Source organism: Panthera tigris, chromosome E1 (genome assembly GCF_018350195.1).
Source record: "Panthera tigris isolate Pti1 chromosome E1, P.tigris_Pti1_mat1.1, whole genome shotgun sequence".
Taxonomy (NCBI): Eukaryota; Metazoa; Chordata; class Mammalia; order Carnivora; family Felidae; genus Panthera; species Panthera tigris.
In genome coordinates this window covers 56,260,142-56,383,593 of record NC_056673.1, presented here as the reverse complement: position 1 = coordinate 56,383,593, position 123,452 = coordinate 56,260,142, and the positions used below count along the sequence as shown (strand labels likewise).

Here is a 123,452-nt window from a genome sequence, read left to right as displayed (position 1 = left end):
TCTCATCACGGAACGTGAATGAGGAACGGGGCTGCCACCTGACAGATGTGTCCTGGTCTTTCCTGCCGCGTGATCTGCTCCGCGAGAGACGTCGCGATGAGTGTCCCCGTTCGTTTGACCGGCAGACACGAGTTGGGCGCCTCGGGCTGCACGTCTGGAGCGAGGGCGTATACGGTGCTTCTCGCCTTTGGGATCTTGTCTGGGCTTCCAGACGACTCCGCCGTGAACGCTTGGGGATTGACCAGCAGGTTCCACGTCTTGCCCTCTTCATTCTTCTCTGCTTGCCTTAATCCGTCCCTGAATTCAACTAAACTTAAAAGGGGGCTTGGCAGGGACGTGCCGTCTTCTGGGTGGGAACGCGGGCCAGGGCACGAGCAGCCGGAGGGCAGAGGAGCGAGCGCTCACCGTAGTCTCCCGGGCGAGCCGCGAGGTGTGTGCACGCATCCTGGAATCGTGTGGTGTCGCCTCCCCCAGATCCTCCCGACACGTGGATTTAATCTGGGGAACCCAGGTCTCTTCTGTGCAGAGGTTACATTTTTAACAGAGTGGTTGTCATTTCTTGACACTAGGTCGGTCGAGTGGCTTTACTCTAGGAGGTTGGGCCCCTATTTTGTGTTTTCTGCATCCTCAAATGCCAATCCAAAGAAGCGGCCGGATGGGATGGAGAACGTCTGCCACCTTCCTCAGCGCTGGCGCCCGTCACCCGCCCTCCTTTCCCCGCCCGGCCACGGGGCTCAGGCGGCCCCGGGCTCCAGGCTGTGTGTGCGTGTGAGTAAAGTCACACACGGAACTTGTAACCTGTTTGTATTAATACCTGAATGGTGTTCCTCCTCCTTTTTAAAATTTTCTTGCCATCTTCAAAATAATTTTTTCATCTCCCCAGTATTGCTACGGGGCGATCGCACCTTCCTCTCAAATTCGTACCAACTTCTCTCTAAGCCTTGGTTTAAAGGAAAACCAACAAAAGCAAAAGGCTATTCGCCGCCAGGGGGCGTGCAGTGGCTGCGACGACAGGGTAGTTTAAATTGGAGAGATTAGCACCCCCCCCCCCCCCAGAGGCTCCAGCGATGGGTGATTCCTGTTTGACAAACAATACTCAGAAATAAGGGATCCAGCTCATCTGGCAGGCTCGCAGTCCCTTCACCTGAAAGCATCTGGCTCACACAGATTACATGCTGCCACTGGGCTGTCGCTGGCCCATGAATGACCATGGGACAGTCTTTGTTTTAGCCAGGCCGGGATTCAGCACCTCCCACGCCTCCCCTTTTCCTGTCACCGTGGGCCAGCTGAGCACACCAGTATGGAAAGAAAGCAGGGATGGGGTGCGGAAACTGAGAAAGGAGTGGAGTGATGGCTGGGTGCTCAGGAAAGTGGGGACCAGGGCCATCTGTTCTGACGTCAACCCTTCTGCCCGCGTGGCCTGGGCTGCTCCGCATAGTAGTGAGAGAAGGATCCGCATGAAACTATTTTCTAGGGATTCTTCAACTTAAAACCCAATGCGCTGGGTCCTGGAACGAGGGCTCTTGGACCGGTAACGTCTGATAGGAGCAGGTGGATGAAGACACTGGGGGGGGGGGAGCCTCTGGGGCTTCGGGAGTGAGCACCAAGGGTTCTACCATCAGCCTGAGTATCCAGGGCCGCACACAGGTGCCTCTGGGGTCGTCAGTAGTGCTGGGATATTCAGGGTGACACCTTTGAGGGGAGAGCCGCCAAACACAGGGACGTTGTTCACATTTGGCTCAGGCTCGCAGATGCCCATTGATTAGTCATTCGAGCACCCAGCCTGCGTTTGAGTGCCAGCCACTGTTCTAGGTGTTGGAGATGAAGCAGTGACGAGTCCAGGTCCCTCCTCTCGTGGAGCTAAGGGACAGTGAGTGTGCCGTGGTTCCCAAGGGTCGCTGGTCGGGGTAGGTAGAGTCTGGCATATCCGTTTCCGCGGCCAGAAAAGCAAGTTCAGACTTTACAAAATACAAGTTTATGAGCGCTTCATAAAAGAACGTAATTAACATCATAGCCGTGTTCTTAGTATTTGGTTTCTCTTTCTAAATTAGCTAAAGATATCTAAGGGTAAGCAAGAAAGTTGCTGGTATAAGTTGCTTCGTGAATTTATTAGAGGTTCCGCCTGGATGTGATTTAGGACCTCAGATGAGCGTGTGGGACAGAGCGGGAGTTTTGCGGTAAATGTCGTAAAAAGTGCTTTCTAAGGACGTAGGCGTGTAAGTGCGCAGCTGTAGGTTCCTCGAATCCTGTGTAGCGTTTCCACAAGTAAGTCGTTTGTCATGTGTGCTGGTACTGTCGATGGTTCCCCGCGGAGTCTGGTTCCTCCTCACACTCCCCTCCCCGCCTTCTGCCACAATGTTCCAATGATGTCACATTCTATACAGCCAAACTAGACAAACCTCGTGCCCCGGCCCCTCAGGTGGTGGCTCTCATCGGTAGTTCAAAAACGTGACACTCCTCGTGTCCCCTGAGCACTGGCCCGGCCGGCTGTCTCCAGGGTGACCGGACAGTGCGGAAGGCCGGGGACCATGTGCCGAGTTGAGTCCTCGTGCCTCCTGCAGCTGTCACACGCACCCAGCAGCCTCCTACGTCTGCTTTCATCTCGCCGTGGGCTCCGCCACCAAATGCCTGTGGCTCTGCCATTTGACTGGTATTTTTAACTTTCACTTGGATGAAACTTGTTCATCATTTTAAATAAAGCAACTTGATTTGGAGTTGGGTTTTTTGCATTGTTCTGTTCTTGTTTCTTTCCGTTATTCATCTGATAGTTGATACAGAACGTGACCGAGTTTGCACAACGGGCCCTCTTACATAGCAGCTTTGAAACAGTGAGGACAGGGGACAAGGAAGAAGACCCACTTAGCCCATAAGTCCCCTTGTGGTCAGAAGCCAGTAGCTAAGACCTAAGCCCCACTCCACATTTTGCAGTTACGGGCTGTTTTTCATCGGTCACCACTGAAATTCCTTTTGCTTGTACCTTCATATTATGTGATGCGGCAGGATTAAGCTTGCCTTTTGCCCATTGGTCATAACTGGACCAGGAGGAAGCCTGAGCACACGCTAGCATCTTCCATTTAAACAGCACTCCATCTAGGGGCGCCTGGGTGGCTCGGTTGGTTAGGGACCTCGGCTCAAGTCATGATGTCACAAGCCGTGGGTTCCAGGCCCGCGTCAGGCTCTGTGCTGACAGCCCGGAGCCGGGAGCCTACTTCCAATTCTGTATCTCCCTCTGTCTCTGCCCCTCCCCTGCTCACGCTCTGTCTCTCTCTCAAAAATAAATAAACATTAAAAAAAAATTTAAACAACACTCCATTCTAGCTTCTTGGCTCCCACCAGATGTCAGCTCGGGCACTGTCATTTTTCCAAAACAGCAGTAAATGTATCCAAAGCAAAAACCGGCACCCTGTTTTTTCAGCTGGTACCTGACACACTTCGTCCGCCCTGTGTTTATTGGGAGCGGGGGAGAAATACTGTTTCGGGTTACAGCGTAGTCATCTCAAACACACACTGTTCAGCAACAGAGCCCTGGAAGGATCTGGAGGAACAAAACCAGTACACTTCCCTTCATTCCACCTTCGCTACCTTCCAGAATTACTCCAAGAGGAAGAGCCAGTAGGGGACCAGAGTGGACACAAGGCACCTGGAGCTGAGTTCCAGAAACCGCCTTTGGGGGGCAGCCACGTTACAAGGACGCCCGTGTGGAAGGCTGCTGGGTCTCAGCCCAGAAGGGGCATCCAGCGGCCAGGCTCGGGCAGTGTCCTCTGAAAACGCTGTGGACGTGTCCGGGGAGTGGCCGGGAGTAAAGCGGGGTTGACCTTCGCTTTGCACCGTCTTGCCGGCAGTCCAGGGCCACGGTTTAGGCGAGCCTTCCGGCCTCACCGGGCCTCGGCATTCCGCTGGCGGTTCCAAAGTGCTGTGAGATGGCCTTCTGTACCGGGCGGAAATGCTGCCGAAAACGACGGTAATCTGAGGGCGCCCGTGGAATGAGTGTTGCGAGCCGGTTTTCAAAACAAAAATCTAAGCGCAAAGCTTAGGGGCCCGGGGCGGGGCTGGGACTCGTCCGGCCTCAGGAGCGCCGCCCCCAGGGGTCAGGCCCCGGGTCCCCCAGCATCGGAGCCACCCCCGGGGGAGGGAGGGGAGGCGGGGCGCGGCGGGGGCTCCGCCCCGGGGCGGGGCGCGGGCGGGGCGCGGCCGGCTCCCTCGGGGTCCCCGCGGGCTGGCACTCCGGCGGCCGCGGCGCGATGGAGGCGCCGGCCGAACTGCTGGCCGCGCTGCCCGCGCTGGCCACGGCGCTGGCGCTGCTGCTCGCCTGGCTGCTGGTGAGGCGCGGGGCGGCCGCGAGCCCGGAGCCCGCGCCCCCGGCCGAGGCCCCCGGGACCCCCGCGCCGCCCGGCCCCTGCGCCCCGGAGCCGGCGGCCGCGCCGGAGGACCCGGGGGAGCTCGAGGGCCCGGGGGAGCGCGCGGCGGCGCCGGCGGAGGCGGAGGCGGAGGCGGAGGCGGAGGCGGAGGCGGAGGAGCAGGCCGCCGAGGCCAGGCAGGTACGGACCCGGCCCTCCCGGGCGCCCCCTCCCCACCCCGGGGCCCCGCCCCCTCCGTCTCCCGGCTCGGGCGGGGCGGGGGATCGGGTCCCCAGCCTCGGGCCGGGCCGTCCCCGGGAGCGCAGAGCCCGCGGCCGGCAGGGAGGAAGGGCCCCGCCGGCAAACTCGCCCTCCTCCCCCAGAAGTGTCGCCGAGCGACGAGGCTGTCGGAGTTGTGTGCTCCGCTGGCGATCCTCTCTTCCCGGCCGGCCGGCCGCGGCTCCCGCCCCACCCCGCGCGGGTCACACCCACCCCTCACCCCGCACCTTCCCCCCTTCCCCCCCAACCCCCCCGCCCACGGGTTCCCACATCCACGTGCATGTGGCACATTTCAAGGTCTGCAGTAATGAGAGTTGTCTCGATAAAGAAAAAAATAGTCATACTTGGGGGGGGGGGGGGGGAAGGAAAGCTGGCTTTTTTTTTTTTTAAGCCAATTTGAAATCCAGACTCCAGAGTCAGTGATGTCTCTGGTGAAGCGCATAGGGTGGGGCCGATGGGAAAGGCACCGCACGATTGCGGTCATTTTTATTGTCGTTTTCAAACTGCACACGTGCTTTGGCACATCTCCCCCGGGGGTTGCAGATAAGCCTGGCCTTTATGGAATGGAAGGGCAAGATAAGGCCCCCCTACAGCACAGCTGAGCACCCCTGTGCTGAGCCTCCTGCGACTGCCCCACGCCTCACTCCCTGTGGTCCTTCAGCTCTGTCCTGACGGTGCCGCCTTGCTTCAGGATACCCAGAGAGATATGCTCTCACCCACCAAGAAATACACTTTTCCCAGTGCTTGTCTCTACATTGGAAACCCACTGGCGAGGCACAAAACCCACATTCCCAGGATTTCCTCCTCCCTGGGCCCCTGTAGGCTCCCACCCAGGGCCCACATCAGAATTAACTTCCCAGCTCCTCTGCTTGGAAGGGAGGATGGCCAGAGCAGTAGAAAGCGTGACCCGGCTGCTTTAGTGCCTTGTCAGTGTGTCGACAGTGCCCATTCTGAATTCTGCTGGACACGGTGGTTTATACTGGAGAGAACCCTCGACGGGAGAAGGCAGTGAGGCTGGGGCCAGGGGTTTCTCTTTGCTGAGTAAGTGTGCCGGACCCCTCTGAGCAGGCGCTTTGTTTGACAAAGTGGGTGACTAATTGTGTCGTTAGAGCGGATTCTAACCAGCCTGCCCAGGGCTGCTGTATCCGGCCCAAGGAAGACAGGGACTCCGCTTTAATGGAGGCCCTGCTGTTCTTGCTGACCTCATCCATGAGGATGGCAGGTAGGGTTTGGACCTGTGCTGATTTGTTAGGTTTGTTCCCGTATTTGGGATTCTGCCTGCGCTCACGGCTTCCTGGGAACAGGAGAGGCGTATGGGCTATTCTCAGCCGCTTGCCCTCAGCAAGCCCTGCTCCCACAGTTTACACAGTGGCCCTTTATCACTCAGCAGCAAGTTCTAGACTGAAGTTTGCAGCGCCTGATTGTGGCATCCAGTCATGTCTTGACCCTCTGGGTTACAGCACCCAGGAGAGAGCTTTCTGCAAGGCCTGGGGGCCCTCAGCAATTCGAGATCTAGTGGGATGGGCCCGGTGCCCACGGTCAGTAGCAGCCAGAGCACAATTTGCCTCTGTCTGGAAAATGCTCGTCCTGTGGGGGGGAGTGGGTGCTTTGAAGGACAAAGCTCATCACAGGGGTTCACATGCGGGGCAGTTGCCAGATGACCCTGAGAGGCCGTCCTCCCACTGCGACACCCTGTCCCGACATCATCCCGACGCGAGGGTTATGTTGAAGTCAGTCTCCTCACCCGGAGCTCCTGCCTTCCCTTGTAGGTTCAGGTCCCCAACCGTTGCCGAGTTGCCCAGCCCCCGTCAACTCCAGCTGGCAAACACTAAATCACTGCCGTGCCTCAGGCCCCGGGATCAGGTGCTGGGGGCGGGTGGGGGGACACCTATCACTGTCCCCCACTACTCTGCCTTCTTAGTGGTGGGATTACCCCTGGAAGAAGCTGTTAAGAAATTGGCTGGAAACAGACTTCTCATTATCATATTGCCGAGCCTGGAGAGCGGGTGGAAGGACCCTGGGGAAATGGGGGCTGGGGGCATACAGCCACCTTGCTAACTAATGGCAGTCCTTCTGATCCAGTCGTCCTTCTGCCCTGCCAGGCCTGGGAGGCTCAGGGCAGCTGCTTCCTTTGACTCACAAAGCTGATTATTGAGAAGGATCCAGAGCCCAGGGAAGCGGCCTTTCACTGTGGCTGTGGTTCACTGGGAAGCGTCCCCACGGTTGCGGGGAGCAAAGTAGCATGATGGCCCGAGACACCGGGCAGCCACTGAAGAAATGGGGGGTGAGCAACCGGCCAGGGCAGGGAGGCTGGGCATTGGGCAGAGCTCTATTATTAGAACCTCTTTCTTGTCATGTCTCCTTGGGGCGAGTGTAGGGGTGGGCAGCTGAGGAAGCGTGACAGGCATGCCACACCCTCACAGAGAATGGTGGCCAACAATGTCACGAACCAGAGCCGGTCCCTTTTAAGGCCAGGAAACAGTGCTCTTTGGTGCTGCTGTATAAGTTGCAATTTTAGGATTACCAGGCTTCTTACCCAACAGGGGCGTGGATTCCAGCAAAACTACATCGTAGGGTTCCCAAACGGTGGTCAAGGTGAAAGTCAGGGGTCACTCAGATGGTACTAGAGTGAGGTCTGGGCCAGAACTCAGACTTCTTGGCGCTTGGGTCCTGGCTCTGCTCAGCGACCGAGTGGGGACGGTATCACCAAACACAGAACAGGCAAGGACACTCTTCTAGGCTGAAGACTAAAGAGACAAGACAGACAAACGCAATGCCTGATCCTTGATTGGGTTCTGGATGGGGGTGGGGGTGGGGAGCCATAAAGAACGTCTTGGAGATAACTGGGATATGTTTCAAATAAATGGTTTATTAGATGATTTTGTTGTATTCAACACAGTTTCTTGCGTGATGCTGGCGTTGTGATTATGTGGAAGTATGTTGTTGTCCTTAGAAAAATGCATGCCTAAACATTTAGCAATAACATAGAGTGATTCTTTTTTCTTCTTCTTCTTCTTTTTTTTTTTTTTTTTTTGCATTTACTGTATTTATTGAAAAAATCCGCCTATAAGTGGACTTACACAGTTCAAACCCGTGTCGTTCAGGGGTCAACGTATCATGATGCTAATCGTTATACACACACACACACACACACACACACACACACACACACACTCAGGGTGGGTGTGTACGTGGAGAGAGAATGGAAAGACGGCAAAATGTTAATAATCGGTGAATCTAGGTGAAGGGTACGTGAGTACCTTGTTCATTGTTTTATTCTTCCAATTTTTCTGTAGGTTTGGAATACAGTGTTGGAGACTTGATGAGCACCGGGAAACTTATAGAATTGTTGAATCGTTACATTGGGCACCTGAAACTTTTATGACACTGCATATTCATTATACTTGAATCACAAAAAAATACAGTGTTGGAAAAAAAAAAAAGAAACCCAGTGGGGAATTTCTCAGGACGGGGCTTGGTTTTTCAGACCCTCGGGTGGTGTGGGTCTGACTGGGCTGCACAGCCTTACCTGGCTGTCCCCACTGTGCGGCGGGGCCCGGGTTCACCTCCTTTTTTTTGTTTTCTTTTTTTTAAAGTTTTATTTATTCTGAGAGAGACAGAGACAGCACGAGAGAGGGAGGGGCCGAGAGGGGGAGAGAATCCCAAGCAGGCCCCGCACCCTTAGCGCAGAGCCGGATGCGGGGCTTGAACCCGTGAACCGTGAGATCACGACCTGAGCTGAAATCAAGCGTCAGCTGCTTAACTGACTGAGCCCCCCCAGGCACCCCCCTGGTTCACCTCTGATGTTATCCTGCTGTTAGGTCCATGCTGTGTCCCCTACCCTCACCATCCTTGTCACCACGGCTGTGTCCTGCACGCCCCCCCCCCCCCGCCAGAGACCACAGAATGATTTAGGAGCATGTGAATCCCCTCCCCCATCATCCGTCCTGACCTTCGTGATGCCGACATGGCCCCACTTTCTGTTCTCTCAACAAAGGCACAGAACCCAGCCAGTGGAGGGCGAGACAGATATCTGTCAATTGCTCACTTTGGAATCTTGTCTTAGCTCGAGCTGCTAAAACAAAATGCCCGAGGCTGGGTGACTTATACACTAGGAATCTATTCCTCCCACTTCTGGAAATTGGCGAACCAAGATCAAGGTGCCGGCCGATTCAGTTCCTGGTAAGAGCCCACTTCCTGGTTGTGGACGACCACCTCCTTGCTGTGTCCCCACGTGGTGGAGAGAGAGCTCTCTGGTCTCTTCCTCTTCTTATAAGGACAACAATCCCATCACGGAGGCCCCACTCTCAGGACCTCATCCAACACCGGTGACCCCCACAGGCCTCACTTCCAAATACCATCACATCAGGGGGTCGTGCCGAGCTGTGGACAAGAGTCCAGGGTTCAGTAGTGCAAGACGGTGTCTTCTGTAAAGTCATTTCCGCTCAGAAGTCTTCTTCCGTGTGAGAAGGAAGTCCAGGGGCTTTCCCGATGGCTCAACTTTGTTCTTGCTTTCGGAGATAGTCTTTTTTTTATAATTTTTTTTTTTAATGTTGTATTTGTTTTTGAGACAGAGAGAGACAGAGCATGAACAGGGGAGGGGCAGAGAGAGAGGGAGACACAGAATCGGAAGCAGGCTCCAGGCTCCGAGCCATCAGCCCAGAGCCCGACGCGGGGCTCGAACTCACGGACCGTGAGATCGTGACCTGAGCCGAAGTCGGACGCTCAACCGACTGAGCCACCCAGGCGCCCCAGCTTTCGGAGATAGTCTTATTTGCACACAGAAAATTCAGCTGTCAGAATTTTCTACGTAGTGGGAGGTGGTAAATTTTTAAAGAATCTCTCTTTCTATGTATATATTTTAAGAGAGAGAGAGAGAGAGAGAGAGAGTACTTGCAAATGGAGGAGAAGGGCAGGAGGAGAGAGGATCTTTTTTAAAAAAATTTTTTTTAGAAAGATCCTTCATTATTATTTTTTTTTAATGTTTATTTTTATTTTTGAGACAGAGCACAAGCGGGGAAGGGGCAGAGAGAGAGGGAGACGCAGAATCTGAGGCAGGCTCCAGGCTCCGAGCTGCCAGCACAGAGCCCGATGTGGGGCTCGAACTCGGGAACGGCGAGATCGTGACCTGAGCCGAAGTCGGGTGCTTAGCGGACTGAGCCACCCAGGCGCCCCTAAATTTTTTTTTAGTTTAGTTATTTATTTTGAGAGAGAGAGAGAGAGGGAGAATGAGTGGGGGAGGGGCAGCGAGAGGGGGAGAGAGAGAATCCCAAGCAGGCTCTGTGCTGTCAGCGTAGAGCCCAATGTGGGGCTCGATCCCATGAACCGAGAGATCATGACCTGAGCCAAGATCAAGAATCCCAAGAGTCAGACCCTTAGCCAGCCGAGCCACTCAGGTACCCCGAGAAAGAATCCTAAGCAGGCTCCACACTCAGCATGGAACCTGACACCAGGCTCAGTCCCGCAACCCTGGGATCATGACCTGAGCCGAAATCAAGCATCCAAGCGGCGACACTCAACCGACTGAGCCGCCCAGGCGCCCCAAGAGCATGTCTTAAGAGACAAAGCTGCCTTTCTGGAACAGCCGGAGCCTGACCACACCCGGTCTGCCACCGTTAGGGACAGGTGAATGAATCAGGACTTCAATGGGGTTCAGAAACCCCCTCCTACGAGGGTCGTGCTGTGCACAGACAGAGCGCCTTGCTGACATCTTTCTGCTTGCCGCTTGGTCGGAACCGAAAAGGAAGCCTGGGATGCTGCCGCAGGATGTCACTCCCCTCCCACCCGGAAGGGAGAAGTATCAGTCGCGTTCTCCTGGCCACAGTGGCTAAAGAATAACAAGTGAGATTAAATGGTCCCAAGGAAACCCAGCGTGAGAATGCACGGTACTTGTTTACCTAATATTTTTGCCTCTGAAGAGCCGTAGGTAGGACTTGGGGGGGGGGGGGAGACGTCCTTTAACCTCTGTGCCTCTAGGCCTCGGTTTCCCCAAACTGAACGGCTTGAACGAAAACAACCTCTGATATCTCTTAGAGCGCTTGGCAGTCCACGATTATCTGTGTGCACGCGTGGGTTTCGTATTTGCAAGTTAAATTCCACGTTGTTAACACTGGTCTGGCCAACGTGACCTCGGGTTGAGACAACCCTGGGCACGTTCTCAGCAAGGACCTAATTCTGTGACCTCGGTATTAATAGTGTTTCTCCTGGCCAGATGCGTATTTGCTGAGGACTCAGAATCTGAGAGCAATCCCAAGACAAGCAAACACCTCCAGTCCAGATCAGTAAACCCTGCTCCAGGGGTCCAACCATTTGTATCTTTATTCTTCATGAAGCCTAAAACCAGTTTCTCTGCCTGCGGTGCAGAGGCCTCCTTAGACATTTTAAACACCGGCCACCCGTCTTGTGTTATTATCCTTAAAGCTGGTCGTGGTCAGAATTCTTCAGCCTGGTCGGTCCCCCTGCACAGTGGTTTCATTTCATCCTGCGCTCCCAGCCCTGATTTTGTCCCCGGGTTCTCGCTGTGCATAACCGTCTCTATTTATCCCGCAATGTAGACACTAGAATTCCACCTAATCCTTGCTGATAAGGGGAGAATGCTGGCTGGTGCCTCTGGGTGGTTTTTTTTTTTTTTTTTTTTTTTTAAATGAAGCTTTTGATGTCCTCCAAATCCTCTTTGTAGGAACGATGCCAAAAGCCGTTCATCTGAGAGGATTGGATCTGGCGTGCTTGGCCATCTGAGCAAGAGAGTGTGTTTAGGGCTTGTGAATGTGCCCTCATTTGGGATATGAGGTCGGAGTCCAGGATGGCCCTGTTAGTCTGGATGGCTGAACTTGGCCCCGCAGCCTGGCTCCTCCACGGCCCCGGGTATTGTGTGCTGGGAACGTGAACGCTGGGTCTCAGTCTCTCCCCTCCTCTCCCCGTCTCCCCCCATCCCCGCTTCCTGAGTCAGCATCTTACCCAGTATTCTTCCTTTGTTCTTGATCCACGCTGGTCAAGCTCATGCCCATATCAAGTGGAGGGCTCACCTCTGGACCCGGATCGCCGCTGCTGCCTCTGGAACACACTGACCACTGCCCCCCCCCCCGCCCCCAGCCTCTTCCTGAGCCCCATCTCTTGCCTCCTCAACATTGGCCTGTGGTTGTCCAGTGAGCACCTGACACGGCCCTGTCTGTTAAGTGCTCTTGACTTCTTCTTTTTTTTTTTTTTTTTTTAATGTTTATTTATTTTTGAGAGAGACGGAGTGTGAGCAGGGCAGGGGCAGAGAGAAAGGGAAACAAAATCCGAAGCAGGCTCCAGGCTCTGAGCAAGCCGTCAGCACAGAGCCCGACGCGGGGCTCGAACCCACAAACCGTGAGATCGTGACCTGAGCCCAAGTGGGACGCTTAACCAACCGAGCCACCCAGGCGCCCCTAGTGCTCTTGACTTCTGTTGCCCGAGGGGTGCCCTCGGCCCCTCCCCGCCCCCAGCGTCCTTCACCACCTGCTCAGAATTCCTCCATGGCTCCCAAAGCTGCTCAGGCCAAAAGCCCACACAACATCCTTGTTTTCTCATTTTCCCTGCGGCCCGAAGTCATTCCATCAGCAAGTCCTGTCGCCTCTGCCTGTGGGATACCTCCTCCTGACGTCAGGCCCTCCTCTCCACTCCAGGCTGCTCCGGCAGTCCGTGGCTCCTCTGGGCTGTGCAGGAACCTCTCAGCGGCTCCCCCTGCTTCCAGCCCGCCCCCCACATTCCACCCAACAACCAGCGCGATCTTTATAACCTGGAAACGGGCCCCTCACGCTCTCCTGCTCTAAGCCCTGCGGTGGCACAGAATACATTCCAAACTCCTGCCTCGGCCCTGCGGCCCGCCCTGCCTCCTCTCTGCAGCCCCGGCCGCCTTCCCAGTGCTCAGACACACCAGGCCTGCCGCCCATCCGGACCCTGGGATTTGCTCTCCGCTCTGCCCGGCGGACCCTCCCTGGCCTAGACCTTCACATGACTGCTCCTGCCCCCTTGCCTTTCAAGGGTCTGGCGCCTGAGCACCTTAGCGGATAGAAGTCCCCCACCCCTGCTCCAGCACGCCATTCTATCGGGCTTTCTTCACGGCACTCCACAGGGTCTGAGGTCATCCCTTATGTCCGCCGAAGCGGAATGTCGGCTCCGGAGAACAGGGTCCCTGCCTGCCATGGTCACGGCCACACCCCCAGCTCCTACAGCAGGCTCAGCACACAGTAGCACCCACCACATGCTTGTGGAATTTATAAACCACAGGAACAACAAAGAGAAGGAACGGGGCAGCCCCTGCCAGGAGGCGATGCCACCTCCTCGTAGGACTGGCCTGGGCAGCAGGCAGAGGCCATTTCTCTTCATGCCCCCGGATGCCCCAAAGAGGCAGACGGCTCTGTAAGGTAGTGAGCTCCCCGAGGCTACAAGTGTTCAAACACACTGGAGAACTTTCATCAAAGGTTTTATCAGCTATAGGGTTTTGAATTAGGTCAAAGCCACTTAGATCGGTGGCTTTCTCACATTTTTAAAAGCACTAGCGGGGCACCTGGGGGGCTCAAGTCGGTTAAGCGGCCGACTCCGGCTCAGGTCATGATCTCACAGCTGGTGAGTTCGAGCCCCGCGTTGGGCTCCGTCCTGACAGCTCAGAGCCCGGAGCCTGCTTCAGATTCTGTCTCTGTCTCTCTGCCCCTCCCCCGCTGGCACTCTGTCTCTTTCTCTCAAATATAAATAAACATTAAAAAAATATTAAGGGGGTGCCTGGGTGGCTCAGTCGGTTAAGCGTCCGACTTTAGCTCAGGTCACGATTGTGGGTTCAAGCCCCGCATCGGGCTCTGTGCTGACAGCTCGGAGCCCGGAGCCTGCTTCGGATTCTGGGTCTCCCTCTCTCTCTTCCCCTCCCCCGCTCACGCTCTCTCTCTGTGTCAAAAATAAATAATAAAACATGAAAAACAATTTTTTTTAAGGCGCTAGATACCTTTTTTCTTCTTCGATCTTAAATGGAAGCCCAGTGCATAAAGCAAAAGCAGATCTGCCCTGGGTGGAGGTCTCAGCCCCTCTATTCCCCTGCCCCTCCTCACAGCAATCCCCTCAGTACCCACCACAAAGCTCCAGGGGTCTGCCCACTGAGGGCAAAATAAAAACTGAGCTCAAGACCATCCTCCCCGGATTCTGTGACCTCAAAGGACCCCGCACAAAGGAAGGAGGAGCACCCAGAGGTGAATGCCCGAGATCACATACCCGAGGCCTTGGTTCCAAGGGGGACCCTAAGTTCCAGCCTGCCCTCCCATGGCAGCCCCCGGGGGGCGGGAGAGGAGAGCACTTCCCGGGAAGCCTTAGAGACTGAGCCCCTGAATCAGGAAGCAGAAGAACTTCACAGGCCTGGGGATATTTGAATTGAACCCGGCAGCCGTCATTTTAGGGTTCTAGTGGGGAAAAAAGCATGATCGAGCTGGCATTTTAAGGTGTTCTCAGAGCAGATGAGTCAGGGGAGAGAGAGGTCAAGGACAACGGTGCCGTTTCAGGCGTGAGAATGAGGGTGAATCTTAGGGACTTTTGGGGGGGGGCGGGGCGTGGCGGGGAGACAGGGACAGCGGTTGAGAAGCGGAAGCAGAAAGGAAGCAGCAGGCTTGAATCAGCGTTCCCGGGCCATGACCAAGTGTCAGAGATGCCGTGATCACAGAGAAAGGCTGAGAAGGGCCAGTTTGAGATAAGAAGACACAAGTTCCTCGGCTCAGGGGTGCGCCTTATCCAGCCGCAAATACAGGGTCCCCTGCCTGGAGCTGTCACTTGGGCGTGCGGTGGCTGAGCTGTTTGGACATTCGGGAGGGGGGAGAGAGAGAGAGAGAGCCGCCGTGACCATGACCTCTGCCGGCCCCACCCTCCCCGCCCAGCACAGGCGCTCCAGGAGCTGGGGCCAGGTCTGTGCCCGCAGCTGCTCCCCTCTGAATGCAAAAGATGAGCAGCCTGATTGACTAATGGCATCTTTCTGGGAGGGGAGAGAGCACCGTCACACCCCCTCTGCCTGCAGTGGAGCTGGGGGGGGGGGGAGGGAGGCAGCGCCCGCACGATGCCCGTTGTTCTCGGTGCCCACGTGGGAAGCCTGCAGCCGCTGCGGTGGGTGGGGCTGCCCAGGCTGAGGAGAGGTGCAGGGGAATAGTGCAGGCCCCTCTCTCTGTTGGCTGCTGCCGGGGAGGGAGGGTCGGGCATCCCCAGGGAAGTGAGGCCTCCCTCTCCCCCTGCCTGGCGGAGCCGTGGTCCTCTAAAATCACTCCCAGATTAACCAGGGGCCCTGCCGCGGTCACAGCCCAGTTGGCTTTGGTGGCAGCTCACAGGGTCCCAGCAGAGCCTGTGTGCGGGACCCCAGGGCCGAGCCTTCTGCTCAGGCAGACAGAGAGATGTTTCTCTCTCTCTCTCTCTCTGTCTCTTCCCTACCCGTCTCTGTCTCTGTCTCCGTCTCCCCATCCTCTGCCTCGCGCTGTGCATCAGGCCTAGATCAGCCAGGGCAGCCATAAAAGGCAACATGCTGTCTGCAGGCTCACACTGGCTCCGAGAAGCCTCCCCCCTCGGCCTCTGGGAGACCCTGGCCCCTGTGCTTTGCCTGTCCCCTCCCCCATCCCTCCACTGGAGGAAAAGTGGCCGGGGCCACGTGGCGTTAAAACCCTCGGGTTCTATCCAGTAGCGAAATGCTGGGACTCTTGGTCAGGGAGGTGATGGGGTTGGGTTCCCCGCCTGGGACTGCTTTGGGGACCAGCCAGGGGGACGCCAGCTGCCTGTCTCAGAGGGTGTCACCGACTCACAGTTTTCACAAAATTGATTTACACTGGCTTGCTAGGGCGGCTTGAGACACAGACATTTACTTTGTCCAGAACTGTGAGATCCAGGCGGGGGGGCAGGGTCCATCTCTCCCGAGGCCTCTCTCCCCGGCTTGCAGGGGCCACCTTCTCACTGCGTCCTCCCGGGGCCTTTCCATGAGCACACGCACGCCTGGCGTCTCCCTGTGTGTCCTCTTATACATTTGCTCTTAGAAGGACACCAGTCAGATCGGAGCAGGACCCACCCTCATGGCCTTGTTTTAACTTAATTCCTTCTTTAAAGGCCCCCTCTGCAAACGTAGTCACAGTCTGAGGTGCTGGCAGTTGGGACCTCAGCATATGACTTTGGGGAGGGACATAATTCAGTCTGCAACACACAGGTGCCATGTGTCACTCTCGGGACCAAGGGCAGTGACAAGAAATCCACATCAGTGGGGGCGCCTGGGTGGCTCTGTCGGTTGAGCGTCCAACTTCGGCTCGGGTCATGATCTCACAGTTGGCGGGTCCGAGCCCCGCGTCGGGTTCTGTGCTGACGGCTCAGAGCCTGGAGCCTGCTTTGGATTCTGTGTCTCCCTTTCTCGCTCTCTGCCCCTCCCCCGTTCACACTCTGTGTGTCTCTCTCTCTCCTTCAAAATTAAATAAACATTTAAAAAAAAAAATAGAAGAAATCCACAGCGATGGGCTCTTGTGGGCTGGCAGTCCCCACTCTGAGCAGCTGCCGGGGTCATGCTGCCCCAGGCGTGGTCCTAGCCGAGCTGTGTCAGGGAGCAAACCCACGGGTGGGGTTCCGAGTTCGAGACCCCCAGGGCATTGCATCGAACCAGATTCAGGTAGGCTTTCGCTGATTCATTTGACAAACACTGAGCTGAGGGCCGAGTCCCTTACCCTCCCAGATCAGGCCTTACATCCCTCGCCTGTACTTGGACCCCCCCTTCTGGAAGTTCATCCTGCCTCCTATCCTGCCCTCACCATGCCTTCCTACTCCCTGCTCCAAAAATGCCGGTCTCCTCCTCTTTCTCCCCATTTAAAAGCTTCTGGGGGCTCCTCAATGCCTTGTTCCCTATAAGATCTTCCTGGTCCGAGCCCTGCCTCCTGACCCCCGTGATCCCCTGCGGTCACACCAGACTCCAGCCAGTCACTGCAAAAGCCGTGAGGCTCCCCACCTGGCGTCCCCTCTGGGGCCTCGCTGTGCCCCTCAGTCCCGCCCGATGCGGGACTCGAACTCACGAACTGCGAGATCATGACCTGAGCCAAAGTCGGATGCTCAACCGACTGAGCCACCCAGGCTCCCCTGTTCTAGCATTTGGTACATGGTTCCACCTTACTGCTTTCCTTCACTGTCATACACATAGTTCACAGTTCATTGCCTTTTTTTTTTTTTTAATGCTTCTTTATTTTGAGAGAGAGTGCAAGCAGGGGGAGAGGGCAGAGGGAGAGACGGAGAGAAAGAACCCCAAGCAGGCTCCACACTGGCAGCGCAGAGCCCAGCGGAGGGCTCGAACCCACAAACTGTGAGATTGTGACCTGAGCTAAAATCAAGAGTCGGACACTTAACCCACTGAGCCACCCGGGCGCCCCCCACAGTTCACCATCTCGAGGCAGAGAGTCTTGGACGGAGGCTGGAGGGCCACCGCCGTCCAGAAGGATGGCCATCTGTGGCCCAATCGCACTGTTTACGAGACCTGTCCATCTTATTACCGGTGTCAGCACTTGGGTTTTTCTGTTGTGTACACGTTTTTTATAAAATAAGGCCAAAATGCAATACACAGCGTTCTGTTTAATAATGGAATCCTTTCCATTATCATGATGTTATCTAAAAGCCCACTAAGTAAGCCCAGATAAACATGTGGGCCTGGGGTGCTTCCCCAAAGCACAGGTGGAAAACTCCAGCATCCTACCCATCCCCCAGCTGCCGTCCTGCCGGCATCTGATGCAGGCAGCACTCTCCCGAGAGAAATCGATGTGTTCTGGGCTTGCTAAGTGGCGGGTGAGGAGGCAATGACAGGGGTCAGGACTCTGGCTGTCGGTGACAGCAACTTGGCTGGTTAGCCTGCGCAAAACTGGGAGTTGAGTCTCTCACGGACAGGGGAAGGCTAGGGTGGAGTGGCCTCGGGGACAATCACAGCCAGGCGCCCCCCGATCGCCCCCCGCCAACACACACATTCCCAGGCTCACAGCTCTGGGACCAGACGTCCCTTCTCCCCAAGCAGAGTTGGGCCATAGGTCACATCTGCATGCTGGTGTGTTGAGGGAGGGGGTGTGACTGCCCTGACTGGCCGTGCCCGCTGGGCCCAGAGGCTTCGAGGGGCGTCTTCTGAAGGAAGGGCATTTCTGCACAGACAGAAAACAACATGTGGCCAATTCAGCACTATTTTCCAGACTTCACGAAGACTGCAATAAAAAAATCTATTTTATTTTATTTATTTATTAGTTTATTTTGTGAAAGAGAGAGAGAGAGAGAGAGCAGGGGAGGGGCCGAGAGAGAATCCCAAGCAGGTTCCACGCTGTCAGGGCAGAGCCCGAGGCGGGGCTCAAACTCACGAACCGTGAGATCACGACCTGAGCTGAAATCGAGAGTCAGACGTGCAACCAACGGAGCCACCCAGGCGCCCCTAAAAAATCGATTTTAAAAGCCGCAGACCCACACGGGAAATTTTATAACGGCATCTATCTATCTATCTCTACCACACACATAACACTATTTATCTTTAATTTAATTCTGGGTTACAGAGGTACCTCCAAAGTCTTAGTGCAGTTTTAAGTTTTAATAACTTAAGAAATGCGAATGCTACAGAGCTACAATACACATAGTTGAATATTTACTTATTTAAATTCCTTTTATACTTAGCTTCCTGACATTTGAAGGCTAAGGTTTTCACTTTAACTCTTTGTGTGCCAGACTCTGCATGGATAGGCAGGTAGAGGAGTCCTCTCCCACGGGCACCTTGGTGAGCTGGTCGACCCCCCGCTTAAAATCATGTACAAGCTGTCAAGGGGCGCCCGGGTGGCTCGTCGGTTGGGCGTCCGACTTCGACACAGAACATGATCTCACAGTTCACGGGTTCGAGCCCCGCGTCGGGCTCTGTGCTGACAGCTCAGAGCCTGGACCCTGCTTTGGATTCTGTGTCTCCCTCTCTCTCTGCCCCTCCCCTACTTGTGCTCGCTCTCTCTCTCTCTCTCTATTTCTCAAAAATAAATAAACATTTAAAAAATCACCAATTTCACAGTTCAAAGACCCATTGAACCGTAGCATTTAAAAATGTAGCATTTTTAAAATATATTAAGAGAAATCCATGTATCTCCATGCATATTAGAAAATCCAAATTATACTGAAATGTGTAAGATAGAAACAAAAGGCTGCCTCCCCCAGCCCCTCTCCCCAAAGGTAGCCACTAACGGTGTCTCATGCGTCCTTCCAGAAAACTTCTTCTCGGTGATTATGAGCATGTATGTGCATTTCCATTTTTATATTTACATCCAGAAGATGGCCCCTCTCACACTATGCTGCTTCTTGCTTTTTCCCGTTGGAAATTTGTCCTGATGCATGTTTCACATCAGTGTGTACGGCTGCCTCCTTGTTAATATTTTTTAATGTTTATTTATTTTTGAGAGAGAGAGACAGAGCATGAGCAGGGGAGGGGCAGAGAGAGGGAGGCACAGAATCCGAAGCAGGCTCCAGGCTCTGAGCTGTCAGCCCAGAGCCTGACTCGGGGCTCAAACTCATGAACCGTGAGATCGTGACCTGAGCTGAAATCAAGAGTCGGTCACCCAACAGACTGAGCCACCCAGGCGCCCCCGGCTGCCTCCTTTTTAATGCACACTGATGCATGGTGTGTGTGTGTGTGTGTGTGTGTGTATGTGCTGTGATATATTCAACCTGTTAGTATTTTGGTGAACATGTTAACCAAATATATGGAACTCTAAGGATGAACATTTCAGTGGTTTCCAGTTTGGACTGGTTTCTGCGGCACAAAATCAGAGTCACCGTAGAAAAACCCGGACAGATGGTTTTCCAGTCCAGAGCAGGTCCCTAGCAGTGGGTGTGCTGGGTCACAGGGGTGTCTCCTTACCCTGCCTCCCCCGAAGGGGCCTGCCCCCGCCCCCTGCCCACAGCCACAAAGATGCTTTGCTGGGCAAACTTCTCGGGGCATCTGGACACCCAGGCGCCACGTACTGACCTGCGCTCTGGGCCACATCGCTCACCTCTGACGCTGAGCCGGATGGAAACTGAATGGAGAGCCCTGCTCCCGTCTCCCGCCTGGCTCCCCCTGGCTGCCTTTTGTGAGCGACAGAAAGTCAAGGCCCTTCAGGGTTTGCCACTTACGACCCGCGGTTGGGCTCGTGCAGAATTGCAGCCCAGCTTCGCTCGCTCTGCCGTGAGGGACAGAGCTCCTCCGCTCTGCGGCCGCTCCTCCCTGCCCCTGCCGAGGCCGCCACCCTGGCTGCACCCCCCCCCCCCCACCCGGGCGCCGAGTCCCAGAGGCCTGGGCGTGCTGCCTTCGCCGCCCGGGGAGCTCACTCCGTGTGTGCCTCCCCCTCGTAAACCGGGGGTGTCTCCGGATCCGCCGGCCCGCTGTCCATCACAGCTCCTTGGGCCGCGTGTCCCCGGTGCCCCCCAGCATTCCTGCAGGTTGGAGTCACTCCTTCCTCCCAAGAAGGCCATCTCGGGACGCTCCTTCCAGCCGTCTGTTTATTGAGTCCATTCGTGGGAGAGCCGGGCCTCCAGGAGGTGGGGGAATGGACACTGAAACGGGAGGAATGAGGTTCCGGGAGGCAGAGCCCGTGCACGCACCTTCTCTGTGATGGCCCGGCCCCGGATGGCCCGCCAGCTTTCCTCTGGTGCCTTCAGTCGCACCCAGATTGTGGGATGGGAGTCCCCAGTCCCTTTACCAAAACGGCATCCACAGGCTTTGGCCAGCACCCACCCGGAAAGGGTAAAGAGACTGAGGTCCAAAGGTCAAAAGCACAGCACCTCGGCCCTTATTGTCTTGGCCAAACAGCGTTAGCTCGGGGATCATACGGATTCCACCTGCTGGTTAACCGTGGCCCCCACCAGGGTCCTCCCGACCACGCCCAACAGACAGGCACCGGTGTGGGCTCAGACTGGCCCTCGGCGGCCCCTTCCTCTCCTGACGCTCTGCCCACGGCTGCCCCGCCTCCCCAAGGCGGTCACCGGCCTCCAGTGCCCCCACCGCTGTGGCGCATCCCTCCCGCCCGGGGGCCAGGGTCAGGTCGCTTTCACCAAGGGGTCGGGGACGCCTGGGTGGCGGTGTCCGAGTAAACCGTGTCGAGCTCCGGGCACCGGGCGCTGACTCTCTCTTTGTCTTGCAGGAAGAGGATGGCCAGGAGGACCCACCCCGAGCAGAGCCTGAGGAGGAAGATGGTGAGTGGGATCCCTGCCATCAGACTCTGACCGGCCAGGAGAAGGGAGCAGGCGTGTCCGGGAGCATTAAGGAGACTGGCCAGCTCGAACCCGACCGGGTGGAAGGCGGTGGGCTTGTCCTGGGCACCCCCGGGGGCCAGGGCCCTGGACGGACAGAGGCAGAACCAAGCACGGTGTGGGTTTCCGCTGGGTCTGTCGTGTTTTATTTCTTGAAAACAAACACAAACAACCAGGGGCGACTGAGTGGCTCCATCAGTCGGTTAAGCGTCCGACTCTTGATCTCGGCTCAGGTCATGATCTCACAGTCTGTGAGTTCGAGGCCCGAGTCAGGCTCTGAGCTGCTGGTGCGGAGCCTGCTTGGAATTCTCTCTCTCTCTCTCTCTCTCTCTCTCTCTCCTCCTGCCCCCTCAAAATAAATAAACAAACTCAAAGACAAAAGCCAAGAAAACAAAAAACAGCAACATGTCAACATTTGTTCATCTACACGGCAAGTACACGGAGGACGTGCATTCGTGTATGTCTGAAGTAGTTCTCAATTTGTCAAAAAGGCAAGACTGTTGCTGTGACTTTTGGCCGACTGCTGGCAGGGGCAGTGGAAAGAACGCGTTGCAGGAATGCAGTGACCACGGCTGGTGTGGGCGTGTGGGCTGGCGGTGCGGCTGCGCTGGGGGGCCCCCGGCACCCCGCTGAGGCCCCACAGGCCTCTGCGGCTTCTGTCAGTACTGCCTCAGGGGAAGAGGGAAGGGCAGGCAGCTGGGGAGCCCGGTGGGGGGGACCCTGCTCTCCTAGCTTCTCCATCATCTGGGGGTTAGAGACGCAAGGGAACTGTGGCCCTGGGGTCTGTCCCTGCCTTGTGGCCCCAGGTGGCTGCAGGGATGCCAGAGGTGGGGATCCCGTTAGTGACTTGGGGACACAGAAAGGGGCAGGAGCCGAGGCCGCTGGAGGCCCCTCGGCCAGGACAAGGGGAGGCTCACTAGCCCCACGCCCAGCCGTGTGCCTCATCACTGGGCCCTCCCTCCTTATCTGACTGCTGCCCCTGGACGGCCCCCAGCCCCCAGCCACCACCTGCCAGCTCTGACAAGGCAGGGGAGGGGAGGGGAGGGCCATGTCCCCAGCTGTCAGAGGAAAGAAGAGTGGGCCCCCAGGCCCTCGGCAGCGAGCAGCTCAGCTCCCAGGCTAATTGATTAGTGTCGCTAAGATGCCCTTCCTAAGCAAATTGGTGAGTCAGTCACACAAGGCTGCAAGAAGTCCTCCTCCCCGGGAGGCTCTCACATTGAAACCCCCTGGTCTGGCTGGATTGGACGCGGCCGCGGATCACTCGGTACGCCACGTGTGATGTGATTAAGGGAAAAGCTTTTCCGGACGGACGTTCGTTCGTTCGTTCTGCCTGGCTCGGAAAACATAAAATCATCAGACCTGCCCCGTAAATTGAAACCTTGAGCAGCACCCAGCTGGCAGAATTAAAATCGCTATTTTTCTAAAACATAGCAACACAATGACCTTGACGTTGAGGGTAATTGGGTTTCTTTGTTGCCTGTCTTGGAGGTCCAGAGCGAGCGTCGTCATTGGTGGTTGGTGCGTTGGTCAGTGAGACCGCGGCTCTGTGTGATTCCGCCCCGAAGGCAGGCTTCTCAGGGCTTTCCTGGCAACCAGGGACCCAGGCCCCTCAGACAGGGGCTCGGAATTACTCAGCAAAGCACCCAGATCCTCAGATGCAGGCAGGCCATACCTGGTGCTGTTGGGAGCCCCTGATCCTGCGGTCCACAAGGACCCAGCCCTTGGTTTGTCAGCCTGAGCTGTGTTCCAGAAGAGCCGGCCAGCGGGGACCAGGGTCTCCAGTGGGGGGTGGGGGTGGGGGGTGGGAACGGATTCCCCTGTCTCTGCCCCAAGCCCTGTCTCACCTGGAGGAAGAACCAAGCCCCCCCTCCCTGACCACACGGCCTGGCCCCTCTCTCTGCCACCCAGTGCCGCTGGCCTCCCTGCTTTACTGGATCTGTCTCCCAGACAGCGCAGGGTTTGCTGCCTTCGACTATCATCTGCAAAACCCTTCCCGATGCTACCCCCACCCCATCTCCAGTGAAACTTCCAAGCAGCCCCCTCCCTGCCTCCCACACCCCTGTTCTTTTTGCAGAGCCCTCATGACCAGCGTCAAACGCTGTATTTTACTTATCTTGGCTTGCTGCCCGTTTGATTCACGGCTAAGCCCCCAGCACCTAGCAGAGAGCTCACTTCATGTCTGCAGAAAGAATAAAGAGCCCATGAATCCTGGTACTAATGTAGGAACTTCTCCCTAAGGCAAGGCCACAGCCCCAGGGGCGCCCCAGGGGGACTGTGCCCTGGGAGCCGGCCAGCGTTCTCCTCCCGAGCCAGGTTTTGGAGAGCAGAAACACAGCCCCCACCACATTACATGTGGGTTCTGAATTTGCATCCAGAACCTTCTTCCTTCAGCCCAGAGAGAACCTGAATCAGAGGGGCTGAGGCCCCTTCTTCCCCCTGAGCCCACATCAGCCTGTGTGATCAAGCCGGACAGCCGCCAGCTGGAGGTCAGGGTGGCCTGGTGGCAGGGTGTGGAGGTGTTCGAAATTCCTGACATTGAAGTGACAGAGAGGTAAACCCTCTAGAACAGAACTGAAAAGGACTACCTCTGTGTGGGAGGGTGATTTGCTGGCCTCCACGTTGCCTTTAGTCAATTCTTTATACCTTAATGGAAATTAGACAAGACAAGCCAATCAGTCTCTGTCCCCGGGGTGGCCAGAGGCCGTCTGCCCTACACCTGCTGGGTTGAAGGACCACTTACGGCCATCGATTCCCGGGGGGGGGGGGGGGGGGCGGGGGGGCGGGGGGCTCTCTCCCTCCGATACTCAGCCCAGGGCTCCGCTCTGAAGCTCTTTTCTCTTCCGTCCTGGCAGTCTCTGCTCAGCACCTGCCCTGGCTCCCTGTCCCACATTCCTGCCTTTCTCTGTCCAGACCTCTGGCGTGCCCTCTCATCAGGCCTCGAGATTGTTTGTTCTAAGGCAGCTAAGGAGTCTGCTCTCGGGGACTGGCAAATCCCGGTACACCTATTCAGTACTAGGCACCGGTTTGGATGCCCAAATTCAACACGGTGTGAAAGATCCCACATCACTCCTGTGAGCTGGATGCGTTATTTCAGATTTCTGATAGCTGGCGGGCATCTCCCAAGCCCCAGAGCCTGGAGGACCTCGGCAGAAGGATCAGGAGTCCCTGTGCCACCCTCCGGGCCTGGGACCCGAGGAGAGGCAGGGAGCCCAGCACCTTGGCCCAGCCTGCTGGGTCTGATGTAATTCGCACAGCAGTAATGGGGGTGGGGTGGGGGGGGGGCGGCTTCAATGACGAGGGTAGAGTGTCCTCGAAGGCAGCGGCTTGGCGGGAGCCTTTGCCAGACAGCTCTGTGGATGGCTGAACCCTGCCTTGGGGGAGGGGTCCAGCATCTGGTGGATGGAGCCATACCGTTTGGGGAGGGGGACTGATTTCTCTCCAACTATCTCATTTTTGTCTCTGTATCCCCCTTTCGAGTCCCTAAGTCACTGTGGGATTTCATGGAAAGAGTGTGGGAGGGAGCCCTGCCAGTCGAGCAGAAAAGTCGCAGGTGCCCTCTCGGAGGCCTGGGCAGCACGTGCGTGGTCACCGGGGTGGACGGGGGGTGGAGGGAGGGACTCGGAGTCTGTGGGAGGCGCCCAGCCCCCTCCCCAGTCCCACGCGCCAGCTCTTACCCCCTTCCCCGTCTCTTCCCTGCAGGGGGAGAGGTCTTCTCCTTTAAATACAGCCCCGGGAAGCTGCGGGGAAACCAGTACAAGAAGATGATGACCAAAGAGGAGCTGGAGGAAGAACAGAGGTAGGCCGCACACCTTCCTCTCCGACGAGCCAGGGCTGTCTGGCCCCTGCCCTCGGGGGCCAGGAGAGGAGGCGAGCTGAGCCTCGGGCCAGCTGCCTGCCCCCACCCCCTGCCACCCTCCGTTTTGTTTTGTTTTCGTTTCAGGGGTTCTTTCCTATCTGTCTGTCCTGCCTCCACTCAGCCGGCTCGTCTCCCCTGGAGACAGTCCCCTCCGGGCGCTGGGGAGGACCCGCTGAGCCCCTCCCCTGCCTCACCCCGCCCCGCTGCAGAGGGAAAAAGCGAGATGCCGGGGAAGAGCCTGGACCAGATAGAGTTCATGACAGAACCAATCTGTCACTTCAGGACAGAGCTCGATTCTTCCTGCTCATCTCTCTGGCCGCTCCCCTCCGGCCCCTCCTCGCCCAGCGGCCGCCTTCCTTCTGTATCTGTTCTGCTCCGTGGAGCTCGGAGGCAGAGGCAGCCGTGTAGCGCCCCGGGTTTAGAGTCGGGCGCCCCCCACCCCCGCCGGACACCCCCCGCACACCCGTGGGCTAACCTCCGCGGATCCTCTGCGCTCCGTCCCGCCAGCGTGCCAAGAGCGCTCTGGAAACAGCAGGACAGCTGGGGAAGGGAGAACCCGGGGTCTGACCCTGAGCCCCGGGGTCTCCAGGCCTGGAGCCTGCTGGCGTGCTTTGGTTCAAGCAGGATCTAAACGGGAGCCCAGGCTTGTGGTGACCACCGCCCGCTGGTTAGCACAAGCTGGGGTTCTCGGGTCACAGGGGACAGGAGGGTTTATTTTTCCAGAATGCATAACTCAGCCACCCTTTCATTGCCACTGGCCACACCACTCAGGGTCCCTCAAAAGTCAGAAGCCGCTCTGTCCACGAGAACCCGCATTTCCCTTCCTGTGGCTGTTCCCTGCTTCTTCCAAAGCCGGCCTGGAAGGCTCTTCCCCGGGGGCGGAGGGGTGGCGGTGCCGGCCCAGCGGGAGGAGGACCCGGAACAGGGGGACCTGGCCTCCAGGGGAGCACCCCCACACACACCTCCGTGCTGGTGACACTGCTTGTGGGTGTGACCCGGTTTGCTGCCTTTATATTTCAGGATTGAGCTGACCTCTGACCTCACTTCCCTGTAGCACGTTCCTTAGGTCCTGAGCCACACATAATCTTGCAAATCCTTTTGGTAAGGAGACGGACTTCTTAGACCACTGGTGCTTCCCCCCTCCTGTCTGTTAATGTGTCCCCAACATGACTGGCGTGGTCTAAACCTCCCCCATCCCCCCCCCGCCGCCTTCATAACCAATTAATTCATTCTGCACACCGAGCACCCAGCCGCCTCGTTCTTCGCCAGCACGGGGGTCGCTGGGTGACCAGGCCCCTCTCCCAGGGCTGCAGGGTCCTGGGAGCCCAGTGAACACGAGTCCCCCGTGGGCCTCATGGACCAGCTGGCGGGGAGCTAGCGCCCCCTTGTGAGGCTGGGCAGAACTGTCATTCCCCTGGGGACCAGGGAGGCTGCCGGAAACCCCCTGGCTGTCCCCCTGCCACTTTGGTCCTGCCCTAAGAAGGTGATGCAGCTGATAAAACCTCGTGTGGCAAAAACCCCGGGCTCCCAAGTTGTGGGACAGGCAGGTTTTTCGGCTCAGAGGAAGGGGTGGCCGACTTCAGCCCTGGTCACTATGCTCAGTGTGACCAGAACACGGCCACTCTGGTTTTCCTGTGGCCTGTGGTGGCTTCTGCGCTGCTGTGGCCGGAGTGAGAAAGCCCACAAAGCCCAAAAGAGTCCGTATCGGGCCCTTTACAGAAACATTTCACAGCCCCGGGATTAAGGACAGGCAGGGCTGGATGCACCTGTGGGCTCTCGAAGGTCCCCGTGGACGGAGCTGAGGTCCTGGCTCCCGGTGCTCAGAGGATGTGAGGAGCCATTGGAACAGGAAGGACCAGTTAGGGGATGGATGCCAGGCCTCGGGCCAGGGGTCAGACGGCCACTGTCGCTGGGCTCCGAGCTGGGACCTTGGCGATGGGGAGGGAAAGTCCCTTCTCTGTTATGTGTAGACAGGAGGGTCTTTCGCTACGGAGTCTTTGGGGACTTGTCGTATGTCAGTTCACACCTGGCTATTCCGTGCGGTGGAGACCGCGCCCCGGGTGTCGCTCTTGGGGTGAAGGGGGCGATCTCTCCTCATCTGTAGGCTGTGGTTATCACCGCTGCGCCCCACCTTGAGGGGCTAAACACCGTCCTCGAAGGGTGGAGCTGGAGTTCATGTTCATTTTCATTACCGCCCTTCCCCAGCATGCTCCCCGCGGCTGTTGGACGAGCCTGCCTGTGCCTGCTCCCTCCCGCCCCTGCCCCTGCGGCACTGCATGGGGCCCCTTGACGCGCCACCCCTCTTAACGGCTGCTTCTGTTCCTTGCATGGCCACGCTTGGGGTTGCAGAGGCTGGCAAGTTTGGCTTTGTTTTTTCATCTACAACACGGTGGTTCCCGTGTGGCCCGGGAGAGAGCCGACGGGTGCGAGGTAGCTCTGGTCCCAGCTGAGTCTAGGAGACGGCCCTGGAATCCCAGTATGGAAAAGAACAGGCATATTATTGTCAAACCACTAAAACCACAGGCCAGCGAAAAGTCTGCTCCCTTCTCTGCCTGTCAAGATTCTTTCTGACCAAACTCTGCCTGCTTCTAATTCCTTTCCTGGCACTCCGGGTCCCAGTCGAGTCGCAAGCTAGTTAACAAATAAATGCTGTAAGTCCCCGATGTTAAATTTATCACCTCAGCCAACAGAGCCGTATCCAGAGCCCGAATCTTCAGTGGTCCCACTAAAGAGCATCCCCCAAAGCTTCACTTTATACGTTTTCAGAACACGGCCTTTAGGAAGCAGGACTAAAGTCAGGACCCCAGATTGTTCTTCCGCGTGTTTAAACGGACATTCCCATCCTTAGAATCGCCCGCAGGTCAGGTTCCTTCTGCCCAAGGGGTCGGAAATGGTAAGGTTTGCAAATCCAGAGACAGCTGCTGCCGAAGAATGAGCCCGCTTCTCACTGGCTGCACCCCCTCCTCCGAGGTGTCCCCTGGGGCCTAGGGCTCACAGGTATCCTCGGCACTGCCATGCCGGGCTGGGGGACTGTGCGTTCGCACCGAAGCTCCTCTGGGAGGCGCCCCATCCAGCCTCAGGGTGTAGCTGGGCTGGCGGGTTTGCAGGCTGCGGACCGCTCCTCCCCGCTCCCAGAGCTAGTGAAGCTGGAGGCTTGGCAGGAAAAAGAAAAAAAAAAAGCACCCCTGGCCACACCTGTCCTTGTATGCCATCCATTCTTCCCACCTTCCGGTCCAGAGGAAAGTGGCTCTGATGGATGGGAACCTGGGACCCCAGCACCCACTCCATTCTGAAGGTCCTCGGCAATGTCCTGACCTTTCTGGGTGTGGACACGACTCTAGTGGAAGGTGTTTTGTTCAGCATAACAGGGAAGGGCGAGAGCGGGCGGAGGAACCCAGGCTGTGGGATATTCCCGCATCCGCAACCTGGTGTGTCCGTGAGGGATTTGCCCGTGTGAAGGTCTAGAAACATGAGCGACGCTGACCTCCAGAAGAGGGCGCCAGAGGGACAAAATCGTCCCCTCTTCCCTCATCAAGTCTGTGGGCTGCTGGGTGTTGTTTAGACGGGGTGGGCACACATCCTAGGGTGCCAGTGTCCCCGGCGGGGACAAAACCCAGCCAGTGGGAATAGGAAGAGAGGGACGGGAGGGCCCCAGGGAGGCACATAGCCAAAGATCCGGAGCACCCAGTATCTGTCTAGACGTCTGCCCTGCCCAACTGCCTAGATGCGGGGGCCCCCTCTGCCTAACTAAGTGCCTCACGGACGCAGAATGGGGGTCGGCGGGCTGCCACGGTGCCACGCTCTGGGGGACAGACTGTCTTGCTGCAGGTGATGAGAAGCAAACTCACCCCGTGTCTGAGAAACCAGTGTCCAGCCCGGCTTCTGCAACTCCAAACGTCCTCCCCCGTCGTCCCCGATGTCCCCCTTTCCTCCCCGCCCCCACCCCCGCCCCGTGATACTTGCAAGATGGAAGGAGTAAAATAAATGATCTTTTCTCCCTATTTCTCTTTACAGAACCGAAGAATAATGAAGTTATCCTTAGCCTCCTGCTAAAGGCTTTTTCCCTTTGACATCTTAAAAGCTTGAGCGCTAGAATGGAAATCCCCAGAGCGGAGCCACGCGGGCTCCCGGGTGCCTCTTGCCTACATAAACCCGCTGGGACCTAGAGCCTCCGTCAGGACCCGTCCCTCGGCAGGGAGGATGCCAGGGGGCGCCCTGGCCCCCCACCCCCGGGGGAGATGCGTTCCTCCCTGTTGGCGCGGATGGCTCGGTTAAGCAAGGGTTTCGTAGACTTTGATTTTTCGTATCACTGAACCCAGCTCTCCACACACCCTTCACACCTGTGATATGGCCAGTGGCAGCCACCTTGTCATTTTAAAACCATGTGGCTGCATTCCAGCCCCCCAGCCCCTGCCTTTTCCTCCACTGACGCCTAACCCGGGAAAGACTTGGAGGCGTGCCAGGCAAATGAGGGCGAGACGCCGGCGCTCAGTGGCTGGCTTAGGGGTGGTCTCGTCTTCCTCTCCCTGGGGACCCACTTCCCCCTTCCGGGCGCGGTTGTTGGGGGGGGTGAGAGACGCTATATCGACGGCGGGGCGGCAGGGAACCAGCGTCGGCTATAGATTCGCGGTTGCCCTGACTCTGCATTTCGAGGAGGCTTGAATCCAGCCCTCTTGTTGCTAAAAGAAGCCTTTTCACTGACGCTCTTATCAAGCTCGGCCGAATCTCCACCTTCGCTTTGGCAGAAGCAATAAGAATAGTTTGCTTGAAATAGATCTCTCGACTATGCCTTTTCCTAGAAGGTTTCATAGATAAGTTAGAATTTCGCGAGAGAACGAGGGCAGTCCCAGATCCGTTTCTTGGAATTTTATATTGTTCGACGTTTATACTATACCAGGCTAATGTGCAGTTTTTAGATGTGTTGGTTACAACATTTTTTTAAGCAGTAAGTTTTTTAGAAAAACGATCGCCATCTGATGGAAGGCCGGGATGTCAACCCCTAGGCCGTGTCGCATTCCCAGTGACCCTCTCCTCTGGGCCTCGAACCTTAGGTTTAGGGACGGAGCGCGGGACAGAACACCAGCCACACCGAGACCTGACAGGTAGATGCTGTCTTGTTAGCACCCAGGGCCCCACACACGCAATACGACGGCCTTGTCCAGACTGGGATCTTAATGACACCGTGAGCGGGTGACTGCCTCCCTCCGGGTCAGCTACCTAGCTAGTTAGTTGTCTGGAATCTTTCTGAACACGGCTCGTGGGCCCCAAGCCTCACGTCCTCCTGATGGCTTGGATCTGTGTATTCAGCCTTTGTTCAGCCCAATAAACTTTGAGTAGATGATCTCGGTGACCGTGTGTTTTTTCAGTTTCGCTTTGCTTTTAAGAAATCGTGTCCTTTGAACCCATTAGAATTTGAGCTCTCATTCTGATGCCCGTTACCCTCTAGCAGAGTACAAGTCCTATGTCTGCGAAAACTGCCCGAGCGCCGCGGCCGGCGAAAATACCCGAGAACTTGCGTTCACTCGGGGCGGGGGGATTGTGATGCCGTCCAGGGACCCCAACACACACCCTTTCCAGTCCCAGTGCTTTTGTCGGACTGTAGGGTACAGAACACCTACGGCAGGACAGGAAAACGGACCGTAGAAATCACAGTTCCCAGGGCGACGAAGAGAGGCTGGGAGTTGGGACTTGAGTATTTCAGCTTCTAGATGCTGCTCTAGCCAGGAAACCACCTGCTGGATGGGACATAAGGGGTCACCGCCGAAGGAGTCTGGTGGGACGAGACCAGACGGTGGGACCCCGCCCCGGGCGGCGCTCTGGGTGCTGGGTGGCCGGAGGCCGTGCCGAAGCCCTGCCGTGCGGCGTCTAAAGCGGAGCCGGCCGCAGGGAGGGCCGGTGCGCAGGGAAACCTCCGGACCAGCCTCGCTGCCAGCACCTGGAGCGGGAACAGGCCCCAGACTGGCCCCGAGCCCTGTTTCCCGCTGTGGTTTCACCCCAGCCTTTCACAACACTCGCGCCCCTGGGAGCTGTCCTGTGCTGGTCCGATGGGGTGGCTGAGCCTCTTAAAGACAGCAGCCCTTGAGAGGCACCCGGGTGGCTCAGTCGGCTGGGCTTCCGACTCTTGATTTCAGTTCAGGTCATGATCTCATGCTTCGCGAGTTCGAGCCCGGCGTCGGACTCCATGCTGACCGTGCAGAGCCTGCTTGGGATTCTCCCTCTCCCTCTCCCGTTGCTCCTCCCCTGCTCATTCTCCCCCCCCCCCCTCTCTCTCTCAAAATAAATAAATAAGAACTTAAAAAAAGAAAAAGATAAGAGCGCTTCACTCGCAGGCCTGTGGGCAGGCCAGTTCAGGGCGCCCAGAGGAGCCCCTCCCTCCGGGCAGCGAGACCCCGCGCCAACCCTGCCCCTGGTCAAGCCGCCGTACGCACCTCTGTGTGCTCTCTGCTTCCCAGCTGGTAACGGTTTCTGTCCTCATCCTTCTAAAAGGCTGTCGCTAACATGGTTTCTCGTGGGTTCTCCGGCCACGCAACGGAAACAGCCCTCTCCCCGGTACGTCCCGGGTCACGCGAGATCTAAGCTCAAAAGGCCCCCGTGGGGAAACAGGGGCGCAGGAACTCCCAGGGTCACGTGGGTCCCCAGACCTGCAGGGAAAACCCCAGACTTAGAACCCGCTTTTAGGACCTTCGGGCTGAGGCCGTTCGGCCCAACCGGCTCGTGTGTCTTGAGTGGATCTGGCTTCAGTTTAACTTCCTTGCTGTCCCGGAAAGCAGACGCGGCACCAGCCGAGCGGGGAGCGCCCCGGCCCCGGACGCGCTGGGCGGCCCCCTGCGCTGGGCCCCCGAGCACCTTCTTCCTCTGTCCCCTCTCTTCCCCACAGAGTGCAGAAGGAGCAGCTGGAGGCCATCTTCAAGCTCATGAAGGACAACAAGGAGACGTTTGGGGAGATGACAGACGGCGACGTGCAGGAGCAGCTCCGGCTCTACGACATGTAGGCCGCCTCCGCCCGCGAGGCCCCGTCCCCGACTTGCCGGCTGCGGCAGGCTTGCTCGCTCGCTCGCTCTCGCGTCTGTAGCTGTAGAGGCGCTACACACGGGCCATGCGGTTCCCAAGACTTAGGCATGGTTTTCCAGCAATCGGGATTATTGTCTTCGGAGTCAGACATTTTTTTTTTTTTTTTTTTTTTTTTTTTTTTTTTTTTTTTGCTAAGGGAATGCTCCCCTACGGCTTGCGTCCGTGCAGTCACAGAAGCTTCCAGAAAGCCTTCTGAGGCAGAATGAGAGCGCAGGGTTGTTAGACTGGACACTCGGGCAGCAGGACCTGTTACCCGTCTTCCCCCAGCGCCCCTGAATCCTTCCCACACCCATGTGCCCAGGGGGCCGTGGTGGGGGGGACTCTGAACGTCCTTTTAGCAAAAACTCGAACTCGACCCTCACCTTCCACACTGGAGCAGATCGGTGTTATCAGAGTTGGGACCCTCGGAGAGCTTCCCCCGTGGACGCGCGAGACTTACTTCACATATAGGCTCATCTCAGTGCTTATAACGCACCCAGGGCCACGCTAGCTACTAGAGGTAGAAGAAATCACACATGCAACACGGGGCCCCCCTTTAAGGAGACGAAAGTCCTTCAGAGAAGCGAGGCACGTGCGCAGGGAGAGAGCAGGTCCCCAGACAGCATTCAGTAAAACACCAGAATGACCTCACGGGACAGCGCACGGGACACGTCAGGAGGTCAGTAAACCTCTGGGAGTCCACGAACTTGCGAGGACGCGGATAACGGCGGGGCTCCTGCCTGCTGCACGGGCCCTGTTTCTGTTCGCCCCACAGGCAGGAAAATTCCTAGCCAACCGAGCTGGAGAGGGTCTGCCCCAGAGAGAGCCCATGACGGTCTTAGAAATATTTTGTATTTGCCGAAATAAAGCTACGTCAACACAGTGAACTCAAAGCAGCAGTGGCATTTTGCATACCTCACAGTAGAGATTACGGGGATGGGGGTAAGTTCCTCTCCCTCCGTCCTCTCCTCTTGCTCCTGGGATTCTCCTCGGGCACCTCCCCTGTCTGCTCCTGCCATTCCTTTTGCTTCCTTGTGGACAATCTGCACAGGAGAGGGGTCTGTTCTCTGTTGTCCTACCCAAATGTCAGTGCTTTAAAAACAAACCAAAAAAAAGATATGTATATCTTGACACTGCTTTAAAAAAAAAAAAAAATTATGACGTTAGACTTCTTTGTTCCCTTCGTCACCTCCCAGGGACCCCTTCCATCGTGTGGCGGGCAGGGCCACCTCTCCCCGGGCCGCCCTGCCAAGCGCATTGCCCTGGGACCGCTTTATGGGCCTTCCTCTCCTCCTGCCTGGGTCCTTCAGCTCTGATCATGCCAAACAGGAAGGACTTGGTCGTGCTTGAGTCCAAATTCCGACGGCTGTGGGAAAAGTAAAGTCAAGGAATTTTCATACACTTGCATCAGCTAAGATGCTCCAACAGCAAGGAACAGAAAACTCCGACTCTGCCAGCTTATTTGTATTATTTTTTAATGTTTATTTATTTTCGAGAGAGAGAGAGAGACAGAGTGCGAGTGGCGGAGGGGCAGAGAGAGAGGGAGGCACAGAATCCGAAGCAGGCTCCAGGCTCTGCGCTGACATCAGAGAGCCCGGTGCGGAGCCCAAACCCACGAACGGTGAGATCGTGACCTGAGCCGAAGTCGGACGCTCAACTGACCGAGCCACCCAGGCGCCCCATTAAACAACAGGAGAGCTAGGTCACGTGAGGGGCCCAAAGGCAGACTGGCTGCAGGCCCAGACTGACAGGGCCCAAACCACAGTCCCTGTGGCTCAGTCTTCCTCGCAGGGCGGGCTTTTGTGGCCGACTAGCTCTTCCCGTGGTCGCGACACGGCCGTGGGAGTTCAGGTGTCCCATCCGGAAGCAGGAAATGGGACATCTCTGGCTTGTGTCTCTAGGAGTTAGGGAACCCATGCAGGTGCCCCTCTCCCTTCCTTTCAGGTCCCGGTTGGGCAGAATATGTCACATGTCCATGCCTCAACCAATCACAGGCAAGGAGATGGGACCCCCCCACCCCCACCCATGGTCGGCAGGGATACCCGGGGCTGGGGCAGCAACGCGTCACCACACGGCCTTTCCGAGGAGCAGACGAGTAGACCCCATCAGGGCTCTGTGAGGATTGGGTAGGGTAGGTGGTTACTGGGTAGACACCAGGACCACTGTCACCTGCTGGGGACTTGGGAGCCTCTGAATATGCTGCATACACCACCCTGCATACCTCCCGGGTGCTGGTTCTGCGGCCCAGGGTCCACACTGGCCCCTAGTGCTTTGAGGAAACACCACTGGCTCACTGGCGACTGTTGGCTCCGACACCATTTCCAGATAAGCGTCCACTTCCGTTTATACCATTTCCATCACCTCCTCTGCCTCACTGGGACACCCTCGAGTCCATCTGTGGCCAGAAGAATCCTCTTAGGACCCCTTTGAAACAGACACCCATCTGTCCCACCAGAGGTCAGTGCTGCTCCGGGGCAGGAAAATCAAAACGCCTCTGACAAAATGTACCTGCAGATTGGAAACCCGCTCTTAGAAGTTTCCCGGAGTCGATGGCGAGAACGTAACGCACAACCACAAGGTAATACCCCACCCTGCAAGCTGAAGCCGAGACCCCCCTTGCTCGCAGTGGCGGCTGGAAGAAAATGACCTCGATGCCATTAACGCCACTAAAAAGTTTAAGGTACTGGGCTGGGGTGGGGGGGGTGGGGGGGCGGGGAGGCAGGACACTGCCGGCGTGTCACCGCCACGCAGGGCCCAGAGCCGCAGGGGCTGACAGAGGCCAATCTGAAGAACTCTCTCCAGTCTGGGGCTTGAGACTTTCAGCGCCCAGAGTGTCTGCCCAGCCACTCTCAGTGCCTCCCCCTGCACCCCCTCGCCACTCCGCCCTGGAGCCCCGCGCACAGGCTGGCCTTACTACCTGTCACAAATAGCAGTGGCTTGTCACCCATCGCATCCATCACCACCTCCAGTGGGTTCAAAACCAAGTCCACAGACAGTTCACTTCTATTTACCAAACCCCGTTTGCTAGAAACCTTTCAGGGCTACCTTCTTTCAAAATGTCCATTGTAACTGCCACCATCGAGACAAACTTAGGTGTCTCCTCCCTTCCTGCACTGAAAATGGCCAGGGTGAAGAAAATGTGCAATCTAAGCAGCTTTAAGAGTAGCCTAAAACCTAAAGTAAACTTGCTGTGAACTCCTTGTGCACACAGCTCTTTTTTTCCCCCCTTTTTGGGTGATTTGTTCTTGTTCTCGATTTTTTTTTAAAAAGTAATCTCAGGGAGTCTGGGTGGTTCATTTGGTTAAGCAGTCCACTTTGGCTCTCAACTCTGTCTCTCAAAAAATGAGTAAACGATGGGGCGCCTGGGTGGCTCAGTCGGTTAAGTGTCCGACTTCGGCTCACGTCACGATCTCGCGGTCCGTGAGTTCGAGCCCCGCGTCAGGCTCTGGGCTGATGGCTCAGAGCCTGGAGCCTGTTTCCGATTCTGTGTCTCCCTCTCTCTCTGCCCCTCCCCCGTTCATGCTCTGTCTCTCTCTGTCTCAAAAACAAATAAACATTAAAAAAAAAATTTTTTTAAAAATGAGTAAACGTTAAAAAAAAAAAAGTAATCTCTACACCCAACGTGGGGCTTGAACTCACAACCCCACTATTAACAGTTGCTTTGCTCTACTGACTGAGCCAGCCAGGCACCCCCTTTTTTTTTTAATTTTTTAAAAATGTTTTTAATGTTTATTTTTGAGAGAGAGAGAGACAGAGCATGAGCGGGCGAGGAGCAGAGAGAGAGGGAGACACAGAATCCAAAGCAGGCTCCAGGCTCTGAGCCATCAGCACAGAGCCCGACGCGGGGCTCGAACTCACAAACCGTGAGATCACGACCGGAGCCACAGTCGGACGCTTACCCGACTGGGCCACCCAGGCGCCCCTCAATTTTTGTTTTTTAATCTGAAAATGTAAATCAGATTCCTAAGAACAGATCACTTTGAGTAGTTTTGTTTTTCCCAGTTTCACTGTGAGAAAATACATTTGTCCAAAGGACCTCCGATTGACAGAGCCCAAGTTTATCCTCTGGGCAGCTTTCCGGGCCTGGAAGGCCCGGATGTACACTCGGGTGTAGGCTTGGCCAGGTGCAGGCAGGCCAGGCCACGTGCTTCTGGAAGGCCGTGGCATCCCGTGCGTGGAACGAGGCAGTGCTGGGGAGGAGCGTCGAGAAGCTCCGCCTCTGAACCCCTGTGTGTGTGTGTGTGTGTGTGTGTGTGTGCGCGCGCCGTTGCCTGGGCGTGCTGAGACCCACCCTCTTCCCCTCTTCCCCTGGGCCCCTCATCCTCACTGTCCGGGATCCACGTCCAGTGTCTCCTTCTCACGGTGGAGGGGAGGTTTGTATTACCTAGAAGCAGAGACAAGTCATTTCCTTTCTGCCCTCCTCATCTCCCCCAGGAGCCCCGGAGAGGGGCAGGATGCTGGAAACCCTTAGGGCAGTCTGCAGCGTGGCCCCACTTGGGAGACCTTGACGCCCACCCAGCATGCCTGCGCTTTCGCGACCTAATGTCGGGTCCCGGGAGAAGAGGGGCCAATCTTGGCAAATTTCTACTGTCACAGATTTTTGTTTGGTTTATTTTTGGGTTTCTTTTACTATTATTATTACTATCACTTTATTTGTATTCTATCTCCCACCCCCACCCCCCACGGCTTCCACCAGACTCACCACCACCACCTCTACCCCTTAGGAGCAACTATTTTTATCGTGCTGGTTCTGTCCTTTCGGCATTTCTTTTTGCTGAAGGTAGCAGCCTGCTTAGCGTCTGGAGCTCACGCCACAGGACCCAGGACACCCCTGGTGTCCTCATTCTTTTTCATGCTTCATAGTCCGCTCTGTAATGCTACACGCCGCTGGGGTATCCGGGTGGGTCAGTGAGTTAAACGTCCAACTTCAGCTCAGGTCATGATCTTGTAGTTCGTGGGTTCGAGCCCCGCATCGGGGCTCTGTGCTGACAGCTCAGAGCCTGGAGCTGCTTCGGATTCTGGGTCTCCCTCTCTCTCCCCTTTTCTCTCTTTCTCAAAAATAAATAAACATTGAAAGGAATTTAAAAAAGAGAGAACACTTTAAAAAGTAAATTAAAAAATATATATACACATATATGTACATACATACATATACATATATGTACATGTATGTACATATATGTGTGTGTATATATATATATATATAATGCTACATAGTGCTGACAGCCTAGTTTGTCCATCCATTCCCTGCTGCTGGACGTTCGTGTAGTTTCCCCTCTTTTGTTAATTCAAATAATGCCACTGTGAATAAAGCTTTGTGCACACGGTTTGTATCCTGTGTGTGGAAGTGTATTTTCAGAGTAGGTCTGTAAAAATGGATTGCTAGGAGGAAGGTGAATACATGTTATTTTGTGAGATCCCCACCATGGCCTCCGGGGGGCTGGGCCAGTTTGCCCACCGCCAGCTCCATGCCTAACTCAGTACCCTGTCAAACAAAGTTCCTGCCAATCTGACAGGTCGGAAAGGTTAGCTCGGCGAAGTTTTTTTTTTAATTCTTTTTTCTGTTTTTAAATGCTTATTTATTTTTGAGAGACAGAGTGCGAGTTGGGGGGGAGAGCACAGAGAGAGAAGGAGACACAGAATCCGAAGCAGGCTCCAAACTGTCAGCCGAGAGACCAATGCGGGGCAGGAACCCATGAACCTCGAGATCATGACCTGAGCCAAAATCAGAGGCTTAACCAACTGAGCTGCCCAGGCGTCCCTCTCTCTCTCTCTTTTTTAATGTTTATTTATTTTGAGAGAGAGAGAGAGAGAGAGAGAGAGAGAGAGAGAATCCCAAGCAGGCTCAGCACTATCAGCACAGAGCCCAATGTGCAGCTCGAAATCACAATCTTGAGATCATGACCTGAGTCGAGATCAAGAGTGGACCCCTTAATGGACTGAGCTGCCCAGGCGCCCCTTTTCATGGTCTCTTATTTCCTGCAGTTATTGTTAGATTAGTCAGGAGGAGCGGACAGACAAGCCTATGCCATCTTGTCCAGACTGGAAGCCCCTCAGGACATGCCTTTGGTTTCTGGAAAGTCTGTTGTCCAGATGGTAGGGGGTAGGCAGAGCGGTGGGAGCTACGAGGGGGTCTGCCAAGGCAAAGGGTAAGGGCCCTAGAAAGAGGCAACTTAGGAAAGGCTGGGATGTGATGATGAAGGGCGTGGGGGAAGGGAGGAAGAGAAGGGGTCCCCATCAGGGGAACGGGTGGACGGGTCTCCGGCATTGCCAGCAAGTGACACGATGCAGGACTCAGGGTGGGCGCGGCGGGGTTGGTGCCCGGTGCAGGCGTTGGGGACACTCCCCACCCCAACCCCCGCCAATGGCCAGCTCACAGCTAAGTTTTAATTAACATCTTTCTTATTACGAGAAGTGCTGAGCATCCGTTCAAATATTTAGGGGCTCCTTGCATTGTTTTCCCCCTGCAAACTTCCGTTCTTGTTTCTTCCTGTTTTCTACTGAATTCCCTCCATTTAACCTTCGCTTTAACCCGGGGAACACGGACGTTTCCGAGAGTCTCGGTCATCGCTCCGGGCGCAGCGCCCCTTAGTGTCCAGTCCTGACCCTAAACGTGAAACGGGGTGCTTTATTAAGGAGTCCACAAAATCTCGGTAATTCCAGGAAAAGCCTACCAAACTCAGGAGCCTTCATGAAAACCGCAAACCTAACTACCAGCCTAAAACCCAAAAAACTCGAAGCAGCCCAAACCCTTTCACCTGCGCATTAAGCGTCCCTTTTATAGACTATGAGGCTCCCGGCACCTCCCCCCAAGCCCCACCCCCAAGCCCCGGCATTTGGATGCTGCAGCCAAACCCCTTCCACGACCGGTATCCCTCCGCGACGCCTCAGTGGTTAGAGCAAATGCCAATCTCTCGCGAAGGCAAACATCTTGACTGCTACTGGATACCGCATCCTTCCATCTAGCCAGAGCCCTCCTTCCCTCGAGGAGGAAAGTCCCGGACGTCCGGTCTCATTTCCTCGGTGATGGACAGGGGCACTTGTCCAATGAGAAGCGCGATCTGGTCCGTCCCGCCCACGCCAGGCCCCGCCCCCGCCAGGCCCCGCCCTCGCCCCAGGGGCTGCCAGGGCGGCGTCTGGCGTCTGGCTCTGCCCGGACCTTGCAAGGTGTTTGCGGCTCTCCGGGGGCTCGTTGTCCAGCCCGGGCGCCGCCGCTTCCGGCTGCGGCCTGGTGAGCTGGACGGCCAGAGGCTGGCTCCCAGTTCCCTCCCGCGACAGGGCCAGGGGCCCGGACGGGACAGTCCGTCGTGGTAGGACCCGCCTCCCCGCATACGAAGTCGCTCTGGTCCCTGCACCCCGGAGCGCACTATCCCCACCTTCTTCCCCCAGCACTGCCCAGTCCCGCCGTCCGGTGGCCCAGGGTTTAAGACCCCTGTTCTGCAGCTGAATCCACCACACACGCGCACTCCTTGTTTTTCACCTCCCCGGTTATACCCGGGCCTAAGGTACAATCCAGCAGAACCTTCTGATCGCACAAGCGCACGCACCCGCGTTGCCACCCGTGGTGCCTCTGGTACTGGGCTTCCCTTCAAGAAGGGGCAAGGTGGAATGAGACACCTTCCTCACCTGTGCTTGCCCTTTCCCACCGTGCCCCGGGCGGGTTCACCTGGTAAACACGATTATCCAGCCGGGTTTACCAAGGCACCAATGAGTAAGTGTGCAATCAGGCAGAACTCACACTTGGCCTGAGTGATTCAGTTGTTTCCTGTCCGACACCCAAATCCGTCCACACCCTAGCGGGGACCCCACCCCCAAGCCCCAATCGCGAATCTTTGGACCTGCCAGTGAGTGGCCTGGTTCTCTACAAATGAGAACGAGGGCTATGCCTCAGACCAGGCGGGGGACGTTAAGGGTTACTGAACCGTTCAATAACTCAGTCTGCAGTCAGGGGTTTTTTTTTTGAAAATCTCAAACCGCTTCTGTAATGCCTTTCATTGCTTTCTGTTGCGCTCTCCCAAGGGGGACAATGTTGTGCCGCCAGGCATTCGGTGCCTTCAAAAGTTTCTCAGGTTCCCCCAGCCCTGTGGGGTGGTGTCTTGGCTTGTCTTGCAATCAGCTTCAGTGACACTGCCAGCGAAACTTCAGGCCGGGAAGCAGCTGGCAAGGGGAATAAAATTAAGAAAATTGTTCCCAGAAGAAAAGGTTCGCGGAGAGAAATGGGAGCAAGGGGGCAAGGCACCGGAGACGCAAATTGGGACATTGAGTCGTGTGAATTGGCACATTTATGCCTCCAGACGTCTATTGCGCCCGTCCTCACGCGTCCTCCTGCGAAGCGCTGCGCAGGATGAATTTGATTTGATTTCTGCTTTTGAGGCAAGGTGAGATGAAGGTTCACCAACTTTCTGGAACGCGCGCGAAGCGCAGGGCACTGTGTGAAATCGTCCCAGCAAATCTGTGAAGTCCGCAGTAACGCTCTTCTTTTATGGGAGAAGGAAACGACTCCAAAACTATCGGCGATGATCCGGTTTTAAAACGAGCAAAGGAGGGGCGCCTGGGTGGCTCAGTCGGTTAAGCGTCCGACTTCGGCTGGGGTCATGATCTCATGGTCCGTGAGTTCGAGCCCCGCGTCGGGCTCCGTGCTGACAGCTCAGAGCCTGGAGCCTGTTTCCGATTCTGTGTCTCCCTCTCTCTCTGACCCTCCCCCGTTCATGCTCTGTCTCTCTCTGTCTCAAAACTAAATAAACATTAAAAAAAAATTAAACAGAAAAGATGTTAAGTGTTGGTGAGGATGTGGGGAAGTTGGAAGCCTTGCGCTCTTGACGGGAATGTAAATCGATGCAGCTGCTTTGTGGAACAGGGGCGATTCCTCCAAAGGTTCAAGAATTGCCACATGACTCAGCCATTTTATTCCAAAGTATACACCCAAGCGAAATCGAAACGTATGTCCGCATTCATTAAAAAAAAAAAAAAAGAAAGAAATGGTAATCGTAGGTTGTAATGGAGGTGTTCGCTTACACCATGGTAGAAATCATTTTGCAATATATGTGTATTTTTTAAATCTTTAATTTGTATTATTTTTTTTAATTAAATTTTTTTTGAGAGAGAGCACGCACAAGCAGGGGAGGGGCAGAGAGAGAGAGAGAGAGGGTGACAGACAATCCCAAGCAGCCTCCGTGCTCAGCAGAACCGTGAGATCATGACCTGAGCCAAAATCAAGAGTCGGACACTCAACCGACTGAGCCACTCTGGCGCCCCGCAGTATATGTGTATTAAATCAACGCATTCTACACTTGAAACTTACACGAGGTCGTGTGTCAATTATATTTCAATAAAGCTGGGGGGGGGGGGGCAACCAAAAAACATACGCCCACAGAAAAACCTTGACGTGAATGTTCAGAGCAGCATTATTCATAATAGCTAAAAGGTAAAAACAACCCAGATGTCCATACCCTGGTGAATGGCTAAACACAACGTGGTCCAACCATATAATGGAATATGATTCAGCCCTACAAAGGAACCAAGTACTGACATGTTACCGCACGGATAAACCTTGAAAATAATACGCCAAGTGAAAAATCCAGACACAAAAGACCACATATTGTACCATTCCATTTATACGAAATGTCCTGAAGAGCCAAATCGAGAGACAAAGAGAGTAGATTCGTGGTTACCTCGGGCTGGGGGCGGGGTAGAAGGCAAGAGCGGTCACCGCTAATGGATTCAGGGTACTTTGGGGGAGCGAGGAAAGCATTCTAAAATCGACTGTGGCTATGTTTGCACAACTGCGTGAATACGCTAAAAGCCATTGACCCGTCCGCTTTACACAGATAGATGCCTTGCATGGTATGTGAATTATGTCTCAAAAAAAGCCGATGGTTTGGAGCGCTCCCGCGCCAGCCCCTGCGGGAGGAAGGAAGGGCCCGCGGCAGACTCCGGAGGGCGTTTTGAAGACTGGACGGACATGCAGAGCTCATCCCACGGAGCGTGAGGACCAGGCCTGGGGAATCTGGGTGGCCCATCAATGCGTCCACCATGAGTATTATTTGCATTTTACAGAAAAGAAGGCTGAGGCCTAGAGAGGCTAAGTAGCTCAACGGCGCAGGTGCAGAAGCTACGGGAAGCTGCGTGGCTGGGGGTGGGGGGGGGCTGTAGCTGAACTGCCTTTGCCCTGAGACGCCTTGAGTGGCTGGAGTGAAGAAGAACCACACGGCCCAGGGTACTGCAGAGAACTGCTCCCTCCAGGATTACTGCACGGCCTAGAATGGTCCCTGCAGCATGGAGCCCTCCGGGACAACGAGCCAGGCGACCTGTTAGAGACCTCCCGGGACTGGTGAGGCTGGTGGGTCCTATGACCCCCACACCCTTTCGGGCCGGCCCAGAAGCACCAAGCCCCCTCCCCAGGAAAATACCCAGTAGAGCCACCTACGACTTCTGACCGCCCTCCCTCCCCATGCCCCTGGCAACCCTGTAGCCCTTATAAATGCAAACAGGGAATCTCACAGGGGAGGTGGGCACACCGCGGAGTGTAAGAGGAGGCTAGAACGAGACTCTCACGGCCTCCTTTCCCACCGATAATACAGATATCAGACGCCAAAGATGGGGGTCAAACAGAGAAAATCATTTCTACAAATGCCGGAATTCTCGCTTTTCACTTCCACACTGTATCTGTCAGCACTGATGCCAGGATGAGAAACCACTTCTGGAAGATTTGAGAGGAAGGGGAGTTATGCTAAAAGGAAATTGGGAGCTCAAGTCACCACGAGGGCCAGAGAACCAGAACTGGGCCCGAGGGGGCAGCGAGGCGTCGAGCACCCAAACTTTGCAGGTGACTAGATGAACTCTCAGCCCAGGACCTTTGGTTAGTACCTGGCTGGCTGCCCACCCCCCAGGACCTCTGTTGTGTTTAGACACCTCCTCAGGCACCTTCCACATTCTCTCTTTTCTGTTTCGACTCGGCCCTTAGGGCAACCAGGAAGTGCAAGGGCGACCCTCCATCAGTGGTAAACAGGAGCGTTGGATAAATGCCCAGGCTACTATCTTCGTGGCAGCCGGCCAACAGGGCTCCCACACGGGCTTTTCCTCCCACCCTGTGTCAGTGGCTCAGTCCGTTTCCTCGTGCCTGCTTCCTAGGGACACTTCCCCAATGAACCTGCACCCAAGTCCTATCTCGGCTCTGCTTTCTGGGGACCACAGACTGAGACGCGACACCCACGTTCTAAAGGTACAAAAATCGGGGCTGGAAACGACCCCGTTCTTGACAGATCGGAAGGAGGAAGAATGGAATCAGGATGGTGAACGGAGAAGATTTCAGCTTAAACTGGAAGGTTTGTTTGTGTCTGTAAGATACGTTTGAAAGGGGATCAGAACAAGTCTCCCCAAAATGCTCCGCGTTGGCCGTTGAATTATTTTGAGCCAAATGCAATCAAGACCTGAAAACTCAAGAGAAACTTTTTTGACCGTGTCTTAACTACCTAGAAGAATTTAAATTGGAGGTCTATCCCAGAATGGGAGTTTTTACAGAAATTAATTTTATCTGAGTGACCCGTCTATACGGCAGGGCAACCATGTAATTACCAAGCATCTGTTCTCATTGCCTGTGAGTTGCCCTCCTCCCCTGCCCAGGCTCCCATCCCATTCCTCAGCTCAGAATGGCACATGCACCTTTCGGTTACTTTTCGGTCTTTGAACCTCTCCTGTATGTGGGGTTCCCATATGTATGAAATTAAATTCGATTTCCCCCTATTAATCCGTGTCACGTCAATTTCCTTATTTTTTTAAAGATTTATTTGATTTTATTTTGAGGGGGAGAGAGAGCACGGGGGCAGGGAAGAGGGACAGAAGGAGCGAGAGAGAGACTGAGACAGAAGCCCAAGCAGGCTCCATCGCGTGACCCTGGGATCCTGACCTGAGCCGAAATCGAGAGTCAGACGCTCAACTGGCTGAGCCACCCAGGCGCCCCTCAATTTCATTCTGAGACCAGCTGGAAGAACCTGTGAATGACAGAGGAAAAAATTTCTTCCCCAACAACATATGCAGCTGAAGCCAAAATGACAAAACAGGGACATTTGGAACATACTGTCACCTTACTCCCATTAAGATGGCAATTATCTTAACGGAAGATAAGGAAATGGAAAACAACCAGTGTCCTTCGGCAGGTTTGTTGGGAGCACCGGGAACACCACTGCTAAGGAAGGAGCAAAGGAAGCGCAACACGGCGGGAGGAGAAGAGAAGCGGGGCCCCCACGGAGTTGCAGAGAGGCCCCAGATAGGGAGTTCCAAAGCTGGAATGGTCTTCACCGGGATCCCAAGTGCAGGAGAGAGAACCAGTTCCTTGAGATTCCACTCGGACCAGTCACCGAATACAAGCTGCTCCCGAGGAAGTAGCTGTAACCTGCTTGGGCATAGGGTGGTGCCCTCAACGGAGGGAAATTTCCAGAAGATGATTTACCAGCTAACCCCGCAGCCGCTGTGGGGGGAATGCCCCAGTCCTGAAGGGGAATCTGGGCAGCACCACGGCCATGCACTACACTCTTACCACGTTTCACGGGTGGTGGTCTGGGGGAGACCTAGCTGGGCTTGAAATCTACCCGGTTCGTCAGGGCAAAACACGTCCGCAACAAACACACTTTGCTCTTCCTTTGCGCCCATGTCTTACGACGTGACTGTCTTTTTTTCTCCCCTTATCAAAGACTCCCACTCAGGGAGGGGAGAGGGGAGAAAAGACAGGGAGAAGAAAAGCCCACCCTGCGACAGGCGGATATTAAAAATCATTCCAGGGGCGCCTGGGTGGCTCAGTCGGTTGAGCGTCGGACTTCATTCAGCTCAGGTCATGATCTCACACTCCGTGAGTTCGAGCCCCGCGGCGGGCTCTGTGCTGACAGCTCAGAGCCTGGAGCCTGCTTCAGATTCTGTGTCTCCCCCTCTCTCTGCCTCGCCCCTGCTCATGCTCTGTCTCTCTCTGTCTCAAATATAAATAAAAACATTAAAAAAAATTAAAAAAAAAATCATTCCATGGCAAATAGATGATCAGACCTAAAGAGTAAATGTTTGTTGGACAAACATTAGTAGAATTTAAATTTGTCCTACGTATGTCCAAACTGTTACTTGAGACCTGAGTATGATGCTTAAAGCTTCTGTTTGGGGGTGTGGGGGGAGGGGGCAGGGGCTATCTGGTTTTTCCCATGTTCTCTCTTTGTATCATACTTGCCAGTGGGAAGCTAATCCGCTTCTAACATAGTTCGAGATTTCTTCTGCTTTTTTGTTTGTTTCATCTTGGTTTCTGGCGTCATGGACAGCAAAAGAGTCTATCACCCAGGGAGGAGTGAACCGTGTAGCTTAAGAGAAGAAGATCTTTGAGAGTCTACTTCTTTTTTTGTTTTTATAAGTTTATTTATTTATTTTGAGAGAGGGAGAGAGTGCGAGTGGGGTAGGGGCAGAGAGAGAGGGAGAGAGTCCCAAGCAGGCTCCACATTGTCAGCTCAGAGCCTGTCGTGGGGCTCAAACCCACGAACTATGAGATCACAACCTGAGCCAAAATCAAGAGTTGGATGCTTAACCAACTGAGCCACCCAGGCACCCTTCGAGTCTCTTTTATTTATTTTTATTTTTATTTTTTAATTTTTTTTCGAGTCTCTTTTATTAGCTAATAACAGTCTACCTTCCTTTTTTTGTTTCATTTATTTATTTATTTTTTATTTATTTTTTATTTTTAAGATTTTATACTTAAGTAATCTCTGTACCCAACATGAGGCTCAAACCTACAACCCCAAGATCAAGAGGTGTGTGCTCTACAAACTGGGTCAGCCAGGCACCCCTTTTTCTTGTTTGTTTTAAATGACATTGATTTGGGACACCTGGGTGGCTTAGTCGGTTAAGCGGCCGACTTCGGCTCAGGTCACGATCTCACAGTTCCGTGAGTTCGAGCCCCGTGTCGGGCTCTGTGCTGACCGCTCAGAGCCTGGAGCCTGTTTCCGATTCTGTGTCTCCCTCTCTCTGACCTTCCCCCGTTCATGCTCTGTCTCTCTCTGTCTCAAAAATAAATAAACGTTAAAAAAAATTTTTTTTAAATGACATTGATTTGACAGAGAAACCAGGTCACTCATACGTCTTTTCTAGAATAGTTCACCTTCCGGATTTGGCTGATGGTACTCTCAAGGTACAGTTTCCCTATTCTTCTAAACCCCGTATTTCCTGCAAACTGGTAGTTAGCTCTAAAGGCTCAGTTGTTCAAGTGCAGTGTTTGGGGCCATAATCTATGACTTAGTCTTTCTCTGCCAGTTGTCCCAACACAGTGGTTTTTTGTTTTGTTTTGTTTTGTTTTAATGTTTATTCTTGAGCGAGAGCGTGAGCAGGGGAGGGGCAGGGAGAGGGGAACAGAGGACCCAAAGCAGGCTCTGCGTTGATAACAGAGAGCCTGATGTCGGAGCTCAAACTCACGAACCGTGAGATCACGACCTGAGCCGACGTCAGATGCCTAACTGACTGAGCCACCCAGGCGCCCCCAAAGTATTTTATTTTTTTAAAAATTGGGAGCCCACTTCGGATCCTCCATTCTCTTTCTCTCTGCCCCCTCCCCTTCTCGTGCTCTCACTCTTGCTCTCTCTCTCTCAAAAATAAATAAACATTAAAAAAGAAAAAAAAAACAAACCTATTCCAGGATGTGGGGGATAAGCTTAGGAATCCCCGGGGCCTACACCAATGGGTTAACAAGGCACAAAGAAACACAAAGTCATAAAATGCTCACACCCGAGTTTGGGTAACCAGATTGGCACTCCAAGAACAGGGAGGCACAGGGGCGCCTGGGTGGCTCAGTCGGTTAAGTGTCTGACTTCGGCTCAGGTCATGATCTCACGTTTCATGGGCTCAAGCCCCGCATCGGGCTCTGTGCTGACAGCTCGGAGCCTGGAGTCCGCTTGGGATTCTGTGTCTCCCTCCCTCTCTCCCTGCCCCTCCCCCACTCATGCTGGCTCTCTCTGTCTCAAAAATAAATCAACATTAAAAAAATTTAAAAACAAAGAATAGGGAGGCATAAAGGTGCCAAGACTAGGGAGGTGCAAAGGCACCCTCAAATAGGGAGGGGGTGCTGAACCCCCCCAAAATAGAGAGGCAAAGGCCTGACATAGAATCAGTGGAAAGGTGCCCCATACATAGGAATCACAAGATTAGATATTCGGGGTGAAAGCACCCCAAGTTTAGTACTATAGCAGAAAGCTGCTTTCATAGGAGAATAGGGCCAGGGTAGGTAAATTGATAGATTGGACTTTGGACCGCTGGGCTGCAGGCAAAGCAGTCCGGATGGGAGATGGTTAACAAAAGAAAAGGTGCCTTGTCAACCCTGAGGTTATTCCCCTGTCTGTCTCATCCCCTAGGCTGGCAAAGGTAAACAGGCACGGTGCCTCCTGTCTGTTGTTAACAACCATCTACCCATCTGCCCCGCGCCTGGATTTTGTTTTATGTTGACCCCAACCCCAAACACCGTATATCTTCAAAACCCCCTTTTCCCCCTCACGTCCCCAAGTTAATGTTCCTAGTTTGTCTCTTTGTACACGCCCATCACATTTGCAAGCCTTCTGATCTGAATAAATACGGGGCAAGGACCGTTATTCAGGGCTCTTGTCTTTTTCCCCCCGGACACTCTTGTCTTTTCCCCCCCCGCCGGACACGAGCCGTCTCTCGTTTGAATCCTGCGTCCGCTCTTTTGCTAGACAAAAGACAACTTTAGACTCAGAGTCGACGACACCAGGATCCGATCCAAGATCAAACGCTGTGTTTGGTTCTCTTGTCTCCCTTCATCTGGACCAGCTCCTCAGTCTCTTTGTCCTTCGTAACCTTGACATTTTTGAAGGGTACAGGCCAGTTCTTTACTAGACTCTGTGAACTTCTAATGTGATTCATCTTTGATAGCTTCCTGGCTTTCTGGCATAACAAGATGCCCCGAATCCATCTGTACATTTCCTGCTCCGGAGCCTAATGGGCCGCTTGTCCAGACATCCCTGGTTTCTTTCCGTGGAAAATGGGATTTAGAGACAGGACTGAATTCCGGTGCCCTGGCTGGTGGTGGAGGCCAGATGTGAGGGGGGTGGGGGCTGTGGGCTCGTGGGCAGCAGCTGGGGTGGGGGGAGGGGGGGCTGACTCTCCAGCGGCACCCAGATCCCTGCCGGGGGGGGGGGGGGGGCGGGGGGGGAGGGGAATGGTGGTTTCAGGCCGGCCTCCGTAGACCAGCTTTTCCCACTAGGAAAAACAGGAGGACATGTGACGCTTGTCCATTGGAGTGGCTTTGGGTGTAATCCCTGAGGTGGTTACCTACTCGTTTTTTATGACAGACTTTATGGTGTCTTGCAGCTTCGAAGATTTCCTTGTTTTTTCTTATCTAACATTATTGATTTACTGTAATCACCGGAAATGCAAACAGAAACCAAGGCCTCAAGACGCTGTCAGGGAAGTGACTGGGTACTTAGAAGCATGAGGTGGCTGCTTCCAAGGAAACAATAAACACACAGCACTCCCGAGGACTGGCTTTGTCCCAGCCCCCCCCCACCCCCAGTTATCCCCGGAGGCGATTGTCCTCCCCAAGGTCCTTCCCTCTGCGGTCAGAAGGGCCCGACTCACCCGGAACTGCCTTCGCTATCAGCAAACCTCCCTCTTATTCTCGTGAATTCCCTAGAAGAACACACTTCTTAAGTGGTATGCAATGCCCTTTGTCCCAAATGCCTCTGACCGACACCTTTCCGCGGAGTCGCGACAACCAAGGAGGTCTGAAGTTCAAGGCCTACCCTTGGCGTGCTAAGGACCGTGCACTTTGGGCTCCTCGGTTTCCCAAAGGGAAGGGTAGTGGCGAACGCTCCAGGCTGGCTGAGGAAAGGGCCTCGGGACAGAACTGTCCTCTCAGAGGGGCAGGCGGCGTGCGCTCCGGACAAGAATCTACGTGCGGTTTCACTGAGCCTCGGTGGGTCGGGGTAGCGACACGAAACGGTGCTCTGTTTGCTTCCAGCCTGTCCGTGCCGGCTCACGGTCTGGTCTGGAGGCCACCTGGACAGCCCGCGGGGCCCGCCCTTCCTCTGACCTTTGTGCTTCTTAGGAAAATTCAGGAAACGCCCAGGCTTTTGTGCACCGTCCAGGGGCCACGGGAGACTGGCACGGGAGCACCCCCAGCCTCGTTCCCAGACTCAGTGTTTTCAGACTCCATCGGCATGGGCCACTCCACTGAGGGTCCCGCCTCCAGAAACCCCTAGACTGGAGACAAGAGCCACACTAGTGTGAACAGTCATGCAGTGGTCACCCGTGTGAACTCCAAACCCCTAGGGAACGTGTGTCAATTTTTCCCCAAAGCTCCCGTCCCCCAAAAGGTGCATGCTGGTGACAGGCCTGGCTGCAGCTGCCACGCTCAGTAAGCAGGAGGTACCCCCTCCCCTTCCCACCCCCCTGGTGGTCTTTCTCGTCTGAGCCTTTGGAGGAAGTCCAGCTTTCCCATTTTCAAGATACAGGTCTGTCTGAGGGCCTCGTTTTTGAGCTTTGAACCTTGAGAGGAAGGTGAGTCAAGATTCAAATATTAGGGGGCGCCTGGGTGGCTCAGTCGGTTGAGCGTCCGACTTCAGCTCAGGTCACGATCTCGCGGTCCATGGGTTCGAGCCCCGCGTCGGGCTCTGGGCTGATGGCTCGGAGCCTGGAGCCTGCTTCCGATTCTGTGTCTCCCTCTCTCTCTGCCCCTCCCCCATTCATGCTCTGTCTCTCTCTGTCTCAAAAATAAATAAACGTTAAAAAAAAAATTAAAAAAAAAAGATTCAAATATTAGGCAAAAACAAGCTGGCATTTTGAGTCTAGAGAAATGGCATTTTCTTCTTAACAGGCAGGGCTCCAAAGGGGTGCAAAAACGGGCAGGGGTCCCTTCTCCTCTTTCATGGACATCCTCCTAGGTTGTCACTTGTACAAGTACGTTAGATGAAGACCCCTACTTGCCCGCTGTTCTCTCGTGAGTGCTTGTTAAGGGTCTTGGGATAGGAAGACCGAGTCTGTGGGGAATCCGCACAGACATAGAAATTCCAAAGACAGCCGCCAGGGGGTGTATTTTTCACCCTGAACTAAGGAGGAGTGGGTTGCGATCTGGGACCTCAAATGGAAGGGATTCGACTCACTCACGGGAAGATGAAAACCAGTAAACGTTCGGTGCACAAACGTTTGCGGGGCCCGTGGGGAACAATGGGACAGAGAGGTCTTTGATCAAACAGGCCTCGCGGGGTTCCTCCCTGTCTAGCCTCCCTGTTGGTATCCTAATGAAGTTACCTATGGTGACAGCTCTGTCCCTGGAGCAGGTCCTGTGTCTAAGTTCTTTTCAGTCCGTTGGGGGGTGGGGGGTGGGGGAGCGCACCAGGAGATTAAGAGCGTTTCCTGAATCTGCGGGGTTTTGGTTACTTTGAAATCAAAAATAATCTTCACGCCGAAGCGGTCCATCTTGGGGCGGCCTGCCCTCGGCCACCGACATAACTAATGTGAAATTTCCATTTTGCAGGCCGTTTTGGGTGTCCACCATAATGATAACAGACCCCAAGGAGCTTGAGTTCATTCTCTTCCCAAGCCCTTTTCCCGGACTAGGCTGAGTGCTTGCTTGATCACATTTAATCCTGACATCTGGGCCGAAAAACAAGGGTCTTAGAATGTCTTATGCCAGGCTCAGCCCCAGAGAGCTTCCCTCAGACTCTCCACCTTCCAAACCAATGTGACAAGTGATCCAGCCCTGGGGGTTCTTACTCCGATCACAAGACGCCCTTCAGCAACAACCATCAGGAAATTGTGAAAAACAGAGGGTCTGTGACTTACAGGACCCGGAAATCACACCACACCCGAGGTCACACGTAGAGTGAGAGAGAGCGTGCGCAGGCCGGGGGCTCTGCTTTTATTGGGGTGGAGGGTAGGGCCCTGGGGTTTGGGGGGCCCAGGCTTTACTAGTGATTTTAAAAGGTTAACAGCAGGACTTTATAAAGGGTGGGACGAGAACAGGAAAAGGCAGCCTCGATGGTCAGTTACTGAAATCAACCAAGATCTCTAAAACTGAGGAGTCTGGGGGTGGGGGGTGCGGGGCTGGGTGTCGGCGGGGGGACAGCCGGCTCTTTATCGTGTTTATTCGAGAGAGCTGTCTTAGAAGTGGATGCTCTTTGAAGCGGGCGCCTTGGCAAGTAAAGCTTAAATTAAGCGCTTGGATTACAAAAAAAGACAGAGGGAAAAAAGCCTGCCGGGGCTTACACTGCATATGTCATCGTGTATTTGTTTTGTTGGCCTTCCCTCGATTTGCCACACATTTGCTAAATGCCCACGACGCAATAACAATTGTGCCAGGGAAACACCTACAGATGAGCGGCGGTCCCTGGCCCAAACACCCCCTCACTGTATTGTCAAGGGAGGAGCCAGTAAGACACGTAATAAACGTCATTGATCAAATCTTGGTAGGACGTATGCGAGTGCAAAGGACAGAGAAGCCAGTTCCACTTGGGGTGCAGAAGGGCTTAACTTTAATTTCGTTCCACAGCCCAGGAGCCAGCGGGTTCCAGAAGCTTTCGGGGCTCCATCCTGACACAAGAATTGTCATCTAGTATGTGAAAGACGACATAGGGGAAGAGACCCTGACCGTCCGACACAGTAGAGCTCCATGAATGACTTATCCACGAAGATGAGTCCCGTTGGGTTTCTCCCGCCGGCAGTGGTTTCTGCCCTTGTCCGCTGGCGAAAGTTCCGGGGCGTGAACAGAGCCAGCATGGAGAATTCCTCTTCTGCACGCACGCTACTGAGCCACTGAGCATCACGGACACTTGCGGGGCTCGTGGGGACCTTGGAGGACACGTGGTCAACTAGCTGATGTTACGGACGACGTATACATCTTCACAAAGCCCTTGGCCACACGGCAGAGTGGTGCGGGTGCCCGAATCCTGGCCGAGCAACTTCCCAGCGGAGTGGGCTCTGGGAAGCTACTGTCCTTCACTTTATCTGTAAAACGGTAAAACGGGGATTTTAACTGCCACCTTCATCAGGTTGTTATGAGGAATAAGACAGTATGTGTAACTGCTTAGAACAGAGTCTGTGCCTTTGTGAGCTGTTATCTTTATAACCGTTAATGTGTGATTTGCTCAAGGTTATGCGGCTAAATCGAGGCAGGGTGTAAGGAGAGAGACGGGGAGGCGGATGCGACGCCTTCTACGTTGGCCGCCAGAAGGAGCCTGCCGGCCGTGGAACCCATTGAGGCTCCGTTAGAGCCATGAGCCTCCGGGAAAACAGCCTGGCCACCCCAAGAAGGGGGAGGACTCCCCAAGGGTTAAAAGACTCGCATTCCCAAAGTGACCCGAAGGTCCTTCTTATCATATGATCTGGCAAACAGCTGCCTTTACTGGAGGCAGTTGCACAGTTAGGTGCTAAAAGTCTCCGTGGTAAACGCATCATGTACGGCGTGAAGTCACATGTGCCTTTCCGAGAGCCAAGATCTTGCAAAGGTATGAAAACAAGAACAAAACAAACCTTCCCGTGGAGGCACAGAAAAGATCCAATCAGCTCCTCGTTTCTGACCAGCCTGCGGTTTGGAAATAGGGAGAGTGTTCTCCAACAAACACACAACAACAGCAGATAGCCAAAGAACAAACAAGAAAAACAGCAAAGGGAAATGTCACACACATTCAGGTGAGTGGGTTGATCTCCGCACGTAAACGTCAGCTCCCAGCCTGCCAGGCAGAGAGGAAACTTTTCAGAGCGCTGTCAGGGTGTAAGTCTATTTAAGATTCGGCACTACAAGCATAAAAGAACCTGTCATCAGTTTGCTTCTTTTCAGAGACCTGTTTGTTTAGCTGGAATATTCTACTGACGGTTACATAAAGGAGAAGGGGAGCACCAAGGATCCAGGTGGAGAACCTGAAAAAAAGAAGGAAAAAAAAAAAAAACCCCAACTTGTTTTGGTCTGATGTGGGTAATGCCCTCTCTCTTTGCTTGCTTTATCAGGAGCGGGGCACATTCAAAGCCTCGCCCTGCGGCTGCACGAATTACTGTCTACCTTCCTCGACTTTGCTGTGCCACTGTCCTCATTCGTTATTTCTTTTCTCTTCCCATAAATAGCTCCCCAGATTTTGTTTCCCGACTCTCTACTTCATTTCCGCCTTGTAGGGAGAAGTTTGAAACGTTTGGGAGAGCGCGTCCTAGAGAAAAGACCAGGAAAAGTGGAAGAATGCCGAATGTGTTCCGTAATGACCTCATGGCACTCATTACACAGGAATTCAGGGCTCCGGCAGAGCGACGAAAAGAGGGCTGCAGTTAAGCAGATCTGCCTGGTTTACTTGGCCCAAACCATAAAAAGACATCAGTATCTCTCTCCGCCTTCTGGAGGCTCCAAAGTCCCCTCCTGGCTGCGGCGGTCAGGCCGAGCCTGGGGGCCCCAGTGGCCATCCAGCACCCAGGGTGAGCCTGTAGAAGGCTGTCCAGCTCCAGTCCTCCTGGGGCCTGTCCATCAAGCTCGGAATGAACCGAACCTTCTCAGTGAGACTTGCAACACCCACATGCTTTGCTTTTCCAGGGTAAGAGCAAATACAAGGGAAAAATAATTCCCCTGCGGAAACTAAGGATAGAGAGTCCTCTCCCCCTCCCTTGTCTTAGGGCATTTGCTTTAGAAAACATGTAAACTCTTTGCCTGTTTGAAATGTATGTGAGTCTTTTGAAGGCTAAAGAATCCTCTTGCCAGCCCCGGGAAGGTCTTTCTCCAAGACTCTGGAAGCATCTCTTTGAAATGTGATCAAGGAAGATAGCACCCCCAGCGCCCGGGTTTCTGTGGGCGGGCAGGAGCCTAGTTTATTTTGCTTTGTTTAAAGCCAGTGAGCCCACACAGATGGTCTCCCCCGACCCCCCGAGGGGAGTTAGGATGAACTCCACGGGCCAGATGCGCTGCAAAGCCCTCTTACCGGAGGACTCGACCCTGTTTATGTTGTGAACATGCTCTCTCTCGGCCGCATCCAAGGGCAGGGTTTCTCTCTGTCTTTGCTATCTCTTAGCGGATTGCCTACAAAAGCCCTTTGAATCCTGGTGTCAGGTTATTCAACAGGGAAAATGTTTTCTTTCTCGCGCATCTCTGCCCGGAGGGTTTTGGGTGGGGAGATTTGTTTTGAATTCCATTTTCCCAACTCTAGCTGCACCCCCGCCCCCACCCGTCCCTCTGTTGGCTCAGCCCCGGCCCGGCATTTGGTCTCTTTCTGTGCCAAGCAGCTTCCGACTCCTCCGGGGTCTCGGGTTCCTGTCCCTTCGGCTCAGCCCGGTGTCTGCCCGTATCTTCCTGGTGGCCTGCCTCCTTCCTTCACCTGCTCCCTCCCCCGAGAGGCTGTCCCTGACCACAGCTCTCACCCCCCCCACCCCATGTTTTCCCTTCACAGAACCCACCCTTGTCTGTTTATCAGAGTCTCATCAGCCTCTCTGCCCGGCAGGCAGCCTCCGGGAGGTCAGGACTTTATCTGCACGTCTGCAGCACCAACAGGGCCCAGTGTTGGGGAACTGTCGTCAAAGATCAGTCTCCTGCCAACCCAGAGAAGCCTCTCCACAAAGCTACCTTCTACACAGCGATGATTAACGCTGCAGATGGCCGTTGGCCGTTACCTCTCAGCCTCTCCTCTCTGGGCTGGCGGAGGGCAGCACGGAGTTTTCCCGCTTACATCACATCCTCAGCCTTCCTGGCGCTGCCTTTTTAACGTGTATTTATTTTTGAGAGACAGAGAGACGGAGCACCAAAGCGGGCCCCGGGGTTCCGAGCTGTCCGCACGGAGCCCGACGCGGGGCTCGGACCCACGAACCATGAGATCGTGACCCGAGCCGAAGTCTGACGCTGAACCGACTGAGCCACACGGGCGCCCCCCCACCCCCCCCCCCCCGCCCTGGCACTGTCTTTGGCGCTGTCCGTGTCCCGAGTTTTCTGGGGGCCTCACTGGCCATGTTGGGAGCACTGCCCGGGAAACCTTTCTGCGCTCAGGCTGGTCAACCCTGCCCCGTGCCCCCAGGGAAGGCCCTGTGTGTCTTGCCCTACGGTGATCTCTCACCAAGTGTGAAATAAACAAATGCTCTCAGGTCACGTTTCTTTCAGATAGTGCTTGTCACCATGACACCGGGCCCGCAGGGCACATTCACCTTCCCCCCCCCCCGCCCCCCCCAGATGAATTTCTCCACGAGGAGAGAACGTGGGAAGGCTAGACGCTCTCCCATGTGCCAAGGAAGGGTAGGCTATGATCTTAGGAAATGAAGGAAGATTCTTCTTTGATAGTGAGTCTCCGGAGAACAGGAAATACTGTCCCTGCGCCCGGAGACTAAAGAAACGTTGTCGTGGAGGTCCATCGGGGTCCACCTGGCCTTTCTAGCCGCCTCCACAAATACCGCCGTAGTCCAGATGGCTCCCCGCAGGCTGCCTGATCCAGACCCGGTGTTCCAAGACGAGCACCCCGCTGACTGTGACCGCCCGGGAGGTAGGACATTGTGTCTGGAAGAGAGGCTATCTAGCGCAAGAGTGAATGCTTGCCCAGGGCACTCTCAATCATCAACTCCTTCATCAGACAACAAAGGCTCAGGAGTTAAAACTCTATTTTTGGGGGGCACCTGGGTGGCTCAGTCGGTGAAGGGTCCGTCTTCGGCTCGGGTCATGATCTCACGGTTCCTGGGTTCGCGCCCCACGTCGGACTCTGTGCGGACAGCTTGGAGCCTGGAGCCTGCTTCGGATTCTGTGTCTGTCTCTCTCTGCCCCTCCCCTGCTCACTCACTGTCTCTCTCTCTCTCTCTCAAATATACATAAAACATAAAAAATTTAAAAAACATATATATATATACTAAAACCCATTGAATTGTACACTTAAGTGGATGAACTAGACACTATCTATAAATCATATCTCAATTGGACTGTTTTAAAAAAAAAAGTTTGGAGTGGGCCTGGTACAGAAAATAGAATTAGAGAAGGCAGGACATATACTGGGGCATTGAATGCCGCTTCCCACCGCTCCTAAGAAGCTGACCTCTTTCCATTTAACCCAGCATTCCTCTAAGTCATCAAGAGTCTCTTCCAGCAGAGAGGATCCAAAGGTTGAGGTCAACAGTTCTAATCCTGGAGTGATTCCAAGGGACACGCACTCCAGAAACATTGTCGTGCGTCAGCGGAAAAGGGCGCATTGTCTACAAGACCTCTCTCCAGCTTAGCTGATTTCAGCCTCCCACGGTCTTTGAACTATTTTACAACTCTGTAAATTGCAGGGAGTTGATAATCATGCAGATTCTGTCCTGTCTATCTGATGCTCCTCCTCTTTGTGGAAAAACCAGTTTTGCCCCCATTTGCAATCATTGTTAACCATCCTTACTCTGTTTTAATTTGTGCCTCTGCATTTCTCTTTTATGTATTTGCTTATTTTTATTTAAGCTGATTTATTTTGAGAGAGACAGAGAGAGTACAAACGGAGGGGGACGGACAGAGAAAAAGAGAGACAGGGAAGATCCCAAGCAGGCTCCGAGCGACCGGCGCAGAGCCCGACGTGGGGGCGGCTCGAACTCACCAACTGTGAGATCACGACCCGAGCCAAAATCAAGAGTTGGTCGCCCGACCGACTGAGCCACCCAGGTGCCCCTGCACTTCTTTGAGATCAATATTGCCCGGTTTGCTTACGAGTGGAATAAAACCTTTAACACATGTTCACGTTTCATATCCGCGGGAGCGTCGCAATCTTACCTTTTACCGAGAATGATCTTTTACCAACTTTATCTGCACGGAAGATCTCGTGCATCCCGTCAGCTGACATATAAACTCTAAAGTCAGAGGCTTTTAAAAGGAGAGGGTGGTTTGTCCACCTTACCTAATGCGAAACCGTGGTGATGGCCGGAAACCCATTCGGAAAGTCTGTTTCCACTAGAACGCGTGTTTCTCTGGATCTCACTCTGTGCCCGGCAGCGACATTGTCTGGAACCCGAGAACCAAGAAGCCAGAAGTCTGGATTGTCTGCCACCCCACCCCCCACCCCCTCAGCGGGCTTCGAGGGCTCCCAGTTCCACCCACCGCTGAGGTGGTGAGCGGCACAGACCGTTGTTCGGTGGCTCAGCTCGCACCCAGGAGCCCACTTAGATCTCTCCGCGCTGTGGAAGGCAGAGAGAAAACACTGGCAGCCAGAACCTTCTCCAAGAGCAGGGGGCGAGATGTAAGAGATGCTTCGTCGCGATCAGACCAGTGCCAAGGGTAAGCCAGCGCCTTCCCCAAGCGCGGTCCGTTTGCCTAGCATGGCGAACAGGCACCAGGGCGTCGGGCGATTGCTCGTGCCAAGTTCACGGGCGAACTCTGGTCAATTAAGGGTCGGTTAAGGCGGACAGTTAGAACTTAACCCGGGTCTATGCAGACAATGTTTATAGAATCAGTGTATAGGGTCATTTGCAGGTTAGGTGTGTTCAGAGAGAGAGAGAGAGAGAGAGAGAGACTGAATCAGCACTGAGAGGCACTTGTCTCCTCGTTCCCAGCCCCTCCCCTGGAACAGTGCCATGCGTCCCCGCGTATGGCAAGGGGCAGAGGAAGCCCATCCTGCGTCTCTATTCCTGGCAGCCACTCAGAAGCATGTTCTTACTGTTTTCATCCTGCCTGGGGAAGACGGTTTAAACATTTATTGGTGCGTGCCCTGGGTGAAGGCCAAGGACATTGGGTACAGGATGGGAGGCTGTGCAATTCCTCTGAATGCACCCTGCCGTGTGTGAGCCATGAACCCAGGTCCCGCGACCTTCAGAGCTTAGGATCGCGAGCCATTTCGGCTACTGGATAACCCCTGTGTGATTCAACATCCTGTAAGCGAGAGTTTGGAAAGTACTAACCCACGGTACTTGACCAAGGGCTGCGTCTCTGAATTTTCTAAGTCTTCTACACCGGGTCTTGGTATCACTTCTCTGAGCTACACATTTCCCCTAGGCCTCACGCCTTTTGTTCTTCCTATCAAAACAGAATTAATGACTTCTCAGAGGTGTCGTCACTCAGCAGATAAGGATGCAGTCTGTAGGTCAGTCGGATGGGTCCCCGAGAGCTGAGGGCTCCCTCCGTGATCTGGGGCAAGCCGCCTGCTCTCAAAGGCGATGTCCCCAACCGCAAAAGGGGGTTGATAACAACGCCTAGCGGCTCGGGTGTCTGTGAGGGCGGTCCCACACGCGCACCGTTCAGAGTGCCTGGCTCAGAGCTCTCGCCTGCACCCACGCCACTCGTTGCGGTCATGGCCATGACTCCGGATGAGAAGCCGGGAAGGTTGAGCCGACTGACGGTAAATCAGCGGTTCTCGACTTGGCCGCGTGTCGGGATCACCTGGGGGAACTCAAAAAAAATACCCCTGCCTGGGAGAAGAGCCACCCGGGGGGTTCCGGCTTCGTTGGTGGGGGTTGCAGTCTGGGCATGGGATGTAGCAAAGCTCCCAAGTGATTCTAATGCGCACCCAGGACTGAGAGCTACCACCCTGAACAGTTCGCAAATGAGATGTTCTCGAGGCTCTGGTCTACGGCTGCACAACGTTCTTTTAGGAGAGACTGCTAGAGAAGGTCTTAAAGCCAACCAGATTCCCCGTACCTTCCTTATAAAGGTCATGTTGAACTTGGGGGCCGTTCAAGGCTTTCCCAGCATCTGCACTTGTCCAGGGTCCCCAAGGGTTTGGAACCTGATAAAAGCGAGGTTCCCTGTGACGTGTGCATGTTTCTCATAAAGTTCTACATGCAGAAATTGGCTTCAGAGACAAAGAAAAGGAAACCAAACTTGTTTGAACAAAAGGAGTTTCTCTTCCTTCGAGCCACGCCAGCTTATAAGCCTCCACAAAGCAGGGAAGGCAGCTTCTCCTTTCCCTCGCAGACACTGATAGACTCCGTGCCTATCAGAGTGGTTCCCCGTCAAGACAAACGGCGTGCACTCCCTGGCCAGGAGTCCTAAGCCCTTAAACTACCTGCGGTCCACATCAAAGCTCCAGGATATGCAGAACTTTCTCGCAGCACCCGAGCCACCGCCATGAGGACCTGCCTGCGGAGACCCAGTCGTCTGGACCAAGCTGTCCAATGGCTCTTGCTTTTGGCCGTGTTGATCTCCTTATTCTTTGTCCTGCCCTCCTTCGTTAAGGAACCCGATACGAAACCTTTCAGGTAAGGTTCTGGCCCCTTTCCCAATGCCTCAGAATTTATTAGAGGAAACTTGAAAGCCTCTCGTCCAGGGAAGCCTGGGGAACCTGCTGCACCCACACGGGGGTAGGCGGGGGTCAGGGATGTTGTCAAGAAACACTGGCAAGAAAGATCCCAGGGGGCCTCTGGGGGACAAGCAGGTGTCAGGGGTGGGAAAACCAAGGGGTCCGGATGCCTTGGGGCTGGTAGAGGGGAAACGCGGGCAGGAGTCTGAGAACGAGGAGTCTGGGTCTCCGGAAGGTATAGACAGAAAATGCCTTCCCCCTCTGGGACCGTGAATGATAATAGCAGCTTTGGGGTGAGTTCTTACATGCCGTTCACCGTGTCCTAAAGCACAAGATTTACCCCGTGGATTCCATGCACTTCAAATTTTATTTTTTTTTAACGTTTTTTTATTTATTTTTGAGACAGAGAGAGACAGAGCTTGAACGGGGGAGGGTCAGAGAGAGGGAGACACAGAATCCAAAACAGGCTCCTGGCTCTGAGCTGTCAGCACAGAGCCCGACGCGGGGCTCGAACTCACGGACCGCGAGATCATGACCTGAGCCGAAGTCGGCCGCTTAACCGACTGAGCCACCCAGGCGCCCCGATTCCATGCACTTCAAAATCACACTCTCCCTGTGGAGTTTGTCAGAAAATGACCTCTCCCCCAAAAAAATAAGAAAAGAAAAGAAAAGAAAAGAAAAAAAGAACCTCTTCCTTCGCTTAATTCTGGCCCCCAAGTTCATCCTTACATACAAATCTAGTCCCATCAGATGCCATCACATCAACTCTGAAAAGGTAACAGGTGTGAACATTGACTCTCTCCTCAGTCACCACACTAGGTCATTAATGCTTTTGAAGTTTCTAGAAACTGAGAGGTGAAAATATGTTTCTCTTTTGACTTTGCACTTCTCAGGCCACCGTGAATTTGAGGATCCTCTGACGTGTGCTGACCATTTGCATTTTTTCTAACTAAGTCAGCCAGCTGTCACCGCCGCTTGTCTTTTTCTAGGGAATGGCTGGGTCATATCTCTTGCTTCCCCACCCCCCAAAAAAGGAAGCGGAATTATTTCTCTTTTATTTAACGATAGGAGTTTTTTGTGTATTAGGGATATTAACCCTTTTCTATCGTAGATGTAACAATACTTGAAATGTTTTCTTCAGGCTGATGTTTGTTTTTATTGCCTTGTTTATGCTATCTCACGTGACACAACTCCTTCTTATGTGGGTGAAATCTATTTATCATTTCCTTTATGGCCACTGGACTTTGTGCAATTTGGGGGAAAGTCTCTCCCACCCCAAAATTTTATAAATTGCCATATATATATATATATATATATATATATAGTGATGTATACATATATATACATTAGTGAATATATATACATTAGTGAATATATATACATTAGTGAATATATATACATTAGTGAACACACAGTGTAGTCTTAGGTTCAGGAGTAGAACCCAGTGGTTCATCACTTACAAGTGCTCATCCCAGCGAGTGCCCTCCTTAATGCCCATCGCCCATTTAGCCCATCCCCCCACCCACCTCCCCTCCAGCAACCCTCAGTTTGTTCTCTGTATTTAAGAGTCTCTTATGGTTTGCCTCCCTCCATTTTTATCTTATTGTTCCTCCCCTTCCCGTTGCCTTCTGTATTGTCTACTAATATTTTTGTACTTTTTTTAAGCTTAAATCGTTAACCTACCTGAAGCCTATTTTTGTGCATGGTGTGAATCTGGGTTTGCATACGCTGAACTCTCTTGACCACAAGTGACAAAAACCCAACGCAATCTGGCTTAAACAAGAAGACCGGGGAGGGAGGGGCGCCTGGGTGGCTCAGTTGGTTCAACATCCGACTTTGGCTCAGGTCATGATCTCACAGTTCGTTGGTTCGAGCCCCACGTCTGGCTCTGTGCTGACAGTCCAGGGCCTGGAGCCTGCTTTGGATTCTGTGTCTCCCTCTCTCTCTGCCCCTCCCCTGGCTTGTGTTCTGTCTCTTTCTCTCTCTCTCTCTCTCTCTCTCTCATAAATAAGTAAACATTAAAGAAAGTTTGTACAAAATAAAAGAAGCCCAGGGAAGGAGAGAAGGTCAGAGGATTACAGTGTCCCTGGAGACACACGTTGGGGTAGGAGTGGGCTGCAGGAGTCACTCATAGTGACCCGGATGCCTGGTCTCCTTCCCCAGCCGATGTCACATGTCCTGGAGTTAGGGGGAGATATAAGCAGACTGGTGCCTGTTTCTGGTCTAGAGATTTCTGAGGGCGGAAGGTGGTGGGAATTGTCCATGGTGTAATGTACATGAGAAGAAGGCTCTGGCCTGGGCCTTCAGAGCCCAGGAGGCTGTGGACGGCAGGTCAGCACTCCTGTGGTGCCAGGAGGGATCACGGCCCCAGAACCCCCCAATTACCCGCTGGGGCCAAGTAAAGGGACATCCACTCCAGAGAAGCGTTTGGGGACCCCGAATACTGTTGGGGGCATCCATGAGGGGATCCTCAATGCAAAGGAGAGCGCTGCCCCAGGGAAGCCACACTTACTGACCCTAGCGAGAGCACCACGTCAGCAGACAGAAGCCACTGGAACCTCAGTGCGAGCGGGGACACCAAGTGCTCCCCACTCTTCCCAGACTTGAGTAATAATACAGGAGAGCTAGGTCTTCAGAAGGAAGGGAAGGTCTACTCTGTGCCTGACCAGGGATTCTAGCTGCCCCCACCTCCCCCACCCCTCCAGCCTCACCCCTGCCAAGCCTGGGGTGGGGGGCGGGGGGAGGCGGGACACCTGGAATTCTAAATGGATGAGACTGAATTTGGGGTTTAGGTGTTTTGCTTTGTTTTTTAAAATCTTTTCTGTAATTGTTTTGTTTCGTTTTGTGTGTGGACGGAGTTTGAATCATCAAAGGTGGCTGTGAAGTGAGTAAATCTGCCCTAGGCATCAGAGATAGGGAAAGGGCCACACGCTGAGACTTCTCAGTGAAAGTCTCTCCTTACTACACTGCCAATCAACCGCAGAGCAGAGACTGAGCGCCTTGAGCCAGAGGTCCCTGGAGGAAAGGTTGTGTGTCTGTTGAAAGCTTCGTTGAGAAGAAGGACCTCGGAGGCAGGGAGGGATTGGAAAAGGCTTGTGGGGAGGATAGCATAAACAAGGAGACCGACCTGCAGAAGTGTCCTCTTGACTGAGCCTCGGGCGAATCCGAATCCGCCTTGCAGAAATGAGGGGCTTGCTCTGGGGAGCCCAGGGAGGGCATTTCAGGAGGGTGGGGCCGAGGCTTGATGCAAGAGGCTTTCAGGCAGGGAGGCGACCTCACCAAAGCAGGATTGTGCAACGATTGGTCTGCCAGGAGGGAACAGGATGGATCAGAAGGGAGGTGTGAGTCACAGCTTTGGCCTGACCCAGGGCAGGAACCAAGGGAGGGACTTCGACAGCGGGACTATCCTGCGGTGAAGGGAAGGACCGGGGCTGACAAATGCCCTCCCTGGCAGATTTAGGCACTGAAACGTAAGGTGCAGAAGATCTGGGAGGGGTGGGGTAGGAAGAAGCGGAAAATCAGGAGACACTTTGAAGAAGAGTGGGGGGAGGGGAGGCACGTGTGCGGTTAGAGACGGGGTCGGGGTGGGGGTGGGGGTGGCCCACCTCGCCCCACAGTGCTGCCTGGGCAAAGGGTGACAGTAAAATCAGACATAAAAGGGAGTCGTAGAATGCCAACCCAAGTATAGGATCAGCGGTTTCTGAAGGTCCCTGTTCCCAAGTCTGCATGTTAATGACACCTCAATATCATCTCAGAGCTGGAGATTTCCCCAGACCCGCACCTATGCTCAGGAGCTTTCTGGGGGTTATTTCCTTTTTTTTTTTTTTTTTCCGGGGGTGATTTCCAATCTTCGCAATCGTCGCCCAAGATCAGCGTTTTTATTCTTTTACACAAATGAGGGAGATGAGGCTCCAAAAGGTTAAGCCTAATCCCACCCAGCCAGGAAGGAGCAAGACAGAGACGTGAACACGGGATTTGAACTCCACTACCCGGAACGCGTTCACTCTCAGGAGACTCAAAGTCCGATGGAGGGGAGAGCCACACAAGAAGCAAGAGAGGGAGGGTGACATTATTAATAGTGGCAAATACCCCCCCACCCCCCGATTTAAGTCCAAGGTGACGAGCGCTATGGGAAGAAACAGAGAAGAGTAATTACATCCAGGGGGCAGGGTCAGGACAACATCCTGGTGGCATTTGCAGAGCGCTGGCGGGCTGGGCGACATGGCAGCACGGGGGACACCGCGCACTAAGGAGGCAGCAGAAGGAACGGTGCAGAAGCAGGGCCACCGGTGGGGGGGCGGGGTGTGTTCCTCGAGGGACTGATGACTCATGTGAGCAAGGCTGATAGGGGCTCCGCATGCCAGGCACTGGTCTCCAGAACCCATGATTACTGACCACATATCAAGGCTTTTGGGTAGATACTATTATCAGCAACACCCCTCTTTTACGGATAAGAGCAGTTAGGCAACTTTCCCAACCAAGGTCACCCTTGTCACTTAAGTTCAGACACAGGCCAGCTGGCTCCGGAGTCTGTGCTCCAAACCACAACCCAGGCTGGTGTCACAAGCCCCACCCCCGTCCCTCGGCAGTGTTTTTTCATTTTTTGTTTCTAAAGTTAATTCATTTATTTGCGGGGGTGGGGGGGAGCACAAGCAGGGGAGGGGCAGGGGCGGGGGAGAGAATGCGCAGCAGGATCCCGGCTCTCAGCGACGAAGTCTGACTCGGGGTTCGATCCCACCAATAGTGCGCTCGTGACCTGAACGGAAGTCGAGAGCCGGACGCTTAACCGACTGAGCCACCCAGGCGCCCCTGCGAGGTGGTTTTTAAACACTTGTTGATGAAAGAGTGAATGCGTGGCCCTTGAGGGACCAACGGTTAGATTCCACGGCTAGGAAAAGCTTTACAGGAACGGAGTAACTTGCATACATTTGTGCATTGTGCAGATTCCTCAGTTAGTAGATTGCACGGCAGATGGTGGGGGGAAGGTGGTCTCCGTGGGGGGCTAGGTTAGAGGCTGTTGCAATGGTTTAGGGCCCAAGAGCCCTGGGCGGAAGGCGTTCGGAAGAAAGGCCTGAATAACTCAGATCGGCTGGATTTGGCAACAAACAGGATGGGGAGGCAGTGGAGAGGAAGGACTGGGACACAACTGTATGATTTCAAACCTGGGTTATTGGACTACTTCTCGTATCTTCTTCATTTGGTCCCAGCCTCCATTGTGCCCCTGGATAGGTAGATACCAGCTAAGACCATGTCTCTACCTGCTTGGCTTTCCTGGTCTGGAATGAATTTGTCTTCAACAATTCTGTGGATTCTCTTTTTTATCTTATTTTGGTCTAAGACACAGAACTTTCTTTTCTATAACTTCCTGGTTTCCGATCCTGGACCCCCATTCATGGAGCTGCAGGGAAACTTCATGTCAGGACCGTCCTCCCTCCTCTGCCGCCTCCCCAGGATGATGTCAAGGGCTCCCGGATGGCCACGCCGTGCCAGCGCCTGGGTAGGGGTGGCTGATTCTTAGCCCTCGTGTGGCCGTGGAGACAACCGTCGTCCCTGCCTCTTGGCCTTTTCATGTCCACCTGGCTTAGGTGTGAGAATTTCCTGATGTTGTCAGAATTACGGTTCTGTCTTCCTGGGTTCAGTGTGCAGCCATTGTCTGTCAGGGGTCTTATTAGACCCTAGGAACACGACAAGTAGGGCTCAGGAGCCCTCCGAACTTGGGACCCAGAGCCCCTCTCTCCTCTCTGTCCTCTTCACCCAGACTAAACTTTCTAGGGAGGGGGCGATGGTGGGAGGAAACAGACAAGTCCTTCTCCGAGACATTTGATCTATTTCACCAAATCTTCTCCTCCCTCTAAGGTCTTTCAGGGTGTCCTTTACTTTCTAGTTCTTACTGGGGCACCTGGGTGTCTCAGTTGGTTAGGCGTCTGACTTCAGCTCAGGTCATGATCCCGCAATTCGTGGGTTCGAGCCCCGTGTCGGGCTCTGTGCTGACAGCTCAGAGCCTGGAGCCTGCTTCGGATTCTGTGTCTTCCTCTCTCCCTGCCCCTCCCCTGCTCATGCTCTCTCTCTCTCTCTCTCAATAATAAATAAACGTTAAAAAAAAATTTAAACAAAACAAAACCCAAAGAGGCCAATACATTTTATCAATAACGTGCAAAATGAGAGCTAAACTTATTTGGTTTGAGGTAGTTTAAATGAAATCTTAGTAAAATGTAAGTGCCTCATCGGTAGCCATTCAACATTAATGACATATTTCCCTAAATATCATAATAAAGGTAAGTTTGGAGTTCTTAAAAAAGAAAACAGAGTCCCATTTAACGGATGAGGAAACAGGGGCTCTAAGGGTTCTGCACCTTGCCCAAGATCCCACAGCTGGTCACTTGGTGGCCGGGCTGGAACTCAAGCAGGTGACTTTCCACCGCAGTGAGCTCCGCTGTCCTCTTGCCCAGTGCCGGGAAGTTAGTTTTCTGTGATTATCCCCAAGAGAGGTAAGCTAGGTACCAGATACAGGTGATAAACATAGACTCTGCTTTGAACAGTCTTGGTTCACAAGGATCGTTTCCCAGCCACCGGGCCACAGGGTCTCATCTCGTATCTGTGATTCTTGACCCAGACATACCTGCCATTCTTGGGTTTACAACAATGACCTCGGTCACACCCACCACCCTCCCCGTTCACGTTCAAGGTCTTCCCTACTCTCCTTAACTAATCTCAAGACTCACACCTCTGGGTCTGGGGAGAGCTGTAGGCTTGTGTCTGTATTTGTGGATCCCAGGGAGGGAAATCGTCCAACGTTTAAACCAGCCTCCCACCCACCCTGGGCCACAGTGAGTTCAGTGAGGTGAATGGGATCCCAGAGAAGGCTCAGGGCTCCCCTGCTGGGGGAGAGCTTTGGAAATTGGATCCCGCTACTGAAGCATTAGGAGCAGTGGCTTAGATGTGTTTCCTCTTCTTCTCCCGGTTTCTATTGTTCCCCATTAGGATTTAATTGGCCGGAAACTACACAAATAAGAGAATTGGCTTTGATTTGAAAAGCGAACACTTGGAATAACAATAGAATACAGATTTCTGGGTGTTTTCTTTCGAGCCTATAAAGAGAATTAAGGCAAAGTAGAGATTTTAGCGACTGAAGCAACTTGTGGACGCGTCTAAAGATTCAAAGTGAAGTTCGAAAATGTAAATCATGCAAGAAAGTGTCAGGATTTCCTGGGGGAAATAAACTTCAAAGTTTGGGGGAGGGGGAAGCAGAATGACTGGTTTTCATCTCAGAGAAGACCGGAGCCCCTAAAGAGTTATGTCGGCCGGCACCAAGGGAGTTGGGGAGGCTCCAGGCTGGGCTATGATGTTTTTTTTTTTTTTTTTAATGTTTATTTTTGACACAGAGAGAGAGAGAGAGAGAGACAGTGTGAGTGGGGGAGGGGCAGAGAGAGAGGGAGACCCAGAATCTGAAGCAGATTCCAGGCTCTGAGCTGTCAGCACAGAGCCCAACGCGGGACTCGAACTCACGGACCTTGAGATCAAGACCTGAGCTGAAGTCAGACACTTAACCTACGGAGCCACCCAGGCGCCCTACTGTTACTGAATTACTTTACATTTTTAAAGAATATTTATTTATTTCTGAAGGAAAGAAAGACAGAGTGTGAGCAGGGGAGGGGCAGAGAGAGAGGGAGTCCCAGAATCTGAGCTGTCAGCACAGAGCCCGACGCAGGGGCTCCAACTCACAAACCGTGAGATCATGACCTGAGCCGAACCCCGACGCTCAACCGACTGAGCCACCCAGGCGCCCCAAAAGTGCGACATTTTATATTTTTAACCACCCCCCCCCAATAGATTAGAACTTGACGTTGGATTTGCTTTTTGCTTGGATGTGATCCCTGAATGATTTGCCTGTCCCCCTGAATGCTTAATACAAATCAGGTACTGGAGCGGAGAGCCGCCCATCACAGAGGGTCCTCAGCAGGGGGTGAGGAAAGACACTGTGGGGACCCTACAGTTGGTTCCCCTTTCCAAGGAGAGGCAGGCATCATGAAAACCCAGGTGGGGGAACCAGATGTGTGACCCTGAAGAGGCTCAAGATAAAAAGAGTGAGCAAAGAAGCTGATGGTGGGGATTCCGGGGAAGGGGGTCCGGGTCGTGAGGACGTGATTAGAGGCATGTGTGTGGCCAGCCACTTATCACAAGGCAGGCACACCTAGCCTGGAGCCTGTTCAGCGTCTGTTCCACTGAATGGCACAGCCCAGAATTATTTAGGGAAATCAAAGGGTTTTGGTTTGGGGGGGGGGGGAGGCGGTTATTAAAGAATAACTGATATACGAAATTGTATATCAGTTTCAGGTGTACAACATAATGATTCGATATTCACAGACATTATGAAATGCTCACAATAAGGCTAGTTACCCCTTGTCACCATACCAAGTTGTTACGATATTATCGTATATTCCCGATGCATGGACTTCACACCCCCGTGTCTTATTTATTACTGGAAGATCTTTGGCTCATTTCACTTAGTGTAATACCCCCCCAGGTCCATCCACGTTGCTGCAAATGGCAAGATCTCGTTCTTTTTAATGGCTGAGCAACTCCATTCTGTACACATTGGCCGCGTCTTTATCCATTCATCTACCGATGGACACTTGGGTCGCTTCCGTATCTCCGCTGTTGCGAGTAGTGTTGCCATGAACATAGGGGTGTGTGTGTCTTCTCAGACTAGCATTTTCTCTTCTTTTTATTTATTTATTTTTTTTAATGTTTATTTTTGAGAGAGAGAGAGAGAGACAGAGACAGAGCTCAAGTGGGGAGGGGCAGAGAGAGGGAGACAGAATCCCAGAATCCAAAGCAGGCTCCAGGCTCTGAGCTGTCTGCACAGAGCCCAATGCGGGGCTCGAACTCATGAACCCCGAGACTATGACCTGAGCCAAAGTCGGACGCTTAACCGACTGAGCCACCCAGGCGCCCCCTGTTTTCCTTAGGATTTTCTGAAAGACGTTCTCTCTTCTCTGGCTGACTTGATTGTAGGAACACGTATGCAATGCATGTAACACACAAAACGTGTGTCGATTGACTTGTGCATGCTCTTGATAAGGATTCCAGTCACCAGCAGACTATTACGAGTTGAGTCTGGGGGGAGTCAAAAGTTACGCGCAGCTTTTCGACTGTGTGTGGGCTGGTGCCCCCCCAACCCACACACCATTCAAGGATCCACTGTGCTATTGCACGCTTGCCAACCGTTGTTTCATGGCACCAAGGACAAAGAAACCTTGAACCTCTTTGTGACTAGAGCTATGTGATCCCCGCTGATAAATTTATTTTTAAAGTGCAACATTTTACGTTTTTACCTCCCCGGTAGATCAGAATTGGATATGGAATTGCTTTTTGCTTGGATGCGATCCATAAATGGCTTGCCTGTCCCCCGGAACCCTTAACAGAAAACAGGGTCCCCTCCTTCACCACCACCCCCGCCCGCCCCCCGCCCCGGCCTTGCCCATGGTGTTTACATTCAGGATCACATAGGATCTGGACAAGACGAATGCAGGGCATTCACCATATGGCCGGAAGGAATTTGAGCATTCAGTAAATACCAGGCAGGAACAGAAGGAAATGCCTACATAAACACCCACATTCCTAGCAATCATAGTTGTGTTTAATTATAGGGAATTGAAATGGAACTTAATTACATAATTTTGTCAGTACCTGGGTCACTGCTGCAACTCCGTGTAAAACTTAAAAGAGTCATCAGTAATCTGCCAGCGTCGCAGGCAGACAGCCCTGCACGGGGCCCTGGGGCTCCCGCTTCTGGAAGGGGCTGCAGGAAGGAGTGCCTGGTGCCCCCTCTTTAGGGGCTGGCGTGACCACGAGGCAGAGGGCCAGCTGTCTGGGCTGCACGCCCACCGCGTCTAGGGTAGAAAACCACCCTGCCACACCAGCTCCCCGATCACAGCCACGCGAAGGTGCTCGCAGTTTGGAAGGGAAACTTCTAGACGCCTCTTGCGGTTTGGGCGTGGGAAATGCGGGTGGAGGTGCATCCGAGGTTCAAGGCTGAGTGACGAGAGCTGTTTGCCATGAGAGTTAACACCTAGGCCTTCGCCTGTGCCCGGAGCCTGGGGCTTCAGCTCAGTTGTGACATTAAAGGGGAGAAGGGGTGCCTGGGTGGCTCAGTCGGTTAAGCATCTGACTTCGGCTCAGGTCATGATCTCACGGCTCTGAGTTCGAGCCCCGTGTCGGGCTCTGTGCTGACAGCTCGGAGCCTGGACGCTGCTTGGGATTCTGTGTCTCCCTCTCTCTCTGCCCCTCCCCTGTTCATGCTCTGTCTCTCTCTGTCTCAAGAATAAATAAACATTTTTTAAAAATTTTTCTTTAAGGGGAGGAGTGAATCTCAAGGCCTCAAACCTTTCTACGAAACAAAGGTGGCCCAAATCCATCAAGCGTATGTTCTGAACTCTCTCAGCTTTTCCACTCCGCGTGGATGGTCCTCTTTCAGAATGGATACTTAGGGGCGTCTGCCCAGCTCATGAGCCAATAACCCCCTCTTTCTCTTGTGACTGTCTTCCTCCCGTGCACAGGGTGGACCCCAGGAGGCCACTTGCCATGAGACCCGTGTCACTTACCATGTGGCCAGGGACGGAGAAGGGACCCAAGTGAGACAGAAGGAGAGTCAACAGTCCCTGGGGCAGGTGACTTGGGGTTGCCATCCTCCATGCGGGCTGAGGAGCAGAGAGAAGAAAGCAGGCTGAGGGAAACAGGATAGGTAGGAACAGGGACAGGCCTCAAAGAGAGATTCCAGGTTCCAGAACCTTCTAGAGCCCTGGCCTTGGGCTCAAGATGTTTTCTCTCCTTATGATAAATCTCCCCGCCCCTTCCCACCCCCCCCTTTTTTTAAGTTAAAAACGGAAAACAAAAAAAGAATAAAGGCTTCAAACCTTGAAGGCTATTATCTTTTCCAGGCTGTTCCGTGTCACAGCCCAGCCCTGCCTGGCGGCCTTTGTCTCCTTTCTGGTCTGGGATAGCTCTCGTTCGAGTCCCTTCTCTGAGCCATAAAACAAAGGCAGGGGCATTTGTTCACTGAGCCCAGGTAACAATGTGTAAGTGTTCCCAGGAGGAAGGACCCCACTGCCAGCCTTTGCCTAACAGCCTCCAGAGAAGTTTGAAAGTCAGAACAGAGAGTGTCCTTCTTGGAGCACTTGAACAAGCATTCTTCCCTGGGGCGAAGGAAGCAGGAAACACAGCCACAATGCAGAGGGAGGCCCCACACGAGGAAGGATTAACATGGGTAATCTCCTTATTGCGGTACCGCCTCGGGCCAGCCCTCTATTGGTCTAGGGATCAAAGTCTCCTCTGTCTTCCACCTGTAACAACAGTGACTGTGTTTTCTGTGGGTTCGAGGTCTGTGCCTTGTTCAAATTTGTATTCCTGGGACCCACAAAGCACATCGCACGGAGACAGTGAACAGCTGTTGAATGAGATGTTCTTCTGCGAGTACATGTTTCAAATTCTCCCCCACGTTTGTTTAAATCCATTTCCCGGTGGGCTCAGAAAGCCTTGCAAGGGGCGCCTGGGTGGCTCGGTCGGTTGAGCATCCGACTTTGGCTCAGGTCATGATTTCACGGTCCGTGGGTTCGAGCCCCATGTCGGGCTCTGTGCTGTCAGCTCGGAGCCCGGAGCCTGCTTCGGATTCTGCGTCTCCCTCTCTCTCTGCCCCTCCCCTACTCACGCTCTGTCTCTCAAAAATACATAAACGTTAAAAAAAAAAAAATGTTTAAAAGAAAGCCTTTCGAAAGCCCTGATGTGATATGGCACCACCCCGGGGGGACTTTGTAGTAAGGGCTGCTTGGAGCGATTTCTGCCCCCTCGGAGCCTGCGATCTAGGGCAGAGCTGACATCCCGTTGAACGACTACAACCCAAAACACGCCCAATTCGATGCCACGTAGGGGTTTAGCACTCACGTTGTCACGGACACGGAGCTTGGGTCAGGCTACCTCCCGTGGCTCATCACGATCACCCATTCCCCGGCACACCTCCGAGTTTCAACTTGGCATTTTATCTGTGATGATCTGTGGTCCCCCATATATCCTGGGCTCCGTGGGGGCAGGACCGGACCTGGTTGAGCTCGTCACCCAGGCCCCAGTAACTAGCCCAGCGTTCACAGGAGATGCTCAGAAGTAGTGGCTGCATAAAAGAACAAACTACGGGCTGTGGAGTTGGGAGGCAGGCAGAAGTCAAAGCTGCAACCAGGGGATTGGGACACCGGACTCAGGAGACCCTCCCCCCGCCCCAACTTGCACACGACAAATCAAGAATGAATGAAGCCCCCACGGTCGGGGAGAGAAGGGCGGGTCTTATTGGCGGAGCAGGTGTTTTGTGCCAGATGCTAAACACGGGCTGTGAGTCAACGCCCACAGCTGACTTCTCTCAGAGGCAAAAGGCAGCAGCCCATTTTACAGATAAGAAAACCGAGGGCCGGGGGGGGGGGTGTTGAAGATTTCTCCCAGTCATGCTGGCAAAGTCCCACTCGGGTCTGGCTGGCTGCACCTGTCATGCTCTCTCTTCTCTCTCTGTGGCCTCAGTGAGTCTGTGATATGGGACTTGGAAGAAGCATGAGAGCAGACACAAGGGAGCTGCTTGGGACAAGAGTGACCACGATGAGCCAGGGAGGCCCAGGACATCAGGGAAAAAGAGCAGGAGTTAAGGACACCTGGAAATCCATTAGGATGATGGCTAGGTCACCAGAGAGGATGATTCTTTCTCCCAAGGCTCCCGGGAATCGCCCCCCAAAACCTGTGAGCACAGAGACCCCACCTCAAAGTCCAATTACAGAACCGCGCTGAGCGGGGGACCCGCGCTTTTCTCAGAACCCCTGACGCTAATTTGCATAAATTAAGTGATACTTTTGACGGCCTCACACAAAAGAAGAGAATGAAAAGAAAGTAAACGTAACCCTTGGAGTCAGAACCCTTGAGTGCCCCAAGCCAGACCAGGCACCCTGAATGTATCTTCTCCCACCGCTAGACCAAGCACCGTGCAGTGGAATTCAGCTTATGGGCCCCCACCCCCTTTCTTCGGCACCCTCCCCACCCCCCTCTCCCCCCTGAAATTCTTCAGTAGCTCCTCCTGGACAAGAAGACCAACGATGAAGTCCAAACTCCTTAGTCGGACCTACAATGCAGATAATAATCCGGTTCTGTCTACCCACTTGGGATCATCTCCTGCCCAGGCACAGACCCTTCCCTCGTGCCCACCAAGCTCATGTGCCCCCCGCCCGGGGCGAGACATGTTCTGTACCGTAATCACACAAATGTGTCTTCACTAGGGTTCCCCTTGCGGGTGGCTGGGAAACACGCCTCGCATCCGGGATGTCCGGCATCTAACGTGAGATGGGGGCTCTTGACAAGTGAATACTTGCTGAGTCCCGAGATTTTTTTCCCAACAATGCCAACAGGCAAGCTTGTTGTTAGGCAGGGGTCGAAGTAAATATTTCAGGCCGATCTTTCGATCAAGGATGGGAGCTATAGTCTTGACATGAATGTATATTTTCCTACTCCCTTATGAACAAGGTTACCTTTGTTACCTACCCTTCATTAAAAAAGAAAGAGACGGGGCGCCTGGGTGGCTCAGTCGGTTGAGCGTCCGACTTCGGCTCAGGTCATGATCTCGCGGTCCGTGGGTTCGAGCCCCGCGTCAGGCTCTGTGCTGACAGCTCAGAGCCTGGAGTCAGCTTCGGATTCTGTGTCTCCCTCTCTCTCTCCCCTCCCTTCCCCGCTCACACTGTCTCTCTCTCTCTGTCTCTCTCTCTCCCTCAAAAATAAACAAGCATTTAAAAAAAAGTAAAATTTAAAAAAAGAAAAAGAGAAAAGGTCAACAGCATCCTACAGATATTAGTAACAGGGCAGAGTCACACAGTCATCCTGGAGCCAGAGCAGAGAGGGCGCTGTCCAAGGTCAGCCTTGTCAGCGGCACTCCTGACGCCAGTTCCCATAACAGACTCCAAGCCACCACCGCCCGCTGCTTCGAGGTCACGGGTAAGTTTCCAGACCCAACGCCAACAGCTTAACTTGGGGCATAGATGGCGATACTCATGTCTCGCGGAAACCGCTTTGAAGTCCACCCGAGGCACAAAAAGAAATACCATTTATGCTTCAACCTGTTGATACGATCCTGGACCCTAATCAAAGGGCACATCCGTCCCTAGGCGTCAGCACATGGGTGACGAGGAGAGATCTTCAGGGTCGCCACACAAGTCTGCACGGCAGGCTCCCCCACGGGAAGGAAGGACAGCGGCTCCTGCCTCATCGTCCGCGCGAGGGAACAGCGTGCAGGTGCCCCCGGCCCAGGCCACAGCCCACCCTGCCAAGGGGGACCTCAGAGAAGAGACCGGTGGGGCCACCTCGACTGGGCCGGCCCCACCGAGGGGTCGAAAGAGGAAGGACACCGTGCTGGACACGCGGCCCCCGAGGGCACGGGATGGGGGAGTGGCCTCAGAGGCACTGTCACTGAGGAGTCAGGACGCGAGGACAACCAAAGGAAGGCAGGACCAGAATGGGGAGCCCACGGCCACCAGGACGGTGCCCTCGAAGCCTCGGGCCAAAGCGGCCACCACGGCAAGGACACCTGTGCCAGAAAGCCAGGCCGAGGCGCTGACCACCCCGGGAGCAGGGTCAGTGAAAGGAGGGGCCTCGGCCGTGATGCCCCGCCGGGAGACACCCCGGGCCAAGCCACCCTCCACCCCTCTCCAGGCCCGCACCACACAGAGAAGCCGAAGCCTGCGGGCCGCCAACTTCAAGTCTGAGCCCCGGTGGGATTTCGAGGAGCAATACAGCTTTGACGTGGGGGCCCTACAGACGGTGAGTCCTCCCCCTGGCTCCCTGCTCTGAGGGCCCCTGCAGACAGACAGGCCACCCCACCTCTCCGACCTCCCGGGCTCCGCCCCCAGGCCCTGCCTGGTCCCACCCCGTGCCCTCCCCATCCTTCTTTCCAAAAGTGGTGGAGGCTGGACGGGAAGGCAGGCCCAGATCCTGGCCCGGGCCTGCCCTGGAGCTCCCAGAAGGCCTGGGCAGGGTCACCGGGCAGGGTCACCGGACAGGGTCACCGGGCAGGGTCAGAGAATCTACCCGCTCTGCAGCAGGACGGCCAAACCTGCATCCCGCATACCACGGAAGCCGCAGTACCTTCCGACCTTCTCAGGCCCACTTTCTGCCCCTGCCCCCAGCCCCGCCCCTGGCCGTGGCCTTCCGGGGCCTGGGCCTGCCTGACCCGCCTTCCTGCGTGTAGACCTGCCCCGACTCCGTGAAGGTCAAGGCCTCCAAGTCACCCTGGCTGCGGACACTCTTTCTGGCCAACCTCACCCTCTTCCTGGACTCCAGCCGCTTCAACCAGAGCGAGTGGGACCGTCTGGAGCACTTTGCGCCACCCTTTGGGTTCATGGAGCTCAACTATTCGTGTGAGTCTTCCGGGGTGGGGGGCGCGGGGAGGGCCTGGGCCCACGGCGCACAGCAGCTGCCCTCTGCCTCTGGCCTGCCTCTTCCCTGGAGGCCGCCAGCCCCGGGAGAAACGATGGGCTGCCTCCGGGCCCCTCCGGGGACTGAACGTGAACCTCCCCCGTTTCAGTGGTGCGGAAGGTCGTGACCCGCTTCCCTCCGGTGCCCCAGCAACAGCTGCTCCTGGCCGGTCTCCCCGCCGGGAGTTCCCAGTGCGTCACGTGCGCCGTGGTGGGCAACGGGGGCATCTTGAACAACTCTCGCGTGGGCCAGGAGATAGACAGCCACGATCACGTCTTCCGGTGAGCGGTCCGGCCCCGGGCTCCCGCCCGGCCTCCCTCCTACAGGGACGGGCTCTTCTGAGAGGTCTCATCGGGCGTTCTCTGCCTGTACCTGGAAGGTGGAATCCTGGGCTCTCCGGAGACTCCCCTATAGCTGCCGCGCCCCCCACCATTTCTGTGCATTCCCCCCCCCCACCTCTGTGCGTTCCCTCCTGCACTCACGGGTTCCGTCTGCCTCTTTCTGTGTAGACTGAGTGCAGCGGTCACTAAGGGCTACGAACAGGATGTGGGCACCCGGACGTCGTTTTACGGCTTCACTGCCTTCTCCCTGACCCAGTCGCTTATGGCCTTGGAGGGTCAGGGTTTCCGGCACGTGCCTCTGGGGAAGGTGAGCAAGGAGGGACGGGCCCGGCCGCACGCAGAATCTGAATGAGGGCGCACGAGCCCAGACAGGGAGCCGGGTGTCCTGGGTCTGGGGTCTGGTTGGTGCAGGGTCTGCTCGTACGAGGGGCAAGAACACGGACGATGGCCAGACAGAGCCGGAAAGAGCAAGGGGGCGGGCCGGAGTCAGAGCCAGGCCGCCCCTGGTCCTGAAGGCGGGACTCGGACCACACACTGTCCTTGGTTCCCAGGACGTCCGCTACCTGCACTTTCTGGAAGGCACCCGAGACTATGAGTGGCTGGAGGCGATGTTTCTCAATCAGAGCCTGGTGAAGACTAGCCTTTCCTGGTTCAGGTACCCCCGCCCCCCCCTCCTCCCCCACCCCCCGGCCCCCCCCGCGGAGCTGTGTCTGGAGCGGCTCTGAACGGGGTTGGGCGGGTGGGCACAGCCTCCGCTGTCACCTGGAGATGGGGTACCGGGTGCCCTGACTTGGCCCCCACGGGAGGAGGCGAGAGAACGGAGCCCGAATGACCCCTTCCTGCCCACAGGCACAGGCCCCAGGTGGCTTTCCAGGGAGACCCGCCATGGGACAGATACCTGCTGCTGCACCCCGACTCGCTGCGGTACATGAAAAACAGGTGAGGGCAGCCGAGGCGTGTGGAGAGGCCCGGGTCCCTGTCAGCCCTGCAGCCTCCTGACAGCCCGGGGCCGGGGCACTTCCCAGGTTCCTGAGGTCCAAGACCCTGGACACTGCGCACTGGAGAATCTACCGCCCCACGACCGGCGCCCTCCTCCTGCTCACAGCCCTTCACCTCTGCGACCAGGTGAGATTCTGGAGCAAGAGTGGGGCCACCTGGGGAAACAGCTGCGGGCTGTTCCTGGACGTGCCCAGCACCGGACGACGGCCGGGAGGGCGGGGGAGTGTGGCCCCGTAAGTGTCCGTCCAGGGGCCTGCGTCCAGAGCCCCGGGGCTAGAGCCAGGATACGGCCCCCCTCCCCCGACACACAGAGACCACGAGAGCGAGCCTGAGAGAGAGCGACTTCAGGCTTCTCTCTCCTCCGACCTTTATGTAGGTGAGTGCCTATGGCTTCATCACCGAGGGCCACGAGCAATTCTCCGATCACTACTACGATAAGTCCTGGAAAAAAACAGTCTTTTACATCAACCATGACTTCCAGTTAGAGAGAACGCTCTGGAAGCGGCTGCACGATGAAGGTATAATCCGGCTGTACCAGCGTTCCGTAACTTCCAAACCAAAGATGTGACTGGAGCCTGGACAGCAGCGGTCTCCTCGGCCTTTCCGGGGCACGGGGCAGGGTGGGGGGGTTTTGAGGCCTCCCGGCATTTTCCCAGGGCTCAGTTTGGGCTCCAAGCCCCTCCAGACACCCCCGGGGACCACTGAGGAGAGACTCCCAAGATGGCAAATGACTGAGGTTTTGGAGACCTCGGAACATCGCTACGGGTTCCGTTCAAAGGGAGGAGGACTCCGGTCTGGAGACCAAGGAATTTGAACGAAATGGCGTGATGACTGGTCAATACCACAGATCCCTGCTGAAATTCACCCTTCACTGTCCAGAAGATGCTTGACACGAGGGGAAGAAGCCTGAACCTACGGACGCACGTCGAGTTGGTGTTTTGCCTGAGTAGGCTTTACACCCAATGGGCGAGGAGCCCATTGAGGGGCTTGAACTCATGACCCTGAGATCAAGACATTCGCTGAGATCGGGGCGCCCGGGTGGCTCAGTCGGTTGAGCGTCTGACTTCGACTCGCTGAGATCAAGAGTCAGACACATAACTGACTGAGCCGCCCAGTCGCCCCTAGAGTTGGTTTTGAATTCCAAATCTTGTACTTAGCAGCTGTGAAATCTTGAAGGCGTTACTTAATTTCACTGTAGATTGTCTAGAGGACCCTTCCGGGGCTTATCAGATTCTAGAAGGATCTGCACCTTTCCTTGTCTTTGAGCTATTTGGCCACTCTCTGAGTTGTAGACAACTGATAGTAATAAAAATGAGTCTTGTCCACGAAGATGTGGAAAGTTTTGTACAATGAAGACACAATGACTCCCCTGTGGATGGTGACCCATTTTATATGTACAAGCAAGTTCATTTAGCATTCCTCGTTGCCCGTATGTGTCTGTACTTTGGGCTGTCCTTCGAACCAGTATTTCCCTCTCACTGGTTCCTTCATCAATTAATAAGTTAAATAAAATCCTTGACGTGTGTTCATTTTACATTTGTAGGACAGTCACGATTTTACCCTTAAACGCACAGCCTTCTAATCTTAGGCCACCGTTTTCTAATCTGTAACACGACTTTTAGGGTGCCCATTTCGCAACGATTTAAAAAATTACTGTCTGTAAAAAGCCCGATACAACAAGGACCCAGTTTCCTCCCCTTTTATTCTCTATCCTCCCATCGTCCTGCATTTTCTCAAACCCCACGTTGAGAATTTGGACCAAGCCCAAGGCATTTCAGTTCATCTTACCCCCCTGAACTCTGTCTTTAGGATTTGGACTCTGAAGCCCAGAAAGAATTCTAAAGATGCTAAACCGCATAAAGGCCCTGATGAAGGAGGACATGGAAGGCAAAAAACAAAAACATAAACAAAACCAAAAAACAAACGCAAGATGTCTTAGACTTCTCGCACCGTGTTCAAAAGCTATTTAATACCAATAGGACAGGATTTGCTTTGCTCAGAAGGGTTGCAGTACCATCTCTGGGCAGCAGGTGGCAGCATCCTGGGACCCCTTGTCTGGGATGCTCAACTTGTCTTTTTCAGGTTTTCCTACCTATTCTTACGTGTTTATCCTTCCATGTGAATTTTAGTATCTGCTTAAGATCTAGAAAAAATGTTTTGGTAGCTTAATTGGAATTGCATTAGACTTATCAATTTACTGGGGGAGAGGGACACCTGGGTGACTCCGTCAGTTAGGCGTCCGACTTCCCCTCAGGTCACGATCTCACAGTTTGTGGGTTCAAGCCCCGCATTGGGCTCTGTGCCGACAGCTCAGAGCCTGGAGCCTGCTTCAGATTCTGTGTCTCCCTCTCTCTCTGCTCCTCCCCCCCCCCCACCACGCTCTGTCTCTCTCTCTCTAAAATAAACATTAAAAAAATATTTTTATATAAATAAATTTACTTGGGGGAACCAATGGAAGTGTCCCATTGAGTTCTCTTTTCCAAGAGCAAGACAATTCTCCATTTGTCCAAATCCATTTTTGTGTCTTTCAGTATTTTAATGTTCTCCTCATAATTTCGAACATTCCTTGTTGAATGCACTGCTCAGTATTTTATCTTCTTTGTTGCTGTTGTAACAAAGCATGTTACGACATGTTATATCCTCTCCCCGGTTATTATTTATGTTTGTGAAGGCTGTGATATACTGTCCTATTATCTGCACATAGATTATTTACAAATTCTTCATGCCTCTGATTTATTTTTCTTTCTCAAGTCTTTCGACTGGTGTGTCTGGACTGAGCCAACACAAAAGTTTGCCCCACTTTGGATCCAGAAAAATGAGCCTCAGCCTTTATGGTTGGGTAGCCTGAATTTAAACTTGAGAAAGTAGATTTGGAGGTCATTGTAGTAGAATACAAGATAGTAGAATACAATGGAAATCAACAGCCCCTTGACCAAAAAAATCCCTGATGTAGGAATTTGCCCTGAATATAGATCTCCCGTGATACAAAAATAAATATGCACAAGGTTATTCAACTGCAGCATTGTTCAAAAGTGCAAAATATTGGGAACTGCTGAGGCACTTAAATGTAAGAGATGTAAACTATGAAGAAGGGTACATCCATCCAACAGAGAACGAGGCAGAAATAAAATGAGGAAGATCTCTGTGGACTGACATGGAGTGGTTTTGTGTGTGTGTGTGTGTGTGTGTGTGTGTGTGTATGTTTAATTACTTATTTATTTAAATAATCTCTACACCCAACATGGGGCTCAAACTCAGGACCCTGCAATCAGGAGTCTCATGTTCTTTTGACCAAGCCAGCCAAAGTGCCCCTCTGGGTATATTAATTAAAAAACAAAACAAAACAAAACTAAAGACAAAGAGTATTTATAGTATTTATACCTTTTACATAGGAAATACTTAAATAAGAAAGTAATCATGTCTCTGCTTATCTTTGCAGAAAAAAAGTCAAGGAAAAGATACCAAAAACCAGTGAGACTGGTTACCTAAGCAGGGTGTTGGGTAGGAAAAGCTTTCCTTTACCCTTCAGAGGTTCTTCCAGCTGGCCTAAGAATGAAATTGACATGACACAGATCAATGGGGGAAAATCGAATTTAATTTCATACGTACAGGAACCCCACATACAGGAGAGGTTCACAGACAGAAAAGTAAAGAGGTGCTTATGCCATTCTGAGCTGAGGAATGGGATGGGAGCCTGGGCTTCACAGGGAAGGAGGACAGTAAGAAAAGCAGTGGTCTCATAACTAGACGATCGCCCTGCCACACAGACAGGACAGGCTGGTAAAATTTATCTCTGTTAGTTCCTCTTATTCTGGGAAAGAACTAAGGTAGATTCTTCTAGGTAGTTAAGGGAAGGTCACCAATTTCTCTCCAGCCACAGATCTTGACTGCCTTCGGTTCTAAGTAGTCCACAAAGTGGCACATTCTGGAAAGACTTGTTCTAAGCCTCTTGAGGAGTAAATAGGGGGTGAAGGTGTAGAATGGGGTGGGGGAGGGAGTGACATTTCTCCGGGTATACCTTTTGGCATAGTTTTGCCTTGGTACTCTTAACAAAACAAACTCCAACTGAGTAAATTTGAAGATCTAATTGGCTTTACTGGGCAGCCAGGAAATGGCTTTTCCAACAACGGAAAGGAACTCCCAGGAGCTAGAGGAAATGAGAAGCAAAGGCGGAAGGCAGTTGGAGGGGAGGGGTGCAGTTTCTAACAAAAGAGCAATTGTCGGGGCGCCTGGGTGGCGCAGTCGGTTAAGCGTCCGACTTCAGCCAGGTCACGATCTCGCGGTCTGTGAGTTCGAGCCCCGCGTCAGGCTCTGGGCTGATGGCTCAGAGCCTGGAGCCTGTTTCCGATTCTGTGTCTCCCTTTCTCTCTGCCCCTCCCCCGTTCATGCTCTGTCTCTCTCTGTCCCAAAAATAAATAAAAAACGTTGAAAAAAAAAAAAATTTAAAAAAAAAAAAAAAAAAAAAGAGCAATTGTCTCCAGCAAAGTTACCTTCTCTCGGAGGGGAAGGGTGGGGATCTATCTCGCAGATCACCTCACTAGTGCTCATCCGGGGAATTAGGGTTAAAGGTCGCAGGTCACATTCCTGGGAGAAGCTAAACCTGCCGTTACATTAGATGTTACCTCTTGGTTTGTGGATGTGGCTTAGCACAAGTGGCTCTATTTTGAGCCTGTTGTCTCATTTTTCCTTTAACAGAAGCTTAATACTAAAAAAAAAAAAAATATTAAAATCAGCAAAACGGGGCGGAGGGGGGGTCCTCACATGGAATACGAAAATAAGTAATTGGAAAAAAAATTGAACCTGTTAAACTATTACTCATAGGGGCGCCTGGGTGGCTCAGTCAGTTAAGCATCTGACTCTTGATCTCAGCTCAGGTCTTGATCTCAGGGTTGTGATTTCCAGTCCTGTAATGGGCTAGAGTATATTATGCTAAGTGAAATAAGTCAGTCAGAGAAAGACAAATACCATATGATTTCACTCCTATGTGGAATTTAAGAAATAAAACAGATGAACATATGGGGGGGTGGAGAGAAGAGAGGGAAACAAGCCGTAAGGGATTTTTAATTTTTTTTTAATGTTTATTTACTCTTGAGAGAGAAAGAGTGAGTGGGCGAAAGGCAGAGAGGGGAGGACACAGAATCCAAGCAGGCTCCAGGCTCTGAACTGAAAGCAGAGAGCCCCACACGGGGCTCGAACTCACAAACGGCGAGATCATGCCCTGAGCTGAAGTCAAATGCTTAACCGACTGAGCCACCCAGGCGACCCTAGAGGCTTTTAAAGATAGAAAACAAACTGAGGGTCGATGGAGGGAGGTGGGTGGGGGATGGGCTAGAGGGGTGATGGGCATTAAGGAGGGCACTTGTGATGAGCACTGGGTTTGTATGTAAGTGATGAATCACTGAATTCTACTCCTGAAACCTATATTGCCCTGTAGGTTAACTATCTAGAATTTAAATAAAAATTTGAAAAGAAATAAAAAGAATAATGCCACCCAGGGATGTAGGGCCTGCTTGGGATTATCTCTCTGCCCTTATCCTGCTCATATGCTCACTCTCTCTCTCTTTCTCTCAAAATAAATAAACATTAAAAAAAAAATACTGGGGCACCTGGGTGGTTCAGTCTATTGAGTGTCCGACTTCGGCTCAGGTCGTGATTTCACAGTTCACGGGTTTGAGCCCCACATCGAGTTCTGTGCTGAGAGTTCAGAGCCTGGAGCCTGCTTCGGATTCTGTGTCTCCCTCTCTCTCTGCCCCTCCCTGCTCACACTCTGTCTCTCTCTCTCGAAAATGAATAAACATTAAAAAAACTTTTTTAATGCAATTCCCAAAATGAATAAACAAGAGACTATAAAAATGATCAGACTGATTTGATTAAGAACTAAATGGAATCTTCTATACCCTACGACCCAGCAATTGCACTACTAGGCATTTATCCACGGGATACAGGTGTGCCGTTTCGAAGGGACACATGCACCCCCATGTTTATAGCAGCCCTATCAACAATAGCCAAAGTATGGAAAGAGCCCAAATGTCCATCGATGGATGAATGGATAAAGAAGATGTGGTATATCTATACAGTGGAGTATTACTCGGCAATCAAAAAGAATGAAATCTTGCCATTGGCAACTACGTGGATGGAACTGGAGGGTATTATGCTAAGTGAAATTAGAGAAAGACAAATATCATATGACTTCACTCATATGAGGACTTTAAGAGACAAAACAGATGACCATAAGGGAAGGGAAACAAAAATAATATAAAAACAGGGAGGGGGACAAAAACAGAAGAGACTCATAAATATGGAGAGCAAACTGAGGGTTACGGAGGGGTTCTGGGAGGCGGGATGGGCTAAATGGGGGAGGGGCACTAAGGAATCTACTCCTGAAATCATTGTTGCACTATATGCTAACTAATTGGGATGTAAATTTAAAAAAATAAAAGATAAAAAATAAAGAACTAAATGGAATCTTCTAGAAATAAAAAAATATGATCGTTAGAGAAAATAATTCAACGAATGAGTGAAACAGCAGATTATACACAGTTCACGAGAAGAATTAGGGACTCCTGGCTGGCTCAGTCAGTGGAGTGTGCAACTCTTGATCTTGGAACCACGAGTTCCAGCCCTGTGTTGCATGTAGCAATTACTTGGAAAATAAAGTAAAATATTGTTTAAAAAAGAAAATTAGTAAACAGAGATAGACCTAAAGAAATTTTTCAGAGGGGCGCCTGGGTGGCTCAGTCGGTTGAGCGTCTGACTTCGGCTCAGGTCATGATCTCACAGTTCGTGGGTTCGAGCCCCGCGTCGGGCTCTGTGCTGACAGCTCGGAGCCTGGAGCCTGCTTCAGATCCTTTGTCTCCCTCTCTCTCTGCCCCTCCCCTGCTCGCGCTGTCTCTGTCTCTCAAAAGTAAATAAATGTAAAAAAAAAAATAAATGAAAGTATCTAACATATGCTTAAACAGAGTCCTCTCTTCCCTGCCCCCTAAAAAGTAAAGACATAGAGAATTGAATCAAGATAACATTAGGAGAGATAAAGGCTGACAATTCCCAACATGTGACTGAGATATGAATCATGTGTACGGGAAGCTCAACGTATACGAGGCAGGATAAATATGAAATCCACCCGAGACACACGGTGGGGAACTGTGTGTTCCTTTAAAGTAGGCAGAGAGAAAGTAGCAGGCAAAGACCTTTAAAGTAGCCAGAGAGAAAAACGTAGAACACTGACAAAGGGCCTCTAATGAGATCAGTAGCCAGCTTTTCTCAACAGCAATAACGATAATGGATAATGGAAGCCAGAAGGCAGTAGAAATCTGTCTTCAAAGTGCTGAGAGAGAACGTCACCTCCAACTGACCGAGTAAAGCCACCAAGAACAGGGTGAACTGATGGCCTTTTCCCATGTCTCCAAACTGAGTTTACCACCAACAGAAATTCACGACAGGGACTTCTAAAGAATGCATTTCTAGAAGAAAGAAGATGGCTCTACCAAAAAGCCGAAAAGAAGGAAGGGAGAAAGAAACTGGGCCAGAGAAAACTTAGTGAACGTGAGGTCATAGAAAAAGGCCCTTCCAGCCTTCACCCTACGTATGTTTTCATCTGGCTGTTCATCTGTATCCTTTTTTTTTTTTAATGTTTATTTATTTATTTATTTATTTAGAGAGAGAGCAGGGGAGGGGCAGAGAGAGGCTCTCGAGCAGGCTCTGCTCTGTCAGCTCAGAGCCCAACGCGGGGCTCGAGCCCACGAACCGTGAGATCATGACCTGAGCCAAAATCAGGAGTCGGATAGCCACCCGGGCGGCCCCATCTGTCTGTATTCTTTATCATACCCTGTAATGAACTGATACGTGTGTTTCCCTGAGTTCTGTGAGCTGCCTCAGCAAATTAATCAAATCCGAGGAGTCGGGGGTGTGGGAACCTCAGCTTTACAGCCAATCGACACACAGGGGACAACATTCACTTGCATCCGGCATCTGCCTGGGCGGGGGCAGTCTCATGGGACTGAGCCCTTAACCCATGGGGTCTGACGCTGCCTCCAGGTAAACAGTGTCAGGACGGAATTAAATGGAAGTGAACTGTAGGCCCCTCAGCTGTGTCACAGAATTGCTTGGCGCAAGGAGAGGCCCCGCCCCCACATGTCGTGGCCACAAGTGTCAGAAGTGAAGTGTTCTGTGTAACAGTAGAGGAGAAGGGGGTAGACTGGGTTCTTCTAATAGAGTCAACACGAAGGAAAACTTAGACGACCTTGTGAAGATACTAAACCGTACGGTAAAATCCACTGAACTGTACTCCTTAGAAGATGCAGCGTCGGGGCGCCTCCCTGGGTCAGTCAGTTGAGGGTCCGACCTCCGCCCAGGTCTCATGGTTTATGAGTTCGAGCCCTGCATCGGGCTCTGTGCTAATGGCTCAGAGCCTGGAGCTCGCTTCGGATTCTGTGTGTCTCTCTCTCTCTCTCTACCCCTTGCCCGCTCACACTCTGTCTCTCTCTGTCTCTCAAAAATAAACATTAAAAAAAATAAAATTAAAATAAAATAAAATAAAATAAAATAAAATAAAATAAAATAAAATAAAATAAAAATGCTTGAGTCCAGGGGTGCCTGGCAGGCTCAGTCGGTAGAGCATGCGGCTCTTGATCTCAGGGTCGTTGAGTTTGAACCCTGGGTGTAGAGATTGCTTAAATAAATAAACTTAAAAAAAAAAATCTTTCTTTAAAAAAAATAAAAGATTAACCTACATTCAAGGAGGAAGGGGAAAGAAGGCGAGCAAAAACCATTACCCCTTAGCATCTTCCTCAGCTACAGCCATGTGTGTAAAACTTGTGTGTCCAAGGAACATACAAGCCCACGAGGAAGGGGGAAGAAGGCACACGAATCTGGGAAAGGTAACAGTCTTGAGCCCACAGCACTGACTCTAATTCCCGGGCTAAATCTAACACCTTTAAGCAGAGGTTACTTTGTTATAACTGGTCCCACAATTTTATCCAGGCATTCTTTCTCGCTATAAAGACGCTCAGCCAGAAATACATTCCAAACTGGCTTTCTTTCTTATTTTTTTCTTGTTTATTTATTTACTTTTGAGAGTGAGACAGAGCACAAGTAGGGGAAGGGCAGAGAGAGAGAGAGAGAGGGAGACACAGAATCCAAAGCGGGCTCCAGGATCTGAGCCTTCAGCACAGAGCCCGATGCGGGGCTCAAACTCACGGTGAAATCATGACCTGAGCCGAAGTCGGACGCTTAACCGACGGAGCCACCCAGGCTCCCCTCCAAAACTGGCTTTCTGGAAAGCCTAGCTCCCTCACAAATTTGGAGTAAAATTTTGACGGGAACACACAGTTCCATGAGAGATCTTGTCATACTCAGTGGTTCCCACCCTCTTCCTTGACCTGTTCCAGTTTGGACCAAGAACCCCAAGGAGAAGTTCACACTTCCAAACCCCAAGGCCTCTTCCCACCAGGAGTAAACTGGGAGGAACGCCAAGCCCGGGCCAGGAATGGAGCGGTTGGTTTATCAGTGGGCAGAGCTAGGGTTGGTGCTTTCGAGGTTGGCGCCCGCCATCCGTCATGAATCCCAATTTCCCTCCTTCCCTCGTCTTTCAAGAGTCAACTGATCAGGGGGCCCCCGGGTGGCTCAGGCCAGTGAGCTTCCGACTCTGGATTTCAGCTTAGGTCACCATCCCAGGGTCGTGGGATCAAGCCCAGCGTTGGGCTCCACACTGAGTGTAGCCCCTGCTTGGGATTCTCTCTCTCTCTCTCTCTCTCTCTTCCCCTCTCTCTAATTCAAAAAAGAAAAGAGAGAGAGAGAGAGAGTGTGCGTGTCACTGATCAGGTACCGTGTTACTGCCACCCCTGCCCACGGGCGACATTGTCCCTCCTCTCCCACTTTCCTGGGGCTCGTGTTTCTCTGTCAACACATTTAGGGGACGTAAAAGGCTAAGGTGGAACTCTTAACGCTGCACACCGTTTTCTGCTTTGTCCACCTCTGTTCCACCCCCTTGCTACAGAGATCAGGAGAGACTAAGAAGCAGGATGGAGGTTCGCGTAGGAGCGGGGGGGTCTGACGTTTACCTAGGAGAGGACGGTCGGCTCCTGGCGCTTCTCCCCACAGCGGTCTCACATATCCTGTTGACCTGTATGCAAAGGTTAAAGTCAAACACGTGTGTTCCCAGAAGGAGAAAAGTACACCTTACCGCGCCTAAGGATTTACACTCGTCCACAAAACTCGTGGGCAAGTCCGCTGATACGGAAACATGGCATTCTCTGGGCCGTCACATCCTGGGCAGACACACTGGGCAACTTCCTACCTGGAAGGCAGGAAACCACAGGCCTCGCGCCAACCCCTTTCACAGACACGTACTCACGCATGCACACACATTTGTGGACTCGCGAATACACCCCCACAGCCCTCGGGAGCCTCTTTCTCCTGCCTTCCTGTCTCCCAGCCTCCAGGGGCTGGCAACTAGAGAAGCCACGTTAGGCTAGCTCTCTCTTCTTTGGGCATAACCTGTTCTCGTCGTCGTCGGGAACGTCTTTGTCCCTGGAATTCTGGAGTGTCGCCAGCGGGGAGGTTTCCATGCCTATGACCGCAGAGGCTATCCCACTTGGGTGTCTGAGAGCCCTTCTAATCTGCAAGCCCAGCCCAGCTCCCTTTCTATCAGATCCGGAAACCCTTTATCATTCACCGGCTAACATACCTTTCGCTGTTTTCTCCGGTGTTATCTCCCCCAGATCTGTCCTCCACCTCTGTCCGAGAGAGAGAGAGAGAGAGAGAGAGAGAGAGAGAGAGAGAGAGACAGCACAAGTGCGGGAGGGGCAGAGAGCGGGAGACAGGATCCGAAGCAGGCTCCAGGCTCTGAGCACAGAGCCCACAGTGGGGCTGGAGCTCACCAACCGAGAGAGCACGACCCGAGCCAAAGTCAGATGCTTAATGGACTGAGCCACCCAGGCGCCCCCATATAAATCACATCTTAAAAACGGGGGCAGAGGATTCTGCCCTGTGTACTAATTATTTGCATTTCAGCAAAGACTAGCATCTTTGTTTTCAGACTCTAGTGAATTTTTAAATTTATAAATCATGGGGTTTGTGTTTTGTTTTGCTTGGTTTGAATCCCAAGACTTTATTTACTTATTTATTTTTAATGTTCTAATAGAATCTCCATGGAAAGCCTCATGTTACCGTGTTACCATTGAGTTAGCCCTCCCACCGGCCCCTCCCTCGCTCTCCTGCTGTGGGTGGTAGCGGCTGTTGAGCTTGACCTTCCTCCCTCTCTGGTTCTGCAATCCTTCTTCCAAATTAGCCGCTCTCTTCGGCTTGCGTGGAGCTCTGTCTTTTCTCAGCGACCAGGCCGGCCATCTAGGGTGTGAGAAGTGAGGCAAGAATGACAGTTTCCACATTTGGGGGCAAGGGGAGAAACGCCAGCACACTACCAGCCCTCTCCTGAAGCCCAGGCAAGAAGCACACAGCTCCCGGGGCCCTCGGTGGCGCCATCCCAAAGGCCGAGCCTTATCACACCTGCCTGTGAAGCTGCCTTCCAGGTCTTCCAAAATCCGAAGGCTTAAAAGATGGCCACATATTTGCTCATGATTTTATGGACCAGCCACTGGAGCTGGGGACCAGCTTCCTTCTGCTCTGGCCCGCGGTGACCCACGCAGCTGCGGACATCCGGGGGCTGGACTGGGGCTCCGGTCCACGATGGCCTCTCTGCCCTGTCTGATAGGTCATGCTGGCTCCCGGCTGGGCGTCTCCGTCCTCTTCCTCAAGGAGGCTACGGCCAGCTCCTGGACGTGATTGCAGGGGACTCAAGAGCACATGAACAGAAGCCGCAAGGCCACTAGAGGCCCGTTATTAGAAGGCAGATGTCATTTTGGCCACATTCTATTAGCCAAAGAAAGTCACAAGGCCAGGCCAGAGTCAAGGCGCAGGGAGACGTGCCCTCTCGTTGGGGGGGGAGTGTGTGCATCCCAGGATGGCAGGACCTGGGGCAGCCATCGCCACCAGCGACATGCCCGCTGACACGGGGTTCGCACGTACAGCGTTGCTCTTACGCCGTCCGGTGCCTGGCGGTATGCGCAGACGCAGGGCTTCCCCGAGAGGGACTCGGTCTTTCTCATGGCCCGGTGTCGGTCCCCAACAGTCTGCGCAGGGCGGGAACAGCCCACTTCCGCACGGGGCTTCCTCCGGTCCTCAAACTGCTGCAGGCACAGTTAGCAGGCACAGCCAGCTTTACGAAGTCGGTACTGTCATCGTTCCCCTGTTACAAATGAAGACACCAAGGCATAAAGCAATGAAGAACTTAAGGCACTTGTCCCAGTCCACACAGCAGAACTGAGACCGTGGCTTTGCGATCCACCCTCTGGAACGTTCTAGGCATCCGGAGGTATTCCCTTCTCTGGCATTTCCCCCTCCCTTCCTTGTCTACTCCGTGGAATTCAGGGGATAGAGGCTGGAGCACACATCCCTGCCTCTCTCTCTCTCTCTCCCCAGCTGCCACTCTGAGGCCAGGAGGCGAGGCTTGGCAAGGACATCTGAACCCCGGGGGTTCACTGGGGAAGGAAGCAAGGAAGCGTTTGATTTGTTTCAGGGCTGAGGTGCCAGCTGTCTCCAGGGACCGGCCTCAAAGAGAACTCGCCTGATCTTGTGCTCGGGGAGAAGGTGCACCCCACAGGGGTTCCCAAAGAGGATTCTGCCAGAGGAGACGGGAGGACGGGGCAGGCATGTGCAGTTCCGAGGGACTGACTGAAGGCCCCTGGTTCACACTTCCTCACCACACACCTTATGTACACACACACACACACACACACACACACTCCCTTTCAGTGTATCTTCACTTCCTATGCCCAGCCCTCAGAAGGTTCCCTCCCAACAAATACAGTTAAGTCCAAATAGGTGGTCGTGTTGCTAGGCAGCTGAGACCGTGTCCAAAGCTTGCCCCCGGAACCGTCCATTAGGGCCAACATCACCGTGTCACTGATGTCAGGTATTAGCAAACACACCAGTGGACTTTATAAATCACATCAGCAGCTAGCTGAGTGAACGGTTGAAAGTGGGTGGCAGGGAAGTGAATTAGAAGCCAACTATCATCCAAACGGCTTTTGGCCACTTGCAGTAGAGGTGGAGAAAGGAGCGGAGATTTGCAAAAATATTTAGCATCAAGATGGTGAATGAGTTCCATCTGGATTCCAAACTAATGAAAAAAAAAAAGTCGCTGCGCACAGTTTTAAACACGATAGACAGAAAAGTCATGAATCACTATGATCTATCTTGAAATAGTTAATGGGTTAAAATAAATACAACACTGGGGTGCCTGGGTGGCTCAGACGGTCAAGCGTCCAACTTCGGCTCAGGTCATGATCTCGCGGTTCGTGAGTTCGAGCCCCACATCAGGCTCTGTGCTGACAGCTCGGAGCGTGGAGCCTGTTTCGGATTCTGTGTCTCCCTCTCTCTCTGCCCCTCCCCCGTTCATGCTCTGTCTCTCTCTCTCTCTCTCTCTCTCTCTCAAAAATAAACGTTGAAAGAAATTAAAAAAAAACAAGATTATGGCAGCACAATTAAGATGAACGATAAAATCATTTTAAGTTCTGTAATGTTAACGTTTTTGTTTCCTACGGTTACCGAGACCAATCACCATTGTGCAACATTTTATCAGTTGCACTGTGGGATACAAGTGGGCAAATTATCTATTGTCAAAACTAGTTTGTCACTTCTTACAAAACGACATTTATTTTTTTCAAGAAGTTGACATTTTCGAGAGGTTGGAAAAAAAACCCAACCCTTCCCATTAATAGGTCTATAGAAAATAAATATAAAAAAAGAAACCTTTTAACTCTCGGAAAGCATTAGGCTCTAATTGTTTGAGTCACAAATGCTAATTCATACTCTGACTGATCCAGAACATCCCGGCTGATGTTTAAAATTTGGTCATCAAATGTGTTTCCTTTTTGCAAGCTCGGTTCTACTCAGCCTCAATTCAGTACATCAATGTGTCTTTTTATAAATTCTTGAAATACAACTGGGGCAATTTTCATCATGGCTTTTTTTTTTTTCTTCCATAAAACACTTTAATCATCTGAAAGTCGTTTTGATTGAAATGACAAACCAGCCTCTGATGCATAATTAGAATATCTAATAAATTTTGATTAGAAACTTGCCTGAAATGCATGCCACTTCAGATACCGAAAAATAAAAATTGATTTTAGTAAGAATGTCTTTTTACAAAGATGCTTACACAAGACTGTTTCAGAACACAGAGTCCTTGAAGTTTTTAAGTCTTCTTGGTTTTATGAAGCCATAATCCACGTCGTAAGTGAAAAGTATGTTATACATACTTTTCCAGATTGTTTTAAGTCTATTTATCTTAAGAGAGAGGGAGGAAAGGGCAGAGAGAGAGGGAGAGGGGAAGAGAGCTGAGCACAGAGCCTGATGTGGGACTCGATCCCACGAACCATGAGATCACGACCTGAGCCGAAATCAAAAGTCAGACGCTCAACTGACTGAGCCGCCCAGGCAACCCGACTTTTCCAGATTTTAACTCAACTTAATAATGACCTTGTATTTGTAGAAAACAAAATCTAATGAGGTATATTTCACATGTAGACAAAATAAATTAACCGATTTTAGAAAATTTCAAACATACACAAAAGTAGAAAGAATAGTGTAATGAACCCCTATTGCGCAGCTCATATTAACAAAAATTAATGTAGTTATTAATATAATTGTCGACTCACGGCCAATCTTCTTTCACCGGTGCTCTCGTGCCCTCCCCACTTACAGCTCAGACGGGATTATTTTAAGCGAACCCCATACACCATATTGTCCGGCTGTAAATACCTCAGTATGTCTTACGAACGGGTAAGAACTCTTTAAAATAAGCCCACTACTATGACCGTATCTAAAAACGTTAACAATTTTCCTTAGATCCGCCAAACACCCAGTTTGTATTTCGTATTTCCCTGATTCGGCAATAGAATTTTAGGGTAACAAACCAACAGTGAAGCCAACGTTAAGTTCAAAACCATTGCAAGATGGAAGACACAGACAGACTGAAAGCAAAGGGTGGAAAAACACTTACCATGGAAATGGAAAGGAGAAAAAGAAGTCAGGCTAGCAGTACTTACAGCAAACAAAACAGACTTTAAAACAAAGACTGTAGGGGTAGCCGGGTGGCTCAGTCGGTTAACCATCCGACTTCGGCTCAGGTCACGATCTCGCGGTTCGTGCGTTCGAGCCCCCCGTCGGGCTGTGTGCTGATGGCTCGGAGCCTGGAGCCTGCTTCAGATTCTGTGTCTCTCTGCCCCTCCCTGCTCACGTTCTGCCTCTCTCTCTCTCTCTCTCTCAAAAATAAATAAACATTTAAAAAAAAATGTTTAGGGGCGCCTGGGTGGCTCAGTCGGTTAAGCGTCTGACTTCGGCTCAGGTCATGATCTCATGGCTCGTGGGTCTGAGCCCCGTGTTGGGCACTGTGCCGACAGCTCAGAGCCTGGAGTCTGCTTCCGAATTCTGTGTCTCCTCCTCTCTCCGCCCTTCCCATGCTCATGCTCTGTCTCTCTCTGTCTCTCAATAATAAATACACACTAAAAAAATTTTTTTTAATTAAAAAAAATAAAAAGAGAAAGATTTCAGCATGACGTGAGGGACTCCACAGACCCAGGCTCCAATGAAATGGGTGAAAAGTGTAAAAAGACAACCATTTACAGTAGCTAGAAGTGGTCCTGAGGGTATACACAAATGATAAAATACCTATTCAAGAAGAGCCACTAAAATCTGAGAAGGGTGTGTGGTATTTGAGCCCAAACTGCTCCCTCTCTCCCTACCCCCACTCCAGATCGGTGCAGCTGAGAACACAGGGCCCCTCTCCCCTCAGCTCCCTGTCACGGGGCTTTCTTCCAGGGAAGGGCAGGCCATCAGCATCTGTCACCCGGCACCAGCCACCTGTGGCTGAGGCTAAGTTCTGGGCAAGTGTGGCCAAGCGGTGGGGACTCCCTTCTGCTCAGCTCCCACCCACGGAATGGAGACTCTACCTTGCGCGTGATGTCACTGAGGATGCAGAGGGCTTGGCTGTCCCTGTCCTGGCTTATACGGTGATGGTTTCATGCCAGGAGGGGCAAGCTGAGAAGACCTGAGGCCTGCTGCCTCCCATCTGTCACGTGCTCAACTCCTAAACAAGGGCATCACTCAGAGAGAGATGATCACACCATCGCCCCCCACCCCAGCTCCAGAGCCCCGGCTCAGAGATTTGGCCAGAGACGGAAGCAGGTTATAAACTGCATAGGTCCTGGGGTGCCCCGGTGGCTCAGTCGGTTAAGCGTCCGACCCTTGATCTCAGTTCAGGTCTTGATCTCAGCGTCATGAGTTGAAGCCTGCATTGGGCTTGATGCTGGGCACGGAGCTTGCTAAAACAATAAAAAAACAAAACAAAACACACACACACACACACAAAACCTCTCAACCATACAGGTCCTCATCTCTTCCCACAGGAACTGGCTTTATTTGCAACAGAGGGCGGAGAAGTTCAAGCCTAAGGCAACCGGGAGAAGATTGGTAGATTTCATGAAGCTGTAGGTTCAAGAGTAAGCCAGCTAGTTTGCAGGAGAGAACCAGGGAAGGGGACAGGTGGCAGGAGCCCTCCTCAGTAGGAACACTAACCTCAGAGGAGTGAGGGGTCTGTAGAGCAATTTCTGCCCCAGGGCATTGTTGTAAACCCTAGAGCAATCAGATGGCAATTCATGGAGCTTAAGAGCTGGGTTTGGTCAGGGCAAGAGGTGTCGAGTGCAGCCCAAACCGCCGCCAACCCAGGGCGACATGCCCCAAATCACACCTCCCCACGGGGAACATCAAAGGTTTAACACTTTAGGGGAATTGGGGGTGGGAGTAGGGGGAGGCGTCCCTAAAATAAGCCAACCAGTCACTAAGCAAGCAAATAACAAACCTAGGATGGAGAATGGGGGTCCAGTACCCAGAGTTGCCACAGTACATTTAAGAAAAATTTTTTAATGTTTATTTTTGAAAGAGAGAGAGATAGCGTGCACACGGGGGAGAGGCCAAGAGAGAGGGAGACACAGAGTCCAAAGCAGGCTCCAGGCTCCGAGCTGTCAGCACAGAGCCCGACGCGGGGCGCGAACCCACGAACCGTGAGATCATGACCCGAGCCGGAGTCGGACGCTCAACCGACCGAGCCGCCCAGGCGCCCCGCTAACAATATATTGTCTTAAATGTTCCGTTTTCAACAAAACCATATGAGACAAGCAGAGAAGCAGGAAAGCATGACTCTGCTCTCACTCTGGAAACAGACCGCAGCAGGAAGTGCCTTGTGAGGGTGGCCAGATGTTGGATTTCACCGAGGCGGAAAAGTAACCATGAGGACACGAGTCAAATTCAGAGGCAGATGTAGCAGGGTTAGGATGGAAAGGGTCTGCAGGGTTAGGATGGAAAGGGTCTGCTCCACCGGGAACGATGAAGGCCTGTGCTGGCCTCAGAGGGGACAGTTTCAGAGGGTAACCAGATGGCAGGAAGAAACGGAGATGGCATGGGCCTCCCCTACCCAGCGCGGAGCCGGAGGCAGCTGGAGGTAACCGAGGAGCGGAAAGCGGCTGGTGTAGACACCCCAGCTGGAGCTAAGCGTGTAGCGGCTCAGATTGTGCAAGGGTCATAATCTTTCCTGCCTGGACAGAAAAGTCCAGGCTCTTCTGACGTGAGGGGTGGGGGCGCCGGGGTGGCTCAGTCGGTGAAGCGTCTGACTCATGATGTCAGCTCAGGTCACGATCTCACAGTTCGGGATCAAGCCCCACGTCGGGCTCCAGGCTGACCGTGCAGAGCTGGCTCGGGATTCTCTCTCTGTCCCTGCCCTGCTCACGCTCTCTCCCTCTCTCTCAAAATAAAGAAACTTCTAAAAGACAGGTGTAGGAGGTAGGCTGTACTTGCTGACATGGACGGTGCGCGGCCAGCTCCCACACAGGAAGAGAGCACTCCTCCCCCACCCCTTAAGGCTGGAGTCCAGGCAGGTGGGGCCTGGGCCGCGGTGAGGACCACGTTTGTGGGCTTGAAGACGGAAGGTTGGAAAACCAGTTGGCTTTGAATGACACTTTAGACGAGACCGACCTAACAGATATCGGTATCTATACCTATATACCTATATCTATCTATATCTATCCATCTGTATATATCATTCCATCCAAAAACCCTGGAATACGCACTCTTTTCAAGGGCACACAGAACACATTGGGCCACAACACGCTCAATACATTCGAAAAGACCAAAAATTTAAAAAAAAAAATTAAAAAAAGAAGAAATTAATAGTGATTCCCTTTCTCGCCGTAAAGTAGGAGACGCTTTTACTGAAAGCAAGGGTGAGTGCGTGCTGGGTGGGCTCAGAGAGAGGGCCTGAGGTCTCCTTAACCACCGCGGGAAGAAAAGTGACATCCACAGGGATTCTGATGGCGGAAAACAACAAAGACCGAAATGAAAGCCTTGAAACCCTCGATTCCATGCAGCGCCGGGTCAAGGCGGTAGGGAGGTGCAGCTCGCTCGCAGGCAGTCTTGGAACACAGGCAAGAACCTCCCCTTTGCGAGTGCCCTCCGGTGACCCTGGCGTGGCCCACAGAGGAGGTGAGAGAACAGAGCCTGAATGACCCATTCCTGCCCACAGGCGCAGGCCCCGGGAAGCTTCTCGGGAAGCCCTGTATTGCTACACCAGATTTGCTCCCACGTGGGAAGAAAAGGGGAGGGCGGATCATCCCTGGGAGAGGGAGGGTCCCTCTCATCCCTGAAGCTCTTCACAGCGGGGGGGCCAGAGGACCTCACAGTCTGGGGGGGGGGCGGGCTAAGGCCCTGGACGCTGCCTGCTGGAGAGTATACCCCCCACCTACGGGCCAGGGCTGCCCCGCCCTTGTAGGTGACGCCCTCCCTGGTGACACCAGAGGCCTTGTCACACCTTTCAGGTCAGGTGGTCCCTCTGCCGCCCGAGAGCTCCAGGCTGGCCTGGGTTTGGAAAAAGAACGCTATGCGATTGACGACCCTGGCTGCCCCGGAAGGTCACCAAATGAGGGGAAGAAAGGTCTCAGCTACCCTCCCCCCCCCCCGCCCCCATCAGAAGCCCTACCCACCTCGCCCCCTCCACCTCCATCCAACACAGGGTCTGCTCCTCCGTCCTGGCAAACCGCCTCCCCCCCCCCAACACACACCATTGTGTCCGCACTTCTGGAAGGACCCGAGGTGCCGGGGCCTGACCGACAGCTCAGGAGGGTCCTTCCGAGGTGAGCCTCCCGGTCGCCGTCTCCCCGGCGGCGTCTGGTATCCGGAAACCGCGGGGGCCGGGAGGGGCAGAGAGCGCGCAGTGCGCGGCCCACCCGGCAGGTGGCGGCGTCTCCCCGCGGCCCGCCCCCCTCGCGGGCCTCCCGGACCGCGCGCGCCTGCCCTTGACCGCGGCGGGAGACTTCCCGGCTCAAACCCCGGCTCGCCCGGGTGCCCGCTTCGGGACAGAGGGCAGCGCCGGAAGGGCGCGGGCAAGCACCGAGCGCCGGGGGGGCAACACGCCCGCCCCCGAGGGTGCGGCGCGCCGGGGCAGGAGGGGGGCAGGGCTGGTGGGGCTGGGCGGCCGCCTCCCGGAGTCCCGCCCGGCCCTCCCGGGCCTCTCCCCACCGCCCGGGACGGCGGCGGACGGGGCGCCCGCGGGTGAGGGCTGCATGGGGCCCCCGCGCGGCCCGCTCTGCTGGCTGCTGCTCCTGCTCACGGCTGCCTGCTCGGGGATCCTCCTCGCTCTGTACTCCTCGGCGGTGGGGCCCTACCCGGGGCCCCGGTCTGGAGCCAGGTAGGGGCTACGGCGCGGTCCGACCGGAAAGGCGCAGGGGACGCGCGGGGCGCCCAGCCCGGGCGCCATCAGTTCGCGCGCCGCGTTGGCCTCCCCGGGGTCGGGGGCCCTTTGTCCCCGGAGCCTCCACCCGGGCGCCCAACCTCCGCTGCCCGGTCCCCAGAGCCCTTGTCGGGGTCCGGGAAGGACCTCGCACCTTGAGCACCGGCCACTGGCTCCCGAAAGCCTTGTGGGTTAGTTCCCTCCGGATTGCCTGATTAGAAACACTTTCTATCGTCCAGATTTGGAGTCAGATAAAAACAGCCCCGTTTTTGTCGGGAACTCTCCCTCGCTAACGGCCCATTTCTCCGACTCTGCTTTGGGGGAAGGGACCCAAGTCGCGCTTCCAACTTCGCCGGGATCCTCAGCTCGCCTGTGGCGGGTCGCCTTTCCCGCTCGCTCCGTCCCTGCCCTCCCCGCGCCGGGCCGCCTTCTGTCCCCCGCGCGCCGTTTGCTATGTTACTACTTTTGATAAGCGCCGTCTGGGCGCGATCCCGCGAAGCGGCGGACTCCCCCGGGAACACGGGCAGATTGTGGGCTGCATCCAAGTTCCTCTCCTTGAGCCTTCTCCTGGCTCCACTCCCTCGCGCTCGCCCAGCGCACCTGCCTTGCACTCGCGCCCCGCGAGCACAACCCTTCGAGCCTGTGTTGGGTAGGTGATAGTGCCAGTTACTGAAGAAGCCTCAAAAGCACTTGGTTTTACGTCTGGGAGGCGGATCGAGCTGTGCCCGGTGTCCGGATCAGGCAGGCTGCAAGGGCCGCCCCCACAGTCTCGCCGACCGGCCTCTGCGCCCAGGCTTTCCCTTCCAGAGCGCGCTTTTACCACCTGCGCTTTCCTCACCAAACCTCGCTCCGGGCATAATGGGATGAAAGCAAAGTCAGTATCTGGTCTCGGGAAAACAAGGTCAAAAAGCATCTGAAGTTGCGAAACAATAGAAAACACGTGCAACCCATTAGGAGCCCAGTCCCTTTAGAACAAAGGGTGCCCTAGCAGATGGTACCTGAAGTTACTTAATCTCCTGGTAGCCCGAAATTGCATAAGGCCAGGCGCTGAATAAGAGAATCCTTTGTGAATTTTATGTAAAAGATGTTTTGAAACACGTTTAAACACCCTTTGAAAGTATCTAATAAACTTTAAATATGAGGTTGTCCAACATCCATTATGTCTCAACAAAGTTTTTAAAGGTCTTTACGCCCCAGGCAGGGAGGCAGGGCCTCGCTACAGGAGATGGGTATTTAGTGCCAGGAGAGGCTGGGTGGGAAGCCGGACGGTACCGGGAAGGCGGGGGCAGGCTGCGTGAGCTCCCCAGCTGGGGTGGGAAAGCAGGTGGCCTGGCCAGAGAGCCCCTGTAGGGAAGGGTGCTGGGACCCCGTCTTACTGGATCTGAGGCCGGGCTCTCATTGCAGCCCAGGAATTTACCCATGGCACAGGAATCTGGGTCAGCAGTTTCCGGGCATCAGGATATCTAGACTTATTTAAAAAGCAAAACAAAACAAAACTTTGTTATGGGGGGCGGGGCCGATGGTGAGAACAGAGGCTTCCAGTTAGTTACCTGCCAGTTACCATCTGTTGTCAACATCATTTGGGCGTTTTGTTTTTTTAAGTTTATGTATTTATTTTTGAGAGAGAGGGAAAGGGAGAGCCAAAGAGCACGGGGGCGGGGGAGGGGCAGAGAGAGAGAGGGAGACAGAATCCCAAGCAGGCTCCGAGCTGTCAGCACACAGCCCGATGCAGAGCTCCAACGCACGAACCATGAGCTCATGACCTGAGCCGAAGTCAGCCTCTTAACCGACTGGGCCACCCAGGCGCTCCCGTTCTATTTTATTAATTACTGTTGTGACTCTCTTACTGTGCCCAACTTATAAATTAAACTTTATCATACATACATGGATGTAGAGGAAAAACCACAGTGTGTACAGATCTGTATGCACACAGTCTGTATGGAGTTCGGTACTTGCCATGGCCTCAAGCATCTGCTGGGGGTCTTGGAAATATATCCCCCCGGGATAGGGAAGGACCACTGTACAAGGTCCTTATTTCTCATCAGGTCAGGAAAACATCCGGGAGGGGCATATGTGGGCTGACCCCCTCCCTCACTCCTTCCAGGCTCTCCAGACAGGTATCTAGAAGCCCTTGGATTCCTAAGAAGGAGGGGCTGGGAGAAATCACTGAGCACTGCGGGGAGGGGGGGGGGGAGTGCTCTAGAGATGAGCAGGCCTCCCTGAGTTTGGGGTGTTCAGAGCAGCAAAACAGAATAGGGGACTCCCCCGGGGGGGGGGTTCTCACTGCCCCTGAGGGCTGGGTACTGTGTCCCCGGTCCTTCTTCAAAGAGGGTCCTGTCCTGCTGAGGACAGGAACTACAGGTTGGGGTGTGGGGGCAGGTGGCCATCAGAGGGGGAGAGAGAAGCATGGGGGAAGGGATCATGCCTGCTCTTTCTGGCCTGGCCCTCCTGGGTCTGTGGAAACCTGAAGTGAGGCAGGTCACAAGCTCCCAGGCGGCTCAGCTGGGGAGACACCTTAGAAGCAAGCAACAAAAGGCCTTTTGTTTCCTTGCAAACTGCCGGCCAAAATCCTCCCCACCTGCTCCTCTGTGGGTTGGGGAGGAGGCAGGAGTCTGGGGGAAACCCGACACCCATTTGCATAGGCAGAGGCCCCTATTCCTTCTGTCTGCCCTCTTCCCTGATGCTGGGGTCGCCTGGGAGGTGGGAGTAGGGGTGGGGCAGTAGCTTCAGCTCCTGCCCTCCCTCCCCGAGGGACACTGTCACAGAGGTTGCCACTCCTTCCTTTAGCTAATACTCAGAGGATGCTTTTTGTATGAGATACTACAGATTCTCTGTCTGAATCCTGCCAACAATTGGATATGGGATATGATTGTTAGTCACATCACTATGATTATATCTGCTGTACAGATGCAGAGAGTTCAGAGAAATTAGGTAACTTCCTTAGATCGTGGGATACAGACCTAGGGCATGAGGCTTCAGACCCCATGCCTGCCATCGGGAGCCGTAGGGCAGGAGCCCGGCGGCAGGACAACCCACCCCAAGGTGAAGGGGGACCTTGTAACACCTGCCTCCGGGGCCTTGGCGGGGAGGTCCGTCTGACGGCGGGCGGGGGCCGGCAAGCTTTCCTATTTCGTGCTTTACCCACCATCTCACTGTTCGGTAAACCATATTTCTGCCGCTTGCCGTGGGATCTCTTCATTTCTGGGGTTTATAGAGCTGAGCCAAACGTGATCATGTGACAATAATTTTGTTTCCGGAGAGAGAGAGATGGGCAAAAATCAGAGCCTAGGAGGATCAAAGGAGTGGCACCTTTGACCCTGACAGACCTTGTCAGCCTCTGGAGCTGAGTCCAACCCCTGCTTTACTTCTGCTTCTCCCCCAGGAACACCACATGGTCTGGAACATTCTTTGGACGCGAAGTGTCAAACGCCGGGACGAGAAAGGTAAAACTTGGGTCAGCTATTCTGGCAGTTTTGAGCATCCTCGAGTTAGCAGGGAGGAGGTGAAAAAGAAAAGCAAACGAGAACATTCTCGGAAGGCTGCTGGGTGAGAGCACTCTGCAACAGCCCAACCATGAGCCTTCGAGCTGAGCGAGCAGTCAGACCTGACCACGAGGGTTCCCTGTACCACAGCAGCAGAGAAGGGGTGCAACCAGGTGAAAAGTTTTGGGGAAATCATGTGATTTATCTTTATTTTATTATTTAAAAAAAATTTTTTTTTATTTTTATTTATTTATTTTTTAATGTTTATTTATTTTTGAGAGAGACAGAGACAGAATGGGAGTGGGTTAGGGGCAGAGAGAGAGGGAGACACAGAATACCAAGCAGGCTCCAGGCTCTGAGCTGTCAGCACAGAGCCCGACGCGGGGCTCGAACTCATGAGCTGTGAGATCCTGACCTGAGCCGAAGTTGGACGCTCAACCGACTGAGCCACCCAGGCACCCCAATTTTATTTTTGATTTTTGAAAACTTACATCCAAATTAGTGAGCCTATAGTGCAACGATGATTTCCGGAGTAGATTCCTTAGTGCCCCTTACCCATTTAGCCCATCTCCCCTCCCACAACCCCTCCAGCAACCCTCAGTTTGTTCTCCATATTTATGAGTCTCTTCTGTTTGGTCCCCCTCCCTGTTTTTATATTCTTTTTGTTTCCCTTACCTTATGCTCACCTGTTTTGTCTCTTAATTTTTTTTAATTTTTTAATGTTTTTATTATTGAGAGAGCATGAGCAGGGGAGAAGCAGAGAGAGAGAGGGAGACCCAGAATCCGAAGCAGGCTCCAGGCTCTGAGCTGTCAGCACAGAGCCCGATGCAGAGCTCAAACCCACGAACCGCGAGATCATGACCTGAGCCGAAGTCGGATGCTTAACCGACTGAGCCACCCAGGCGCCCCTGTTTTGTCTCTTAAAGTCCTCATATGAGTGAAGTCATATGATATTTGTTTTTCTCTAATTTCACTTAGCATAATACCCTCCAGTTCCATCCGCGTAGTTGCAGATGGCAAGATTTCATTCTTTTTGATGGCCAAGTAATACTCTGTTGTGTGTATGTGTGTGTGTGTGTATATATATATATATATATATATATATATATATATATATCACATCTTTATCCATTCATCCATCGATGGACATTTGGGCTCTTTCCATACTTTGGCTATTGTTGATAGTGCTGCTATAAACATGGGGGTGCATGTGTCCCTTCGAAACAGCACACCTGTACCCCATGGATGAATGCCTAGTAGTGCGATTGCTGGGTCGTAGGGTAGTTCAATTTTTAGTTTTTTGAGGAACCTCCATACTGTTTTCCAGAGTGGCTGCACCAGCTTGCATTCCCAACATGATTTATCTTTAAAAAGGCCTGTGAATTTGACATCCTGCTCAGAATGTCTTTTTTTTTTTAAAGATTTTATTTTTAAGTAATCTCTGCACCCCATGTGGGGCTCAAACTCACAACCCCAAGATCCAGAGTCGCAGGCTCTACCAACTGAGCCAGACAGGTGCCCCTCAAAATGTCTTTTTACTATAAAAGTCACATTTAAACTGCTCGACATGGAGTAAACAAGCAAACCCTGGGAAGATGCTCCAAGCTTGCCCAGGGCGGGGTTCGAGAAGCTTCTAGGCCCGGCTCCATAAGGAATGGTCAGCGTTAACTGTGGGCTGAAGCACTTCACCCACATTCTCTCACTTAAGCTGCACGGCAACTCTGTCATGTAGCTCTTACGGGCGAACGAACGAGGCCCCGAGAGGTCAGGTACCTTGCTCAGGGTCCCTCTGGGAGAATAGGTGGTACTGGAATTTGAGCCTCTGCTTTGACCCCAGAGCGTGTCCTCTGAGCCGCTGAGGAATACAGCCTTGCCCTGCTCTGTGTGCTGTGGCCCAGCAGGACCGTGACTGTTGTTCTGGATCTATTCGGGTTTAAGAGTTGTTTTCAAGGTCCTAGAGCCCGAACTCGGACTTGTTAGCCGAGGCCTCAGGGAAAGAAATTTCACATGTCAAACATAGTGAACAGCTGAGCTGTTCAGGCACAAAGCAAGTAGCCCTGGGCGGGGGGTGGGGGGGGGTCCCCGTCTTAAGGACAGAGGCAGGGGTAGACACTTGGCCTGCGGGCTGAAGACAAACCCCAAGCATCTTCTGGGTGCTTATGGTTCATCTTTAAGTTTCCCAACGTTCTTTCCACCTTGAGCTGCTTGATGCTCATTGACATATCCCCGCCTGTTTTAAAAAAGGATTCGGGGTGACTTTTGGATACACATAACAAGACAAACCTATAAACAGAATAAAATGAAGAAATGGCCGCAGGAAAAATAAAGGTAGGAGAGTAAGACAACGTCATGTAGATAAGTGCAGGAAAAATGTGCCACAAGGTGTAAGGGATGGGCCATGGATCTAGCTCTGAGCTTCCTGGCGGCCACAGTGAAGAAAGAAATTTGCCATTGTGTCCATCCATGAGATAATAGCAAGCCCACTTCCCAAGTGAAGCACAGCCCTTCCTGATAGAAAGACCTGAAGAGTTTTCTCCTGGCATCTCTTAAAGAAGGCCCTGGAACACAGCCCAAAGAGAAGCTGAATAGTAGTGAAATCAGTACAGTCAGTCCGGCTATGATGCTTGGTTTGAAAACGTGAATTTGTTCCCGGAAGGTTGGTTATCTTAGGAAACAGTTTGAGCATTAACACAAATTTTGTGTTTGCTTCGGGGTGATTTGTCCTTGGGAGTGCTGAGGTTAAATGCAGAAAACCACACCCCACCAAAGGGAGCCACGGAGGAATCCGCAAAATACACACACATGCGCCCTCTAGATATGCACCTCGTTGAGTGTGTTACAACTCTCTTCCCACTACTTCACGGTAACAGGCTGCCACCCTTCTGATGCCCGCTTAACGTGAGCAAACGTCGAGTCTTTTCCAAGGTCAGGTGCCACATGTTTAATAGAAGCAGTAGATTTGAACCGTGAAACTGTGCTTCCGTCTGTTAGGCCCCACCCCCTTGTGTTTTATGCATCACAAAGCATCACAAAGCTTTTGAGTGCTGCACCACTAATCCCATTTTCCCAAAAGCCCCGGGGTTTCGATTGCACAGTTTTGCACAGCGTGGTAGGTTTTTTGCCGTCCGTAGGGGCACCTTATAGCAGAAGCGACCGTACAGCTCTTCCCTGCACTCAGCATCAGACCAGCAGCCTAACAAAGAGCCCCCTTCGGTGGGAAGGGTAGCCCCGCCCAGGCCCAGGCTGTGCAGGATTCTGACACGGGGGGTTGCAGGCAGATGGGGTTGGAACCTGTTGAGTACTTTACCCTCCCTCGAGGTCCCTGTGTGCCGAGGCACTGCCTCACTATCCTCGGGCTTCTGAAAGAAATGGGCACGAACCGGAGGTGGGGGGGGAGGGCTAAAACAAGAGAAATTGATTCTCTCACAGTTCTGAACCCGAAAGTCCGAAATCAAGGGGTCGGCAGAGCCACCTTCCTGAAAGTTCTAGGGAAGAATCCTTCCTTGCTTCTTCCGGTTTCTGTGGCCTGTGGTCGCATCACTCCAGTCTCTGTGTCTGTTTTCACACGGCTGTGTAAGGACGCCAGGCGTTGGATTAGGGCCCACCCTGAACCCATATGACGTCACCCTGATGAACCACATCTGCAAAGACCCTATTCCCAAATAAGGTCACGTTCTAAGACTCTAGGCAGACAGAATTGGGGGTGGGGGGGGGCACTGTTCAACCTAGTACAGGTACCACCTGGAAGGAAACGGTGGTAACCATCCCGGCAGCCCGTTGCGCACGAATCTTACAGTGAGGACTGCCAGAGCTAGGATTTGGATCCAGGCTGCACTCTTCCGCTCAAGGGCAGACGGGTCTTAACCCATTTTGTGGGGAAACGCCCCAAAGTTTCTCTAAGAGCGCAGGGAAGGAGTAGGAGGCCAGAGCCATCAGGCCCTGGAGACGTGGCATCCAGGAGAGAAAGGGCCGGGCAGGGTAGATCCAGAAAGCTCTCTGACCCTCGCCGCACCGCTGTGCCACACAGGTCAGCTCAGCTGGCGGGTCTGGGGGTGAACCAGGGCTGGAGGGGAAGGACGGCTCTTCCCTCCCAACCTTCCTGCGGGTTGGGCTCTGCAGGCTCCTGGGAAGGCGCCCACCCCCAGCTAATGGAGCTCAGCGCTCTTCCCTCCCGCCCCACAGAGCCCGCACTGCCGACACCCGCTCTCTCTGGCCATCCAGAAGCACCCCCACTTCCGGGCCCTGTTCAATCTCTCCACTCCAGTGCTGCTCTCGGGGGGCCTCTTCGCTCGGGAGCTCTGGGACAGCCTGAGCCAGTACAAAGCCCCCTATGGCTGGCAGGGGCTCTCCTTCCAAGGTAACCGGCAGCCGCTGCTTCTCCCCCAGCCCTCTGGCCCCAGTGAACCCCTTCCTCTGGGGCAGACCCTGCCCTCATAGCGACCCCCCCACCCCACCCCGTGCCCCTTTCTTCCCAGGAAGGTCTCAGGGCTCACCCCCCCCCACCCCGTTGTATGACTCCCCCCGTATCCGCCACCCCCTACAAGCACCACGGGGTCAGGGAGAGGGGCTTGGCTGCACCTGCCAGCCAGCTCCCCCCTTCTGGCGCTGGCACCAAGGTCCAAGGTGGCCGAGAACAGGGGCTCTGGGACCTCAGCCTGCCGACGGTTCCTGCCATGGGAAACTGCCCGGAGGCCCTCCTTCCCGTTCAATCTGCACCCCACCCCTGTGTGCCTCAGATTATTTTATTGCGCCATACAGTCTTGAGAGAACTAGTTCTTCAAGGTCTTGAGATGACTTAAGGGTACAGCCAAATCCTCTCCCCACCCCCCGCCCAGTTCAGCCCACGGTCCCACTGACATTTTGCCCTCCCTGCACCCCCCTCCACCCTTTGTGCCCTGGTGTCAGACCTCTGGCAGATGGGGTGCCAGGAGCATTCTTGGGGAGGCCCCAACACGACATCCCTCCTCTGAGCGCCCCACCTTGTCTGGCCCCCACAGCCATCAACTCCACCCTGAGCCTCCTGAATGACTCTGAGAGCTCCAAGCTGTTTGCCGCCTCCGGGAAGCCGCTTCCAAACTGCGTTCGCTGTGCAGTGGTGGGGAATGGAGGCATTCTGAATGGTTCCCGCCAGGGTCTGAACATCGATGCCCACGACTACGTCTTCAGGTGTGCGGGCCGGGAGCCGGGGGGGCGGTGGGAGAGAAGCTGGAAAGAGGGCCAGCTGCGGGGCAGCCCCGGCCTCGGGCGGCAGTGAGACAAGCAGGCCCGGACAAAGGCAGACTCGCAGACAGACTCCGAAGGTGGAGTGTGGGTGCCGCATGCCAGGGGAGAGGGAGCTGCCACGGCCGGATGTGCCCATTTCACAGGCATCCCTTGAGGTCTGGAGGGGTGGGTATGGGGCTGGCGACCCCCACTGGTGGCGCCCTGGGCAGAGGGCACGGTCTGCACAGAGACCTGGGGACAGATGCAGCAGGTCCAAGTACAGACACGGCATCGTGTGACCATGAGGAGGCTGACGGGCCTCTGTTTGGACCAGACTCAATGGCGCTGTGATCAAAGGCTTCGAGAAGGATGTGGGCACCAAGACCTCCTTCTATGGTTTCACTGTGAACACGATGAAGAACTCCCTCATCTCCTACGGGAACCTCGGCTTCACGTCTGTGCCACAAGGCCAGGTGAGGCTTCTGACGGGCGTGCAAGGCCGTGGACAGTCAGCGCCACTGTTCCCAGAGCCCCTCCGTGGGGCAGACCCCATAGTTCCAGGCAGCACAGGCCTCCTCTGGAGTAGAGCGTGAATGGCTAGTGTTTACTGAAAGCTTGTGGGGTGCCAGGCACCGTACGTGGGCCCGTCAGTCCCATTTTCCTGGTGAGGAGACTGAGGCCGGGTGCCCTTCATTCAGCAAGGCGGCAGCAGGGCCCGGCTTCAAAGAGCTGCCCTCCAGAATGTCCTTCTGTGAGGGAGGCTGGGTTCAAAGGGATCCAGCCGTGAGCAGCATGCCCAGCAAGGGGGGGCGGGGAGCCAGAACTTGAGACCGCCCACTGCCTCCAGCTCCTCAGCCACGCCCATTTTCGGGAACACTGCCCCTCCCTCAAGAGCCGTCAGGGTGACACCTAAAGAGGGGAGATTCCAGGATAAGGTTGAGTTTCTAGAAGCTTCCTCCTCGGAGCAGGAAATTCAGGAGTCTCCTAGCCACAGCAGGACCTCTCTTCACTCGTGATAAAATGAAATGAAGCAGCTTTGTGATGTGGCCACACCGCCTGTAGGAATGATCCATCCCCGTGTGGACAAATTACCCCAGACTTAGTAGCTTTAAACAGCAAACATTTATTGTCTTACAGTTTCAGTGGGTCAGGAATTCGGGAACAGCCTAGTAGACTGGTTTTGGCTCAGGATCTCAGGTGTTTGCCGGGGCACCCTGGGTGGCTCAGTGGGTTAAGCGTCTGACTTCGGCGCAGGTCATGATCTCACGGTTCGTGGGTTCGAGCCCCGCATTGGGTTCTGAGCTGACAGCGCAGAGCCCGCTTGGGATTCTCTCTCCCTCTCTGAAGATAAATAAACTTTAAAAAAAAAAAATTGAGGCCGGAATCGAGACGGCCCCTCTCTAGGCTCCTAGAGTGTTCTCAGGTCATGGCAGCTAACTTCACCCAGAGTGGTCCCAGGGACCTTTTATGGCCTAGTCTCCGAGATCACCCCCCAGCATCGCTTCTGCTGCTCTCTATTCATTAGTCACGAGGTTGAGAGGGGGGATTACAGGCAGAGAAGAGAAATTCTCCCATCAGGACGGGTAGAGGGCTGTCCAATCTGAGCAGGATGTGGTCTTGTTCGGGCAGGGGTGGGGAGTGGCGAGGGGGGCTGGCTCAGTGTCTCTGTTGCCCCAACAGGACCTGCGCTACATCTTCATCCCCTCTGACATCCGTGACTATGTGATGCTGAGATCGGCCATTCTGGGTGTGCCTGTCCCTGAGGGCCCCGACAGAGGGGACAGGTGAGCCGCCAAATGGGTGCAGGGTGTGGTAGTGCTGGGATCATCCCCCTGCTTGCTCCCTGGGCCCACTGTCAGGTAGGGAGAGTGGGTGAGGGCAGCAAGGAAGTCCCCAAGAATCCAAGAGGGTGTCGGGCAATTAGGCTCTTTTGTCCTCCCCATGGAAAAGCCCAGGTGACCCTGCTGGTCCCCCCAGGAACCCGCCTGAAGGGCCACCCTGGCTGCTCAGCTTCGGGCTGCTGTCCCCATCACCCACGCAGCCCCCCCAGCCCGCGGCACTGACTGGGTCCGTCCTCTCCTGACTCTGCTGTCCTGCTGAGCACACCGTGTCTGGAAACTGAGGGCGGGGGGATGGTGTCCATGCCACTTGCCCTGGTGGGCAGCCTCCTAGCGCTGTGCCCGTGAAACGGGAGAGCAGGTGACATGGGTCCAGTGTCCTGCAGAGAACAAAGGACGCTCTGTCTTTTCTCCCCGACCTTCCTGGGCAGCAGGCCTCTCTCCAGCTCTTTTGAACCATGTCCCGGCCTCAGCTGAACCTTCTCCCTGTGGCGCTGGGACAATTCCTTGTCCCAGAGTCAAGTCCTTACAGACCCGTGCCACCTCTGCAGCCGCCAAGTCCAGCCCTCCTACCCCCAACACGTCACCCGCCCCCAAAAGAGCAGCTTCTGAGGTCCTTAGGGGTTAAGCCCCCGAAGGCCCCGGCCGCTTACACTGGCCCACCACCGCCCCGCCCCCGCCCGGGTGCCACCCAACAATCGCTCATGATGCGGCACCTGGTCACGAGTGGGCTTTGTGACACGGGCGGGACCGGGCTCTCGGGGGGGGCCGGCTCAGGGACATCGGTCGGGTGGTCACGAGCCTCCCCAACACCAATGAGCTCCCCCTCCCACACCCCCAGTCCGTCCCCTACCCAGTCCCCCTCCCAGTCCCGGTCCAACCATGTCACCCCCACCAACCAGCAGGCCTTCTCCAGCTCCGGCGGCTCAGCCCCGTCTCCGTCCCCCACCCGGGGGTCGTCCTCCCGCCCCCCCTCTCACCCTCCCACTCCAACTGCCTCCCAGCCCTCTTCCCGGGCTTCCTCCCTGACCCCCAGCCCTCACGTCCAGCATGTGCCCCGAGGGGCTTCCCAGACCCCCACTCCGCCCACCTCCAAGTCTCCTTCCCAGTCTGGCCTGAGGTCCGTCTCTCGAAACTCTTCCCAAACCCCTCCCGTGCCTGTGGCCAGGTCCCCCTCCCACAGCCCGGCCACCTCGGCCTCCTACATCGGGCCGGTGCGGGGCATCCCCTCCTACATCGCCCCTTACGTGCCCCGCTTCCTGAAGGAGCCCCCCTTCTTCCAGCCCCCCACCGTGCCCCTGCCCCAGAACCAGTGCTTCCCCTGCTCCTTCCCCTGCCCGCCCCGCAGCTGCGAGCGCCCTCAGGTGCCCGAGTCCCTCTACTTCCCCCTGCTCCCCCCTCCTCCCCACCACCCCCGGGTCAGCTGCTCCTACCCGACCCCGCCGGCCCTGTTCACGCCCCCCTCCTCGCTCTCCTACTGCCCGCCCACCGAGGTCCTGGTGAGCGGGAAGCCACACGTGGTGCCCACCGTGCTGCCGGCCACCTTCTACACGCCCTTCTCCCGCTACTACACCCAGCCCCGCCCGTACCGCGGGCACCGCCGCGGGCCCAGCGCCTCCCCCCTCAGCCTGCTCCCCCACTTGCCCTACGACGGCTCGGGCCGCTCTGTCCACTTCTTCCACCGGTCCTAGGCCTCAGACCTATTTCGGACCAGAAGCCTCTGCCGGGAAGTTCAAGCTGCTACATCCACACTTCATCGGCTACCTGAGGGAGCGGTAGGTGCGTGTGTGGAGGGCGGGGGTGCGGGCGCACGAAGAACGGCTCCCCTTCCAGCCCCCCTGCACGCCAGCCCCCCGACTGCTGCGGGCCCCGTATGGCCCGCTCACCGTCATCTCCCCGGAGAGCTAACCTGGACGAGGCCCAGCCCGAGGCGACCGTGGGGAGCAGCCTGGGGGACAGCAGTGGCCTGATCTCCTTCCCTCCCTCAGTCCCTCTCCCCCTGCCTGTGGTTTCTCATGGGGGGGGGGGGGCAGTCACTTGCCCCCCTCTCTGGAGACATTCTGGTTGTCACTAGGTACGGGCCACTAGCCAGTAGAGACCAGGGACGCCGTTGAGCATCATACGAGGCACAGGGCGTCCCTGCAACAAATGACTTGGCCCCAAACGTCAGTCGGGCCGTGGTCGAGAGGCCTGCCGTAGCCCCCGGGCTGGCGCCACAGAGAGCGGGTGAAGGACGGTGGGTGGGTCTGGGGAGGCCAGCTGGAGGCGGTGGCGAGAGCCCCATTCCACAGAGGCAGAAACCAGCTCAGAGAGGCCACGTGGTTGGTCTGGCAGAGTTCGGATGTGAATCCGAGGCTGAGGTCAGGCCTCACTTCCGGACTCTGCGCGTGTGCGCCCCCCCACCCCGGGGGGGGGGCGGGTTCATGCGCCATCTCACCGGTGACTCCAGTCCCCGGACGTGGGTGCCCTGTCCCTCATGTCCCACATGAGGGATTCCGGCTTGGCGGAATGTGGGGAAGCCTGGGGGTAGGGCTCAGGCTGACTAAACAGGCCACTTGTGCCCTACCCGCTGTGGTTCCCCAGCCCCCCCCGGGGAAGGCAGGGTGCTGCAGAGAGGAGAGGGGACTTAGGCTGGGTTCAGGCTTCCAGAGCGGGAAGGATGGTCCCTGTGGTGCTTCCGCACGGGCCTGTTCCTTTCTCACCCCCTCGCCCCCGGTGAACCAGACTTTTGCATCTGGTTCATTGGGGGTTTTCCTAAACGGGGAACGGATTGCACTCGAAGGGCCAGGAAGTCCTCACCGGCTTTCCAGCCCGTGTGACTCGGTAGCCGGGAAGCCAAAGGGCACAACCATCAAGTGAGCGAGACCTAATCCTCTCTCTCTCTCGTTTTGATGGCTCTTTTGGCCTCCAGGTTTCTGAAATCAAAGTTGATGAACACGAATTTTGGAGACCTATATATGCCGAGTACTGGGGCCCTCATGCTGCTGACAGCTTTGCACACCTGTGACCAGGTAACGGGAGCAGAGGACAAGCGTGGGTGGGACCTAAGCCTGGGACTCCACCTGTATTTTGTGGGGAAGGGATTCCCCAGGTGCAAGAGCAAGCTGGTTTCTGGAAGGGGCGGGAGGGAATGGGACGGCTGAGCTCCCTCCACACCGGCTGTTCGAGGGTCCTTTCCAGGACAGCTTGGGGGGGGGAGGGCAGCCTTGCCTTCCTCTGGCAGCCACCTGTCCCAGCACTTCTGGGCTTCACCCTCTCTTCCCCGGCTGCCGTTCCCTATGACACCCAAGGCACGCGCTATCAGATTGTTCTTGCGGAACCAAAATCTCCTCCAGGGAAGTGGCAGGGACACATCCTTTTATGAGTACATTCTAGAACCGAGCTGGACAGCAGAGTCGGCCTTCCACACGCAACCTTTGAAATCACTGCAGATGTCCCCAGTGCAGTGTTGCCCACGGGAGCCACGTGGAGGCAGCCGTGAAACAGTCTGCGGTCACCCACACTTACGCCAGCACGGGAACCGGAGTCCCCTCTCTTCCGTGCCCCACACCTCTTCCCTGTTGTATAGCAGCGGTCTCTTGACTACGTTCCCATCAGACTGGGACAGGAGTAGTGATGGGCTTTTGCCTCCGTCTTGGGCTTCACCACGGAGGTGATGGCTTTGCCCAGACATCATGGACCAGGGTTTAAAACCCAGCCTGGCCACTCAGTGGCTTGTGACTGAAGACCTGTTCGCTTCCCTGTTTAAGTTTATTATTTTGAGAGGGAGGGGAGGAGCAGAGAGAGAGGGAGAGTCCCAACCACCAGGCTTGGTGCTGTCGGTGCGGAGCCCGACACAGGGCCCGATCTGACAGTGAGATCACGACCTGAGCAGAAATCAAGAGTCGGGACGCCTAACCGACTGAGCCACCCAGGCGCTCCCCGCTCATTTGTAAAATGAGGATAGTACCTGAGATTATTGTGGGGCTGAGGAGACACGTCCCAGAGCACAAGTGCCTGACGCTGGCGTGAGCTCAAACTACTGTTTACCTGTATCTTCAGCGTGGCATCTAAGAAGGGGGGTCGGGGGGGGGGGGGGTGCTGTGCTTTTCTGTGCTTTTCCGGAATCTTATCACTTCACAGATTTGTCTGCACCTAGCTCAGTGAACGCTAACTCAGGGGCCATCCTTGTCTAGGTTAGTGCCTACGGATTCATCACAAGCAACTACTGGAAATTTTCTGACCACTATTTTGAGCGAATAAAGAAGCCACTGATCTTCTACGTCAACCACGACCTGTCCCTGGAAGCCACCTTGTGGAAAGACCTGCACAAGGCCGGCATCCTCCGACTATACCAGCGCTGACCCTCAAGTACCCAAGCCCTCTGTTCCCGCAGCTGTGGCCCTGACTCCCCACGTGGCCAGAGCCGCCTTATCTTTTCAGTCTGAGAAGGGCTCCAGCTCCCCTCCCCCCACCGCTTCGTCTCTAGAGGGCATGGAGAAGTGGATTTGTGACTGTCACTGAAGCGTGTTCACTGCGGGACACTCCATCTTGTTCTTGGTTCCTCCAAGAAGACTCCCTCCCTCCTGGGTCTGAGACCCACATTCCGACCCTGGTGAAGGGAAGACCGCTCTGCTGGGCATTTTACAACCAAAGGTAACACAAGAGGGGACCGTGACCCTCCCCAGCAAAGGGCAAGCATACTCAGGAGTGAAGGATCTTCAAAGCCAGCCAGCAGCTGGCACTGGGCGACTTGAAGATGCTGGCGGACCAGCAGCAGCCAGGCGCACACCCGCTCCCCCCGGCCGGACCCTCCCACCGGCGTGTCCAGCCGACTCCAAAGCAGTTGGACTCCAAGACACCTACACCACCTGAGGACGCAACCAACTGCCTTCTGCCCCGCGATGGAATCAGAACGCAAGAGGCAGAATGTATTCTGAAAGTGGTTAATTGCATAAATGATAGATGACCACTTTTGTCTTTTTTGTCTGCTGGGGGGACTGGGGCAGGACACCGTGGAGGGCTTAGCATGCAGATCAGAGAATCCAAGAACCACGGGCATGTCCTGGTATTGACAGGGGCCCACCACACAGAAGGCTTGCCTGCCCAAGGGAAGTCCCATTGGAGAGCGACCACTGCCTTGCCACTAGCACATGAGGTAATGAGCCCTCAGCTTCACATCATGGCTTTACCAATTACATGGGCTTCTACGGAAGGTAAGGTCTCAACTCAGCTGGTGATCACCATATAGCCCTTAAGCCTTGGGTTTACTGGCCCGATGCCTAATAACCTGGCAGTCTCATCTGCTGTTATCGGGCAGCGCTGGGGGCGGTGGGGGGCAGTCTCCCCAGGGCTGGCTGGCCAGAGCCTTCCCGACATGGCACTGATCGCCACTGGCCGATCCACCAACAGCCAGGAGCGGGCCTCTGGCTCTGTGGTTTTGGAAGGTAGATCCTATCAGCACATTTAACGAGAGGGATGAACCAACACTGGAATCAAAATTCTACTTTAGAAATTCAGACGGGGGAAAAAGAACAGAGACTGGGCTTTCACGAGTGAGGCAGCTACTCGAAACCATAGCTGATGCTAGAGAACAGTTTAGACTGGAAGGGAGGGGTGAACAGTTCAGAACAGCAGGAGGCCAAGGCCTCTCACCACTTTAGCTTGGCAACAAACTGTCCCTTGGTCTCCAGGATAGCACGGTACTGAGTATGTTTCTCTGGATAGAATACATGGTCCAGAAAGAATACCATCAAATGTGGGATCCACGGTACAGAGTCAGTCCATCCTGGGGTCTGACACGATGACCTTTACTAGTAAAGAAACACGACGACCTTGATAAGCCAGCACAGCCCAAGCTAGGACTCCTGACCCCCTTGTGTCCGTAACACTTTGTCCCTAGCCCCTTCACATCTGCAGCTATCAGAACACTCCGTCAATCTGTCAGAAGCGAGAAGTGCTAAGGTTGTGGGTGGCCACCCATTAAGGGGCAGAAAATCGATTTGGGGGAAACTTAGCAAACAAAACATCCAACTGCATCCTGTGTTAACTGTTAACCCTACTTAATGGTATTCTCTGAAACTTTCACTTCTACAAGAACACAGCCGAGCACCGAGTAAAATCCCATAATGTGGGTCTCAGTGTGGAATCCACAATGTCACAAAGCCCATTTTTAAACACTTTTATTTGTACTTCAAAATTTAAGCCCAAGACAGAACTTCACAGGAAATCCACCCTGATGAAACGTTCTTCCGAGGCTGAACACCTGCGTCCCCTCAGTCTCCTCGAACAGAACGTGTATACGTTAACCGCCTTCCGTCCACCACCGCCGCATTCTTGCCAATGAGCGAATTATACCCACATCAGCTAAAAGGTTGCATCCTGGATATTCTTAGCTATGCCCTGATTTGACCAACTGCCAAATATTTTCCGGGATAAAGTCACTCATAGTCTTTGGCTGCTTTTTGGAGACGAAGTCCAAACAACTCTGAAGTCGCTCTCCTTTGGCGGGGGGCAGGGGGGGAATTGCTTCCCAGGCATTAGTAACTGGCACGGAACTTGGCATCACTGGGGAGAGAACCTGCAAGACCAAAGGAGAATCATTCGATAGAACGGCCAACCAGGTGACTCAAAACTGAAGGCTACATTTAAAGACCCTAACTTAAAGAAAAGGCAATGGTAGCAGCAGTCGTTCTAGCCAAGCACTAGGCCCACACTGTTGAAGGCACCGTCGGTGCAGGCCGGTGCGGTTCCCAGGGGACTCGACACTGCAGCGTGCCCTGGGGAGCTGATGCTCAAAGGGAACAGTGTCTGGCAACGGCCAGTCTGGAGACATTCACACCTGACCCTCTCCTGGAGGTAAAACTTTGCAAGTCAGACCTAAATGTCCATGCGAGTCCCGTGGAGCAGTCACACCCACTCAGCGGCAACCGTAACGCAAGAAGCGGGTTCCCCACTCGCTAACACATCCTTTTACTGGGTTTTACTTCCAGGCTGTAAGCTGCTGGGGCCGGTTTTCAGGCTTATTAAATCCCACCCCAAATCTAGCCTCCTTGGTGACTGAACAAATATGTGACCTTAAAGAGCCCACACATACCTCCCAATCTGAACAGAAAAAGGCACGAGCCCACTGCAAGCCTGGCATTTCAACGGGAACAGCGCCAGACACCGGCCCGGCCCAGCACCACTGTGCTGCTTGCTCGCTCACGTGCCAGCCAACCCGGCCCTCTGCCACCCGAGGCGGCTCTCGCCAGTCACGTCGCGCGGACACGACCACACGATCGGAGTGAACCCCGCGGAGAGCTCCCGGCTGCTGGAAACAAAGCACCCGGAAACCTGATAGCCCTGCCGGTGTCAGGACGGCCCTTCTCTCCTGAAGGTCAGGATGCGGTGCTGAGGGGGTCACGGTCCTCGTACGTTCACACCGCCACAGCTGGCAGACTTTCTACATTCCTGTCTGTTTCAATGAGTGCTTTCATTGCCTTGAAATGTGTGACAAGCACTCTTTCATACCCCGGTTAAGAACATGACCCCAAACTGGGCTACTTGCCCATTTCTGGCACCTCCTCTAGCCTGTACCGTCAGAACCATTAATCAAGGGGCCTAGAGCGTGACAAGGCAGCCGCACTGTCGGTTTTCAAGTTGCAGAGGGACAATGCGTGGGGTCTTGGCCGGGTAGACACAGTTCCCTCTGGAATCCATTCAGTTTGATCCCTGATAAAGCCTGAACTTTTTTTTTTAAGTTTTTTACTTATTTTTAAGAAAGAGAGAGTGCAAACGGGGAGGGGCAGAGAGACGGAGAATCTCGAGCACACTCCACACCGTCAGTGCAGAGCTCGACACCAGGCTCGAGCTCATGAACCAGGAGATCATGACCTGAACCCAAGTCGAGAGTCGGAGGCTTAACCGACCGAGCCATCCAGGCACCCCAAGCCTGAACCTTTAAAAGCACAGAGACAAACCCCAAAGCCTCAGAATAGATGGGTTTCCCCTCAGCCGAGGTTTTCAGACAGGGATAACTAACCATCATAGGCTTGCGGGGCTTCTTAGAAAAACAAAGACAGAAACACTACAAAGCAACAGGGGAAGAATCATTTCACTTACTTGAGGCGAAGCAGTCCCGTACTCACACGCTGCGGACATCTAGCAAAGAAAACAGACCTGTGTTACAATCTCCCTGCCGCTCAGCACAATCCTAAGCCCAGGGCAGGAGCGGCAAAACCAAACATGCCAGCCGCGTCCGTTCAGAAGGTCTCTGCTTACACACACCAGAAAGCCTCTTCAGACACGTCGCCCCTGGCAGCTACTTCTGGAGGGTCCTTTTTCAGCCTCAGAAACCGAGGCTGGGACTGTACCTGGCGAGGAGAAATTGCAAGAGAAAAACCTGCTGAAGATACACACGGGTACTCGCAAGCAGCTCACTTTCAAATCGGACCTGAATTTTCCAGAGAGCCAACCTGGGAAACTGAGCTTCAGACATCCACATTCCACACAGAAAGGCCTTTCTTTGCCTTCAGACAGGGATAACTTTACATCATCACGGACTCAGCTCCCACCAGCCAGCCGGTTACAGCGCGGGCAGATTCCATTCTTCCCCTACCAAATTCTGCTCTACGTCCCTCATGAAGTATTCTCAAACTTGTGTACTAACTTTCCTTCAAAGGTAAAAACTGTTGACACCTAGAGCCTAGATGTCCCCAGCATCCCAGATCTGACTCAGTGACACTTCCTGCCCGTTAGTTTTAATTTTTTTCTAATGTTTATTTTTGAAAGAGAGAGAGAGAGAGCACAAACGGGGTAGGGGCAGGGGGAGAGGGAGACACAGAATCCGAAGCAGGCTCCAAGGGCCTCAAACCCACGAGCCGGGAGATCATGACCTGTGCCTAAGCGGGTGCTCAACCAACTGAGCCCCCCAGGTGCCCCCCTGCCCTTTAAAAGACAGGTTCTACCTGAGCAAAAGTGCCTGAGAACGGAGTATGGGGTTTATCTGTCGGTAAAATGCTGCAGACAGCGCGGTTACTTCTTCCAGGCAGCCCGTTCAAGGCCAACTGTACGAAGGGGACCTGCTGCCAAGAGGCAACATGACACAAGGTCATTTCTCCTTCGCTCACCTATGCGTATGAAAGGATCCACAGAGCAAGATCAGTTTTTTAAGTAAAGGATTATAGATCTGCCCCAAGAGCTACTTAAAAATAGCCAGGGCTATAATCTTGCTGCAATAAAAATCCATGAGCTAAAAGTAGATCAGATTGTCTAATTTCTCCCATACAACTGTTCTTGAAACAGCCACACAATTCTTGGGCTCACTCCAGGGCCACGCACACCCGTGGCAGGAGGTGTACATTTAAACACTTTGTAGGTAGTTCGGAGGCATAGCCAGGTCTGGAAAGCAGTAACACTGTCTGACAAAGAGATAAAGCTCTGGTGGGGTTATCTCACAACAGCCTGAGACTAGAGCCTGCATCTTTCAAATTCATCTAATACAAGGTTTCATCAACCTCAGCTCTGAGGTTCTGGGGAGATAGTCTTTGTCGTGGGGGGTGGTCTTGGGCATTGCAGGATACTAGGCAGCATCCGTTAGATACCATTAGCATCCTCCACCCCCCAGCAGAGAACCACTGGTCTAACCGCACCCCCCCCCGCCACCCCGCCACCAACTGGTCTAATCGGACGTCAATAATTCTTCAATGAGACTGAAAAATGGTTTTAGCACCCCCACACAATTTGCCCTATTTTTATGGTTCTTTAAAAACAAAACAACAATAAATAACAGCTATGTAACTCTAAGCCTCAGTTTCTTTACTCAGTAGCAAAGGAGAAAGTAACTACTGCACATAAGACTTGTTAGAAATCGTTTGGTGGGAGACTGTTTGGGAAGGAGCCTAGCAGGGTTCCACACCACTTCCCTTACCCAGGCAGTAACAATCCTGGGAGGCTCGCATCCCTGAAATCTAACAGATGGGACACTAAAGGGACCCTAACTTATGCAATTCTGGCAATGAGCTAAAAAGACTTATTTCCATTAATAGAAATCTCATCACAAAAACCCTTACACTCAATGGTTTTCAGCGGGGCGCCTGGGTGGCTCAGTCGGTTAAGCATCCGACTTTGGCTGAGATCATGAGCTCCCGGTTTGTGAGTTCCAGCCCCTAGCCACGTGTTGGGCTCTGCGCCGACAGCTCTGAGCCCGCTTCAGATTCTGTCTCCCTCTCTCTCTGTCCCTCCCCTGCTCATGCTCTCAAATTAAATGAACGTTAAAAAAAAAAAAAAACCCAGGGGCGCCTGGGTGGCTCAGTCGGTTAAGCGGCCAGCTTTGGCTCAGGTCATGATCTCACGGTCCGTGAGTTCGAGCCCCGCGTCAGGCTCTGTGCTGACCGCTCAGAGCCTGGAGCCTGTTTCGGATTCTGTGTCTCCCTCTCTCTCTGACCCTCCCCCGTTCATGCTCTGTCTCTCTCTGTCTCAAAAATAAATAAACGTGAAAAAAAAAAAAAAAAAACCAAAAAACACCAAACCTGGGGTGCCTGGGTGGCTCAGTCAGTTAACCACCAGACTTCGGCTCAGCTCATGGTCTCATGCACGGTTTATGGGTTCGAGCCCTATGGCAGGCTCTGTGCTGACCGCTGGAGGCCTGGAGCCTGCCTCAGATTCTGTGTCTCCCTCTCCCCCTTCCCACGCTCTCTCTCAAAATTAAACACACATTAAAAAAATAAATAAACCCCAGAACTTTAAATCATCTATAAGAGAAACACGGACAACCTATCTCATCCTAACAGAAGCAACATTAAGACGTTCTCAAGATTGGTTATTTCAAAAGCTGAGCCTCAAGGCATCAGAACTCTTCAGAAAAGATGTCCTTTCACACAAGGATAACTTTGAATCACGCACAAATATTTCTAAATCCCTCCCCGCACCGCAACCAACACCCATTTCCTGAGTCTCTCTCCCACCCCAGTATGCAGCAACCATTTTGGTCCCAAACAGTGACACCTAGTGGCCCCAAATTACACTGGCACAGACCCTACTCATTTCCGGATTCTGGGTCCATTTTTCTCACCCTACCTGGATTTATGCGTCAACGTGTTCATGAAATTAAACTTAAAATCAGAATACGGGGTGAGACGGCGGAACGTGACAGGCCTGCGCATCATCTGGACTTTCTCACTTCTGGTGACCACCCATGTCCTGCCGGCACCCATTCTTACCCATTTCAGGGCTCCATCCGTCACTTTTAAACTTCACCCTGCAGGTCTGCTGCTCGCGGTCTCCGCAGACGCCAAAGAAAAGCCTGCGGGGAAGGGAAAAGTGAGCATGGACGGTTCGTTGTAAACTCATGACTTTCCCAAATCTGCAATCCCACTTATAACTGTAGGATGGAATAAAAACTACGGAATGGGGCCGTTCACAAGACCCTCCAGGAGGAAGTACTCGGGTGCCCTCTCCCGGGGCGGCCCTGGGAGACCCGCAGGGCCGGCACGCGGTGGCTGTGCGGCTCACCGGGCTGAGCAGGCTGGAAGAACCTCCCTGAAAAATAAAGCCTCCAAAAAAGGGCTTGAGCTCTCTCCCACCAACCATTAACACTCGAACCATTCAGAAAGCGTTCTTTCACCCAGCATCTCAACTAACCCCAACCACGGTAGACGCGACGCCGGTTTATCGTGGCCTCTGAAGAAAGGGGGGGGGGGGCAAGTGAACCAGCGTCGGGTCAAGGAAGACCCCATTTCCCCACCACCGCAGCCTTACCAGCACCAAACACCCGAGACTGCTCGTTCCGTTCGGGCCAGACACACGCCGCCATGACTCCCAGCCACGCGGCCTGTTTCGAAGAGAAGGCGGAACTGCGCCTGCGCGCAAATCTTCGCGGCAGTCTCGGCAGAGCTCTCGCGATGCTGGGAAAAGGCTCATGGGAAATGTAGTCCAAACAACCGTCGCTGGGGGCGGCCGCAACCTCAGCGAGAGCCTGGAGCTGCGGTGGCCGCCACCAGGGACAGTAGAGAGCCTGGGGTGGGAGGCCTGATCTTTGAAGAAAACGAAGATGGACGGTTGTTTCAGTTACAGCCATTTATCTCGTGTCCACGGATTGTCCCTGGCCAAGACTGGGTTGGCTTACAAAGTGGGGGGCGGGGCTGGGGGGGGGGGCTCACGAGGGAAATGGATAAGGAAACCGAGGCCCGGCCGGATTTCGTTCTTAATTGCCCTGCGGAGTTCACCTGGGGCGGGGAGGGGGTCATCTGGGTGATGGGTTGCGTTAGAGAAGGGGGTGCTGATTCCCGGGGACTGTGGGGGCGTCGGGCGCAGCAGCAGGTGAAGCTGGGGCGGGGGCGGGGAGGCTCCGGCGGCAGGGGGCGCCAACGAGCAGCTATCCGACTGACCCTCCGCGGCTCTCGCCGTGTGGCTTTAATTCCGACGGGGGAGCAAATAAATTATGAAAACTGGGAATGGTGTAGCACCCACCGCCCCTTCTGACCGCTGTTTTTCAGGCAACACTCTGGCTCCGTGTTTGAAGTAGCAATCGGGAGAAACAACTAGAGTCAGGGCCACAACTTACACCTGTTTGGAAATTAAGTTTGCAAGCCCGGGAAGCCTCTTCTGCATTAGCCTGTCCCCATTGTCTTCGACCCTTTTAGCAAGGTTCTCAGGGGCATTTAGTCTGGGTTATATTTTTCTGTATATGACCGAATGTCGCAGGCGCTTATCTTCATGTTACCACATTTGTTTATGTTTGCCTCCCTTAATTTTGATTGTAAGTTCTTCAAGGCAGGAGACGTCGCTTTTAATTATTTTTTTTTCTTTTTTCATTTCCTCACAGGGCCTCATTGGTATTCCGCTGCCTCTGCCGGCAGTAAGCACTCAACAAATAATAGTTGACTCACTTCGCGGTAACTTCTGTCATGTGAAATTGACTCTTAAGGGTCTCTGTCTTGCCCTTAAAGGCACTGTTTTGTATATTACCAAAAGGAAGCGTGGGTTCCCTCCCTGTAAACTAAGTTCCTTTCATTTCAGACTTGGAGAGGGAATTTGGAGGGTAGAAGTTACGAGAAGCTGCTTGTCTGTCGGCAAGCAACCTGCTGCAGGCAAAACATAGTACTAGCAAACACTTCATAGCACCTACTATGTGCCATTCACGACTTTTGGACCCTATGTGTGTCGGTTGCTTTAATCTGCACCACCGCCCTGTGAAGCGTGCTGTCACTACCCCCGTTTTCCAGAGGAGGGAATGCAAGCATTGAGAGACGAGGTAACTTTCCCAAATTCACACAACTAGTCATTGCTGGAGTCAGGGTTTGATCTCAGCCCTGCAGAATTCATGCTTTTAGCACTAAGTTTTACTGAACTGCATACATCTATAAATCAGTCATATTACGGGGCTTTTGGGTGTGGGGGGAGGGGAGCAAAGAGGGGTTTTGTGTGTTTGTAGGGGTGGTTAGGGATGGAATCGGCGGGCGGGGCGGGGGGGCACCTGTTCCGTGGTTTTGAGCCACTTTAGGGCAGGAAGGGTGAGGATGGCAGGCTGCAGGGGTGGATGGGTACAAGACTGTGAGGCTCTGGGCTCTGGCAGGGGCGTCTTGAGTCCCAGACTAGTTGCCACCTACTGTGTGGTGAGGGGCCCCTGTGCCATGGTCCACGGTGTAACTTTGACACCGACAAGGCACTTAATGGAAGAACAGCAGGCTCACAGCGGGTGGGCTGGCACGGGCGGCTGGGCAGTGGCCAAGAGGACAGAGCAAAACGCAGTGAGCGGGCTGGTGCCGGAGCACATGTCGGGCACGCTGCCCGGGCAGTCCAGAAATCAGTGGGAAAGACAACAAAGGATGCATCAGATTTCTGAACTAGCAGGCAGGGGTTCAGAGCTGTCGAGACCAAAGTGGTAGTGTTGTGATTTCTTCCACGCTCATTGCTGGTGAGGTCTGGGACGTTAGAGTTTTTAACGTACGGTGGCATTATTATGTAGCTGTCAGTCAAGGCTAGTGTGGCTCTGTATTTACTGACGTGGAAAGAGTCACACAGTCTAGCCGTAAGTGACAGAAGTAGATCACAAGCTGAACAGAGCCAAAGTGCTGGTCCAGGACCTTGGCTCTGAGCACCGGGGTGAAATGCAGTCAGCTGTCCTGCTGTGTTCAGGTGGTTAGCTTGCGGAGTCCCATCCACTGATAGGATTTAAAACATGGTGTCTGAAACCCACATGAATAGGAAACAGAGTCTTTGGAATATTGAGGTTAATTTCTTAACCTGGAAAGGAAACCTGTACCGTCATCAGCCAGAACAGAAGGTGGGTAGGTTTATCCCAAGCAGCGGACTGCTTACACCATGAACAGTGGCACCACGACTTATAGGAAGTTCGTCTGTGCAGCAGCACCGTTCATCGCCAGCCCACAGCTGTTGTTTCTACATCTTACAAACGGAACAGAGCTACTGGACGAGTTTGTGCTCCAGTGGCGGGAAGCTCCTCCCCAGCCCTAAGGGTGAGTCTCGATTAGTCTGCACCAGACCCTTGCGGTAACTCTATTCCTTCTGCCAGGAATTCAGAAATGGGTTTGTGATGCAATTCTGCCAAGTTGGGGAAAGTTTTCTTGTTTTTAAAAACAGCAGCCTCTCTTCTGGCTTTGGGACACCGCGAAGATGTGATGCTCGAGGCTGTGGCAGCCATCTTGCATCTGTGAGGCTTGCTGCAAAGCAAGAGGCCAAAATCTGACCCGGCAGAGTGGAAACCAAAAACGTAGAGTCTGTGATGATGAACTGCCGAAATCCCAGTCCTGAAGCCCCCCACCTTCAGACCTTTTGTTCTGATTCAGAGTCACATATTTTTACATTTTACTGAGTTTCTGAATGCGAGAGGCATCTTACAAACAATGGCATGTTAGTTTCAGTGACACGCAGAATGTGAGATTTAAAAAAAAAAAAATCTCCTTACTGTTTCGGCCATCTTCAGTTTGGTGTTCTGTTAGAGTCAAAACCATCCTAAATTATCTGATCGACCTGTCCCAAATCTTTTTTTTTTTTTTTTTTTTTAATTATAACTCTCCGAAAGAACGAGTCAGGGCAAAATAAAAGGAGAGGCACCTGGATGGCTCAGTCAGGTAAGCGTGTGACTTCAGCTCAGGTCATGATCTCACAGTTCACCAGTTTGAGCCTTGCATCGGGCTCTGTGCTGACAGCTCAGAGCCTGGAGGCTGCTTCGGATTCTGTGTCTCCCTTTCTCTCTGCCCCTCCCCTGCTCAGGCTCTCTGTCTCTCAAAAATAAATAAAACGTTAAAAAGAAAAAAAACAATAAAGTGTACCCTATTTATGGAGAAGAGGCGACCTTGGCATTGCAGTGGGTTCTTTCCTGTGTTTGCCAACAGCAGGCATTTCACTTGCCTGCTCTGAAGAGCTGTTGCCTCTCATAAAATTATTGCTTAATGGGTTCTTAAAAAATAAGGGCGTATGTGAAGAATGTGTAATGTCCTGTTGACCTCTTCTGCTCTTTTCAGGACACGTCTCTCCATTCCCAGAAACCCTGCCTTCTCACGACTGCTGCCCAGCCTTTGCTTATACTGTTTGTTCCCTTTGCCTTGAAATTTCCTTCCCTTCATCCTCTTCTCTGCTGAGCAAATTCCAACTCCTATGTCAATACCCCCTCCGCAAAGTCTCACCTGAGAAGCTGCAACAGTCCCGAGCTCTTTCCTCGGTGTTCTGTCCCAGGCTGGTTTAGCACATGCACTGCACCCAGACAGGCTTGGAGTCGAGCCCCAGCCCTGCTGCTTCTAGCTGAGTATCCCTTATCCCTAGGCAAATGACCTCCCCCTCTGTCTCAGCCTCTTTTCTTTTTATTATTATTTTTTTTCATTTTTATTTTTTAATGTTTATTTTTGAGAGAGTGAGAGAGACAGAGTGCGAGCAGGGGAGGGGCAGAAAGAGAGGGAAACACAGAATCCAAAGCAGGCTCCAGGCTCTGAGCTGTCAGCACGGAGCCCGACGCGGGGCTCGAACTCACGAACCGTGAGATCGTGACCTGAGCCAAAGTCGGACGCTTCACCAACTGAGCCCCCCCAGGTGCCTCTCAGCCTCTTTTCTTATCTGGAATTTTAGAACAGTACATGCAAAACGCTTCCACAGGCCTGGCACAAGGGAGCACTTTAAATAAACAGAACTCTTGTGGCGCCTGAGTGGCTCAGTCGGTTAAGCGTCCAATTTTTGACGGTTCGTGAGATCGAGCCCCGCATCGCGTTCTGTAGTGATGGCTTCGAGCCTGCTTGGGATTCTCTCTCCCTCTCTGCCCCTCCCCTGCTTGCTCACGCGCGCGCTCTCTCTCAAAATAAATAAAAATAAACTTGAAAAAGAAAGAACTCTTGTTATTTGAGCATACTTCTTATGATGCTCACTGTCTCGTGATTATTTGTTTCCACCAGCCTGTGAGCCAGACAAGGATCAGGTCTTCATTGATTTTTTTTTTTTTAACTCTTTAAGTCATCTTTATTGAGGTGTAATTTACATACAACCAAACGCATCCATTTAAAATGTACGATTCGATAGTCTAGTAAGTGATACACCCGCGTAACCGCCACCCCGGTGACCATTTAGAACCCTGTCATCGCCCTGAAGAGCACCTCCGGGTTTTATTTCAGTCTCCAGATCCAGCCCTGGCCCCAGGCAACCACTGATCTGCTTTCTGTCGCTGCAGATTAGTTCTGCCTGTTCTAGAATCTCCTATAAACGGATTCATACAGGAGCGTGTTCTTTTGTGCCTGGCTCCTCGCGGTGCCCCGGGTTGTGGCCCACAGAGTGGTCCGTCGCCTTTTCATTGCTGACCAGAATTCCGTACAGCCCTCGTTTATTCATTCACCGGTTGATGGATATTCGGGTTGTTTCCACTTTGGAGCCGTTATTAATAACACTGCTGTGAACACCTCTGTACGAACCTTGGTGTGGCCCTGTGTTTTCATTCCTCTTGGAGAACTTGCTAGGAAACAGCCAAACTGGTTTCCCAGCAGTGTCTTCCAGGGTAACAGCCGCTCCGTACCTTCTTCTTAACGCATTCATGTGAGCGTGAACTAGTATCTCACTGTGGTTTTCATTTGCATGTTTTTTAATTTGCATTTAATTTCCTTGATGACTCACACTACTGTGTATCTTTTTTTAATGTGTTTATTGGCCGTATGGATACCTTCTTGTGAAGTGTCTATCAAAACCCTCCCCCTTTCCCTGGGCTGTCTTCTTATTGAATTGTAAAACTTCTTTGTATATTTTGGATACAGGTCCTTTCTCAGATTTTTGCCTGGCAAATAGTGTCTTTCCAAGAATTCGATCAAGTCCAATCTTTCCGTGTTTCTGTGACGGCTAACGCTTTCTGTATTCTCTCCAAAGGGCTTTTTTTTTTTTCCTCCATC

General features: G+C 53.6%; 3 protein-coding genes and 4 long non-coding RNA genes across 16 annotated transcripts; 5 read left to right on the top strand and 2 right to left on the bottom strand.

Annotated features, from left to right (window-relative positions):
• Positions 1–4,241: 4,241 nt before the first annotated feature.
• MXRA7 (matrix remodeling associated 7) lies at positions 4,242–32,645 on the top strand. The gene is made up of 4 exons (XM_042965470.1): positions 4,242–4,538; positions 20,744–20,795; positions 24,552–24,648; positions 31,586–32,645. The coding sequence occupies exons 1-4, from the start codon at positions 4,242–4,244 to the stop codon at positions 31,698–31,700; spliced, it is 561 nt and encodes a 186-aa protein (XP_042821404.1). The 3' UTR covers positions 31,701–32,645.
• Positions 32,646–51,662: 19,017 nt separating this feature from the next.
• LOC107180489 lies at positions 51,663–54,577 on the top strand. 3 transcript variants are annotated; one of them, XR_001511254.2, is made up of 5 exons: positions 51,663–51,742; positions 51,878–52,416; positions 52,565–52,695; positions 52,894–53,300; positions 54,198–54,577. It is a non-coding gene; the product is annotated as an uncharacterized LOC107180489 (long non-coding RNA). The 3 variants fall into 3 exon arrangements; XR_006211263.1 differs by lacking the exon at positions 51,663–51,742 and having other exon boundaries at positions 52,360–52,416; positions 52,565–52,635; XR_006211262.1 differs by lacking the exon at positions 51,663–51,742 and having other exon boundaries at positions 52,360–52,416; positions 52,565–52,699.
• LOC107180488 lies at positions 52,410–62,115 on the bottom strand. Of its 2 annotated transcripts, XR_006211265.1 has the most exons (4): positions 62,053–62,115; positions 56,792–57,067; positions 56,592–56,695; positions 52,410–52,644 (listed from the first exon to the last, which is right to left on the bottom strand). It is a non-coding gene; the product is annotated as an uncharacterized LOC107180488 (long non-coding RNA). The 2 variants fall into 2 exon arrangements; XR_006211264.1 differs by lacking the exon at positions 62,053–62,115 and having other exon boundaries at positions 56,792–57,323.
• Positions 57,839–76,798, top strand: ST6GALNAC1 (ST6 N-acetylgalactosaminide alpha-2,6-sialyltransferase 1). 5 transcript variants are annotated; one of them, XM_042966823.1, is made up of 10 exons: positions 57,839–58,884; positions 73,109–73,760; positions 74,188–74,356; positions 74,524–74,695; positions 74,924–75,062; positions 75,307–75,410; positions 75,605–75,694; positions 75,781–75,880; positions 76,131–76,272; positions 76,411–76,798. In XM_042966823.1, exons 1-10 carry the CDS (start codon positions 58,754–58,756, stop codon positions 76,566–76,568), a joined length of 1,857 nt encoding a protein of 618 aa, XP_042822757.1. In that variant the 5' UTR covers positions 57,839–58,753; the 3' UTR covers positions 76,569–76,798. The 5 variants fall into 5 exon arrangements, with proteins under 5 accessions (XP_042822757.1, XP_042822758.1, XP_042822760.1 ...); XM_042966825.1 differs by lacking the exon at positions 57,839–58,884 and adding an exon at positions 72,723–72,938; XM_042966824.1 differs by having other exon boundaries at positions 76,131–76,490.
• An 18,343-nt stretch (positions 76,799–95,141) lies between these two features.
• ST6GALNAC2 (ST6 N-acetylgalactosaminide alpha-2,6-sialyltransferase 2) lies at positions 95,142–111,061 on the top strand. Of its 2 annotated transcripts, XM_042965912.1 has the most exons (9): positions 95,334–95,546; positions 98,971–99,031; positions 103,253–103,427; positions 104,068–104,236; positions 104,607–104,745; positions 105,953–106,056; positions 107,802–107,885; positions 109,022–109,121; positions 110,286–111,061. In XM_042965912.1, exons 1-9 carry the CDS (start codon positions 95,422–95,424, stop codon positions 110,451–110,453), a joined length of 1,125 nt encoding a protein of 374 aa, XP_042821846.1. In that variant the 5' UTR covers positions 95,334–95,421; the 3' UTR covers positions 110,454–111,061. The 2 variants fall into 2 exon arrangements, with proteins under 2 accessions (XP_042821847.1, XP_042821846.1); XM_042965913.1 differs by lacking the exon at positions 110,286–111,061 and having other exon boundaries at positions 95,142–95,546; positions 107,802–107,889; positions 109,022–109,108.
• A 1,194-nt stretch (positions 111,062–112,255) lies between these two features.
• Positions 112,256–117,913, bottom strand: LOC122233495. Of its 2 annotated transcripts, XR_006211038.1 has the most exons (5): positions 117,829–117,913; positions 117,291–117,373; positions 114,358–114,443; positions 114,193–114,231; positions 112,256–112,669 (listed from the first exon to the last, which is right to left on the bottom strand). It is a non-coding gene; the product is annotated as an uncharacterized LOC122233495 (long non-coding RNA). The 2 variants fall into 2 exon arrangements; XR_006211039.1 differs by lacking the exon at positions 114,358–114,443.
• A 120-nt stretch (positions 117,914–118,033) lies between these two features.
• Positions 118,034–121,187, top strand: LOC122233496. Its single transcript, XR_006211040.1, has 3 exons — positions 118,034–118,185; positions 118,895–119,323; positions 120,277–121,187. It is a non-coding gene; the product is annotated as an uncharacterized LOC122233496 (long non-coding RNA).
• Positions 121,188–123,452: the final 2,265 nt, after the last annotated feature.

Bases quoted from the DNA above. Each gene is read 5' to 3' on its own strand.
- MXRA7 (XM_042965470.1), top strand. From the start codon at position 4,242: ATGGAGGCGCCGGCCGAACTGCTGGCCGCGCTGCCCGCGCTGGCCACG. The intron at 4,539-20,743 runs GTACGGACCCGG...TTTGTCTTGCAG, and splicing joins AGGCCGCCGAGGCCAGGCAG to GAAGAGGATGGCCAGGAGGA. The intron at 24,649-31,585 runs GTAGGCCGCACA...TCTTCCCCACAG, and splicing joins GAGCTGGAGGAAGAACAGAG to AGTGCAGAAGGAGCAGCTGG.
- ST6GALNAC1 (XM_042966823.1), top strand. From the start codon at position 58,754: ATGAGGACCTGCCTGCGGAGACCCAGTCGTCTGGACCAAGCTGTCCAA. The intron at 75,695-75,780 runs GTGAGGGCAGCC...GGCACTTCCCAG, and splicing joins CTGCGGTACATGAAAAACAG to GTTCCTGAGGTCCAAGACCC. The intron at 76,273-76,410 runs GTATAATCCGGC...GCATTTTCCCAG, and splicing joins GAAGCGGCTGCACGATGAAG to GGCTCAGTTTGGGCTCCAAG.
- ST6GALNAC2 (XM_042965912.1), top strand. From the start codon at position 95,422: ATGGGGCCCCCGCGCGGCCCGCTCTGCTGGCTGCTGCTCCTGCTCACG. The intron at 99,032-103,252 runs GTAAAACTTGGG...CCCGCCCCACAG, and splicing joins CAAACGCCGGGACGAGAAAG to AGCCCGCACTGCCGACACCC. The intron at 104,237-104,606 runs GTGTGCGGGCCG...TGTTTGGACCAG, and splicing joins GCCCACGACTACGTCTTCAG to ACTCAATGGCGCTGTGATCA.